Below are 144,179 nucleotides of genomic sequence, written 5' to 3' on the forward strand. Positions count from 1 at the left end.
CCTGTCCGCGCCAGGCAGAACGTGCACGGAACTGGAAAACGGCTAGATCCCAGCCGGAACCAGAATCTGACTCTCAGGAGTCTGAGGAGGAGGTTAATTTGCATTCCCCAGTGAACTCTGAGGGGGAAGAGTTTGATTTGGACGAGGGGCAACCTGGACCGGTTTCCCGCCCGACTGCGGCTAAGCGACGACCGAGGCGCAGGCATCCCTTACGGATCTATCCGGTTCCCCTTTATTTGACCTGGACTCTCTCCATCACCCCAGGTCATCTGAGTGGCTGCCGGCCCCCCATGTCGCTAGCTACATAGAATCCATGACCCGCAAGACCCTTAGTAAGGGGGCCAGGAACAAATTACGGGCTGAATGCCCCCGTCCGGCTATACCGAACAAGGTGTGCGAAACACCTACGGTTGACCCTAAGGTCGTACAGTTCCTGTCCAAATGAGGATTTAGCCCCCATAGAGGCCTGGACTCAGCACTTCGGGCGTGCCAGGACAAATTATTGGACATTATGGGTCCGCTGGCCAAGATCTTCGATTTGGCAGAATCGGCAAAAGCAGAAGGCCGTCTGGTGGACCCAGATGAGCTTAGAGGTTGGGTCCAGAGAGCCATATGCTTGGCAGGCAATGCCAATACCTCTATTGCTATTGAACGCAGGAAGGCCATCCTGATAAAGATGGAACCTAAATTGGCCAACATGGCCCTTACTGAGTCGGGCAGAGATGCCCAGGGGCTCCTATTCGGTGACCCCTTTATTAAGGAGCTGGGGAAATTTGTAGGGACATTTACTGCCCTTGATAAGGTACAAACCTCTATGCGCAAGGTTTTCAATAGCCGGGTTTCCTCCAGGGCCGGCAGTACTAGGGGCCATCTGGCCGGCCTTTCATCCTTCCAGTCCCGAGGTTCGGGACGAGGCCCCTCATCATCATCCTTCCGGTCCTCCGGTCAGGACCCGAGGCAACCTCCATCCTTCTTCCCGTCGCGAGGCTCCTTTGGACGGGGTAGATCCTATCGAGGACAGCCGAACCTTCGACGTCCCTTTGGTAAGTCAACCATTTCTCCCTTTTTCGGATCAGGGGGTAGGGGGCAGACTTCGGTTCTTTTCGCATGTGTGGGCCTCAATCACCTCGGATCCGTGGATTTTGTCCACGATCCGGGGTTTTCAGAACTGGTGTCGACCCCGTATTCCATGGTGACTCTGCCGCTCACTTGTATGGCACGGACTGCCCAATCCCTCATAGACGAGGAATTAAACGAACTGCTCCTAAAAGGGGCCATAGAGCCAGCTTCTCAGGTCCCGCTGGGGTGATCAGCAACATTTTCCTCGTGGAGAAAAAAGGGGATCAATTCAGGCCAGTAATAAATCTAAAGGCCTTAAATTCCTTCGTAAGATACCGTCACTTCAAGATGGAGGGCATCCACCTCCTCCGGGATATGCTCCTCCCACACGACTGGCTAGTGAAACTAGACCTGAAGGATGCATACCTCACAGTACCGATTGCCCCAGCCTCAAGGGACCTATTACAGTTTCGTTGGCGGGACGCCCTATGGCGCTTCACGTGTCTTCCCTTTGGCCTGTCGTCCGCTCCGTGGTGCTTCACCAAGCTACTACGCCCTGTCATGGCCTGGCTCCGCAGCTGGGGGGTGAGGCTCATAGTCTATCTGGACGACATTTTGATCATGGCCAGGGATTACTCCACCATTCAGGATCACCTACGCCTGACGATGTCCCTCGTGACCAACTTGGGTTTCATTATCAACCGGGAGAAATCCTGCCTGGTCCCGTCCAGGACCATGGAGTTCCTGGGTTTCCTGGTGGACTCAGAGTCCTTGACCCTCAGCCTTCCCCCAGTGAAGGTGCGTGCGATTCGCAAGGAGCTAGTCGCACGTTGTCTTTGCCTCAGGTGTCTCTTCGCTAGCTGGCCAGGTCTTTTATCATCCTCCATTCAGGCGTTTTTTCCCGCCTCGCTGCATTATTGGGCCTTACAGCGCCTGAAGATTGCCCACCTGCAGGCGGGGGCAACTTATGCGGACCTGATTCTTTTGGACTCGGACACTCGAGACGAGTTGGTTTAGTGGATTGCCAACCTCTCGGCTTGAAATGGCAGGGCCATTTTCGTCCCTCGTCCGGATCTGGTCGTGGAGTCCGACGCCAGCCTCTTGGGATGGGGTGCCCATTGCGAGGGGGTATCCACCGGAGGGCCTTGGGCGGCATCCGAATCGAGTCTGCACATAAATGCACTGGAGCTCCTGGCGGGATCTTTTGCGATCCGCAGTTTCGCCAGGGGGAGGGCCCGGGCGTGTGTTCGTTTTCGGATGGACAACGTTTCAGCCGTGCGGTATATCAACTCCATGGGAGGTACCCGATCCAGGATGTTAACGCATCTGGCCAAGGAGTTTTGGGATTTCTGCCTTTCCAACTATGTGTCGGTGGTGGCGGAATATCTGCCGGGTCTACAAAATACTCATGCCGATTGGAGTTCTCGCCTCATGTCAGATTCCAGCGACTGGAAATTGGACGAGGGAACCTTCGCCTCTGTGTTATCCCTTTGGGGTCCGTTCTCCATCGACCTCTTTGCGTCTCGATGGAATGCCCAGCTGCCCAGATACTTCAGTTGGAGGCTAGACCCATCCGCGGAAGCGGTGGATGCGTTCCTTCAACAGTGGTCGGAGGACCTGACGTACGCTTTTCCACCTTTCTCCCTGATACCACGGGTTCTTGCCATGGTGCGTCACCAGTCAGCGGACATGGTCTTAGTGATCCCATTTTGGAGGACACAATCTTGGTTCCCACAACTCCTGGAGTTGTTGGTGGACAGCCCCCTGTTATTGCCTCAGTCGGAGACCCTGTTACAGATTCCTTCTGGAGAGCGCATGGGCCCCTGGGACCAGAAGAGCTTACAAGTCTGCATGGCAGTCATGGTCTGATTGGTGCCTGCTTAGGAACCTGGATCCCGTTACGGCTTCAGTAAATAACATTATCCTTTTTCTTTCTTCCTTGTACAAGGACGGTAAGGCCTATCGTACTATTAACGTTTTTAGGTCTGCCATCTCGTCCGGCCATAGGGGGTTCGAGGGCTGCCCGGCTGGGCGCCATCCCCTCGTGTGTTGCCTGCTTAGGGGATCGCGCCTCACCCGTCCTCCCCGTCCTCGTTTCTCGAGTTCTTGGGATGTTTCTACAGTTTTATCTTTTCTGTCGGCCTGTCAGGAGCTGTCTTTACGCCAGCTGTCAGCCAAGTTAGTTACCCTATTTTGTCTCGTCTCCTGTAAGAGGGTGTCGGACGTGCGGGCGTTGGACTATGACGCTCGCTCGTTCACCCCGGAAGGCGTGACCTTTAATATCTCACATCGCACAAAAAACAATATTAGGTCAGTGGATTATCCGGCTTTTCCGGAATCTTTGATCCTTTGTCCGGTGGCATGCCTCAAAGAATACGAGGCTCGGACTTCGCCTCTGCGTCCTGCGTCTCATTCGCAATTGTTAATTTCGTTTCGCCGTCCTCACCTTCCGGTCACCAGTGTCACCTTGTCGCGTTGGGTGAAATGGATCCTATCCTTGTCTGGCATTGACACCTCCATTTTCACGGCTCATTCGGTTCGAGGAGCTTCGGCCACATCCCTGACCTTGTCGGGGGCTAAATTGGAGGACGTCATGAGACTGGCAGACTGGTCTCGAGCGTCTACTTTCAGGGAGTTCTATTTCAGACCGGGTCCGCATGTGTTTTAGTCTACTGTGAATCGGCTTTGAACTAGCAATATGAGCCTCCGTGTCCTGATATAAAATTTTGGGATTTTACTAGTTTATGACGTAAAGTCATGATTTTATGAAGGACACGGAGGCGAGTATTGTCCCACCCTTTTTGTACCCTCCCCGTGGCTTATTTTGAGTTTTTTCTTAATGCTATATATATTGTTGACTTTTTCGTTAACCCTTACATTTTAGTGTATCAGTACTACTGTTTGGAGTTTCTTCCTCGGCTCCTTGCTATTTTTATTTATTTTCTTTCCAGGTTGATTCCAATTCCCAGCAATCTGTGGATGATCGTTCCCCAGTGTTGTCGCATCCTACCAGGATTTCGGTTGGGGATCGTTCCGTGTTCCGGCATCGGTTAAAGTCACGCCGGTGTTCGTCTTCTTGAATCTTGGCGTTCCAGTTTCGGTTTGCAGTTCCGTTACCAAAGAAAGAGGAAGTTGAGATATGGAGGAGGTCCCTATATGTGGGGACTGAGGGGAGGGACTACTATCCTCATTGGACAAATGTTTTCTGATTGTCTTCTTTGCTGCTGTTGATTCAGTAAAGAAAGAGTTAAGCAATATGAGCCTCCGTGTCCTTCATAAAATCATGACTTTACGTCATAAACTAGTAAAATCCCCAAATTTTCTGCCTTGTTTGAACAGAGCTGAGCACACTTGAGAGAATGCTTTGCGGCGTTTGGTCACCTCTGCTGAAAAATCGCTGAATAATAAAACTTTATGTCCCTTGATCTCAAGGTTTCCGTTTTTTCTCTTGTACATCCACAGTATTTCTGTTTTTTCTGAATAGTCCAGATATTTGACAATGACATGTTACGTGTATCTCCCGCCATGGAAGCCATTTCTGCGGGTTGCCTCTGGGGACCCACCCTGTGTGCTCGTTCGACTTTGCACAATGACATCAGGTCCAGAGCTTTTGGTATATCATGTTCGCATATTTTATATAGTTCTTTTGTGGTTATGCTTTCTGGAAGCCCCACTATCTGTAGATCATCTATTTTGTCCTAAAGTCTCTTGTTCTCTGTTTGTATCGCTCGGAGTTGTGCCTGCGTTGTGTTAAGATCAATTACGGTCGACTGTATTTTATTATCCATGTCGTCTATGCGCTCTGTGTTGCGCGTTACTTCACTTTGCAGTGATGTGATGTAGGATGTCACCGTATCGGTAAGATAATCCTGCAGGTCAGGAAGTATTCGATTGGCCACTTCCAGAGCCAACCTTTTATAATCCACATATGTGCAGTCATCACCTTCATTCAGTGGTGCTCGATCTTGGCTGTTAGAGATTAAGGGCTGAGTACCCGTCTGATCTGATTCCTGGTCTGCCATCTTGCAGTCTAATTTCCCTCCTCGTGTCTGCGGCTTGGCTTTTGATTTGCTCCCCATGTTGTGGAGGTAACGCTCCATATGAATATAAGTCCTTTTCTAGGTAAAATTATCCGGTTTTGACTCCAGTACAATGGGGGATTAACTCGGTTAAGGGCGGTGGGTGCCGGAACCGGAAGTCCTCAATCAGTATTTTGTGGAAAAAGGTATATCACACCCCTCAATCAGTTCTTTTTGGGGCAACAGGTATATCACACCCGTTGCAAATAGTTGTTCCAATAGCACTTGTCCCTCTATATAGCTGCGGTATCGCAGCAGAACCACACACAACTGCTGAACAATACAAATGCACTATATACTTTCTATGTTAGAAAGTATATTATAGGTATATCACACCCCTCAATCATTTTTTTTTTTGGGCAACAGGTATATCACACCCGTTGCAATTAGTTGTTCCAATAGCATTTGTCCCTCTATATAGCTGCGGTATCGCAGCAGAACCGCACACGACTGCTGCACAATACAAATACACTATAATATACAGATGTAGTAGAGTTAACACTCATGCTTTATGAGATGTGTTATCTAAACGAAATGCATTAAGCAAACACCTTCAATTGCTTTTCAATGGCTTTTGTTTCAAGATAACACAATGAGTTAAGAAATTTGAGTTAAGAGTTTGAGTGTTAACCCTGCTACATCTGTACTTTCTATGTTAGAAAGTATATTATAAGTATATCACACCCCTCAGTATATCACACCTATCGAAAGCACACCTATACCAGTCCTTAAAAGGACTTTTATGGCCCAATTAGCTAGCATTTGGTGTCCCTAAGAGCCTGTCCTTGCTCCACAAAGCAACCTCCCCCTACACTGGCAAAACACCGAATGTAAAATGGCTGCCAGATCGGGTACTGTGATAGGGTGGGGGTGTGTCCATGTGCTGAAACATCTCAATTGGCTGTCCTGTCCCACCTGATGGATTTGTCATGGGTCAAAGTTCGGCGCAATGCAAAAGAATATGGTGCCGGCAGACATCGCCATATGTTTGCATGTTCGTCGGATCGCGAACGCGCAAAGTTCGCCGCGAAACGACCACCGGGCGGTTCGCAAGGCCATCTCTAGTGACTACAACTCTCATTGTGCTCTGAAGGCTGCAGGCTGTTGGGGTATGATGGATGTTTTTGTTTTGAACCACAGGTTGGTAAAAATAGGTCTACAGTATTGTAAGAAGTGCTGTAGCAAAATGAAAGCTTTGTCGTGACTGTGTCAGTTCTGTCTTGTGTGAAAAACGCACCATGTTCTATATTCAGCGTTTTTCACGCAGCCCTGGCCCCATAGAAATGAATGGGGCTTCAGTGAAAAATGCATTGCATCCGCAAGCAAGTGCGGATGAAATGCGTTTTTCACTGATAGTTGCTAAGAGATGTTGTTTGTAAACCTTCGGTTTTATATCACGTGCGTGAAAAACGCATCATAACGCATTGCACCTGCGTAGATTAAACTAACTAACTGAACGCAATCGCAGACAAAACTGACTGAACTTGCTTGCAAAATGGCACCAGTTTCACTGAACGCACCCTGAACGCATCCGGAGCCAATCCGCCACGCTCGTGTGAAAGAGGCCTAATTGGTGGAGAGGTGAAAACTACTACCAGAGTGAACAAATGGAGTAGGGTAAAATATTAATTTTACACCATCCTTTTCCCCAATGATGTTGGGAGAGAATTGGAAGCTCCCTATGCACATAAAATTGTTGGCTGAATGATGTAAAAAATTGGTGCATGTTTTCTTTGACTCTCTAATTGCACCAAAGACAACAATGAGTATTTCTAAGTAAGGCCTCTCTCACACGAGCGAGTTTTCTGCGCGGGTACAATGCGTGACGTGAACGCATTGCACCCGCACTGAATCCTGACCCATTCATTTCAATGGGTCTGTGTACATGAGCGTTGGTTTTGACGCATCACTTCTGCGTTGCGTGAAAATCGCAGCATGTTCTATATTCTGCGTTTTCCACGCAGCCCTGGCCCCATATAGGTGAATGGGGCTTCAGTGAAAAATGCATTGCATTCGGAAGCAAGTGCGGATGCAATACGTTTTTCACGGATGGTTGCTAAGAGATTTTGTTTGTAAACCTTCAGTTTTTTTATCACTCGAGTAAAAAACACATCAAAACGCATTGCACCCTCGAGGAAAAAACTAAAACAACTGAACACAATCGCAGACAAAACTGACTGAACTTCGTGTGAAAGGGGCTTAAGGCTACTTTCACACGTGCGCTTTTGCTGTCTGGTTTTGGTCCAGTTGTATTATATCGAAAATGGAGAAACCGGATCTGGCACTAAAACCATTAGAAGTCAATGGGCGCTGGATCACTTTTTTCCCATCCGACTTCCATTATTATTGGTGCTTGATCTGGCTTATTTAGTTTCTCATGCCGCAAAGAAAAACAAAGGTTTTGTGTCCGACATGGGAACGCAACAAACCGTAACGGAATGCATTTTGGTGCACTCCATTTCAGTTTGTTCAGTTTTTTCCCCATGACAATGAATGGGGACAAAACTGAAGCGTTGTGCTGTGGTTTTGAGAGCCTGTGCCGGATCTCAAAACCAGACGAAGGTTTTCCGAAATGCATGTCGGGGTTGGCGCCATCCGGGAGGATGCACACTATGGGTAATCTATAGCACTGTCGTTAATTGCACTTGCGCTTTATATTTCAAATTCATGTTTTAGTGTCTCCGTATTCTGAGAGCCATAGGTTTTTTTTTTCCCCGATTGTTTTATGTAGGGGCTCATTTTTTGCGGGATGAGGTGACGGTTGGATTGGTACTATTTTGGAGAGCATAGGCCTTTTTGATCGCTTGGTGTTGCATGTTTTGTGGTTGTATTAGCACAGTTTTTATTTTTTCTACGGCGTTTAGGTGAGGGGGTGGATCATGTGATATTTTTATAGAGCCAGTCGTTATGTACGCGTCAATACCCAATATGTTTGTTTTTCTTTTTTTTCTATTTTTTTTACTATTTTATGTGTTTAATTTTGGGAAAGGGGCTTTTTTTACTTGAAACTTAATTTTTTATTATGAAAAACATTTTTTTTTACTTTTTATTTTTGTCCCACTATGGGACTTCAACTTCTGTGGTCTGATCCCCTCTGCAATGCATTACAATACAACCTGTATTGTAATGCATTGGCTGTCAGCTTTTGTGCTGACAGCCTGTCTGTGATACCCAGCCTAAGGTCTGGATATCACAGGCTTCCGTAGAAGGCAAGCCCCAATGCCTATGACAGGCATCGGGCTTGCCTTCTCTGCCATTGGGTCCCTGCCACTGCAGCGCGAGGACCTGATGGAGATCATGTACGGCGGAAGTCCTTAAGGGGGTAAACAAATTTTTCAGGTTATTATGGTTGTATGGATACCTAATACATACACTGCCTGTGCAAAAAAAAAAGTCGCCACCTGGATTTAACTAAGCAAATAGTTATGAGCCTCCTATTGGATAATTACTGCATGGGCGATTATCTTTCAGCTGGTAACAAGTTATTTAACCCCAACTGGTGCAATGAGTTGCTTCTCATTTCTTAAACAACCATGTCGAAAGACACATCTCATGGTTGTGGAAAAGATGTTAGTCTGTTTCAGAAGGGTCAAATCATTAGCAGAGAAAACATCTAAGGAGATTGCAGAAACTACTAAAATTGGGTTAAGAACTGCCCAATGCATTATTAAAAACTGGAAGGATAGTGGGGACCCATCGTATTCGAGGAAGAAATGTGGCGGGAAAAAAATCCTGAATGATCGTGATCGGCGATCACTTAAACGTTTGGTGAAATCAAATCGAAGACAAAAAACTGTAGAATTCAGGGCTATGTTTAATAGTGAAAGTATGAGCATTTCCACACGCACGATGCAAAGGGAACTCAGGGGATTGGGACTGAACAGCTGTGTAGCCGTAAGAAAACCACTAATCAGTGAGGCAAACCAGAAAAAAAGGCTTCAATTTGCTAGGGAGCATAAAGATTGGACTCTGGAGCAATGGAAGGTCATGTGGTCTGATGAGTCCAGATTTACCCTGTTCCAGAGTGATGGGCGCATCAGGGTAAGAAGAGAGGCAGATGAAGTGATGCACCCATCATGCCTAGTGTCTACTGTACAAGCCTGTGGGGGCAGTGCTATAATCTGGGGTTGCTGCAGTTGGTCAAGTCTAGGTTCAGCAACAGTATGTGCTCCAAGAATGAGGTCAGCTAACTACCTGAACGTACTGAATGACCAGGTTATTCCATCAATGGATTTTTTCTTCCCTGATGGCACGGGCATATTCCAAGATGACAATGCCAGGATTCATCGGGCTCAAAGTGTGAAAGAGTGGTTCAGGGAGCATAAGACATCATTTTCACACATGGATTGGCCACCACAGTGTCCAGACCTTAATCCTATTGAGAATCTTTGGGATGGGCTGGAGAAGGCTTTGCGCAGCAGTCAGACTCTACCATCATCAATGCAAGATCTTAGTGAAAAATTAATGCAACACTGGATGGAAATAAATCTTGTGACATTGCAGAAGCTTATCGAAACAATGCCACAGCAAATGCGTGCCGTATTTAAAGCTAAAGGCGGTCCAACAAAATATTTTTGGTGGCGACTTTTTTTTTGGACGATGTGTTTTGTTTTTATTCAATGTATGTGTGTAATGGGAACACTTGTTCTACAGAGCTGTGAAAACATGCTATAGAGTAAAGTTCCTTTATGACTACTTTAAAAAGTCATATTGTTGGTCATTAAGGGGTAAAACATAAACTGCACAAAAGAAAATTTTATTTAATAAAATCAGCTAAGTTACATTTGTGTATTAGAGAAAGGCAAATTTGTTTTTGCTATTACTAAACTTATAGTTAAATATTTTATTATTTAGCTTGTTAACATTATCTGCTAACCATATCTCTATATACTTACAACTATAAAAGAACAAAGACTATATAGATGAATACAAAAGTAATGGGTCTCATGTTATAATAACATACATTTCAGCTTCTGTCCAGATGGAAACGCAGTGATAATTTCTGAAATTTTGCATGATTAAACACAGTGGAATAGTACAAATTTATTATTTTACATTCCTCCTGCAGAAATCTCCTTCAGAAGTCAGTGATGCGGCAGAATATGAACATTTGGCTGAGCGGTCGGAAAACAATGAACACAGGGTGGAGCAGCCTTACAAATGTCTTACAGTGAAACATATCTGTTGTTCAGCAACCTACCCTAAACATGAGTATTTGTTTGCAAAGTCATTGCAGTAGTTGGAAAATGCTGGACCAAATTTACTAATTTGCTTCATTTTTGTGGTAGTATGTCTGAAAATGAAGCTCCAGTCCTTTATGTCTGCAATATATTTGGCACAGTAATCTTAAATATGTATATATTTATCCTTTATATTTGCTGAAAATAAATAATTTATAATTTATAAAATATGGTTCTTATATAATTTGGAATACATTGTGTGTTTATGTATGAACAGCCATATGCAATGGTAGACTTATGGGAGGCAGTACAAATTCTCTTGGTGCACAAAGATGGAATTTCGGAATTTGCCTATAAGGAAATACTATGGTCACTGTCTAGAACCACAGCCAGCAAACTGTCGTACATAATAGGAGTCTAAGACGCATCCAGCTATTCTCTTAATGCTGTTTCCAAACCATTTTGATGGGGTTTCCTTCAATTTCTAACCTTTTTTATGAACCAGACACTCTCTTCTCTTCTGAGCAGGGGGTGCCTGGAGTACTCCCATTGATTTCCATACCGATGTGTTCGGCCAGAGCATCCGAGCACTTTGGTGCTCGCTCAACACTAGCTGTACATTAGTATGTTTGATTACCTACCAATGAGTCTTGAATTTCTAGAGACACGATATATCTGTATTATTGCAGACCTTTTATTAATAGATATTGTGTAGCATCAAACACCTTGAATATCAAGATTATACTACACTTGGGACACTCCATTCCAGCAATGTTGAATGTACATGTGCATCTGAATAAATTTGAATATCAAGTTAATTTATTTCAGTATTTAAGTTCAAAAAGTGAAACTCATATATTATATAGATTCATTACATAGAGAGTGATCTATTTCAAGTGTTTATTTCTTTTAATGTTGATTATGGCTTATAGCTAATAAAATCTAAAAGTTAGTATCTCCAAAAATTAGAATATAAGACCAATTAAAAATGATTTTTAATACAGAAATGTTTGCATGCTGAAAAGTATGTACAGTATATGCACTCAATACTTGGTCGGACTTCTTTTGGATGAATTATTGCATCAATGTGGCGTGGCATGGAGATGTTCAGCCTGTGGCACTGCTGAGGTGTTATGGAAGCCCAGGTTGCTTTGATAGCAACTTTCAGCTCATCTGCATTGTTGGGTCTGGTGCCTCTCATCTTCCTTAGAATCTTTATGTACTTTCATCTAAAAACAGGACTTTGGCCCACTAAGAAACAGTCCAGTCCTTTTTCTCCTTATCCCAGGTAAGACGCTTCTGACATTGTCTCTTGGTCCTGAGTGGCTTGAAACAAGGAATGCGACAGTTGTCACCCATGTCCTGGATATGTCTGTGTGTGGTGGGTCTTGAAGCATTGACTCCAGCTGCTGTCCACTCCTTGTGAATCTCCCTCAAATTATTTTCTTGACAATCCTACCAAGACTGTCGTTATTCCTGCTGCTTTTGCACCTTTTTCTACAACAATTTTTCCTTCCACTTAACTTTCCATTGATATACTTGGACACAGCACTCTGTGAACAGCCATCTTCTTTAGCAATGTCCTTTTTGTGGCTTACCCTTGTTGTGCAGGGTGTCAGTGACTGTCTTCTGGACAACTGTCAAGTGAGCAGTTTTTCCCATGATTGTGTAGCCTACTGAACCAGACCATTTAAAGCAGGCATCCTCAAACTGCAGCCCTCCAGCTGTTGCAAAACTACAACTCCCAGCATGCCTGAACAGCCTATAGGTATCAGCCTACAGCAGGGCATTGTGGGAGTTGTAGTTTTACAACAGCTGGAGGGCTGCAGTTTGAGGATGCCTGATTTAAAGGGTTAGGATACCTTTGCAGGTGTTTTGGGTTGATTAGCTGATTAGAGTGTGGCACCATGAGTCTACAATATTGCACGTTTTCACAATATTCAAATTTTTTTTTTTTTTTAACAAATCTCTTTTTATTTAAGAAGACATGAAAGTTAGACAAGACATTGAAGATATAATAATAATAGCATTTTAAAGTCTAGCAAATATCGTGTGATACTGATGAGACCCAAAAAAGAGATGAAGATGAGAGGGGGAGGGGTGGAGAAAAAGAAGGGTGAAAGAAAATAAAGAGAGGGGGAGGGTAAAGAAGATGTGGGGAAAAAGGATTAGTGGGAACATAGCATAAACTGTATTATAACTTCATGACAAATGTTATTAAAGATTACAAATAAGGATAAGGATAAGCAGCTCAGCTTATAAAGTTATATGGAGCAGTATACAGGTTATGAAAAAATTATGTCTCATTCAAAGTTGGTAGCATCTTAATAATACCGGAAAACTACTCACGCATAGGTACCATGAATCAGTAATGAATGACAAGCTAAATGACAAGCTACACACTCATTGCATGTTCTATATATTGGGCAGTATAAACTCTCATGTATATTAGCCATAAGTTCAAAATTAGAGTTCAAGTTGGCGCGGAATGTTAGGTGCAATTATGGGAAGCTTCTACAAGATCCTTGAGTCGCGGAACACTTTCCATGGATTCCACAGGCTCTGAAACCTTGAGTGAGATCTGGTTGCCCAGCTAGCAAGTTCCTCCATCAGGAAAACTTGGTCAATCTTTTCGAACCAATTTTTTAGTGAAGGAGGGTAAGTACTAAGCCAATTAATTGGTATTAATAACCTTGCTGATTGAACAAGCAGAGTGGGTAAGTCAAACTTTGAGGGTTTCCATTTCTTGGAGGGAAGCCATAGAAGAACTGAATGAGGTGTCAATTCTATTGTAGTGCCACAGATTTCATTGATTTTTTGTTCGACCTGATCCCAAAACGGACGAATTAGAGGGCACCTCCACATGATATGACCTAGTGTACCTGTCTGGGACCCACATCTCCAACATGTATCATTTTCTGCACAACCCATTCTAAAGAGCTTGTGGGGGTCATTATACCACCTAGTAAGGGTTTTAAAAGAGTGTTCCTGCACCTTTATACACCTGGAGAATCCATGAGATCTCAGGTATATAAGATCAATCTCCTGAGGGGAAAAAGAACAATCTAAATCATTTTCCCAAGCTCTTATAAAAGCTGGAGTACAATCACCTTTTTTGGGGATCAACCAGTTATACAGTAGCGACATACTATGTCTTGGAAGGATGTCGTGAGAGGATAACTGCTCAAACCAAGTTGGGGTAGGTATGGTAGCAAATTTGGTGCTAAGAGTTTGACATATATTCTTAAACTCATACTTTGCCAGGAAATCTCCTTCTTTGATATAGTTGTAGTCTATAATAGAGACGTTCTCTTTCTGTTTCAGGTCTGATAACAAGTCAGTTAAAGCCACTTTTCCTAGAGTATTCCAGAATTGTGGAATGTCAGGTAATTCTGGTTTGATAAGATACGGTATAAGATTCGCTGGCAAGCTGACAGGGGGATCTGAGAGTAAATGAACTTCAGATTGAAGACAACGCATAGTTAGATATATACCCCTAGACAAGCCCATTGGAGTGTTAATGGGGGTAGTGATTCCCCAAAGCCCTGCCTGTTGTTTACTAGACATAAGGTCTAGTTCTATGTCTGTACCAATCGTTCGGTATTTGGGTATACACACTTGTAACCAGCGTCTCAGTTGGATCGCTTTATAATAGTAATGTATGTCCGGCAAACCCATTCCTCCATTTATACGAGTTTTGATTAGTTTATCATGTGCTATCCTGGGCCTTTTGTCCCTCCAAAGAAATGAGGTAAATATTTGTCTGACCTTTTTAAAATACGAGTTAGGGACATGGATGGGAATCATTTGTAGAAGGTAAGTTATTTTTGGAACAATATAAGTCTGCAATAGATTCTTTCGTCCGATCCAAGAAACCCAAGGTAATGTTAATGATTGGAGATGAGTTTGTATCTTTTTCAGTAGAGGCAGATAATTCAGTCTGAATAGGTTAGAGGGGTCTTTTGTTAGTTCAATTCCTAAGTAGGTGAGGGAGTTTTCGTTCCAATTGAAGGGAAAGGCATTTTTTAGAGAATGAACCAATTGGGAAGGTATAGCTACACCCATTGCTACCGATTTCGAGTAATTTATTTTGAAATTAGAGACAGTGCCAAAAGTGGAGAAGAGATCTAATATATGGGGAAATGCTTGTTTAGGATTCGAGATTAGCAACGTTAAATCATCCGCGAAGGCTGCGCATTTATGCTCAGTTTTATTTAGTAACAGACCACGGATGTTTGGGTTGTCCCTAAATGCCTGAAGTAGCGTTTCCATCACCATTATAAACAGGGAGGGTGATAAGGGGCAGCCCTGTCTGGTGCCGTTGGTAATGGGAAAAGACTTGGATAGCATACCATTAACTCTAACTTTGGCACTAGGGTTATGATAAAGTGACATTACAGCTCTTATAAACGGGTCTGGAATCCCAAATCTTTGTAAAGTTTTTTGAGTATATAACCAGCTTACCCGGTCAAACGCTTTTTCCGCGTCTGTGCTTAGTAATACCAGGGGCTTAGAGTTTTTCTTGGCCCAGTAAATAGCATTGATAAGTCGACAGGACTGAGAGTTTCCCTCTCTCCCTTTCACGAAACCCGCTTGCTCTTTATTAATAATTCGAGGGATTATGGAGCTAAGTCTAGAAGCTAGGATTTTAGCCCAAATTTTTACATCTATGTTGAGCAGGGATATGGGCCTATAATTGCCGCAGTCACGGGTATCCTTTCCTTCCTTCGGGATTATGGCAATTATAGCTTCTAATGATTGTTTCGGGAGAGTCTCACCTGCAGATAATGCATGACACCATTTAACTAGTTGTGGGGAAAGTATATTTAAGAGTTTTTATAATAACCTATCGGTAGACCGTCTGGTCCTGGGGCTTTACCCAAAGGCATACTCTTGATAATTTTCTGAACTTCAGTTTCTGTTATCGGGTGTAACAATGAGGAGCAGTCCTCTTGGCTAATTCTAGGAAGATTTAAGGTCTTCAAAAAGTTATCAATCTGTTTTTCTCTCATTGAATCAGATAACATAGTTTGAGTTTTGTCTTTTCCATTATCTAAATTATATAAGGCACCATAGAAGGAACAAAATTCCTGTGCTATAGCTTCAGTAGACGAGACTGTCCCTCCCACCTTGGTTTTGATTGAAGTGATAAATTGAGCATCTTTCCTCTGTTTAATCAGATGCGACATATACTTATTCCCCTTATCACCATGAATGTATTGTTTAAACTTTGTATATTGATAGGCCTTTGCACATTTAATATTGAGTAGTTCTTTCAGTTGTCTCCTCAGTGAAGCAAGTTCCTCAGATGCAGCGGACCTCCTAGACCGCTTCTGAATAGATTCAATCGCAGAGATCCGGTGGATAAGAGAATCAAGCTTTTTCTGCCTCTCCTTTTTAATTTTGGAGCCTAGTGCAATGAATTCTCCCCGGATGAAAGCTTTGTGGGCCTCCCAAATAATGGGTTGAGGCGTGTCTTGTATTTTATTTTCTTGGAAGTAGTATGATAGTTTAAGGGCAATATCTTCAATGTGTTTATTAGAATCCAATAACGTTTCATTTAATCTCCAGACCCATTCCCTTGCTGGGAGATTAGAGAAATTTATGGAGGAAGTGACTGGGGCATGGTCGGATATTGTAATAGGACCTATAGATGATTTTTTCAACATAGCCAAGTGTGGGTTAGAAAGGAAAATATAGTCCAGCCTCTGATAAGACTGGTGAACAGCTGAATAAAAGGAATAATCTTTTGTCGTGGTATTTAGCGCCCTCCAAGTATCCGTTAGGTGCAAATCTTGTAACAGCTTATGTATACCACCCAATGTTTTCTGGGATTTAGTAGAGCTACCTAGTGACGAATCTAGTCGGGGATTTAAAGAGACATTCAGGTCGCCTCCAATTATTTTAACCCCTTCTGCAAAGTCACTGAATCTGGAAAGGGTTTTCTTAAGCCAGCTATGCTGTCTGATATTAGGTGCATATAAACAAGCAAGGGTTATTACCAAGTGCCCAATTTTTCCCTTCACAAATAAAAATCTGCCTTCAGGGTCTTGCTGGGTAGCTGTCCATGTAAACGGCACATTTTTACTAATTGCTATGCTAGTGCCCCTTGAGGCAGATCCATATGTGCTATGGAACCATTGCGAGTATCTCATCTTAGGTATATGTGGGATTTTATTTGTTTTAAAATGAGTCTCCTGTAAAAAGCATATGTCACTCCCATTTTTCTTCAGAAGTGTAAGAACTTGAGATCTTTTCTGGGGTGTATTGCAGCCTCTTACGTTAAAAGTGGTTATGTGTAGATCTGTCATGAGAAGATTGGTGAGAGATGCTGTTTAATAATCAGGGTAGACATGTATAGGGGTGTAACCCATGGTGAGGACAGCAGACTGAGTCTATACTGGTTAGAGTAGTTGAGAGTATGGCTACTGAGTGAAGTGAGCACATAACCTGGTAACAAGCTGAGCGCAAATAAAAGGGGGTTTAAGAAATCGAAAACAAATAGGGTAAATAAACTAGGTATATGAAACAGTAGGCGTAGTGGGTGGTTACAATTGAAAAGGTGCCACCATTGTGAGCCGTGGCTAACCATGTAGGGACCGAGAAGTGTCCTAACCCGGATCATCATAACCCACATTACCATTAACTAAAAAATCAATCACCTTATGCAGGCAAATTCAAACTTGAATTAGTGAAGTAAACAATTTAGGTGGCTAAAGGAATGCACATCCAAAGCATATTGAACATGTCCTATTGCATAAGACTCCATATGGGTGGATCCATACAGTTATAAAGCATAAAACAATATATAGTAAAGGCTAATAATATGACAGAAATGACCTGTGGCGCTGTTGGCAGAAAAATCGCCTTTGCTGCAGGCGACACTGTATTAGATTTCCCAAAAGTCCCAGCTATAGAGACTCTGAAAAGAGCACGTCCCAAGTTCAGATGACATGAGGTAAGGTCTCTTCTCCCCTGTATCTTCCTGTTGTTGTGCATTTTATGATTGGAACGCGTGGACCAAGCTTCTTGAGTGAGAAGTTGTGGAAGTCTAGGAACCGAAATATCCACTGCCAGCCAGCTATCCATCTTGATGGGAGGAATGTCCAAGGTCTTCCAGGCTTGGGGTAGGTCCTGTGGAGAACGAATAGTGCAGCGTTGACCATTCCTGGCAAAGGTAACCCCGAACGGATACAGCCACTTATACAATATGTTGTGATTTCTTAAGTGGTCGGTTAGGGGTTTTAAGATTCTGCGCTTCGCTAAGGTGGATGAAGCAATATCTTGATATAGCAATACTGAAGAGTCCTCGATTCTTAGGTCTGTGCTCTTGCGGGCAGCTTGTAAAATGCCTGTTGTATCCCTGAAACTTAGCAGACCACAGATCACATCCCTGGGGGCTTCACCCTCTTTAGGTATAGGGCGCAGTGAGCGATGAATTCTTTCAATAGTTATCTCTGCAGCTCTGTTTTCTCCTAGCAATTTAGTGAATAAAGACTTGGCAACTGCTTCTAGTTCAGCTGGGATAATTGATTCATCTAACCCCTTCAGTCTTATATTCTTACGTCTACTCCTATTCTCCTGGTCCTCAATCAGGAAAGCGTTATTGAGAGAGGAGACTTGCGCTTCCATAGCCGTTATTACATCAGCACTGTGTGACGCAGAATGTTCCTGACGGGTCTCTAATTGTTCAACCCGATTCCCCAGAGCGCGCATATCATGACTAAGGTCACGTACCTCCTGAAGCAGAGGAGCTAAGGCTTGGGACAGTGTTTCTTTGAAGAAGGCTTTGGTGAGTGTGTCGCTGTCTTTCTGTGCAGATTCCTCTTCAGGGGTATCCATATAATCAGCCTCACCTTCCTCCTGTTCAGATTCCCGCTCTGCTTCTTTCTCAATGCGGCGGGCCGCCATCTTAGCTGCACGGGCAGGGGACAGTGCCGTCTTTTTGCTGAAGAACTTGTCCATGTCTCCCTGATTTTTCTTAGATCTTGGAGTGTCAGGGGCTTCTCTGGATCTATCTTTACCGATTTTGACCATTTCGGAATCGAATGGGGTGTGCAAAAGCTATGTAATGTGGGTTTGATGGGAGAGAGCTCCTGCTCAAACCTCCGTCTTGTTCAGCGGTTAGGCTCCGCCCCCCCAATATTCAAATTTTTTAAGATACTGACTTTTGGATTTCATTAGCTATAGGCCGCCCATAATCATCAACATTAAAATAAATAATTGCTTGAAATAGATCACTTTGTGTGTACATAAACTATATGAGTTTCACTTTTTGAATTGAATTACTAAAATAAAGTTTTCAATGTTATTCAAATTTATTGGGATGCACCTGTATACTCGTGATACCATTTGTGTATTAGGCTACTTTTACACTCGCGTTTGGTGCGGATCCGTCATGGATCTGCACAGACGGATCCGTTCAGATAATACAAACGTCTGCATCCCTTCAGAACGGATCCGTTTGTATTATCTGTAACGTAGCCAAGACGGATCCGTCTTGAACAACATTGAAAGTCAATGGAGGATGGATCTGTTTTCTGTTGTGTCAGATTGTGTCATAGAAAACAGAACCGTCCCCATTGACATACATTGTGTGTCAGAACGGATACGTTTGGCTCCGCCTCCAAAGCGGAATGGAGACGGAACGGAGGCAAACTGATGCATTCTGAGTGGATCCATTTCCATTCAGAATGCATTAGGGCAAAACTGATCCGTTTTGGACCGCTTGTGAGAGCCCTGAACGGATCTTACAAACGGAAAGCCAAAACGCCAGTGTGAAAGTAGCCTAAAAGGGGATATCCAGAAATTTTATATTGATGACCAATCCTCAGGACCCTCACCGATCAGCAGTTGGAAGAGGCCGCAGTGCTCCGTGAGCGTTTAGGCTTCTTCCTAGGCCAGTCACATCACCATACATCGATCATGTAGTCTAGTTGCAGGTCAGTCCCTTTCAAGTAAATGAGGCTGAACTGCAATATGAAGCACAGTTGCTATACAGTGTACAGTGCTGTGCTTGGTAAGCTATGAAGAGACCGCAGCAATTACTGGAGCTCCGGTGAGCACAGCGCTCTCTTCAGATAGCTGATTGGCAGGGGTCTTGGGAGTTGGACCCCTGCCGATCTGATATTGATAACCTATCCTGAGGTTAGGCTGTTAACATCAAATTCTTTGATGACCCCCTTAAAAGGCTTATCCTTAGAGAAGTAGTTTCATCATATACAGTGGGGGAAATAATTATTTGACCCCTCACTGATTTTGTAAGTTTGTCCAATGACAAAGAAATGAAAAGTCTCAGAACAGTATCATTTCAATGGTAGGTTTATTGTAACAGTGGCAGATAGCACATCAAAAGGAAAATCGAAAAAATAACTTTAAATAAAAGATAGCAACTGATTTGCATTTCATTGAGTGAAATAAGTATTTGAACCCCTACCAACCATTAAGAGTTCTGGCTCCCACAGAGTGGTTAGACACTTCTACTTAATTAGTCACCCTCATTAAGGACACCTGTCTTAACTAGTCACCTGTATAAAAGACACCTGTCCACAGAATCAATCAATCAAGCAGACTCCAAACTCTCCAACATGGGAAAGACCAAAGAGCTGTCCAAGGATGTCAGAGACAAAATTGTAGACCTGCACAAGGCTGGAATGGGCTACAAAACCATTAGCAAGAAGCTGGGAGAGAAGGTGACAACTGTTGGTGCGATTGTTCGAAAATGGAAGGAGCACAAAATGACCATCAATCGACCTCGCTCTGGGGCTCCACGCAAGATCTCACCTCGTGGGGTGTCAATGGTTCTGAGAAAGGTGAAAAAGCATCCTAGAACTACACGGGAGGAGTTAGTTAATGACCTCAAATTAGCAGGGACCACAGTCACCAAGAAAACCATTGGAAACACATTACACCGCAATGGATTAAAATCCTGCAGGGCTCGCAAGGTCCCCCTGCTCAGGAAGGCACATGTGCAGGCCCGTCTGAAGTTTGCCAATGAACACCTGAATGATTCAGAGAGTGACTGGGAGAAGGTGCTGTGGTCTGATGAGACCAAAATAGAGCTCTTTGGCATTAACTCAACTCGCTGTGTTTGGAGGAAGAAAAATGCTGCCTATGACCCCCAAAACACCGTCCCCACCGTCAAGCATGGGGGTGGAAACATTTTGCTTTGGGGGTGTTTTTCTGCTAAGGGCACAGAACAACTTATTCGCATAAACGGGAAAATGGACGGAGCCATGTATCGTGAAATCCTGAGCGACAACCTCCTTCCCTCTGCCAGGAAACTGAAAATGGGTCGTGGATGGGTGTTCCAGCACGACAATGACCCAAAACATACAGCAAAGGCAACAAAGGAGTGGCTCAAGAAGAAGCACATTAAGGTCATGGAGTGGCCTAGTCAGTCTCCGGACCTTAATCCAATCGAAAACCTATGGAGGGAGCTCAAGCTCAGAGTTGCACAGAGACAGCCTCGAAACCTTAGGGATTTAGAGATGATCTGCAAAGAGGAGTGGACCAACATTCCTCCTAAAATGTGCGCAAACTTGGTCATCAATTACAAGAAACGTTTGACCTCTGTGCTTGCAAACAAGGGTTTTTCCACCAAGTATTAAGTCTTTTTTTGTTAGAGGGTTCAAATACTTATTTCACTCAATGAAATGCAAATCAGTTGCTATCTTTTATTTAAAGTTATTTTTTCGATTTTCCTTTTGATGTGCTATCTGCCACTGTTACAATAAACCTACCATTGAAATGATACTGTTCTGAGACTTTTCATTTCTTTGTCATTGGACAAACTTACAAAATCAGTGAGGGGTCAAATAATTATTTCCCCCACTGTATGGTTGCCTGTGAATGGGACTTGGGAAGATTCTTTGAAGGTTTTGGGTAAACAGCTAAAATCTATATTAATAGTTCTATAGTTGAAGCTAATCATAAAAGTATGTTAAAATTAGGTTCATGTGAAGCTCCACAAGATGTTCCCCCAGTAATCCCTTAAATGTTATAGGGATTATGATGGTACAGTAGCATATCTGGTGGGAGTGAATAACGGTGAGGAGGTTCTCGATTAGTGCGTACAATTTTATATATTCATTAACATCTGTGAACCTTAGGAAATCTCCAGAGCAGGCTTAATGGCAAGTTTTTGAATTTTAGCCATCAAAAAACAATAATTTACAGATATCCTTTATATTCCTGGTGGCAAAAATGTGAGAACCGTGGATCCAGTTTTCATGTAGGCAGTATTCCTTGAATCCAGGTTATTTTCTGCAGTAGGCCATGCCATCCATAACCCTTAGCTTTTTTTCTAATTTTTCATTTCTTGCATTTTTGTTTGAGTATGTTAATACAATGTTCCTTGTAGTACGTTAGATAATGGGCTGGGTTGTTGGCAAATTATCACACTGGACAGTGTTGCATATGAGATACAATAGTCTACATCAGTAACACTGGCTATTCATGTAGGCGAGTACCTTTACATTATTCTTCTTTATTTGGTTTGCGATATTATGTTATCTCACTGTTCTTTTTCTTCTGAAGTTCTTTGATACAGCTATATTAAAACATAAAAGTCTTGTCCTGAGTGGATCATTCTTTTCATTCTAAAGTGTACTTTATGTTTCTATTTCTCCTGCAGTGAATCCCATTGAAATGAATGGGCTGGCCCTGTAGTGCACAATGATGCTGATCTGCGGTGAAAAAGAAAACACGGCGGCACCCCTGCTACAGTACATTAGGAGAGCAGGGTGCCAATTAGACAACTACCGGTAAGTGCTCATCTGAGGTGGTTGTGCAGATAGGCACAACTCTATGGGTGGGCATCTAGTGATGAAATGGCTGCTGCATATCCCTGGGTCCTTAGATCAGAAGAGACTGCTAAGTGCAGGGGAGTAGCTAAAGGGGAAGCGGCTGCTTTTGGGCCCGAACTAAGAAGGGGCCCACCCAGGAGGAGGACTAAAATATTTTATTGTTGGGGCCCCCTTAAGAGTATTATAAAATTACATTACACTGTACAGAGAGAGACACTGTAGAAAAAGGACGGAGCAGCTGCTGAGTTTTGTCTGAGAGAGCGATTTTGACTAGCCACAAGAGTGGGCACAGGAGAAAGGAGTTATGAAGAAGTTGCTTGGGGGGCCCATTACAAAATTTGCTGTGGGGCCCAGTCCTAGTTCCGCCACTGGCTAAGTGTGTGATGAACAAAAGTGGAAGCAAAGTGAGCCGTTGCCGTTGGATTGCGCTGCCAATGTATTCACACTGTAGGAAGTGGAACGCTTCCTTCATCTGGTCCAATACACCAACCTGAAGGAATTGGACCTAAAGAAGGGAGCGTTCCGCTCCATAAACGTGTCTTCCCAATAAACAGGTTTGTGAGAATTTATCTACAGTGAGAATTTATTGGCAGCGAGATCCAATTGCACTGGCTCACTTTTATTCCCCTTTTGTTCACAATGATACTGAGTCTGGGTCTTGCAGAGTGAAAGTTGCACCTTGTTGCAACTTTTTACGTCCGTAGATTGAGGAAATTGGGGAACTGTATGACATGTGAATTAATTATTACCGGCGTCAAATTAGTTTACAGTTTTCTAGTCCTCGAAGTGCCATCTAAGAGAAAAAGTGAAATTATACATATATATATACAGTATATACACTTTAGAAACATGCTAATATACAATATATTATATATGCCAGATATTCGTTTATTAAATGCATATAACATTTTAGTAGTCCTATCTAATTGTTACAATATTTGAACAGTTGCTGAAGAATGTGTTGCTTCACGTTGCATGTTGATGAATGCAAAGTGTAGATGGTGTGACTGTTCCCTCTGGTGGAAATGAATATAATTGTGTCAAATATGCAACATGCACACATTTGTTAGATGAGCTTGGGGATACTATGTGGTTTTATTTTTATTTTCTTCTCAACTACCTAAATCAGTGGGGAATCTGGATGGTTGTTCAGAAGTAGGACTATAAGGAGGTTCACATACTTGCTATGCAATTAATATGATTATAGCAAAAACTGTTGTTGAAGGAATAAGCTTGTTATGAATATATTTATAAAATGTGTCACAAAAATCTAATGTGACAAATGATATATAAGGTAGGATAATATAATCATTATGGACATGTACATATTTGTTCTTTTTTTTTTTTTACTCGTTTTATTGAAGCATAACAAGTAAGGCATGGTACAGGTACATACTGATCAACTTCGTATCAAATAATGTAACATGTACGTAAAATAAAATCCAGTGTACACTCCTTGTATAAGACGTTATGCATAAATGTGAGCTCGGCTTTATCCTATAACCTCTATTCAACAAAGGTAACATTTTTATTCATTGAAGTATTCTCCTTTCCATATTGTGCCAGATATCATGTGGGTTAGATAACGTCAATGGCGATGAGCACCAACCTCCCCATACTTTCCGGAATTTTTCAGGGCATTTCCTATTTTGGAATATTATATTCTCTAAAGGGATGTCCTGGTTTACCAAAGATTTCCACTGACTCACCGTAGGTGGTCTATCTGCCATCCATCTGAGCACTATTGCTTTCCTAGCAAGGAATAAGGCTTCCCTCAGAAAAATACTAGTGTGGTGCGTCCATATCTCATCCTCCAATATCTCTAGTAAACATATTTTGGGGCATACCGACAATAGATTTGGGACCATGGTGGGTAAGACATTTATAATTTCCTAACAATAGTATTTAATGTAGCTGCAGTCCCATATCATGTGCCAAAAATCTGCGTTTGCTCGTGCACATCTATGACATCTGTTATGAGGCAGTCTGCCCATTTTGTATAGTCTGGTAGGGGTCAGATAACTCCTATGTAGCATAAATAGTTGTGTTAATCTATTGTTAAGCGATGGTGAGACTCCTATGGGTGCTTCCAATGCTTCCCCCCACTCTTCTGAGGTAAGTTGGGGAATGCACGCTCTCCATTTAGCTTCCACAGACAGTGGGTTCAAAGCCATTCGGTTGCCCAGGGGATATGTGTACAGGGCAGATATGATGCCTTTTGGACCTTGTGTATTGAGTATACCTATTAATGGATATGTGGAAATAGCTCGCTTGGTGCTCTGAAATTGTACTTGAAGAGCATGTTGTACCTGCAAATATCTAAATATATTGTCAAATATGTCCTTTAAGTTAAGTGTCCCATATTCTTTCCATATTGATACCCCCTCCAGTGTTTGTAGGTGCGGAAACAGCGGGTTGTCCCGGTATGACATACGCCCAATCCCTATATTGTTGGAATTTCGTAGCATTCCATACCTGGTGTGCAAGTCTATGTATTTGTAGAGCCTGTTTGGGGAACAGTTTTATATCTTCCAATATCGGCCACATAGTGGTAAAAAGCAAGTAATATTGTAGGTAATATTCAGCGTTTGGTAACATAGTGTGTGTCACCCATCTCCTTTCCCATACAAAGGCCGTCATCAGAGCATGTAATCGGTCAAAGAAACTGCGAGGGATAGGTGTACATGCGTGCTCTAAGAGATATAGACCCATAGGTAGCAACATCATTTTGATTAGGTTTAGTCTCCCCATGATCGATAGAGGGAGAGTTTTCCAGGCCTTAAATTTGGGGATCCCTGGTGAAGACTATACCCAGATACTTAAATGTTGTTGTATATTGAAGGCCATCCAGGTGACCAAAGCGGCATAAGGGCAGATTTTGTCCAATTTATTCGAAGGCCGGAAAAGTGGCCATAATCCTCAATGAGTTCTATTGCTCTTGGCAGGGATTTCTCTACATCATCCATATACAATATTAGGTCGTCCGCATATAATCCTATCCTGTCTTCTCTTCCTCCCATAGCTATTCCTTTGAATATAGAATCTTGACGTATTCTAATAGCTAGATCTTCTATTGCTACCGCGAACAGGAGGGGTGACAAGGGACAACCCTGCCTTGTTCCCCTATTCAGTTGAAACATACACTCACCTAAAGAATTATTAGGAACACCTCATTAATGCAATTATCTAGTCAACCAATCACATGGCAGTTGCTTCAAGACAATCTCCTGAACTCCAAACTGAATGTCAGAATGGGAAAGAAAGGTGATTTAAGCAATTTTGAGCGTGGCTTGGTTGTTGGTGCCAGACGGGCCGGTCTGAGTATTTCACAATCTGCTCAGTTACTGGGATTTTCACGCACAACCATTTCTAGGGTTTACAAAGAATGGTGTGAAAAGGGAAAAACATCTAGTATGCAGCAGTCCTGTGGGCAAAAATGCCTTGTGGATGCTAGAGGTCAGAGGAGAATGGGCCGACTGATTCAAGCTGATAGAAGAGCTACGTTGACTGAAATAACCACTCGTTACAACCAAGGTATGCAGCAAAGCATTTGTGAAATGCTTGCCTGGTCTGATGAGTCTCGATTTCTGTTGAGACATTCAAATGGTAGAGTCCGAATTTGGCGTAAACAGAATGAGAACATGTATCCATCCTCTGATGGCTACTTCCAGCAGGATAATGCACCATGTCACAAAGCTCGAATCATTTCAAATTGGTTTCTTGAACATGACAATGAGTTCACTGTACTAAAATGGCCCCCACAGTCACCAGATCTCAACCCAATAGAGCATCTTTGGGATGTGGTGGAACGGGAGGTTCGTGCCCTGGATGTGCATCCCTCTAATCTCCATCAACTGCAAGATGCTATCCTATCAATATGGGCCAACATTTCTAAAGAATGCTATCAGCACCTTGTTGAATCAATGCCACGTAGAATTAAGGCAGTTCTGAAGGCAAAAGGGGGTCCAACACCGTATTAGTATGGTGTTCCTAATAATTCTTTAGGTGAGTGTAGGTGACAAAGATCCATTGACCAATATATTAGCTTTAGGTTTTTGATAAAGTATATGAATCCAATTAATGAATACATGGCCAAATCCAAAGCTTTTTAGTGTTTCTATTAGAAAAGGCCATTCCACGGAAACAAAAGCCTTAGCTGTACCTAGGGAGGCTAGAGCCCAATATTTATTTTCTTCCCGTCCTATTTGTGCTATGACTTGTACTCATTCAGCCGGCATCCTGTCACAACGCCAGGAGGGGTCATGTGACCCCCCCGTATCGGCGATCGCCGCAAACCGCAGGTCAATTCAGACCTGCGGTTTGCTGCGCTTTCTGCAGTTTCTGCAGTTTCAGGGACCGTGGGGATCAGAAACTTTAAAATGCCCAAAATGTCGATTTTGCACCCCACCCTGCACCCCTGCATGATTTTATGCCGGCGGGTGGTGTAGGGGGGGGGGCTGCGGGCGGTGTGAGCGGTGCGGGAGGCGAGCGGTGCGGCAGGCGGGATCGCGATCCCCCGCCTCCTCTTGAAAATTTGTTGGTGGCCAGTGGTTATACTAGAGTGTCAGCACATTGCTGACACTCTGGTATAAACGGCTGACATCTGTGCAGATGTCAGCCGTTTAACCCTTTCCATACCGCGGTCCGTACGGACCCCTGTATGGAAAAGGTTAACTGTCAGGGAGCTCCCTCTCTCTCCCATCGGGAGCCCCCCTCCTTACCCTTCCCCGTCTGCGAAGTTGTGGCCACAACTGAGCAGACGGGGAAGGTTCCCATGGCAACAAGAACGCCTTCTCAGGCATCCTGCTGTCCATGGTGCTGAACAGATCTGTGCTAAAGGCATAGATCTGTTCAGACAAAGTGTAAGTAAAATACAGTACAATACACTATATAGTGTACTGTACTGTATTATACAGACATCAGACCCACTGGATCTTCAAGAACCAAGTGGGTCTGGGTCAAAAAAATGTAAAAAAATAGTGAAAAAAGTAAAGATAAAAAAACACATTTATCACTGAATAAAAAAAAAATAAAAAAAATACACTACACATATTAGGTATCGCCACGTCCGTAACGACCTGATCTATAAAACGGTCATGTTACTTTCCCCGCACGGTAAACGCCATAAAAATAAAAAAATAAAAACTATGAGAAAATTGAAATTTTGCCCACCTTACTTCCCAAAAAAGGTAATAAAAGTCAATAAAAAAGTTGCATGTACGCCAAAATAGTACCAATCAAACCGTCATCTCATCCCGCAAAAATCATACCCTACCCAAGATATTCGCCCAAAAACTGAAAAAACTATGGCTCTTAGACTATGGAAACACTAAAACATGATTTTTTTGTTTCAAAAATGAAATCATTGTGTAAAACTTACATAAATAAAAATAAAGTATACATATTGGGTATTTCCGCGTCCGTATCGACCGGCTCTATAAAAATATCACATGACCTAACCCCTCAGGTGACCACCGTAAAAAAAAAAAAAAAAAAGCAATTTTTTGTCATCTTACGTCACAAAAAGTGTAATAGCAAGCAATCAAAAAGTCATATGCACCCCAAAATAGTGCCAATCAAACTGTCATCTCATCCCACAAAAAATGAGACCCTACCTAAGATAATCGCCCAAAAACTGAAAAAACTATGGCTCTCAGACTATGGAGATACTAAAACATGATTTTTTTTTTTTTCAAAAATGAAATCATTGTGTAAAACTTACATAAATAAAAAAATTGTATACATATTAGGTATCGCCGCGTCCGTGACAACCTGCTATATAAAAATACCACATGATCTAACCTGTCAGATGAATGCTACTGACTAAACAGGGGAGTCATACATGCAGGTATTAAAAGCTGAGACTTCCGCCAATATGTTCCAGTAAGGAAGATATCAGAGCCCATCACTGCACCACGTCACGGTCACTCAGCATGGCAGAGGGTCCTAGCCGCTGCTCTAACTATGGTGTGAACACAGTCTGGGGGTGTTGTAATTCAGCACACAGCCAAGCCTCCACACAAAGGCCCAGCATGAATACTGTGGCAGTGCAATGTGAATGAGGCCAGGCCGTGAGCCACACCTATACCAGACCATGTGATGGAGGTTACCAGGTGCAACAGAGTGTCCAAACACACCCAAATCTAACAAGACAAAAACACAGAAATGAAGTGGCAATTCTGGAGGAGCTGCTCAGCCCCTGACACTGTGGCGTGTCTATTTAATGGAGGAGCAGCCCCACCGCATGTGGACCGCAATAATCGACTAACCCCAGCAAAATATGCATACAATGGAGGACGTCGACGCGGTCCACATGCACCACAAGAGCAAACTACACAGAATGTAGTAAATAAACATAGGAAACAAAGAGAGGATTTGCACCAACAAGAAATGCTACTGACTAAACAGGGGAGTCATACATGCAGGTATTAAAAGCTGAGACTTCCGCCAATATGTTCCAGTAAGGAAGATATCAGAGCCCATCACTGCACCACGTCACGGTCACTCAGCATGGCAGAGGGTCCTAGCCGCTGCTCTAACTATGGTGTGAACACAGTCTGGGGGTGTTGTAATTCAGCACACAGCCAAGCCTCCACACAAAGGCCCAGCATGAATACTGTGGCAGTGCAATGTGAATGAGGCCAGGCCGTGAGCCACACCTATACCAGACCATGTGATGGAGGTTACCAGGTGCAACAGAGTGTCCAAACACACCCAAATCTAACAAGCCAAAAACACAGAAATGAAGTGGCAATTCTGGAGGAGCTGCTCAGCCCCTGACACTGTGGCGTGTCTATTTAATGGAGGAGCAGCCCCACCGCATGTGGACCGCAATAATCGACTAACCCCAGCAAAATATGCATACAATGGAGGACGTCGACGCGGTCCACATGCACCACAAGAGCAAACTACACAGAATGTAGTAAATAAACATAGGAAACAAAGAGAGGATTTGCACCAACAAGAAATGCTACTGACTAAACAGGGGAGTCATACATGCAGGTATTAAAAGCTGAGACTTCCGCCAATATGTTCCAGTAAGGAAGATATCAGAGCCCATCACTGCACCACGTCACGGTCACTCAGCATGGCAGAGGGTCCTAGCCGCTGCTCTAACTATGGTGTGAACACAGTCTGGGGGTGTTGTAATTCAGCACACAGCCAAGCCTCCACACAAAGGCCCAGCATGAATACTGTGGCAGTGCAATGTGAATGAGGCCAGGCCGTGAGCCACACCTATACCAGACCATGTGATGGAGGTTACCAGGTGCAACAGAGTGTCCAAACACACCCAAATCTAACAAGACAAAAACACAGAAATGAAGTGGCAATTCTGGAGGAGCTGCTCAGCCCCTGACACTGTGGCGTGTCTATTTAATGGAGGAGCAGCCCCACCGCATGTGGACCGCAATAATCGACTAACCCCAGCAAAATATGCATACAATGGAGGACGTCGACGCGGTCCACATGCACCACAAGAGCAAACTACACAGAATGTAGTAAATAAACATAGGAAACAAAGAGAGGATTTGCACCAACAAGAAATGCTACTGACTAAACAGGGGAGTCATACATGCAGGTATTAAAAGCTGAGACTTCCGCCAATATGTTCCAGTAAGGAAGATATCAGAGCCCATCACTGCACCACGTCACGGTCACTCAGCATGGCAGAGGGTCCTAGCCGCTGCTCCATTAAATAGACACGCCACAGTGTCAGGGGCTGAGCAGCTCCTCCAGAATTGCCACTTCATTTCTGTGTTTTTGTCTTGTTAGATTTGGGTGTGTTTGGACACTCTGTTGCACCTGGTAACCTCCATCACATGGTCTGGTATAGGTGTGGCTCACGGCCTGGCCTCATTCACATTGCACTGCCACAGTATTCATGCTGGGCCTTTGTGTGGAGGCTTGGCTGTGTGCTGAATTACAACACCCCCAGACTGTGTTCACACCATAGTTAGAGCAGCGGCTAGGACCCTCTGCCATGCTGAGTGACCGTGACGTGGTGCAGTGATGGGCTCTGATATCTTCCTTACTGGAACATATTGGCGGAAGTCTCAGCTTTTAATACCTGCATGTATGACTCCCCTGTTTAGTCAGTAGCATTTCTTGTTGGTGCAAATCCTCTCTTTGTTTCCTATGTTTATTTACTACATTCTGTGTAGTTTGCTCTTGTGGTGCATGTGGACCGCGTCGACGTCCTCCATTGTATGCATATTTTGCTGGGGTTAGTCGATTATTGCGGTCCACATGCGGTGGGGCTGCTCCTCCATTAAATAGACACGCCACAGTGTCAGGGGCTGAGCAGCTCCTCCAGAATTGCCACTTCATTTCTGTGTTTTTGTCTTGTTAGATTTGGGTGTGTTTGGACACTCTGTTGCACCTGGTAACCTCCATCACATGGTCTGGTATAGGTGTGGCTCACGGCCTGGCCTCATTCACATTGCACTGCCACAGTATTCATGCTGGGCCTTTGTGTGGAGGCTTGGCTGTGTGCTGAATTACAACACCCCCAGACTGTGTTCACACCATAGTTAGAGCAGCGGCTAGGACCCTCTGCCATGCTGAGTGACCGTGACGTGGTGCAGTGATGGGCTCTGATATCTTCCTTACTGGAACATATTGGCGGAAGTCTCAGCTTTTAATACCTGCATGTATGACTCCCCTGTTTAGTCAGTAGCATTTCTTGTTGGTGCAAATCCTCTCTTTGTTTCCTATGTTTATTTACTACATTCTGTGTAGTTTGCTCTTGTGGTGCATGTGGACCGCGTCGACGTCCTCCATTGTATGCATATTTTGCTGGGGTTAGTCGATTATTGCGGTCCACATGCGGTGGGGCTGCTCCTCCATTAAATAGACACGCCACAGTGTCAGGGGCTGAGCAGCTCCTCCAGAATTGCCACTTCATTTCTGTGTTTTTGTCTTGTTAGATTTGGGTGTGTTTGGACACTCTGTTGCACCTGGTAACCTCCATCACATGGTCTGGTATAGGTGTGGCTCACGGCCTGGCCTCATTCACATTGCACTGCCACAGTATTCATGCTGGGCCTTTGTGTGGAGGCTTGGCTGTGTGCTGAATTACAACACCCCCAGACTGTGTTCACACCATAGTTAGAGCAGCGGCTAGGACCCTCTGCCATGCTGAGTGACCGTGACGTGGTGCAGTGATGGGCTCTGATATCTTCCTTACTGGAACATATTGGCGGAAGTCTCAGCTTTTAATACCTGCATGTATGACTCCCCTGTTTAGTCAGTAGCATTTCTTGTTGGTGCAAATCCTCTCTTTGTTTCCTATGTTTATTTACTACATTCTGTGTAGTTTGCTCTTGTGGTGCATGTGGACCGCGTCGACGTCCTCCATTGTATGCATATTTTGCTGGGGTTAGTCGATTATTGCGGTCCACATGCGGTGGGGCTGCTCCTCCATTAAATAGACACGCCACAGTGTCAGGGGCTGAGCAGCTCCTCCAGAATTGCCACTTCATTTCTGTGTTTTTGTCTTGTTAGATTTGGGTGTGTTTGGACACTCTGTTGCACCTGGTAACCTCCATCACATGGTCTGGTATAGGTGTGGCTCACGGCCTGGCCTCATTCACATTGCACTGCCACAGTATTCATGCTGGGCCTTTGTGTGGAGGCTTGGCTGTGTGCTGAATTACAACACCCCCAGACTGTGTTCACACCATAGTTAGAGCAGCGGCTAGGACCCTCTGCCATGCTGAGTGACCGTGACGTGGTGCAGTGATGGGCTCTGATATCTTCCTTACTGGAACATATTGGCGGAAGTCTCAGCTTTTAATACCTGCATGTATGACTCCCCTGTTTAGTCAGTAGCATTTCTTGTTGGTGCAAATCCTCTCTTTGTTTCCTATGTTTATTTACTACATTCTGTGTAGTTTGCTCTTGTGGTGCATGTGGACCGCGTCGACGTCCTCCATTGTATGCATATTTTGCTGGGGTTAGTCGATTATTGCGGTCCACATGCGGTGGGGCTGCTCCTCCATTAAATAGACACGCCACAGTGTCAGGGGCTGAGCAGCTCCTCCAGAATTGCCACTTCATTTCTGTGTTTTTGTCTTGTTAGATTTGGGTGTGTTTGGACACTCTGTTGCACCTGGTAACCTCCATCACATGGTCTGGTATAGGTGTGGCTCACGGCCTGGCCTCATTCACATTGCACTGCCACAGTATTCATGCTGGGCCTTTGTGTGGAGGCTTGGCTGTGTGCTGAATTACAACACCCCCAGACTGTGTTCACACCATAGTTAGAGCAGCGGCTAGGACCCTCTGCCATGCTGAGTGACCGTGACGTGGTGCAGTGATGGGCTCTGATATCTTCCTTACTGGAACATATTGGCGGAAGTCTCAGCTTTTAATACCTGCATGTATGACTCCCCTGTTTAGTCAGTAGCATTTCTTGTTGGTGCAAATCCTCTCTTTGTTTCCTATGTTTATTTACTACATTCTGTGTAGTTTGCTCTTGTGGTGCATGTGGACCGCGTCGACATCCTCCATTGTATGCATATTTTGCTGGGGTTAGTCGATTATTGCGGTCCACATGCGGTGGGGCTGCTCCTCCATTAAATAGACACGCCACAGTGTCAGGGGCTGAGCAGCTCCTCCAGAATTGCCACTTCATTTCTGTGTTTTTGTCTTGTTAGATTTGGGTGTGTTTGGACACTCTGTTGCACCTGGTAACCTCCATCACATGGTCTGGTATAGGTGTGGCTCACGGCCTGGCCTCATTCACATTGCACTGCCACAGTATTCATGCTGGGCCTTTGTGTGGAGGCTTGGCTGTGTGCTGAATTACAACACCCCCAGACTGTGTTCACACCATAGTTAGAGCAGCGGCTAGGACCCTCTGCCATGCTGAGTGACCGTGACGTGGTGCAGTGATGGGCTCTGATATCTTCCTTACTGGAACATATTGGCGGAAGTCTCAGCTTTTAATACCTGCATGTATGACTCCCCTGTTTAGTCAGTAGCATTTCTTGTTGGTGCAAATCCTCTCTTTGTTTCCTATGTTTATTTACTACATTCTGTGTAGTTTGCTCTTGTGGTGCATGTGGACCGCGTCGACGTCCTCCATTGTATGCATATTTTGCTGGGGTTAGTCGATTATTGCGGTCCACATGCGGTGGGGCTGCTCCTCCATTAAATAGACACGCCACAGTGTCAGGGGCTGAGCAGCTCCTCCAGAATTGCCACTTCATTTCTGTGTTTTTGTCTTGTTAGATTTGGGTGTGTTTGGACACTCTGTTGCACCTGGTAACCTCCATCACATGGTCTGGTATAGGTGTGGCTCACGGCCTGGCCTCATTCACATTGCACTGCCACAGTATTCATGCTGGGCCTTTGTGTGGAGGCTTGGCTGTGTGCTGAATTACAACACCCCCAGACTGTGTTCACACCATAGTTAGAGCAGCGGCTAGGACCCTCTGCCATGCTGAGTGACCGTGACGTGGTGCAGTGATGGGCTCTGATATCTTCCTTACTGGAACATATTGGCGGAAGTCTCAGCTTTTAATACCTGCATGTATGACTCCCCTGTTTAGTCAGTAGCATTTCTTGTTGGTGCAAATCCTCTCTTTGTTTCCTATGTTTATTTACTACATTCTGTGTAGTTTGCTCTTGTGGTGCATGTGGACCGCGTCGACGTCCTCCATTGTATGCATATTTTGCTGGGGTTAGTCGATTATTGCGGTCCACATGCGGTGGGGCTGCTCCTCCATTAAATAGACACGCCACAGTGTCAGGGGCTGAGCAGCTCCTCCAGAATTGCCACTTCATTTCTGTGTTTTTGTCCTGTCAGATGAATGTTGTAAATAGCAAAAAAAAAAAACGGTGCCAAAAAAGCTATTTCTTGTTATCTTGCCTCACAAAAAGTGTAATATAGAGGAACCAAAAATCATATGTACCCTAAACTAGTACCAACAAAACTGCCACCCTATCCCGTAGTTTCTAAAATGGGGTCACTTTTTTGGAGTTTCTACTCTAGGGGTGCATCAGGGGGGCTTCAAATGGGATCAAATGGGACATGGTGTCAAAAAAACCAGTCCAGCAAAATCTGCCTTCCAAAAACCGTATGGCATTCCTTTCCTTCTGCGCCCTGCCGTGTGCCAGTACAGCAGTTTATGACCTCATATGGGGTGTTTTTGTAAACTACAGAATCAGGGCCATAAATAATGAGTTTTGTTTGGCTGTTAACCCTTGCTTTGTAACTGGAAAAAAAATATTAAAATGGAAAAAAAATGTGAAATTTTTAAATTGTATCTCTATTTTCCATTAAATCTTGTGCAACACCTAAAGGGTTAACAAAGTTTGTAAAATCAGTTTTGAATACCTTGAGGTGTGTAGCTTCTTAGATGGGGTCACTTTTATGAAGTTTTTACTCTAGGGGTGCATCAGTGGGGCTTCAAATGGGACATGGTGTCAAAAAAAACAGTCCAGCAAAATCTGCCTTCTAAAAACCATACGGCTCACCTTTCCCTCTACGCCCTACTGTGTGCCCGTATAGTAGTTTACGGCCACATATGGGGTGTTTCTGCAAACTACAGAATCGGGGCAATAAATGTAGCATTTTGTTTGGCTGTTAACCCTTGCTTTGTTACTGGAAAAAATGGATTAAAATGGAAAATTTGCCCAAAAATCTAAATTCTGAAATTTTAACACCATTTGCCATTAACTCTTGTGGAACACCTAAAGGGTTTAAAAAGTTTGTAAAATCAGTTTTGAATACCTTGAGGGGTGTAGTTTATAGAATGTGGTCATTTTTGGGTGGTTTCTATTATGTAAGCCTCGCAAAGTGACTTCCGACCTGAACTGGTCCCTAAAAATTTGGTTTTTGAAAATTTCTGAAAAATTTCAGGATTTGCTTCTAAACTTCTATACCTTGTAACATCCCCAAAAAATAAAATATCATTCCCAAAATGATCCAAACATGAAGTAGACATATGGGGAATGTAAAGTAATAACTATTTTTGGAGGTATTACTATGTATTATAGAAGTAGAGAAATTAAAACTTGGAAATTTGCAATTCTTTACAAATTTTGGGTGAATTTGGTATTTTTTTATAAATAAAAATGATTTTTTTTACTTCATTTTACCAGTGTCATGAAGTACAATATGTGATGAAAAAACAATCTCAGAACGGCCTGGATAAGTCAAAGCGTTTTAAAGTTATCAGCACTTAAAGTGACACTGGTCAGATTTGCAAAAAATGGCCAAGTCCTTAAGGTGAAATAGGGCTGAGTCCTTAAAGGTAACCTGTCATGTGGATATTTGATTATAATCTAACTAATTATATACAATCATTAACTACTAAAAAGTACCTTAGATGTATTCACTTACTGGTGTGACAGATGGTTATCTCATAATATACACACAAAGATGCTGCATGCCGCATGCTAATGAGCTGATTTGAGTCCAGCGTGATGTCATTGAGTCCAGCGTATATTTAATTCAGAGCTATAGCCACTCCCCTGCCCACCTGCTGCTGGTTCATATGGAAACAAACTGTCATTCAGCAGCAGGTGGGCGGGGAGAGTCAGGAGCTCATGAATATTCATGACTCATCATTATCAGCTGGAGCTTTTCAATACAAGATGTTGGCAGATTGACTGGGTCAATTAAAGAAAGTGACCCAGCATTGTGCTAAGAGAATCAATCACTTATTTATGTTGCCCTTAGTTAGGAAACCATAAAACTGGTGACAGGTTCCCTTTAAGGGGCTAACAAGTGGGAGGCACATATGCAAACTGTTGTAATTCCTACACCGTTCACCTGATTTGGATGTAAATACCCTCAAAATAAAGCTGACAGTCTGCAGTTAAAGCACATCTTGTTTGTTTTATATCAAATCCATTGTGGTGGTGTATAGAGCCAAAAAAGTTAGAATTGTGTCAATGTCCCAATATTTATGGACCTGACTGTAGCTGTGTTCAGAATTAAGCAATTGCATTCAAAATCATGTTAAATAGGAGTCAGCTTACACCTGCATCATTTAAAGTGCCTCTGAGTAACCCCAAATAAAGTTCAGCTGCTTTAGTTGGTCTTTCCTGGAATTGTCTTAGTCGCGTCCCACAGTAAAAGCCATGGTCCACAGAGAGCTTGCAAAGCATCAGAGGGATCTCATTGTTAAAAGGTATCAGTCAGGAGAAGGGTACAAAAGAATTTCCAAGGCATTAGATATACCATGGAACACAGTGAAGACAGCCATCATCAAGTGGAGAAAATATGGCACAACAGTGACATTACCAAGAACTGGACGTCCCTCCAAAATTGATGAAAAGACGAGAAGAAAACTGGTCTGGGAGGCTACCAAGAGGCCTACAGCAACATTAAAGGAGCTGCGGGAATATCTGGCAAAACTGGCTGTGTGTGGTACATGTGACAACAATCTCCCGTATTCTTCATATGTCTGGGCTATGGGGTAGAGTGGCAAGATGAAAGCCTTTTCTTACAAAGAAAAACATCCACGCCAGGCTACATTTTGCAAAAACACATCTGAAGTCTCCCAAAAGCATGTGGGAAAAGGTGTTATGGTCTGATGAAACTAAAGTTGAACTTTTGGCCATAATTCCAAAAGATATGTTTGCCCCAAAAACAACACTGCACATCACCAAAAGAACACCATACCCACAGTGAAGCATGGTGGTGGCAGCATCATGCCAAGGGGCTGTTTTTCTTCAGTTGGAACTGGGGCCTTAGTTAAGCTAGAGGGAATTATGAACAGTTCCAAATACCAGTCAATATTGGCACAAAACCTTCAGGCTTCTGCTAGAAAGCTGAACATAAAGAGGAACGACCCAAAGCATACATCCAAATCAACAAAGTAATGGCTTCACCAGAAGAAGATTAAAGTTTTTGAATGGCCCAGCATGAGCCCAGACCTGAATCCGATTGAAAATCTGTGGAGTGATCTGAAGAGGGCTGTGCACAGGAGATCAGGAGATGCCCTCACAATCTGACAGATTTGGAGTGTTTTTGCAAAGAAGAGTGGGCAAATCTTGCCAAGTCAAAATGTGCCATGCTGATAGACTCATACCTAAAAAGACTGAGTGCTGTAATAAAATAAAAAGGTGCTTCACACTTATGCAACCATATTATTTTATTTTTATATTTTTTCTTCCCTCTACCTAAAAGATTTCAGTTTGTTTTTCAATTGAGTTGTACAGTTTATAGGTCACATTAAGGGTCCATTCACACGTCCGTTTTTTCTTTCCTGATCTGTTCCGTTTTTTGCTGAACAGATCTGGACCAGATCTGGACTTATTAATTTTCAATGGGTCCTGGAAAAAAACGGACAGCTCAATGTCTGATTTTTTTCAGGACCCATTGAAAATGAATGGGTCCAGATCTGGTCCAGATCTGTTCAGCAAAAAACGGAACAGATCAGGAAAGAAACAACGGACGTGTGAATGGACCCTTAAGGTGGAAAAAGTTCTGAAATGATTTATCTTTGTCTCATCACAGAAACCTGACATTTTAACAGGGGTGTGTAGACTTTTTATGTCCACTGTAGTTAGGGCTGACATGATCGCTGCTTTATATCAATTACAGGAGAAATGCCACTTAGGATGCTCATATGATTCAATACAATATCCCACATCAATTGTAGGTGTGTTATGTGTCTTCTTTGCATATTATAGTAGTACCATGCCTTACAAAACAGAGAAGTAAACAGATAACATAACAAAGATAACCAATACCATGAGTGCTGTGTCTGCAGCTTAAAAACTTTTTCAGTAGCCATGTGTTCGGGACCTGTATAGTGCAGTATGATGTTATACCTATGCAGGTGTCTGATCAGACTCCCGTATTTAATGCTAGTGCTTAGTAACTGAAATATGAACTAATGCTGTGAGCAGTGTCAGTTAGCTTCGTACTATGTAAGGTTGCAAGCATATTACTATACCAGAAGTCCCTTGTTCATAGTGTGAGGGTCAGCATATTTGTTGCTCTGTAAGTCCTTTGCTGAGGAAAGGCAATATAAAACCCCTCTGAGGTCCTGGTATCTCTCAATTAGGAAGTGATCTTCTTGGCCGCAGAAAATCCATTCCTCAGCTTCACGAGGGTTAGTAAAGAACAGTGATTTCCCACCATCTACCACTCGCAGGCGTGCCGGGTACGCCATGGGATATTGCAGATTAAGTTCCCTCAACCAGTGCTTGACAGCTATAAAGGTAGCGCATTTCTTCTGTAATTCTGCTGAAAAATTTGGGAACAGCGATATGTTCGCGTTTCCTACTGTGATGGTTGGCTTGTTGTCACGACCATGGTATGGCCGTGACTCCTGAACCACATGCAGTTGCCTGTGGTCTGGGGTTGTTGTCAATCACAGGTGAGGGCTGAAGTATGTTGCCTCACCTGTGGTTACCGCTGGCAACATTAGGTATGTGCTAGGCTGCTCGCTGTCATTGCATGCGGTTGCACCTGGCAACCTGTCTATTAGATGTGCCTTGTGTTTATTTGTTGTGCACAAGGTTTTTGTATGGGTGCACGTCCCCTTTAAGTGGCTGTCTTCCCTTCCCTGGTGTGGGAAGGGTTAATTCCCTTCCTAGTGTGTGTGCACTGGGTGTGTCTGTGTGGGTGTGGCTACATGGACTATTTAGCCTCAGTTGAGAGCAGAAGTCTGAGGGGTACTTCAGCCATGATTAGCTGGAGTCTTCCTCCTGGTTTTTATCCCATCTGCCAGTGAGGGCCACCCTTGTGGTCATAAGTTATGTTACATGGTGTTATGAAGGTGTGTGTTTGGTCTCTTTGTTATTGCAGCTTATGGTCCTGAGTTCCTGTGTGAGGTGTGGTGTGTGCTGTGTCCGTTTGAGTTCTTGTGGACAGCAGCACTTACACATAGGTTCCAGGGTGTCTGTGGCAGGTAGGTGTTGTGTTGTTGCATTTACCTGCCATTGCCATAAGCTGTTCATGTTCCCCTTTCTTTGTAGCTTGACCAGTGAGACTCCTGTTCCTCCGTATCTAGGAGGAACAGGTCGTCTTACCCTTCTCCTAGTCCAGGGCCACCCTGAGGGCGAGTAGGAATATTAGGTTCCGGAGTATGAGCCCTCCCACCATCAGGGTCGGCTCATACGGCTAGGAGACAGGGTTAGAATTAGGGATTGATAGGATGTGACCTGATTCCTGTCCTGGCCTTGCATCGACCATCCATCTTCGGGCATCGCACGGCTGAGGGTTTCCCCCATCCTCAGCCGTGACACTTGTTTCCCGCTTGGCTTAAGATAAGGTCTCTGTCTTTCCAGTTAAGCATACAGGCCAAGAGGGGTCTAGGGGGTGCCCCTAGTGGTGGTGGCCGCGCTGGGACACGGTAGGCTCTCTCCACTGCATAAGCCATTGAGAAGCTTGCATCTGGGAATGTGGATTTGTACCACTGTTCAAGGAATGTGGCTGGGTCTGATCCCTCTGCTCTTTCCGGCATACCTAGGATCCAGACATTATTTCTTCTGGCTCTGTTCTCACATTTCTGCCTCCATAGATCCTCTATGGCCTGTACTCTGGCTGTAAGGGGTCTTGTGAGATCTTCCAGGGCTGAGAGCCGCTCTTCATTATGGCGAACCCTTTCTTTCAGTTGCTGGACATCATGGTGCAGAAGTCCCAGGTCGACTCTGACCTCTTCTATTTTGCCAGTCAGCGATGACTGGCATGCTAAAATAGCTGCCATCAGTTGTTCATTAGAGATGTCGCGAACATAAAATTTTCCGTTCGCGAACGGCGAACGCGAATTTCCGCAAATGTTCGCGAACGGGAGAACCGCCATAGACTTTAATAGGCAGGCGAATTTTACAGGGACTCTTTCTGGCCACAATAGTGATGGAAAAGTTGTTTCAAGGGGACTAACACCTGGACTGTGGCATGCCGGAGGGGGATCCATGGCAAAACTCCCATGGAAAATTACGTAGTTGACGCAGAGTCAGGTTTTAATCCATAAAGGGTATAAATCACCTAACATTCCTAAATTGTTCGGAATAACGTGCTTTAAAACATTAGGTATGATGTTGTATCGATCAGGTAGTGTAAGGGTTATGCCCGCTTCACAGTGACAGACCAAACTATGACAGACCAAACTCCCCGTTTAACGCACCGCAAACAACCGCAAACAGTCCATTTGCACAACCGCAAACTCCCCATTTGCACAAGGTTGGATACCAAGCTAGCCATGTCCCGTTCCTTGTCCTCACTGACGTCATTGAAGGTCTCTTCCTCCACCCAGCCACGTACAACACCAAGGGTCCCCGAAAGGTGACAACAAGCCCCCTGGGACGCCTGCTGTGGTTAGTCTTCCACCTCCTCAAAGCCACCTTCCTCCCCTGACTCCTCTTCTTCAGACTCCTCTCTCTGCGTTGCCGCAGGTCCAGCAATCGACGACGACAAGGCTGCTTCTGGTGGTGATGGTGACCACAACTCTTCCTCTTCATGCTCATCTATGGCCTGATCCAGCACTCTTCGCAGGGCACGCTCCAGAAAAAACGCATACAGGGAGTGCAGAATTATTAGGCAAGTTGTATTTTTGAGGATTAATTTTATTATTGAACAACAACCATGTTCTCAATGAACCCAAAAAACTCATTAATATCAAAGCTGAATATTTTTGGAAGTAGTTTTTAGTTTGTTTTTAGTTTTAGCTATTTTAGGGGGATATCTGTGTGTGCAGGTGACTAATACGGTGCATAATTATTAGGCAACTTAACAAAAAACAAATATATACCCATTTCAATTATTTATTTTTACCAGTGAAACCAATATAACATCTCAACATTCACAAATATCCATTTCTGACATTCAAAAACAAAACAAAAACAAATCAGTGACCAATATAGCCACCTTTCTTTGCAAGGACACTCAAAAGCCTGCCATCCATGGATTCTGTCAGTGTTTTGATCTGTTCACCATCAACATTGCGTGCAGCAGCAACCACAGCCTCCCAGACACTGTTCAGAGAGGTGTACTGTTTTCCCTCCTTGTAAATCTCACATTTGATGATGGACCACAGGTTCTCAATGGGGTTAAGATCAGGTGAACAAGGAGGCCATGTCATTAGATTTTCTTCTTTTATACCCTTTCTTGCCAGCCACGCTGTGGAGTACTTGGACGCGTGTGATGGAGCATTGTCCTGCATGAAAATCATGTTTTTCTTGAAGGATGCAGACTTCTTCCTGTACCACTGCTTGAAGAAGGTGTCTTCCAGAAACTGGCAGTAGGACTGGGAGTTGAGCTTGACTCCATCCTCAACCCGAAAAGGCCCCACAAGCTCATCTTTGATGATACCAGCCCAAACCAGTACTCCACCTCCACCTTGCTGGCATCTGAGTCGGACTGGAGCTCTCTGCCCTTTACCAATCCAGCCACGGGCCCATCCATCTGGCCCATCAAGACTCACTCTCATTTCATCAGTCCATAAAACCTTAGAAAAATCAGTCTTGAGATATTTCTTGGCCCAGTCTTGACGTTTCAGCTTGTGTGTCTTGTTCAGTGGTGGTCGTCTTTCAGCCTTTCTTACCTTGGCCATGTCTCTGAGTATTGCACACCTTGTGCTTTTGGGCACTCCAGTGATGTTGCAGCTCTGAAATATGGCCAAACTGGTGGCAAGTGGCATCTTGGCAGCTGCACGCTTGACTTTTCTCAGTTCATGGGCAGTTATTTTGCGCCTTGGTTTTTCCACACGCTTCTTGCGACCCTGTTGACTATTTTGAATGAAACGCTTGATTGTTCGATGATCACGCTTCAGAAGCTTTGCAATTTTAAGAGTGCTGCATCCCTCTGCAAGATATCTCACTATTTTTGACTTTTCTGAGACTGTCAAGTCCTTCTTTTGACCCATTTTGCCAAAGGAAAGGAAGTTGCCTAATAATTATGCACACCTGATATAGGGTGTTGATGTCATTAGACCACACCCCTTCTCATTACAGAGATGCACATCACCTAATATGCTTAATTGGTAGTAGGCTTTCGAGCCTATACAGCTTGGAGTAAGACAACATGCATAAAGAGGATGATGTGGTCAAAATACTAATTTGCCTAATAATTCTGCACGCAGTGTATGGGATGAGGTCGATGATGTTGCCTTGGGTTTGACTGTACAGGTTTGACTGTACAGGTTTGGTCACCTCCTAGCCAATCCCTAACAGCTCTCCCTATTCTGCTAAGCCCACATTCAGACCCTGAAGGTGGGAATAATGTGTCCTCGTGCCTGGGCTGAAAATACCCTAGAATCCCTGAGATGGTGAAAGGAGAAAAGGGGCAGCCTGCTCCCTCAGAACCAGGAGGGGACAGACGTCAGTCAAACAGCCTAGACAGCAAACCAAAGAAATCAGAAACCAACTTATCTTATCTGAGCAGGAACAGACACCTTCCTTCCTTGCTTCCACAGCCTGACAGAATCTATAACCCGCACGGCACACTGGGAGTGAGAGTAATTTAAACCAACGACCCCACCCAGTGCACCTGAAGGAAGGCGGATCTAGCACGACTCCAAAACAAAACAAATGACTAAACACGTGCTGCCAATCTGGCAGATCTCTGCACAGAGTCTGAGCAGGGCATGACACACGCATTCCATGCTTGGCAGGCGTCAGCAGGTTTACCCAATGCGCAGTGTACGTGATATACCTGCCCTGACCGTGCTTTGCAGACCAGGTATCAGTGGTCAGATGGACCCTTACCCCAACACCGTGTGCCAGACATGCCATGACTTCCTTTTCCATAATAGAGTACAGGTTGGGGATTGCCTTTTGTAAAAAGACATTTCGGCCGGGTACCTTCCACTGCGGTGTCCCAATAGCTACAAATTTTTTGAAGGCCTCAGACTCCACCAGCTTGTATGGTAAAAGCTGGCGGGCTAAGAGTTCCGACAAGCCAGCTGTCAGACGCCGGGCAAGGGGGTGACTCTGTGACATTGGCTTCTTACGCTCAAACATTTCCTTGACAGACACCTGACTGTGGGCAGATGAGCAGGAACTGCTGAAGGTGAGAGGCAGAGTAGCGGATGGTTGAGAGGGGGCAAGGAGGACAGCAGTGGTTGACGTGGCTGAAGATGCTGGGCCAGGAGGAGGATGGTGGCTTTGAGTTTGTGTGCTGCTTGTACTCATCATGTGTTGATCCCATAGGCGTTTGTGATGTGAGATCATGTGCCTTCGCAAAGCAGTTGTACCTAGGTGGGTGTTGGACTTCCCACGACTCAGTTTCTTTTGGCACAGGTTGCAAATGGCATCGCTGTTATCAGAGGCAGACACACAAAAAAAATGCCACACTGCTGAGCTTTGCAATGACGGTGCTGCCTGGCTGACCCCGGGTGCCGATACATGCTGGCTGACTGTGCCACTAGCTCCTTGCGACGACCTCCCCCTGCTTCCAACTCGTCTTCTCCTCCTCTCTGTCTCCCCATCTGAACTTTCCCCCTGTTCTTCTTCTCACCCACGTGACATCCACGGACACATCGTCATCATCAACCGCTTCACTTGTATCTGACAACTCAGCAAAGGAAGCAGCAGCGGGTACAACATCATCATCATCATCACACCGTACGTCCATGTGTGTAATGCTGCCTGACTGAGACATATCCCTGTTATCTACATCCTCTGGCAATAATGGTTGCGCATCGCTCATTTCTTCCAACTGATGTGTAAATAACTCCTCTGACAGATCAAGTGAAGCAGCTGTGGTGATAGTGTTGGTGGTGGCGGCAGGCGGGCGAGTGGTAACTTGAGAGGTGCCTGAAGCTGAGCTGGAGGAGGATGGTGCTTCAAGGTTCCGAGCGGAAGCTGTAGAAGATTGGGTGTCCTGTGTTAGCCAGTCAACTATGTCCTCAGAACTTTTAGAGTTCAGGGTACGTGGCCTCTGAACACTGGGCATTATTCTAGGGCCAAAGGAAATCACAGCACCACGACGGCCTCTGCGGGGTGGCCTGCCTCTGCCTGTCATTTTTTTTCCGATTAGTTGTACTATGCGTGCAAGCTACTGTGACACCAGATATGAGTGGTGCAACTGGGCACTGGCAGTAGTGGGCACAGTACACGCTGTGGGCCTGACACACACGCTGGCAGGCAACTGCAATTAGATTACAGTGAAAAAATTGTTTTGTTTTTTTAAATGCAAGCTACTGTGACACCTGATATGAGTGGTGGCACTAGGCACCGGCAGTAGTGGGCACAGTACACGCTGTAGGCCTGACACACACGCTTGCAGGCAACTGCAATTAGATTACAGTGAAAAAAAAAAAATATTTTTTTTTAAATGCAAGCTACTGTGACACCAGATATGAGTGGTGGCACTGGGCACTGGCAGTAGTGGGCACAGTACACGCTGTAGGCCTGACACACATGCTTGCAGGCAACTGCAATTATATTACAGTGAAAAAATCGTTGTTTTTTTTTTAAATGCAAGCTACTGTGACACCAGATATGAGTGGTGGCACTGGGCACTGGCAGTAGTGGGCACAGTACACTCTGTGGGCCTGACACACATGCTGGCAGGCAACTGCAATTAGATTACAGTGAAAAAATGGTTTTGTTTTTTTTAAATGCAAGCTACTGTGACACCAGATATCAGTGGTGGCACTGGGCACTGGCAGTAGTGGGCACAGTACATGCTGTAGGCCTGACACACACGCTTGCAGGCAACTGCAATTAGATTACAGTGAAAAAATTGTTTTGTTTTTTTTAAATGCAAGCTACTGTGACACCAGATATGAGTGGTGGCACTGGGCACTGGCAGTAGTGGGCACAGTACATGCTGTGGGCCTGACACAAAAAAAAGCAGACTGATGTACTAGCCCTAAAAAGTTTTGGGGAGCTGTCAGGACGCTGTCCTTACAGTAGATCAGATGAGTCTTTGAGGACTGGAGTGGACACTGAATACACTAGCCTAACTATCGATTTCCCTATTAAATCAGCAGCAGCTGCACTGTCCCTCCTCTCACTAACACTGCAGCTTCCGAATGAATCTAAGATGGATGCTGTCCTTGCTTTTTGATAGGAGGTGGGAGGGTCTGGGAGGGAGGGTATGCTGCTGATTGGCTGGAATGTGTCTGCTGACTGTGAGGTACAGGGTCAAAGTTTGCTCAATAATGACGTATAGGGGGCGGACCGAACATCGCATATGTTCGCCCGCCGTGGTGAACGCGAACAAGCTATGTTCGCCGGGAACTGTTTGCCGGCGAATAGTTTGGGACATCTCTATTGTTCATGGGCTGTTTTCAAGGTGAACTCCGGTTCTGTGGCATTCTCCATCAGAGTTTGCTGTGCTGATTGACCTCTAGTGTGAGGACCACGAGGTGAGGTGGCCGCAGCGGCGCCATGTTGGACCTCTTGCCTGGCATATTCTTTCAGGCACTCCGCTGCTGCCTGTGCTTTACCCGGGCTCATGTCTTGCCTCCTTGATTTCCTCCTTCTGTGGTACACTGACCAAGCTATGGTGGTAGGTTAATATGTACCAGGATGGCGCAGGATCATAATCGGGAGCTGGAGCAGACCTTAGATGCGTCCGGTCATGTCGGCAGTTGGCCACGTCCCCATTTTTGTTGTTCTTTCTCTTGTTAGACCTGTGAGGGCCTCTGTCAGACCTTTGAGGAACCACATGCTTGTATTCTAATTCCATACCTCTTCTACAGTATCTTGCATTGATAATGTCTAATAGGCAACAAATACCTGATTAGCTGGTGCATAATCAGACAGTTTTAAGTTTCTAGGGTGTGTTTGATTAAGGCTTCTTTCACACTCGTGTTTTGGCTTTCCGTTTGTGAGATCAGTCATGGGCTCTCACAAGCGGTCCAAAACGGATCAGTTTTGACCTAATGCATTCTGAATGGAAAAGGATCTGGTCAGAATGCATCAGTATGCCTCCGATTAGTCTCCATTCCGCTCTGGAGGCGGACACCAAAACGCTGCCTGCAGCAATTTGCTATCCACTTGACGAAACTGAGCCACACGATGTAAGTCAATGGGGATGGATCCATTTTCTCTGGCACAATAGAAAACGAATTTGTCTCCCATTGACTTTCAGAGGAGTTCATGACTGATCCGTCTTGGCTATGTTACAGATAATACAAACGGATCTGTTCATGATGGATGCATGCGGTTATATTATTGTAATGGATCTGTTTTTGCAGATCCATGACGGATCTGCCCAAAACGCGAGTGTGAAAGTAGCCTAAGTTATTATTAAGTTATAATTTTTTTTTAATGTGCTACCATGCCCAGACGGAGAACTGATGATATTTAGCAACTGGGTGTGCCACCAACGCTGCGGTAGTAATGTTGCTGAAGGATGGAGCATTCTCAGTTCTGCTTGACTTGTTATTGCTCAAAAGAGAGCAGGGTCATCATCTCCCTCCTATAAACAAAGACATCACTGTGAGTGTTCATAGGGACAACTTGCTGGTGTCTGAAGTTTGGGCACTGAATAAATTTTTGGAGTCTGAATTGACTTTTCAGATCTAAAGTCTGGGATCTTAACTGTTTTCCGGTCCAAAGTCTGGGGTCTGAATTCATTTTTGGTGTAAGAAACTTACCTGTCTGGGCTCCAGCGGTGCGATCCTCAGTCTTGACGCGACAGGATGCAATGCTTTGTTTCTCACCACAGTGGGCGTGGAGGAGATTAGCAGTGGGCTGATTGTTTAGCTCCTCTATTCCTATGTGCTGGTGTTTCTGACTAATGGAGCGCCGAGTCATAGACCTATAAGGTTCTGATCCAGGGACTCGACGCTCTATTGAAACCCCTTACTGGCCAGACACCAGTTCCAGCAATAGTCTCTGCCTCACTAGTGTGGCAGTGTATTCCTTGTTCACATAGTTATTGGATTGCTAGTTCCTCTGACCCTGGTTTGTCTTCTGACCACCCTCTGTCTCTCGTTTGGTACTACATAGTTTGTCTGGTTCTGATCTCGGCTTGTCTTCTGACCACTCTCTGTCTCTCATTTGGTACTGCATAGCTTGTCTGATTCTGACCCATTTACGTATGACTCTTATTGTGTTTGTCTGTCTTTGTGGTTTGTCCGTCTTGTGGGGGGTTAGCTCTTCTCCGGGGGTCATTGGCACCTCAGCAAACCAAACATAAATGATACAAAATAAACACCTGCCCGGCAGGGCTCTAACTAAACATATAATAACCTGACTCACCTAAAGGACTGTTCACACACAGTCATAACATGCGGCTTTCACAGCCCAATAGTCAAGCAGCCTCTGGGCTGTAGCAAATGCAAGTCTCTTTGGGGGATTGTGGTCCAGCAGTCCTCCCGACTCTGACCTTGTGGCCCTTGTGCCGCAGGCGTCACTGCATCCCCCAAATTCCAGGCTGTCACTTAGCCTCGTGGTCCCTCAGACTAGCCCGGCTGAGACCACACACACAGAGCCTCAACAGGCCTCTGTTTCTGGAAAACACACTCTCCTTCCCCAAACTGGGAGCCACACCCAAGTCCAGCAACAGGATTAAATACCATCCCTGGACATGGGCATATTCCAAAATCCCGGACTGGAGCATGGGGAACAGGCACCCACCCAACACATTGCCTGTTCCCAGTAAAAGCCCACCCCGGACTAGCTGGAGCCAGCTAAGCTAAGTAGCTTGGTGTCCACCAGCTAGCTTAGTGGCCACCTATATCTAGGGCCTTTACTCCACCAAGGCCGGGCCCCTTGGTGACACGCTCCTGGTGCAAACACCCCTTTTTCATGCTTCCCCGGGACTTTACTGCACCCATCACTATTCACATTGCCACATATCCCCCCCCTGTGTTCAACCCTGTGGGGGTGAACACATGTACCAAACGTATGCTTGTGATAGGGCATCCGGATTAAAGGGTTTCTACCACCAGAAATACTGTTATGTAGCTGACTGACATTAGCGATGCGCTAATGTCAGCACTACATAACAATATGTTTCTAACGTTAGTCCCTGCAGCCGTTTATGTTAAAAAAGCACTTTTATAGATATGCTAATGAGCCTCTAGGTGCTATGTGGGCGTCATTAGCACCTAGAGGGCTCCGTCCACTAACCATTTCAGCCGCCTATCGCGTCCCTCCAGCCCGCCCCGCTCCTGTTGATTGACGTGAAACTTCTCAGTATCCTGTACCAATTCCCGCGCCTGCGCCGTGCGCTTCTGTATTCTCCCGGCGCCGGCTTCCTCACTGCGCCTGCGCCACAATGAGGAAGCCGGCACCAAGAGCGCGGCATTCACTCACTGTGCCTGCGCCAAATACAGAAGCGCACGGCGCAGGCGCGGGAATTGGTACGAGATACTGAGAAGTTTCACGTCAATCAACAGGAGCGGGGCGGGCTGGAGGGAAGCGATGGGCGGCTGAAATGGTTTGTGGACGGAGCCCTCTAGGTGCTAATGACGCCCACATAGCACCTAGAGGCTCATTAGCATATCTATAAAAGTGCTTTTTTTAAACAAAAACGGCTGCAGGGACTAATGTTAGAAACATACTGTTATGTAGTGCTGACATTAGCGCATCGCTAATGTCAGTCAGCTACATAACAGTATTTCTGGTCGTAGAAACCCTTTAAACTGCCATCTTCCAGCTGAACATTCCCCCTGGAAGATGTGGCCAGCATCACAGGCTTCCCTTTATTCTGCCAGACCCACGCCAGCAGAGCTTGGTTTATCACCAAAACTGACATCTTGCCCAATAGAAACTGCCTAAAGGCCTCATGTGCCCATCTCATGGCCAGATACTCTTTTTCTACTCTTTTCCGGTGATGATGATGCGCTCTCGCACTCTTTGATCTCTCTCTCTTTTTAGATCCTCTGGCTCCCGCACATGCGCCTCATGTCCTTTCTTGGACTGCTGCAGCTCTTGACTGAACTGTTCCCAGTCATGGTCATGTCCAGACATATTCTCCTTTGCTTTGCGGGGCTCCTTCAGCAGAGCATGCTTGCCCCTGCTCACTTCTTTTACGTGTATCTGGTTCACTTCTTCCTTCTTTCAAGCAGTAGTTTCCCCAGCTACGGTGGCAGTTTTAGAGACTTCTGCTTCTTTAGTGGCTTTTTCCACTTCGGCTGCCGCTCCCTTTGTCTTAACTTTGGTCTCTGCAGCACCTGGGGACTTCACGTCCACCAACACATCGGCCTTAACTTCTTCAGCCTTTGTCTTCTTGGAGTCTCCAGTCTCTTTGACAGCCTTCTCATCCTTCTTGGACGTGGCACCATACACTTGCCCTCTTAACTCCTCCCCCTCTTTCTCATTGAGGCAGGAGGCACCAGGGACACCGGGGTCCTCAGCAGACTCCTCGTCTTCTGGCATTTTCTCCAGAGGCTCACCCAGGACACTGTTCTCCTTTTGGGGAGGAGTCAGGAGAGACAGCCCATCGTAATAGCCAGGATCCAAAAACTGATCGTTCACCTCCTCGTACTTCTTCCCCAGCAGGCTGCTGGCTATTTGGAAGGACTTGTAGGCAGAGGGGATGTCTTCCAGGCCCGGGCTACACTCTACCACAGGTCTGTGGTCTTCGGCATCCACATCAGCCCCATCAACTGGTTCAGCAGAAGCATCTTCCATCTTCTCTGCCTCAGCCAGCACCGAAGTGCCACCATCTCCAGACCCATTCTTAATAGGCTCTAACTTAGACTTCTCCAACTCATAGACGTTCTTCCCGACATCATCCTTTGAGCTCACGAGATCATCTATCTCTGCTCTGAGTTGCTTGTTCAGCCTCTCAAAATCAGCATGCTCCTCAAGCGCTTCTTCAAGGGCTCTATCCAAGGAGAGGGCCTTGGTCTCCTTCTCCCAAGCATCAGTCTCCGCTCGGTCACGTTTTTCGTCATATCGAGCCGAGATGCATTTCTCTTCAGCCAGGAGCCGATCAAATTTCTTCTGTTTCTTCTCTAGGTTAGACATAATTTGCTTCTGGTGGTCCAGGTGCACCATCAGATCATCCAATTCTCGCTGAAGTTTGTTCTTGGTTTTCTCCAACTTTTCGTATGTCAGACCCTTTATCTCCAGGCGCTGAACCATCAACTACATGTTTTTCAACAGTTTCTTTTCAGCTTTTCGCATAAGCTTGTGGGAAGTGCCCCGCTTTTGGGCCTCAGGTTCCAGCTGCTCCTCGCTCGGCTCTGCTGCAGCAGATGTAGGAGTATCGCCATTCTCTTTCTGGCTCTCCTCCTTTGCGCTTTCTGAAGCCTTCTTCAGTTGCTCTGTGAAGACAGCTAGTCCCGTCTCTAACGTTTCTAGGGAGCTTGTGGTGAGAGAGAGATCATCCTCCTGTTTGCAGCTGTTCTGTCCTGTCAGGTCATCTACAACTGTCTGGATATGGGCTTCACACACTACGCTGACGTCACCCGACTTAATTCTCATCTCGTCAGATATAACTGTCTGGTCGCTACTAGTAACCACCTTAGTTTCGCAGGATATTGACATGGTAGCTTCACTCTCTGAGTTGCTATGGGTCACAGCACATACATCACATATACTGCTCGTGTCATTATCAATTCTGACCTCTAGGGGCACCGATGAGCTAATCCCCACCTGGGACACTTCTTTAGTAACCAAAAAACACTGTGGAGACTGCATATCCACCTCTGGTATGTGACAGGAGGCACCCTCTAGCCCTATCATATTTTCATGAACATTCAAAAACTGAGTTGGAGCTGTGCTTTGCTCCACACTACTTATATGCATTTCTTCAAAACTTTTGATCAAGTCATATAGATCTTCATGAAAAATAGCAGATGAAGAAAATAAAGCTTCATCGACATTTACATTTTTACCACCAGGGGGCGCTTCTCCCCTGACCACAATCTGCAACGGAAAAGGCATGTTATCAACATCAGATATTTCACATGGCATCCCCCTTTCATTATGCATTTCCGCCAACTTGGCACAATCACCTTGCACCTTATCTGCACCATTGTTTTTAATGGTCACTTCACTTAACGGATTAGGTACCAGTTCTGCAGGAGTTTCGTCACTGACTGCAGAAGTGTTTCCACTTTCCCACAAGTCACGGAACAACGAGAAATCACGGCCCAACATTCCCTCATGTATGAGCATATGTATCACATCAGGTTCACAAATCCCAGTTCTCACTAGAGTCTCACACTGAATGAGAACCACCAGATAGTCCTTATTATCCGCATGACTGTCCAGCACAACTATCATTTGCTGCTCAGTCTCCAGTTCTGGTGTCTCAACACCTCCCGCTCGGCAGATAGCAACTGACGCTGGTTCACACCAGCGTTCACGGCTTCTGAAGCCCCAGGACACTGGTCAGCAACCTGCCCAGTCTCCAGAACCGTGCTCACTGTCACTTTGTCTTTTACACCAGAAAAACACGGAACAGTCTTACCCACAGACGTTACTGGTTCGGCAGTCTCAGGCGATGAGGGAGGGCCAGGAACATCTTTCCCGAGGTCACCGTCCTTCTCCTAGACATTAGGAACCTCCTGCCTTTGATTCCTGGTTACCTGACTTCTGACCATAAGGACAATTAGGTTCACACTTTGTGACTTGACGGCATCTCCAACAGCGCTCTCTTTGTTGCAGGACAGCTGCCTGCCGTCGTGGTTGGTTGCACCTAGCACCCGCATAACGGCTCTCCGGACATCCTTTTCTTCCCGATGGTTGCCCTTGGGGACAGCACACATCACCTTTTCGACTGGTTTTTCAGCCGCATCACCGACACTTTGGACTTTTAGAAATTGTCCACTCAGCTTTGCAGGTTTTTTCTCCAGGGCCCACTGCAATGGCGCCCTCAAAGCATCAGCACAGCTGTTACCCTGGGAAACACTTTGGGTTAGGAGTTCTCTTTGTCTTTCATAATCCTCTATGAGTTTTTCATGCTCCTGCTACCACTTCAGGTGCCTTTGGTTAGCCTCCAGATTGGCCTGCCTCAGCTGCTTGGTGAGATCCTCCATCCACCCCACAGCAAAAGACAGCCTAGGCACCAGAAAAATTTTCAGCAACAAGTCCACTAACAGAGACCTGGCCTCCAGGTGTCTCACTCTCAAGAGACAATTTCAGCATTCACAGTCTCTTTTGCATCGCAAACATGACAGTTTCTTTCCCTGGGCTGCTGGCTCTTTAAATACACACAGCAATTTCCTTTGCAACACGGCAGAATTCAGCAGCACCTGCTCTTGCCGTTGCCCCTAGCAACCATTTGTCTCTTTTCAGCAGGGACGCTTGCCCGCATCCGACACCAATTGTGGGGGGTTAGCTCGTCTCCGGGGGTCATTTACACAAGTATTATCGCCAGACACCAAGTTTCAGGTCCAAACATCACTTTATTTGGCACCTCAGCAAACCAAACATAAATTATACAAAATAAACACCTGCCCGGCTGGGCTCTAACTAAACATATAATATAACCTGACTCACCTAAAGGACCGTTCACACACGGTCATAACATGCGACTTTCTCAGCCCAATAGTCAAGCAGCCTCCAGGCTGTAGCAAATGCAAGTCTCTTTGGGGGATTGTGGTCCAGCAGTCCTCCCGACTCTGACCTTGTGGCCCTTGTGCCGCAGGCGTCACTGCGTCCCCCAAATTCCAGGCTGTAACTTAGCCTCATGGTCCCTCAGCCTAGCCCGGCTGAGACCACACACACAGAGCCTCAACAGGCCTCTGTTTCTGGAAAACACACTCTCCTTCCCCAGACGGGGAGCCACCTCTGAGTCCAGCAACAGAATTAAATATCATCCCTGGACATGGGCATATTCCAAAATCCCAGACTGGAGCATGGGGAACAGGCACCTACCCAACACATTGCCTGTTCTCAGTAAAAGCCCACCCCGGACTAGCTGGAGCCAGCTAAGCTAAGGCTACTTTCACACTTGCGGCAGTGAGATCCGGCGGGCAGTTCCGTCGTCGGAACTGCCCGCCGGATCCGCCGATCTGCCACTGACTGAAAGCATTTGTGAGACGGATCCGGATGCGGATCCGTCTCACAAATGCATTGCAAGGACGGATCCGTCTCTCCGCTTGTCATGCGGACAGACGGATCCGTCTTGTACATTTTTTCACATTTTTATCGGTCTGCACATGAGCAGGCTGGAAGGACGGATCCGGCATTCCAGTATTCTGAATGCCGGATCCGGCGCTAATACATTCCTATGGGAAAAAATTCCGGATCCGGCATTCAGTCAAGTCTTCCGTTTTTTTCGCCGGAGAGAAAACCGTAGCATGCTGCGGTTTTCTCTTTTGCCTGATCAGTCAAAACGACTGAACTGAAGACATCCTGATGCAAACTGAACGGATTACTCTCCATTCAGAATGCATGGGGATAAAACGGATCAGTTCTTTTCCGGTATAGAGCCCCTGTGACGGAACTCTATGTCGGAAAAGAAAAACGCAAGTGTGAAAGTAGCCTAAGTAGCTTGGTGTCCACCAACTAGCTTAGTGGCCACCTATATCTAGGGCCTTTACTCCACTAAGGCTGGGCCCCTTGGTGACACGCTCCTGGTGCAAACACCCCTTTTTCATGCTTCCCTGGGACTTTACTGCACCCATCACTATTCACATTGCCACAGTCTCTACACTTAAATAGCATAGGGACCATCGACTAGTTGCGGTCTAGCCATCTAGGACTTGCACTGCAAGTAGGTAGAGAAAGTGGGCTGGGTTCTAGCCTTAGGGCTCACTGTCCTAGTCTGTCCCTACCTACAGTCATAACATTTGGGGTCTAAATTCTGGTTTCTGTCATATCCTCTAATAAATACATAAGTAATTGCGGAAGTATGACAATTTTGTGACTCCAAGTCTTGACGTTTTGGTCACTTCGGACCTTGGTCACATAAGTCACAAGAGTAGAGTACAGGATTTCAGGAGGACCCCCGTGGTACAACGTGAACGCGCTGCGGGCCTACTCTTGTGACTTATGTGACCAAGGTCCGAAGTGACTGAAACGTCAAGACTCGGAGTCACAAAATTGGCATTCTTCCGCAATTACTTATGTATTTATTGGAGGATATGTCACAATAAAATAATTTTATTTGCATGATAATCCTGAGTGTGCGGTGGTATCTCTCTTACTATTATTTATCTGGATTACATTCACTCCACTGAAGCACCTCTTAGATTGGATGAGTGCAACCCAATCAATTTACCTTTGAATTCTGGTTTCGACATTTTTTTTACTTTTCTGAGCCTGCTTGTGATTCTACAGATTATTAATGCAGGATAATCCTCGCCTGCACACTGTAAACTTGAAAGGCTTGCTGAAGTGTTAAGCTGTCAGTGCACTGTGAGATTATGCAGGCATATGTGTGGGGCAGTGATACTTTTATCCCCAGTATGAAGTTTAATGTGGCAATCCTTAATCCTTCATTCTTTTGTGCTTAATTAAATGTCTGCGGTACTTGTATATACTGTATCATACCTCCTAACTTTTTGAAAAGCTTAAGAGGGGACAAAAGTAGTAGTGCATAGGGCAAATTGTTTTCACATGAAACCACAGTTTTAACTCCCCCCCAATGTCTACCTTTACCCTATTCTGCCCTGTCCCCTTAGTGCCCCCACACAGTAAATACTGCCACTTACTGCCCGTTCACAGTAGTTATGCCCCATTAGTTTCCCACACAGTAGTTATGTCCCCTAAGTGCCTCCACACAATATTTATACCCCATTAGGGTCCCCAGACAGTAGTTATTCCCCATTAGGGCCCTCAGACAGTAGTTATGCCTCATCACAGCCCTCACACAGTAGTTATGTCCCATTAGTGCCCCTCACAGTAATTATTTCTCCTGACTGCTCCCATATAGCAGTTATGTCAACATAGTGCTCCCATAAAGTAGTTATTGGCCCTTGGTGCCCCCACACAGTAGTTATGCCTCTATAGAGCCCCTGCAAAGTAGTCATGCCTCCATAGTGCCCCAACATGGTAGTTAAGCCCCCATAGTGCCCTTCACAGTAGTTATATCCTGTTAGTTCACCTCACACAGTAGTTATGCCCCCATACAGTAGTTATGCTCCTTATTGGCCCCACACAGCAGTTATACCCCCATAGTGACCCCATACTGTAGTTATGCCCCTAGTGTGCCCCACACAGAAGTTAAGGCCCATTTACAGTAATGTTAACAAAATAAAAAAAACTTCTGGGGAGAGTGCTGATGGCTCCCTTCTTCATCTTTGCAGTCAACTGTATCTATGTCCTTAGGGACATAATAACTCAGGCATCCCGGCACTGCGAGAAAGCCGCTGGAATCCAAGATTGTCCCACCGGATCTGGGATGGTTAGAAGTTATGATATATACCGTATTTTTCGCCGTATAAGACGCACTCCCCCCCCCCCCAAAAGTGGGGGGAAAATAGCAGTGCGTCTTATACGGCGAATGCTGCTGATTTTGCTGAGTTTTCAATGATACACCCGCCGCGATGCCGTGCGGCGGGTGTATCAGCTGTGAGGGAGGCGGGACTGGGGGCCCGCATCTGCTTTTATAATGACAGCGGGGCCCATGCAGTGACTGTATTCTACTACACGGGCCCCGCTCACTGTATAATCCTATGTCTAATAGTTAATTGTAATTGTATGTAATCACATAAGGAGCGCTGTGTATTACCGGTACTTACAACTACAAGCGCTCGCCGCTAGGTAGGTAGCAGGGAGGAGGGAGGAGGCAGGCCGGGAGGACGGACGCTGGCAGTGTGAGTCATACGTCATGCGCCGCCCACTTTATGAATGAAGCAGGCGGCGTGGGCGCATGACGTAGTGACTCACACTGCCAGCGTCCGTCCTCCCGGCCTGCCTCCTCCCTCCTCTCTGCTACCTACCGAGCAGGCGAGCGCTTGTAGTTGTAAGTACCGGTAATACACAGCGCTCCTTATGTGATTACATACAATTACAATTAACTATTAGACATAGGATTATACAGTGAGCGGGGCCGTGTAGTAGAATACAGTCACTGCACGGGCCCCGCTGTCATTATAAAAGCAGATGCCGGCCCCCAGCGTGTATTGAGGGTCATTCACTACAGGGACAGTTATGGAGGGGATCTGTGGATGACACATAGCATAAGATGCTATATAAGTGTCATCCACAGATCCCCCCCATAACTGTCATACACAGATCCTCATAACAGTGCCATCCAGAGACCCCAACAAGAGCCACCCACAGATCTCCCATAAGTGTCACCCACAGATCCCCCATAAGTGTCACCCACAGATCCCCCATAAGTGTCACCCACAGATCCCCCATAAGTGTCACCCACAGATCCCCCATAAGTGTCACCCACAGATCCCCCATATGTGTCACCCACAGATCCCCCATATGTGTCACCCACAGATCCCCCATAAGTGTCACCCACAGATCCCCCATAAGTGTCACCCACAGATCCCCCATAACAGTGCGCCATCCACAGATCCCCCATAACAGTGCCATCCACAGACCACAATTAGTTCAAAACCCACCAAAAGCACACCTTTTGGTTAAAAATATTTTTTTTCTTATTTTCCTCCTCAAAAACCTAGGTGCGTCTTATGGGCCGGTGCGTCTTATAGGGCGAAAAATACGGTAATAATAATAATAATAATAATAATAATAATAATAAAAAACTTTATCTAGCACCAACATATTCTGCAGCACTTTACATTTCAGTAAATGTACAAACCAAATTAGACATGATACAATTATACACTAATACACAATTCAATTGCTAGGAGTGAAAGCCCTGCTCACAGGAGCCTACAATCTAGTTGGAAATAGAAGTGGCACAAAAGGTAAAAACTTTTAGGGTCATTTACCATCAGAAATACGCCTATATTAAGCGTATTTCTGGCGCACATTGCAGCGCAAAGACAGTATGCGCCGCAATTTGCTACTTTTCCCCACTCACGCCAGGTCTAAAAGAGTGGATGTGGTGTGGGTTGAGAAAGGGGGTGGGCCGGCAGGCCCGTCTAATTCATCATTTTCTATGCCTGTTTTAGGTGTAGAAAATTGTTTAAATGTAAGCCAGAAAGGAAGCTATCTTACATTTAGGCCTCATGCACACAACCGTTTTTTTTTGCGGTCCGCAAAAACGGGGTCCGTAGGTCCGTGATCCGTGTCCGTTCTTTCTTCCGTGGGTCTTCCTTGATTTTTGGAGGATCCACGGACATGAAGGAAAAAGTCGTGCGGAGCCAAACGGATCCGTCCTGATTTACAATGCAAGTCAATGGGGACGGATCCGTTTGACGTTTACACAATATGGTGCAATTGCAATCGGATCCGTCCCCCATTGACTTTTAATGTAAAGTCAGGAGTCCCTATTATACCATCGGATCGGAGTTTTCTCCAATCCGATGGTATATTTTAACTTGAAGCGTCCCCATCACCATGGGAACGCCTCTATGTTAGAATATACCATCGGATTTGAGTTAGATCATGAAAGCTCATATCCGACAGTATATTCTAACACATAGGCGTTCCCATAGTGATGGGGACGCTTCAAGCTAGAATATACTGAGAACTGTGTACATGACTGCCCCCTGCTGCCTGGCAGCACCCGATCTCTTACAGGGGGCTGTGATCCGCACAATTAACCCCTCAGGTGCCGCACCTGAGGGGTTAATTGTGCGTATCATAGCCCCCTGTAAGAGATCAGGTGCTGCCAGGCAGGAGGGGGCACACCCTCCTCCCTCCCCAGTTTTAAATTCATTGGTGGCCAGTGTGGCCCCCCTCCCTCCCCTGTATTACTGTACATTCATTGGTGGCCAGTGCGGCCCCCCTCCCTCCCCTGTATTACTGTACATTCATTGGTGGTCAGTGAGACCCCCTCCCTCCCCTGTATTACTGTACATTTATTGGTGGCCAGTGGGCCCCCCTCCCTCCCCTGTATTACTGTACATTCATTGGTGGCCAGTGCGGCCCCCCTCCCTCCCCCTCCTAATTAAACCCCCCCCATCATTGGTGGCAGCGGAGAGTTCCGATCGGAGTCCCAGTTTAATCGCTGGGACTCCGATTGGTAACCATAGCAACCAGGACGCTACTACAGTCCCGGTTGCCATGGTTACTTAGCAATTTTAGAAGCATTATACTTACCTTCGTTGTCTGTGACCGGCCGGGCGCTCCTCCTACTGGTAAGTGAAAGGTCTGTGCGGCGCATTGCTTATAGAACAGACCTGTCACTTACCAGTAGGAGGAGCGCCCTGCCGGTCACAGACATCGCAGGTAAGTATAATGCTTCTAAAAATTGCTAAGTAACCATGGCAACCAGGACTGCAGTAGCGTCCTGGTTGCCATGGTTACCGATTGGAGCCCCAGCGATTAAACTGGGACTCCGATCGGAACTCTCCGCTGCCACCAATGATAGGGGGGGGATTTTAAATAGGAGGGGGAGGGAGGGGGGGCCGCACTGGCCACCAATGAATGTACAGTAATACAGGGGAGGGAGGGGGGGCCCACTGGCCACCAATAAATGTACAGTAATACAGGGGAGAGAGGGGGGGCCACACTGGCCACCAATGAATGTACAGTAATACAGGGGAGGGAGGGGGGGCCGCACTGGCCACCAATGAATGTAATACAGGGGAGGGAGGGAGGGGGGGCACACTGGCCACCAATGAATTTAAAACTGGGGAGGGAGGGGGGGTGCCCCCTCCTGCCTGGCAGCACCTGATCTCTTACAGGGGGCTATGATACGCACAATTAACCCCTCAGGTGCGGCACCTGAGGGGTTAATTGTGCGGATCACAGCCCCCTGTAAGAGATCGGGTGCTGCCAGGCAGCAGGGGGCAGTCATGTACACAGTTCTTAGTATATTCTAACTTGAAGCGTCCCCATCACTATGGGAACGCCTCTGTGTTAGAATATACTGTCGGATCTGAGTTTTCACTAAGTGAAAACTCAGCTCTGAAAAAGCTTTTATGCAGACGGATCTGCGATCCATCTGTGTGAAAGTAGCCTACGGCCACGGATGCGGATACCAATCTTGCGTGCATCCGTGTTTTTTCACGGACCCATTGACTTGAATAGGTCCGTGAACCGTTGTCCGTCCAAAAAATAGGACAGGTCATATTTTTTTGACGGACAGGAAACACGGATTACGGCCGCGGATGAACAACGGTGCATTTTCCGAGTTTTCAACGGACCCATTGAAAGTCAATGGGTCCGCAGAAATTCACGGAAAACGGAACAATGGCCACGGATGCACACAACGGTCGTGTGCATGAGGCCTTAGACTGGTGCTGGATCCGTCAAAGTTATGTAGATGCCTGCGCCTCTACATAACTTCGGCGGATCCACTGCCAGCGCAAGGACTTATTAAGACCAGCGTCTAAAACGTTGGTCTTAATAAATGACCCCCTTTGTCTTCTAAAGTGGTTTAGCAACCTCTATACTAAATAGAGTAGTGCAGATAAAGCTGCATGAGCCAGTGCAATGAACGTGTGGATTACTGTTGGATGACGGCATCTGGTTCTGAGAATGAAGGGCAGGTAATGGGGAAGAGTCAGATTAAGGAGTATGATATGCCTGCCTAAAAAGATGCGTCTTTAAGGCACTTTTAAAACTGAGGAAGTTGGGAATCAACCTGATTGTCCAGGTTGATGCATTTCAAAGAGCTGGAGCAGCACGTCAATGGGGACGAATCCGTTTTCTCTGACACAATCTGACACAATAGAAAACGGATCCGTCCCCTATTGACTTTCAATAGAGTTCATGACGGATCCGTCTTGGCTATGTTAAAGATAATACAACCGGATCAGTTCATAACGTAGGCTGTAGTAGACTCCCTTCGGAAGGCGGGACTAACCGCTAACCCAAAAAAATGTGCGATAGGGTTAGAGGAGGCTAAATACCTGGGGTATGTCATTGGGCGCGGAGTGATCAAACCCCAAGTAAAAAAAATAGAGGCGATAAGAAATTGGCCCCGACCTGTCACCACTAAAGTCATTCCTAGGAATGATAGGCTATTACATGAGATTTATTCCCCATTTTGCTACTGGAGCCACGCCATTGACAGAGTTATTGAAGGGACGCAAGTCAGTGATGGTTCACTGGAATGACCAGGCGGAAGATGCTTTCTCCACTTCGAAGTCGGCCTTGTGTGGGTCCCTGGTTTTGGTGACGCCCGACTTCAAGCGGGAAATCATAGTGCAGACAGACGCTTCCGAAGTAGGCCTCAGTGCTGTACTGTCTCAGGAAGTCAACGAGGAAGAGCATCACCACAGCCAAGACCAGGTACAGTATAGTGGAGAGAGCGTGCCTGGCTATCAATTGGGCACTCAAGTTTCTCCGCTTTTATTTGTTGGGGCCTGGTGAATGATCACTCCCCTCTCAAGTGGATGAGCCAGGCCAAAGAGAGAAATGCCCGAGTCACCAGGTGGTTCCTGTCCTTACAAAACTTTAAGTTCTCTGTAAAACACAGGGCAGGCTGGTCACAGGGAAACGCGGATGCTCTGTCCCGAGTATACTGTATGGCATGTGTTTACCCCCTCAGGGTTGAACAAAGGGGGGAGGTATGTAGGAAGGTACAAGATATCATTATGGTGGATAGGTACGTGTCACCGAGGTTCCTGGCCTCGGTGGAGTAAGAGCCGGTTTTTATGTGTCAGCAGCAGTTGCTGTTTGACACCTTAATACTTGGCTGTATAGCTGATCCTGGACGGCTCTTACTGGGAGTAGTCAAAGTGCTGGGTGGGTGACTACTCCCCATGTTCCAGACCGGGTTTTGCCAGTCTGACAGTGGAGCTCAGGAGGTGTGTGTGCTGGGATCTGAGGCTTGTGCCGTGCTGGAGGGCTGAGACCCGTCTGTAAGGAAAATGGCCCCCCTAAAAGCCTGCTATGGACTGCTGGAGGCAGAATTGCCAACAAGGTTATTTTTGTTACCGTATGTGGATTTTCCATTGTGTGTGACACGAAGACTGCAAAGTGTCACTTTATGTGGTAATAACTTTGGAACGCTTTTACTTATCCAAGCCATTCAGAGATTGTTTTCTCGTGACACATTGTACTTTATGATAGAAATGGCTGCAGCTAAGATATGTTCATTATGTGTATGTATGCACCACCTGTGATACTGGATCTCCTCCCCTGGACCGCTGAATGGTTCCCATTCCAGGCTCCAGGTGCGGACACTTTGCTGATCAGAGGGGGCTGGTTCTTGTGCTACATAAAAAGGAATGGTTTTAATATGTGTGTTATGTCTTGATGAAGGGCTGGATTCTGTAGCCCGAAACATGTTACTACACCTTTTTCCTGTGATTTTGGTGGATTTTATATGATGAGCCAATAAAGAACTATTTTATACTCCACAAGTAGCTGGATTCTCTCTTTCTATTGGACATTGTACTTCATGTACTTAACTTTGAGTCAATATATTTCACCTTTATTTATGAAAAAATCCCCAAATTACCAAATGGTTTGAAAAATTCACAATTTTCAAAATTTCTATTTCACTGCTTTTAAAACAGAAAGTGATACCTCAAAATATTTATTACTTAAAATTCCCCATATGTCTACTGTATGTTGGCATGATTTTGTAAATGTCATTTTACTTTTTTTAGGGCGTTACAAGGCTTAGAATTTTAGAAGCAATTCTTAATTTTTTTAAGAGAATTTCTAAAACCCACTTTTTAAGGACCAGTTCAGGTCTGAAGTAACTTTGTGGGGCTTACATAGTGGAAACCCCCCATAAATGACCCCATTGTAGAAACTACACCCCTCAAATTACTCAAAACTGATTTTACAAACTTTGTTAACCCTTTAGGTGTTCCACAAGAATTAAAGGAAAATGGAGATTACATTTCTAAATTTCACTTTTTGGGCAGATTTTCCATTTTAATCCATTTTTTTCTTTACCACATCAAGGGTTCACAGCCAAACAAAACTTAATATTTATTACCTTGGTTCTGAGGTTTACATAAACACCCCACATGTGGTTGTAAACTGATGTAAGGGCATGCGGCAGGGCACAGAAGAAAAGGAGCACCATATGGTTTTTGGAAGGCAGATTTTGCTGAACTGGTTTTTAGATGCTGTGAAGATATGTGTATTAGGTTGCCTGTGAAATGTACAATGTTATTCGTTGATTTGACTGTGTATTGGCGTTTTCCCTTTGTCCTGAGAGATAATTGACTTACTTCTCAACTGTCTCCAGGATAGAAGGCTCTGTAAAACCGGTCTGGGCCGGATAGCATGCTTACAGCCAGGCCCCCAAAATACTTTTACTAACTTCGGAAACCCCTGGTCTGATTCGTGCCATTTTTTAATATGCTGTTCCCCTGAATGGATTGATTGTGAATATGTGATTTTTATGTGAATGTGATGTATAGTTTTAAAGTTATAGTATATGTGTAAAAACTGTATTTCTCTGCCTGTGATAATTACATTTCCCATTGTGTAAGGTAATTGTATCACAGGCAGAGGGGAGGATTTTGTGTGGGCTGTAATCATTGTTTTATTGGCTACTGTAAGATAATGTGTGTGCCGCTCCCCTGCATGGGAGCACGTTATAAAAAGAGCTGCATCTGGCAGCTCAGGCAGTCTTCTTCTACCCTTCATCATTTGGCTGGTTTTTGGGTATCTGTGATCGTTGTGGGATTTATACTGTTCCTGTGGATGCTGTATGTTACCCTGAGGGATTTTACCGAATTTCATCCGAACGGACTAGGGAATTACTGCAACCAAGGTCTGTTCGGCGAAAAGCAAACGAACTACATGCTACCCCTAATAGAGTTCGTTACAGATGCCATGTCCCATTTGAAGCCCCCCTGATGCATGCTTACAGTAGAAACTCCCCCAGAAATTAACCCCATTTTGGAAACTAGGGGATAAGGTGCAAGTTATATTGGTACTATTTTGGGGTACATATAATTTTTAATTGCTCTATATTAAGTTTTTTGAGATCAAGTGCTATTTTTATGGAGCAGGTTGTTGCGGACGCAATGATATCAAATATGTCTACTTTCTTTGTTTCCGTTTTACATAATAAAGCATTTAAAAAAAAAAATAATGTTTTTGTGTCTCCATTTTCTGAACGCCATATTTTTTTATTTTTATGCCGCTCGTCTTTTGCAGATGCTTGTTTTATGCAGGAAGAGTTGACGTTTTAATTGGTACCATTTTTGAGTACATATGATTTTTTGATCATTCTTTATAACACTTTATGGGGGGTTGTTTCAGCACAGTTTTTATTTATTTATTTTTACAGTGTTCACCTGAGCGGTTAGGTCATGTGACATTTTTATAGAGCAGATCGTTACGAACGTGGCAATACCTAATATGTATACTTTTACTCATTTATGTAAGTTTTACACAATAATAGCATTTTTGAAACCAAAAAAAGAGCCATAGCTTTTTTTTTTTTTTACCGATTGTCTTAGGGTCTCATTTTTTGCAGAATGAGTTGACATTTTGATTGGTACTATTTTGGGTGGCATACGCCTTTTTGATCACTTGGTGTTGCACTTTTTCTGATGTAAGGTGACAAAAATTGCTTTTTTTGACACAGTTTTTATTTTATTTTTATTATGGTGTTTATTGGACAGGGTGGATCATGTGATATATTTATAGAGCCGGCCGTCACGGACGCGGCAATACAAAATGTTTCTATTTTATTTATTTTTTTCTATTTTTAATTACTTAATTGGGGAAAAACATTTTTTTACATGTGAAACCTTTTTTTTATAAAACACTTAATTTTTTCTATTTTTTATTTTTTTTTATTTTACACTTTGTGCCCCCCATAAGGTCATATAAGACCTCTGGGGGACATTTAACGTAATTTTTTTCCCCCACTATTGATTTCTCCTGTAACTGGGGCTGACATAGTAGCCCCAGTTACAGGGGAAATACAGCCCCTAGAGAGGCTGTACAGCAGAATACTGATCCGACATGACCCACAATGCAAGTCAATGGGGACGGATCAGTTTTCTCTAACACAATCGGACACAATAGAAAACTGATCTGTCGTCCATTGACTTTCAATGGAGTTCATGATGGATCTGTCTTGGCAATGTTAAAAATAATACAACTGGATCCGTTCATAACGGATGCAGGCGGTTGTATTATCAGTAATGGAAGCATTTTTGCTGAACCCTGCCGGATTCAACAAAAACGCTAGTGTGAAAGTAGCCTTAGCAGCTCATGACAAGATCATCATGCCCAGTAGACCCACTATAAGTCAAGTATAGTTTTATAATGATTGTCTGCTCTTATAAAATAACACCCTTTGCAGCCTTCACCATGTCCCTTCCTGGATGTCTTGCTCTCACACATGTTCATGTGTACAAAAAATGTCTTCTTTGCCGAATACATAATATATTGGAGAAGATTTATTAATTCTGTCTAAAATGTAGACAGTGTAAACTAAAGGTGCCCACATGCCATCAATACCTGTAAGGCCTTGTTCACATCAGCGTTCAGCCTTTCCGTTCTCCTGCTTTGTTATAGGAGCAGGAGAATGGAAAGGACGGATTCGGCACATAACTGAGCCTAGCCGAGCCTACGGACCTCATAGACCCCCATAGACTATAATGGGGTCCGTTAGGTTTCCGCTCAGAAGATGATTTTGGAGCGGAGACAAAAGTCCTGCATGCAGGACGGAGCAGGAGAACGGAAAGGCTGAACGCTGACGTGAACATAGCCTTAGATGAATGCTGTTTCGGCCAACAGCTATCTCCTCCGCCATCCCCTTACACATACATACTGGGTTTGGCCAAATGTGTATGTATTTTCAATATAAAGAGAGAAGAGAAAGTCACCGACAGGCACATGAAAAAGGACCAGGTGAAAAAAAATCATTTTACACTTCTCCCCCTGTCATCATCTCTCTGGGACAGAAGGATGCTCCCCATACACATTAGACAGCCTGCCAAACCCGCCTGTATCGGCAGGTCTGGCCAGCAATACAATCATTTGGATATGGGCCTTCAAAAAGACAGTCTAAAAATCTGCCAGTTTTTTTTTACAGTGGCTCAGAATGGATATATAGTAAATGGCTATGTCTAACTTTCTACTACCTTTCCATTGGCTTACTGTGCCACAGAATTTTGTGCCAAAATTTTGGCGTAAAGTGTTGCATCTTGAGCCACACATAGCAGACATCGCAGAGCTGGAGAGGGTTCAAAGGAGGGTAACTAAAGTAATAACTGGAATGAGTGGACTACAGTACCCAGAAAGATTGTAAAAATTAAGGTTATTCAGTTTAGAAGAAAGACGACTCAGGAGAGATCTAATAACTATGTATAAATATATCAGGGGGCAGTACAGAGATAACAAGGACAGGTGCACTCTGCGATCTTACTAAGCCCTCAAACTGGTGTTAAAATTGAGAGATTAACCAACATGTCCTACATGAGGACATGTCTGAGCCTGAGCACCTCGCCAAGGTTTCTCAAGTAGCTTGGGTCCTAACATTCACCTACCTGAGCCGTATGGGCAATACCAGAGGCCAGTGGGCGAATTACAGGAGTGTGAGGACCGACTCACAGGCCACTCACCAGTTAACTCCAGCATCTACCATGCTTGCAATGGGAGGAGGGAGGAGTCTGCGAGTCCCACTTAAGACTTTTGACACCAGTTTGAGGGCTTAGTAAGATCGCAGAGTGCACCTGTCCTTGTTATTAGATTGTTATATTGGTTATCACATCCACATAATTGCTATCTTGTGGAGGATGTCTATTGTGGTACTTGTGGTTCGCTGCGGGCATCCTCCACTGTATGCATTTTTGCTGGGGATCGCCATTAGCAACGGGCCACGAGTGCAGGATTTGCTCCCCTGTATATATGTGCATAACTGCATATGGGTTTGAGAATTTCCTGCCTGTTGAACACCATGCTATTTCTGTTAGTTTGCTTGTATATGGAGGTGTATAAACTCCAATTTAAATGTGCCTGTTTTCCATCTACAGGCTACATTTAGGTGCACCTGCGAGGCCTGGGACATATCAGCCAGTTTTGAGTGGGACTCGCAGACTCCTCCCTCCTCCCATTGCAAGCATGGTTACATGCTGGAGGTAACTGGTGAGTGCCCTGTGAGTCGGTCCTCACACTCCTGTAATTCGCCCACTGGCCCGTGGTATTGCCCATACGGCTTAGGTAGGTGAGTGTTAGGACCCGAGCTACTTGAGAAACCTTGGCGTGGTGTTTGGGCTCAGACATGTCCTCATGTAGGACATGCTGGCTAATCTCTCAATTTTAACACAAGTTTGAGGGCTTAGTAAGACCGCAGAGTGCACCTGTCCTTGTTGTTGTTAGATTGTTATATTGGTTATCACATCCACATAATTGCTATCTTGTGTAGGATGTTTCTTGTGGTACTTGTGGTTCGCTGCATGCATCCTCCACTGTATGCATTTTTGCTGGGGATCGCCATTAGCAACGGGCCACAAGTGCAAGATTTGCTCCCCTGTATATATGTGCACAACTGCATGTGGGTTTGAGCATCTCCTGCCTGTTGAACACCACGCTATTTCTGTTAGTTTGTCAGTACAGAGATCTCTCCCATCATCTATTTATCCCCAGGACTGTGACTGTGACGAGGGGACATCCTCTGTGTCTGGAGGAAAGAAGGTTTGTACACAAACATAGAAGAGGATTCTTTACTGTAAGAGCAGTGAGGCTATGGAACTCTGTGCCTGAGGAGGTGGTGATGGTGAGTACAATAAAGGAATTCAAGAGGGGCCTGGATGTATTTCTGGAGTGTAATAATATTACAGGCTATGGCTACTAGAGAGGGGTCGTTAATCCAGGGAGTTATTCTGATTGCCTGATTGGAGTCAGGAAAGAATTTTTTTCCCCTAAAGTGGGGAAAATTGGCTTCTACCTTGAAGTTTTTTTTTTTCCTTCCTCTGGATCAACCTGCAGGATAACAGGCCGAACTGGACGGACAAATGTCTTTTTTCAGCCTTACAAACTATGCTACTATGTTACCCCTTTTTATACTACGTCATAACCCTTTCATGCTGATCCAAGCCCCCTCAGTAGGAGAGACACAGTAGATTATTCTTTTTGGATTACTTGCTTTATAAATATATTTAAAATTGCCACATAGCACCAAAAGTGAGCTATATCTGGCAAAATTATGCCAGAATTCAAGCATCTATATTAATGATTGCATTTTCCAGATGAATTCTAAATGTTAAAATAATTGGAGTAGTATCTGCTTTCTATTCAGTATAATGGACAAGTGACATTGGGATTATCCCATTATTCACATAAGTAGAAACTTTCTCTTTGATACCTTTTTTTTTTATTTCTTTGATACCAAGAAGAAACATGTAGAAAAATTCTAATTTCTATTTTCTTTGTATATAAAAATATCCCAAACAAAAAAAGTGTATTTCTGGAAGTATGAGAGAACATTGCTTCATCTGAATATTTACAGAATGTTAATAGGCACCAAAATAACACCAGCATCCATCACTGGAATGAAAGTTTCATCAGAAGCTGTTGTGAACCAAATCCTTTTGTGATGTCTTAAGTATCTTCCATTATGGTGTAATTGCTGCTCTAATTATCTGTGCATGGAATTAGATTGTTCTGGGTTCTCTTACCTCTACAGTAATACAGCCAAGGTTTCATTGCTCAGAACAGCAAAGCTTTCAGTGCTTGTAACAAATGTAGTCCAGTCAACTATATGCACACAATTAACCCCTAAATGTTGAAATGAACATATGTTGGTCTTAAAGGGGTGTTCCAGGATTTTACTACTGATGGCTAATCCTCAATATCTGATCTGCAGAAACTCAACACACCCCTGCCGATCAGCTGTACTGGACAGAGCTGGGTACTTCCCCCACTGAAGTGAAAAGGAGCAGAACTGCGTAACCAGCTTCATCCACTACACAATGGATGAAGTTGTGTAGTTCCAGTGCTGTATTATGGCACGACGGCTGCAAGGAAACAGCTGATTGACGAGGGTCTGGAAGTAGCGCCCTCCATCTTCATGGATGACCTGCCTTGTCTATACTACATTGTGGTGAGCTTCTTGTTTGCAACATAGGGGCAGATTAATCATAGACTGGCGGCATACGTCGACCTATGATAACTAGATGTGCTGTCGGGGTATGCCTCTTCATAAATTAGGAGCAGCATATTGCAGTTTGTGCGCTTATACTGATATCAATGCCAGCCCCTGGCTGGAGTAGGTTTCAATGTTCTTTTACATCAGAAAAATGGAGTAAAAGATGATAAAGCCCCCTCCCCACCCTTATCACACCTCCTATTCAGGAAAATGGCTAAGGCAGCAGAGACACACCTCTTATGTAAACATTTTTGCACAAGTGGTGTTGAAAAAGTTGCAAACACGCAGTTGGCAATTGTTTCACTCCAGAAAACTGGCGTATATTTATGATAAATTAGAACCATAGTGTTTTTCTTCTTCCACTAGGACTCTCTGACACATCATCTTATGTGTTGACAGAATTCATTTTTTTTGTTCATTTCTATGAGAATGACATTGAGACTCTCATAGGGATGAATAGAGAAAATGACTTCCTGTTGACACATAAAATGCCTTGTCAGTTGGAGAGTCACATGACACAGCTGAGGATCAGAAGGAAGTGGATAACTCACAAAATCCAGTCACTGGTAAAATGATTTTCTTTGCTACAGTTTACATCATGTGCCTTTCTAATGGGCCAGAGAATAAATATTTCTTGGGATTGCTACTTTGAGGTTGTACTGGGAGGCTTTTCTGGAGTTGTCTCATGATCTAGTCTTTGTTTAGAATCCTTTTTACAAGCGGACTGTGCATAAGCTGTTCCGAATTTCTCACCTGAAAACCCAAGTAATGATAAATTCCGCCATCAACCTTGTGATGTCTGCCTCACATTCTTTTCAATGGAAGGCGGTGCTGCAGGTCATAGGTCCATGGTTTAAAGCCACGGCCATGCCAAGGAGGGATATATCCAGATGGCATTCATTAGTGAACAACTGCGGTGGTTTCTGCCACTGAGTATACAGCAGATTTTAACAGCATCAAAATCTGCCACGGGAAGATAGTTATGGCTGCAAGTGTTGGCACCCCTGAAATTTTTCCAGAAAATTAAGGATTTCTCCCAGAAAATTATTGCAATTACACATGTTTTGTTATACACGTGTTTATTTTCTGTGTGTATTGGAACAACATAAAAAAAATGAGAAAAAAAGGCAAATTGGACATAATTTCACACAAAACTCCAGAAATGGGCAGAACAAAATTGTTGGGACCTTTTCAAAACTGTGGGCAAACAACTTTATTTCAAGCATGTGATGCTTGTTTAAACTCCCATGTGGCATGTAATAGGTGTGGGCAATATAAATATCACATCGGAAACGGGATAAAAAGGGGAGAAGTTGACTAAATCTTTGCATTGTGTGTCTGTGTGTGCCACACTGAGTATGGAGAACAGAAAGAGGAGAAGAGAACTGTCTGAGGACTTCAGAACCAAAATTGTGGAAAAATATCAACAATCTCAAGATTACAAGTCCACCTCCAGAGATCTTGATGTTCCTTTGTCCACTGTAGCTAATCTTCCTGGACATGGACGGAAGAGAAAAATTGATGAAAGGTTGCAACACATGATAGTCCAGATGGTGGATAAGCAGCCCCAATCAAGTTTCAAAGTAATTCAAGCTGTCCTGCAGGTCAGGGTGCATCAGTGTCAGCGCAAACTATCTGTTGACATTTGAATGAAATTAAATGCTATTGCAGGAGACCCCACTGCTGACACAGAGACATGAAAAAGCTAGACCTACATAGAAAAGAAAAAAGTACCTACAGTCAAATATGGTGGAGGTTCAAAAATATTTTGGGGTTGTTTTGCTGCCTCTGACACTGGGTGCCTTGACTGTGTGCAAGGTATCATGAAATCTGAAGATTACCAAAGGATATTGTGTTGTAATGTAGGGCCCAGTGTCAGAAAGCTGGGTTTTCATCCTAGGTCATGGGTCTTCCTCTTCCAGCAGGACAATGACCCTAAATATACTTCAAGAAGCACCTAGAAATGTATGGGAACAAAGCACTGGAGAGTTCTGAAGTGGCTAGCAATGAGTCCGGATCTAAATCCCATTGAACACCTGAGGAGAGATCTTAAAATTGCTGTTGGAAGAAGGCACCCTTCAAATATGAGAGACCTGGAACAGTTTGCAAAAGAAGAGGGGTCCAAAATCGAGAGGTGTAAGAAGCTTGTTGATGGTTATAGGAAGTGATTGATTTCATCTATTTCTTCAAAAGGTTGGGCAACCAAATATTAAGTTGAGGGTGCCTGTAAATTTGTTTGGCCTATTTTTGGAGTTTTGCATGAAATTATATCTTTTTGGATTTTTTTTCTCAGTTTTTTTTTGTGTTATTCTAATACAAACAAAGGATATAAACATGTAGAGTATATAACAAAATTGCAATAATTTTCTGGGAGAAATACTTAATTTTCTGGAAAAATTTCATGGGTGTTAACACTTGCGGCCATGACTGTATAGGGAAAAACACAAATAATTGATCCCACATTTATTCACAGTAAAAAGACCGCGCTGCTCTAATTGTCCAGTAGGTATCCTGATTATAATCGAGTCAGGTATAGATTTCCGATATAGACGAACATTGGATAAACCAGCAGAAATCCCTTCTACTTCCGATTTGGTCCATCTGTAGGGGCCAAAAGGTAGCGCAAAAAGGTAGCGCAGATAGTGAAGAACCACCAATAAAGGTAAGATAAATAATTTACTGTACTCACAAAGGTTAAAAGGTAATAGGCATATCAAAAACCATCGGCCCTCGTGTCCTTGCCCGACCTAGGTTTTCACTTTCGCTTCGTCAGGGGCTCATACTCCACCCTCATCTGGGAGTCTACTTTATACAAGTCTAGGGCGGAGGAAGACCTCATCCAAATTGGATTACGTTATAATCAATATATACAATATTATTCCAATACCTAAAATTAACAAAACCAACTAAAATAAAGCGTTCTACCTTTCAACATTCTTACTTGATTTCTGGTAATTAAACCCAACAGTTTTCATCCACTTGTCTCATATAACATTCTACAATTCCATTCATAGTTTCATCTACCAGGTCAATTCCTAGAGGCTGTAATGTACATAATTCCCAATTACATGGTTGAATTTGGCCAATAAAAAGGTACAACACTCCTTCCATAGTTGGATCCCCTTTCATTCATACTTCAAGTTCACATTATTAAAATTGCCAATAAACAATTACTATTACTTCCTATCTTGCGAACAAGAGTTCATAAGGACAGATCAAATTACTAACTAACTCCAATCTCACCTAAATTTATTTCAAAGCTAAATTCCACAACCAATGTTTATTCTAACTACATAGGATCATAGTATTTATGCCAGACAGGGCTTCAGATCAAACTCAATATTTAATCCCTGCGGTTGCAGGTTTCCCAATCTGTAGATCCACTCCACTTTGCATCGGTTTATCCTAGCTAACGGGTCTCCTCCTCGCCATTTCTGATTAACCTGTTACACTCCTGTAAATATTAACGTGGGTTTCTAAACCTTTATTAATATTCCGGATATGTTCCTGGACCCTAGTTTTAAGCTTCCTCATAGTCCGTCCAACATAGTCCGTCCACAAGGGCGCTCCAGTAGGTAGATGACTTCTGAATGATCACATGTAATTTCCCCTTTGATCTTAAAACCACCATGTAAACTTGCTCCTAATATTGTATTTAACCTTCATAGGGATATAGCTATGGACTAGATGATCTCGTAAATTAGGTGCTTTTTTTATATATATTATCTGGTTTATATATATTATCTGGATTTTTAAGTATGACCCAATTTTTCTTGATGGCATTTTTAATAGGTCCTGCCTTAGCATTGAACTGGGTGAGGAATGCAAATCTAAAATCTTTTCCTCCTTTCACTTCTCTGTGGATCTCTTTATCTTGTATTTTTGCACTTTCTTCTATATTTTTACTACAAATAACTAATTCTTCTTTTGATTAGCCCTTTTCTATAAAACGCTCTTGGATTATCTGACTTTGTCTTCTGGACAATTCGAGCAGCGCTGCCTTTTACTGTGAATTGTTGACTTATGGTGTGAATTGAACCCACTTCACCTTGAGACCTGCAGCTCTACGAACTTATCAACGTAATGGGGAATTTTATTTTGATTTGTTTGATCCCACATTTATGACTGTTATTTTCTCTGCATAGCTAATTTGAATCCCTTTTCACTGTACAATTTTGGATTATCTCCTAAGATTTGTTACAAAAATGTTATACATTCAAGTGTAAGATTAGCTGTGCTATAAAGTGTCTTCTTGAATAATTCCCTTGAGTATGTATCATTAAAGGGCCATATTTCAATGCCCGAGAGGAATGTTAGTCATTGAATCATAACAGGTTGCAACAGATTTGATTTTAAGCATGCCTTGAAGAATGAAGAGAAAGCTACACTTTTCTTTCTAATATCACTTGGTTTATGTAGTAAGACCAGAATTAAGGGCTCTTATTCTTTTAGATGTCCTTTCATGAGTAATCAAGCAGAGGAGCCATGTAGAGGGGAAATTAAACTGATGCCTACTTACTGTAGAAGAGGGCCTAGAGCAGAAGGATGCACAGATGACATGACTATAATGCAATGGTTTTCCTGTGGGGGTTTCACACGTTCCTCTGCATCAGTTCTCAACTTTTCCACAAGGTATATTTTGTCTGTTCTGTGTCATTTTTAAAGTCACTTTGTTCTGAAAAACAACCTAGGCAAATTGAAGCATTGTTGAGCCAAAGCTCATAGGAAGGAAGTAGAACTAGGGCAGCCTAAAATAGTTTCAATAACTTTATCTTTGAAGGGATTTTAAACTATAAAAATAATTAAAACTTCAGACCCATGAAAAATTGCAGTTTTCTTTAAAATATCAAGTCCCACAGAATTGGGTCAGATTGTAAGCCCAGGTCTGCCACATTGTATGATTTTGTGACAGAACTGACTGTATGCAGGTAACCTGTCCAGTATAAGACACAAAAAATACAAACAGGATAAATGACCAATAATCACATCCACCATTAGATAATGACATGGGGTACGGGAATAGTTATCCCTATGTCTACCCCTATCCTACAACCTCAGCCCAGGGAAGGCTCCTAATGGTGGAGGCCCCCTGTCCGCGTACCTATACTACTAACCCTCAAAAGTCTCTAAAGGAGTACTGCAGGGATTGTTCTAGAGTGCCCCAGGTATGAGGTGGGGATAATGAAGTAGCGTTAGTACACCAATAAGCTGGATGGAAAAAACAGAAAACAAAACATATAGTACAGACATATACAAAACATATAGATGGTCAGGGTTGGCTTTATAGTCATACACCTGGATTACCTCGACGCGTTTCCCCCTAGACAGTGCTATGGGATCATCAGGAGGTTCAATAAAACACTGTTAGTCTATACAATGTGAATGCAACAGGATAAGTACTGGCATAGAGCCAGGTCACATGGAAAAGTGCAACAAAATAAATACCGGCGTAAAGCCAGGTCGCACAGACAAAATCAGATAGTCGCTCTACATATAGTTGATACAGGGGGCTGTATTCGGGCCAATAAACATGCTTTACAGCACCATTCCAGGCCACTCATAGGCAAACATTGCTTATGGTGCCTGGATCAGAGTCCCTTGAGAACAGATGGTGTGTTCCACATCCTGTAGGGCAAAAGATAGTCATATACCCAAATCAGTATGATGTCCACCACTAATATAAGCAAGATTACTGTTCAGTGTAAACTCACAGTTCAGATGATATGATACATCCCAGCAGGATATCGTTCCTGTTGTCTCAATCAGACCCACACTGAAATCAAAAGATACAGTCACCAGTGGTGCTTGCACCAAATACACACTACAGAGTCAAGGACCTGTAATTATATTGACCAAGATGTGTTAAAGAGCTACTTGTCGCATAAAATAGTTCCCAAGGGCCTTCGCCACCAGGTTAAACCGGCCGACCGTATTATATCAGTGGATCTGACTGTCAAATGGGAGGAGGAATTGACCCGGAGCTCGCTTAATTTAATGAACATCCTCTTGGAGGAAGAGAAATTGCTATTTGAACGTACCTCCATTGAGTTGCAGGAGCAAATTGACTTAGCCCTCAAACTGAGGGAGGATCCTGACTTCGGTAGACGCTAGTCTTCTCTACAAAGTTTAGTGGAGAGATTTCAAAATCTACTGAAGGAGAGGAAAGGCATTTTGTCCGTGACCTCCCTGAGTTTAGGGAAAATAGGGCGTACAAACAACCCATTACTAATAACCCTCCTGTAGTCTCTGAAATCTCCTCCTCTGACATTGAGTCATCAGATACAGAGCCCCAATATCGTACCTACGGTAGAGGAAAATCCTTTGGTACAAGGAGACGTGGCAAAAGATGGCCACGTGGAGGGGGCAGGGGACGCGGGGCACCGTGAGGGTCTCAATACTCTGCCGTGCCCCCGTCTCCATCCCAAATTCCTTCCTCCATTTTGCCATCTTTCTCTCAGTCTGTACCCTCTTTTTTAGAGAAGGCCCAGGCTCCTTATCAGTTACGGGAGCAGGGACGAACAGACAAAATGTAGGGGACGGTCTCCAGATAATTAATCTTACCTCCCGTGAATTGAGTATGGTCGAAACTGAGGTTTTGAGAAAGGGCTTGTCATTCGTACCAACTACGAACTTCTGCCTTTTCAGTTGGACCAAGGACCTACAACTATTCAATAGGCGCCTGAAATGGCAGAAGTTCTTTAAACAGTCCAATAAACAAATCTGTGACAGTTTGGAACTTGATGTATCAGATTATGCTGACTTTCAGACACTGATGGATCTTGAAGAAGAGGGCAGACGAAACCCAGGTCAGGGCCCATATACGGATCTCAAACAAAAGAGCAAAAGGACGCCGCCCCCTTTTAACTATGAATGCATAGATATTTTCCTTCAGATGGTAATATCGGATCTGGAGAAGTTTGAGCACATGCGGCCTGAAAAATATAACCTATCACGGGTAGAAATGTCGGCACTACAGTCACTGGAATGGGACAAATCAATAATCATAAAGCCCTCCGATAAGGGAGGAAACTTGGTGATCCTGGACCAGTCACTGTATATACAGATGTGCAGGGACCTACTCGAAGATAGGGGGGGGGGGGGGGGGTACGGTGTCCTACCCACTAACCCTACCATTCAGTTTAAAGCAGAATTGAAGAATATACTAGATGAGGGCATCCGTAATAAGGTCATATCCCCTGCGGAATATGATTTTCTTCTGCCGAATTTTCCTTGTACTGCTACTTTTTACGGACTTCCTAAAGGGGACCAGCCCATTGAAGGGTAGACCAATTATCTCAGGGGTGGATTCCCTTATTCAAAACAGTGGCATCTATATTGATCGTGTCTTGAGTAAGTTGTGTCCCTACCTGCATATACAAGGGACACGATGGACTTTCTCAATAAGATCGATACTATCAATTTGGACCCTGGTTGTCTCCTTGCGAGCATTCACATGGAGTCCCTTTATAGTTCCATACTTCATGATAAAGGGCTCCATGCAGTGGAATATTTCTTAAAGACTAGGGGGATACACTGCAGGGCACACAGTGGCTTTGTTCTGAGGCTTCTTGAGTTCGTACTGACCCACAATTTTTTCCTATTTAATGTGCGTTTCTTCCACCAGCTCAGGGGGACGGCAATGGGGAGTCCCTGTGCCCCCTCTTATGCCAACCTCTTCCTGGGCTGGTGGGAGGACACCCTTATCTTTCCAGACCAGAACATGTGGTGGACAGATAAAATCATAGTCTGGACCCGTTATATTGACGACGTGTTTCTGGTCTGGAAAGGTGGGTCAGATGAATTCAATAGGTTTATTACCGAGCTTAACGTAAATAAAATTGGTCTTCGTTTTACATCTGAGATTGACCCGAAGACAATCGCTTTCCTGGATGTCCGTGTCACGATGATCGGTGACAGATTGATAGCTGACATGTATAGAAAGACGACTGCCACCAACTCCCTCTTGCACTGGGATAGCCACCACCCGTTCCCCTCAAACGAGGGATACCGAAGGTGCAGTATCTCCGTGCGCGTAGGAATTGCTTGGATAATCAAGCCTTCTTTAAGGAAGCAAAGAAATTACAAACAAGATTTAAAGAGAGGGGTTACCCTCAGACACATCTTAATCAAGCCTTCAAACATGCAGCAATCCAGGACCGTATCAATCTGTTGGTCCCGAAATCGAGAGACCTAGATAAGATACAACCACCCCGCATCATTTCAACTTATGAGTCAGCTAATCAGGATATAATGAAGGTGCTTAATAGATACTGGCCCATATTACTAATGGACCAGGATCTATCCGGCATCCTGCCGGAGAAACCATGCGTCAGCTATAGGCGGGGCAAAAGCCTCAAGGATCGTCTCGTCCATAGCCACTACACTCCCTCCATTAGGGAGGGTACCTGGCTGGACCGCAAGCCGCTAGGCATGTTCAAGTGCGGGGCATGCAAAGCATGCAAATATATATCTACCGCCAAAACTATAACATGCACGGTCACTGGACAGGTTTTTGACATCAGGGACTTTTGTAGCTGTCGCAGCAAAGGGGCCATATATATCTGCCAATGTCCCTGTCCTAAGGACTACATAGGGAAAACGATAAGGGAGCTACGTAGGAGAGTGTGTGAGCATGTTAATGATGTCATCAACAAGAAGGCCACTCCAGTAGCCTCACACATTAATGAAGTGCATGGAGGGGACCCTCTATGCCTTAAATTCTCTGTGTTGGAATTTATACCACCGTCACCTAGAGGTGGGGACTGGGACAAGAAAATACTGCAGAAGGAGTGTGTATGGATCCATAGATTTAGATCCCAGGCGCCTTTAGGCATAAATGAAAGGCTGACGTTTACCTGTTTCCTATGAGTGTAGCTATGTCTAGGATGTCCCTATTCCCTTATAAGCCAAGCTTTACGTGATTTTTTACAGTGTACTGAAAATTAGACCACATGCGTAAAGCATGAAATATTATGTAATATCATTATGGACATTAGCGACATCAGGTCACTGTCTTGAGATAATCACGGACTGTGGATATTCTCTTTGAAACTATATACACCGGGATAATTGTGACTCTTGCTGCTATGTATCTAAGGTATTTTATGACCGTGTACTGTACATTTATCCATATAACCGCCACTATAGTAGATGAATAGCGCCTCATAATGACTGTGTCCCCTCTCCCCAATAACATGTCCTTCACCCTCCCCCCCTTCATTGCCCCCCAATTAACCCTTTGTTATGATATGCGTGGTAATAATATACCTGAATATGGCAGGTGTATATAGTTGGGGACATATCACAATGTAGTATAGACCTAAATAAAATCTGGATTGCTCCATTAGTTGGATCGACATACATGTTGAATCGAGTAACTGGGGACGGAAGTATACTGTGGAACGTATTTGCGTCTTCAAGATCTGAAGCTGCTTCTTGGAACGCATATGCGTTCCAAAGTTCGAAATGGTGGCGCTACACTGACCGGACTATTTGATGCCCCTAAGTAAACGTAGCATCCGTCGGTTGGAACGCATGTGCGTTCCAACAACAGGAAGTGGGGCCAGTCCGGAAGTAGGGTAAACCACCTATGAGGCGTCTGGCGCTAATTGGCAGCACTTTAAATACAGCTGCAGCACTGAGTAGTAGATGGCCTACCAGGGGGAACGGTGACTGAGGGGAGGCCTTCACCATGTAAGTTTAACACATCTTGGTCAATATAATTACAGGTCCTTGACTCTGTGGTATGTATTTGGTGCAAGCACCACTGGTGACTGTATCTTTTGATTTCAGTGTGGGTCTGATTGAGACAGTCAGTTGTCACAGTGAGACAACAGGAACGATATCCTGCTGGGATGTATCATATCATCTGAACTGTGAGTTTACACTGAACAGTAATCTTGCTTATATTAGTGGTGGACATCATACTGATTTGGGTATATGACTATCTTTTGCCCTACAGGATGTGGAACACACCATCTGTTCTCAAGGGACTCTGATCCAGGCACCATAAGCAATGTTTGCCTATGAGTGGCCTGGAATGGTGCTGTAAAGCATGTTTATTGGCCCGAATACAGCCCCCTGTATCAACTATATGTAGAGCGACTATCTGATTTTGTCTGTGCGACCTGGCTTTACGCCGGTATTTATTTTGTTGCACTTTTCCATGTGACCTGGCTCTATGCCAGTACTTATCCTGTTGCATTCACATTGTATAGACTAACAGTGTTTTATTGAACCTCCTGATGATCCCATAGCACTGTCTAGGGGGAAACGCGTCGAGGTAATCCAGGTGTATGACTATAAAGCCAACCCTGACCATCTATATGTTTTGTATATGTCTGTACTATATGTTTTGTTTTCTGTTTTTTCCATCCAGCTTATTGGTGTACTAACGCTACTTCATTATCCCCACCTCATACCTGGGGCACTCTAGAACAATCCCTGCAGTACTCCTTTAGAGACTTTTGAGGGTTAGTAGTATAGGTACGCGGACAGGGGGCCTCCACCATTAGGAGCTTTCCCTGGGCTGAGGTTGTAGGATAGGGGTAGACATAGGGATAACTATTCCCGTAACCCATGTCATTATCTAATGGTGGATGTGATTATTGGTTATTTATCTTGTTTGTATTTTTTGTGTCTTATATAGCGGATCCAACTGGGATCCTTTTAAGGTATATCATTAAAATTGTGATTTTAGTTTTTTTTTCTATGCTGGAACTGTGATATATACCTTATATACCCCATGATATTTATGTTTATTGACTTTGCTGGAACGTAACCTGTCCAGTAGACTGCACAACCACTGCCAGACTTGGCTCAGCAAGAGTCGGTGATCTTGCCCTGCAACACCTCTATCCCTACAGGGGCCCTGTCTACTGCTGATTTTACTGATTGGCATTCGAGCCAATACCCCTCCTGACTTTTTGCTCCATGTCGGGAACTAGAAAAGTGAACTTGTCACAACTCCCAGGGTACGCCTTCTACCTTTTTGCCTGGTTTCTGGAGCAGAGAATATTACAGATCTCTACATGAGCTATGTTAACACCAACCAGTTTCTCAGTCAAACAGATCTCTCTTTCTCCCTTTCGCTGTAGGAAGTCCCAGCACAATCTCAAACACCCTAATGCAAGGGTACTCAATGTTTCCTGGATGGAGGCCACATTTTCAGACTGAACCAATGACAAGGGCTGAAAATAAAATTTTAAGGGGTATCAACAACTGAAATACTGTATTTACGCCATATTGAAAACACAGTATATACCATTAATGTCTAGTTACAGTTCCAGGACTCCCATATAATAGGGGAAATACATGAAAAATACATGTGAGCAACCACAAGGCATAAACATACATGTCTATTATCAGATGGTTGGGGGTCACACAGAATGGTATCAAGGGCCGCATGTGGCCCCCAGGCCGCAGGTTGTGCACCCCTGCCCTAGTGAGCAAACTGAATTACATCCAATCAGATGATTGCAATAAAAATCCTTGCTTCTCTATGGCTTTGAATTTAGGAACTCCCATTAAGATTTTCTTGAAATTGGTTTACTATTTAAACTCTCAAAGATCCATATTTTTTTTCTTTGCGTACAGTTGTATTGAAAAGTGCAGTTGACTATGTATTAAAGTCTATAGTTACATTGGCTTAGGCTACTTTCATATATGCGGCAGGGTGATGGAGCCTCCAGGTCCGGAAGAGAATGACGGGAATTGTCCTGACACAAACCACAGTGTGCAGCGGTTTCTGTCCAGCCAATCCTTGGCATTTTTGCGAGATTGCATCTGGATCTCTGCCAGACCCCACTATTCTGGATGCACCCGGCAGTGCTGGATCCTGAGAACTTGTTGCTGCAGATGTCAAATTAGCCTTATAAGCCAGAATATTTTGCTAGTGTGTACACTGGGAGTACACCAGTGTGTGATTTCAGCGTAAGATATTAGGGCATGGGAAGAAACCAAATCATGACATCACTGATAAAAATTACAAATGTCCGTTAAAGGGTTTGTCTCACTTGAACAAATGGCATTTATTATTATTAAGCTCAACCACAAATTTTTTATTCTACTTCATATGTTTACTGACTTATGGTTTTATACAAGGTTTATTTAACCGTTACGTTACAATATAGTTATATAGTACATTTTATGCTGTGCGTATGAAGTATTTTTCCCAGTAAATATGCTGTTGGGACTTATTAGCTTCCATATGAAAATGCAAAGAACCAGTCTTTTCTAATGATAGTAAGTGATAATTCTTCTCTTCATATAACTATATTGCACTTAAACATCAACATAAAAAAAAATCTCACAACAATATTCAAGTTTAAGAAATATTAACAAACAATGCAAAAATGGTGTCCATTAAAAGTCCATACCAAGAAGCTAGAACTCCATATAGGTCTTTCAAATGACCACAGAGGTAGTCAGACTTTCCTGTACCCAAGTATTATTGAAAAAGTGGCATGTCCTCAAAACCTTTCCAGGAGTGAATACATGGAAGTCTGACTATCTTGGTGATATTCCTTGAACTTGGATATTTTTGTAAGTTGTTTTTATGTTGATGTTGAAGTGCAGTATAGTTATATAAAGAGAAGAATTATCACGTATAAAATATTGGCTCTGTGAATTTTGTATGGAAGTTTATTGGAGACTGGGAGAGTCTCTATGCACACACAAAAATTGAAGCGGTGCCATTGCTTCTTGGATTTAATTAACTCCATAGCGACCAAGTGACCTACATTTATGGCACATAGTACTGGGTTTTCATCCAGAGCACCATATATGTACAGCGTGGGATTGAAGCTCCTGCTCCTGCAATCAAGCATGAGCTTGTTTGGGTCACCAGAGTTCAGTGGCAGCCAGGGACCTAAGGAGAAGACAGAAATGGTTCATTACCGCTTATGTCTTCTCCTGTGTTCGATGCTTAGCGCTCTGCTATGCAGTGAAAAGAGAAGGTGGCTATGCTGCTTCCTCTATTGCACCCAGCAATCACATGATTGCTGGGTGTCTCGGGTATAGCAGAGCTGCAGAGTCTTTGCTGACCCTGATCAGCTCTGTCTGTGTGAAATGGCCCCCCACCCCACCAAAAAAAGTGTCTGTGTCTTTTAATGAACTCTTATGTGCCAAAAATATATTTAAAAACAAGTTAACAAAAATTATAACATACAAATAAAAGAAATGCCCACACCAACCAAAACCGTCAGCAGAATCACCCCTTTCAGGCAAAATTATACATATTATATATATCAAAATGACTGACACAAAATAATGAAAATCTATAGTGTGAAAACATACAACAAACCGGAGACAACAACAGGAGTGAACCGGAGATCCGACAGCCCCAGTTCCAACAGCTCCATAGCAACTCCAACTCCACCAGAGATCAGAGTAGAAGATCTGGAAAGAAGGTCTATATCTGGCAACAAGGGAAGCAGAAGGGAAGAATACATAATAGCTGGGAGTGGCTGTCAGAGACCAGCTGAAAGGAAAAGCTACAGATTCTTAAATGGGACAAAAAGTATTGTAAACCTAAGCAGGAAAACCTGGATCGGAATCCATTCCCACCACTAGGTCATGTAGCGATCTCTTGAAACCGAGCGAGTAGCCACCCGCTGCAACCTTTTGACCCCAGGCACAACAGTGTCAGTAATAGGTCGTGACACCCTCGTGACAGTAGCTCTATACAAAAAATCAGGACTTAAAGGGGTTGTGTGAGAAATGTAAAATTTTGGACAACCTCTATAATTGCTAAAAATAAAAAAGTGTCAGTGATGTGCACAGTGATCTATCTTCATCCGGCACGTGACTGCTGCAACCAATCATTGTCCTCAATTATGGACCACTGAGTCTTTCATGTTTTTTTAAAGCAGTTGTAGAATTGTAAGGTTTGTCTAAGATTTTTCATTTTCTTGGACAACCCTTTTAATCAAGACATTTTGCAAAGTCACGCCATTTTTCATTTTAGTCTCAAAAGAGCATAAATTAAAAGGCTGTAAAGAACCACATAGCCTTTAGGATGTTCAGTAAATTAGACTAATGTACCAAAATAATATTACAATATGTGTTTTAAAGGCTATGGGCACATTTGAATGAATGGACGCATTTTAACTATGATATTGTACTTATTTTGGGCCAAAATAGTCTTTATTAAAGGAGTTATCCAATAGTAGAAATACCCCCCACAATGCCCGGGCCCCTCCTATAGATGATACTTACCTGGTCTCCACCACCCATGTCCCTCCAGATAACTGCATAGTTGCCGCTGCATCTCCCCACTGCGCAGATCAAAACATCCAGCGACGGGGAGAGCAGCCAATAGTGGGCCGCAATGGTGACCTAGCATTGCGGGGAAAAGGTGCAGACTGCAAAAAAATATATATTTTAAAATTTTTGTGTCCAAAATAAGTACAATTTAGTAATAAAAAATAATTCAACGCTGCCCATACTCTTTAACCCCTTCCCGACCAGAGCCGTAATAGTATGGTGTGCTAATCGAGCGGGGCAGGAGATACGACCGCCCGATCAGCAGCAGGGGCCCGGCAGTCACTGACAGCTGATCCCCTGCTATATGCTCCAGCATCGGTGAAAACACTGATGCCGGCGCATTAAACCCTTGCTATGCCGTGGTCAGCTCCCTCCCCACCCTCATCGGGTCCCCGCGCACGGTGACAGGGAGGCGATGGTTGGGAAGGCAGCCCGATGCCTTCCAGGCTGTTAGTGTATTACACTATGTAATACACTTACAGCCAATGTATTACAATACAGATGTATCATAATGCATTGTAGAGGGGATCAGACACCCAAAAGTTGAAGTACCAAAGTGGGAGTTAAAAAAGTGTTTACATGATACAAAAATAAAAGTTCCAAGTAAAAAAAAATTATTAAGTTATATAAAATTTTTAAAAATAGGAAAAAAAAAAGAAAATGAGACATGTTAGGTATTGCTGCGTCCATATCGACTGGCTCTATAAAAATATGACATGATCCACCCCGTCAGGTGAACGCCGTGAAAAAAAGTGTGCCAAAACAGCCATTTTTGGTCTCTTTCACTTTCCCTCATAAAATGTGTAATACCAAGAGTTCAAAAAGTCATATGTAGCCCAAAATGGTACCAATCACACCATCATCTCATCCCGCAAAAAATGAGACCCTACATAATACAATCATTCAAAAAATAAAAAAAATATGGCTCTCAGAAAATGACAACAAAAAAACTGTGTAAAACTTAACCAAAATAAAAAAATAGACACATTAGGTATTGGCGTGTCCGGTGAATGCTGTACAAAAATAAAAACTGTGCCAAAACAGAATTTTTTTGTCACCTAGCCTCACAAATAGTATAATACCAAGTGATCAAAAAGTCATATGTCTCCCAAAATGGTACCAACCAAACCATCATCATATCCAGCAAAAAAATAAGACCCTACATAAGACAATCACAAAAAAAATATTTATGTCTCTCAGACAACGGCAACCCAAAAACAAGATATTTTTCTTGTCAAAAATGGCTTTACTATGTAAAACGTAACGAATAGACATATTAGGTATCGTCAAGTCCATAACAAACTGCTCTATAAAAATATCACATGATATACCCTGTCAGGTGAACGCTGTAAAAATAAATTATTATGAATGCTGCCATGAGCCCCCACAGCAGTTTACCACCACATATGGGGTGCTGCCGTATTCAGGAGAAAATGGTTAACATATTATGGGGTGCTTTTTCTCCTGTTACCCTTGTGAAAATGAAAAATTTGGGGCTAAAGCAACATTTTATTAGAAGAAATTAAACTTTTCATTTTGTCAGCCAAGTGTTTCTAAATTCTATAAAATGCTTATGGTGTCAAAGTGCTCAGTACACCCCTTAATAAATTCTTTGAGGGGTGTAGTTTCCAAAATTGAGTCACTTTTTGAGGGTTTCCACTGTAGGGGTATATCAGGGTCTCTTCAAATACAAAATGGTGCCCAAAAACCATTCTAGAAAAATCTGCCTCCAAAATCTATATGGCGCTCCTTTCCTTCTGACCACTGCCATGTGCCCCTACAGCAGTTTACTACCACATATGGAGTATTTCTGTAAACTGCAGAATCAGAGTAATGCATTTGAGGTTTCTGTTAACCCTTGATGTGTTTCAAGAAAAAATTGATTACCATGAAAAATCTGCCAAAAAAATGAAATTTTGAAATTTCACCTCCCATTTTCCATTAATTCTTGTGGTACACCTAGAGCAGGCATGTCCAAAGTCCGGCCCGCGGGCCAATTGCGGCCCGCAGTCCGGATTAAAACGGCCCCCTAGAGGTTTGATTAAATCGTTGGTATTCCGGCCCCCGGCCCCTCTCACCATTCACCGCCAGCTACTCAACGGGAGCCCACAGATTCACAGGAAGAGGCTGCATCAGCAAAGGCCAAATCTCGCAGCGACGTCCGAGATCACGCGACATTTGGTCTTTGCCTTCACAGAGAAGGAAAGACGAGATCTCACAACGTCCGAGATCTCGCGGGATTTGGGCTCAGGGAGAAGGAAAGCCCAAATCTCAGATGTCACGAGATCTCTGACGTCACGAGATCTCGGACATCGTGAGATCTCGGCTTTTCTTCTCTTGTAAGGCCAGAATATCGGTCATACTGCACCTAACATATAATTGTGATCGATTAAGTTGCAGTTTGTTGAGGTCTCCTACCTCCACGGTCACATTACCCCCAGAGGACATTCATACAGTGTGAAGGTCCCAAATGTAGAAGAAAAAATGTATTAAAATATTTCTGGCTGCGTTCTAGCGCTGAGTTCCAGGTCCAAACATAATAATCAAAGTCATCACCAATTAACATCGCCTTTCCTTCTCCCTGCGCCTGCACACTTCCAGCCACAAGGCCAGAGCGACCATAAGGGCTATTGAGCCTATTGAGGAAAAAAAACACACACTTGCAGGCTGGGCTGTGAACTAAAGCAGAAAAGGGGGCATAATCCGAATCAGTGGTAGCAAGCTGTCATACCCTTCATTAACCCTTCACTGTACGTCACTGGGCTAGAATCTGATTATCTGATTGTGCTCCTAGTACTCTCTACAAATAACTTCTCCCCATCTGGCCAATTTTTATAATGGCAACTACAAATAAAAAACGAAAAGTTGACAGTGAGGGACGCCGCTTCCAGGACAGGTGGAAAGTGGAATATTTTTTCACTGAAATACGGAATCACTGTGTCTAATATGCCAAGAGACTGTGGCTGTTAATAAGGACTTTAATGTGAAGAGACACTACCAGTCGAGACACAGCACATACGTCAAGCTAACAGGGCGCGACCACAGTGACAAGGTGAAGCAACTTGAAGCTGTTTTAATGTCACAACAGCGATCTTTTACAAGAGCCCGTGAGTCAAATGAAAATGCCACATGGGCTAGCTATGAGGTAGCAACGTTAATTGCTAAAAATTGCAAATCTTTTGCTGAGGGTGACTTTATTAAAGAATGCGTTATGAAAATGGTGCAGAATATCTGTCCCGAGAAGAAGTCTGAGTTTTCCAAATTCTTGGAAACAAAGGGACAACCGATACGAGAACTATCTGATCCTATTTGGCTGGCTGATTTAGGGTTTCTAGTCGACATAACAAAGCATCTGAATGTACTGAACACGAGTCTTCAGGGCAAAGATGCAGCGGTGAACCAGCTTTATTCACACCTCAAAGCCTTTGGAACAAAGCTGCAACTTTTCCAAAAGCATTTGTCACAAACACCGCCCAATACCATTCATTTTTTAGCGTTGCAGGAAATAATGAACAGTTTTCCACAGGATGATATCAGTGCGCAAGCGAGCAGGTATGCAGCAGACATCGCATCTCTTGCTGGGGAGTTTAGACGGCGCTTTCAAGATTTTGCAGCTATTGAAATGGAGATCAGCCTTTTCTCCTCTCCATTCTCTGTTGACCCCGACAATGCTCCAGATCAGCTGCAGCTCGACCTCATTGACCTGCATTGTGACAGTGAGTTACGCAGTCGGCACCAACAGCTCTCTCTTGTGAAATTTTACAGCCAACTGGATAAGAGCCGTTTTAAAGAGATTCAAACATTGGCAAAGAAAATGCTGAGCTTGTTTGGCTCAACATATTTATATTTGTGTGAGAAGACATTCTCTGTTATGAACCTTAACAAGAATCGCATGCGGACAAGACTAAGTGACTCTCACTTGCGTGATATTTTGCGCATCAAAACCACAGCCTTTGAACCAGATCTAGCCTATCTGCTGCAGTCCAGATCTCAGTTTCACCCTTCACATTAGTGCAGGCAAGATTTTTTTCAGTTGAGATGAATACATTGTAAATTCTCAGTTAAAGGGAACCTGTCATCAACTTTCTGCTAATCTCACTGAGGGCAGCATAAAATAGTGACAGAAATGCTGATGTCAGCGGTGTGTCACTCATGAGCTAAAAGTAAGTGGTTGCTGAGAACCAGCATCATAATCATTGCAGCCCAGGCCTTGAAAAGAGTCAAATCTACCTGAGAAGAGTCATGGTTATTATAATCTCCTGCTCTCTCGCCCATCTGCTGATGACTGGCTGGCAGTTCTCTCCTAGAGAGAAAGGGAGAAAACTAGGTAGAAGCCTGTCAGTCATCAGCAGGTGGGCAGGAAGAGCAGGAATTTATGAATAACCAGGACTCTTCTCAGGTGGCCGGGACTCTTTTCCATCCCCAGTCTGCAATGATTGTGATGTTGGTTCTCGGCAACCACTTACTTTTAACTTATAAATGACCGACCGCTGAAATCAACTCACCTGTCTCTACTTTATTCTGCCTTTAGTATAGTATGGGCGGAATAAAGTTGATAACAGGTTCCCTTCAATGTCAGTTGGTTAATCAGTTATAAATATATTTGAACATATGAGTATACTTGGTGTTATGTTCCTGTTCACATTTTTGGAATTTAAAAGTTAACAGACAACCTTGTAATGTACTGTTTCCAACATATTTCTGCCTCCTGTTTTTTTATATTGAAGGCAGAGTGATTTAACACCTGTTTAGATTTGTCATCCAAGTCACAAAATGAAAGGTATGCCGTTTGCAATAAAATTTGCATAAAATAGTTAATTTGCAAGTAATTTTAATGGTTCAAAGAATGTTGAGCAAAATGGTCGGCCCTCGCACATGTTCACTTTATCAAATCTGGCCCTCCTCGAAAAAAGTTTGGACACCCCTGACCTAGAGGGTTAACAAAGTTTGTAACATCAGTTTTGAATAATTTGAGGGGTTTGGTTTCTAAAATGGGGTCATTTATGAGTGGTTTCCATTACGTAAGCCCCTGAAAATCACTGAACTGAATTTGTGCTTAAAAAATGGTTTGGGCAATTTTCTTGAAAATTTAAAAAATTGTTTCTAAAATTCTAAGCCTTCTAACGTCCTAAAAAAAACTATTACTATCTGTCTTAAAAGTAGAGAAATTAAAATGTACAAAATTGTGAATTTTTGGTAAATTTTGGATTTTTTTAATAAATAAAGGTGAAATATATCAACTAAAAGCGTTCCAAAGTTTTGCAAAAATGCCCTGGGCAGGAAGGTGAAAACTGTCCCGGGGTAGAAGGGTTAAAGGAGTTGTGCAGTGGGTAAATATTGATGACCTATCTTAGTACCCTTAGCAGATCTTTTCATTTACATGTATGTAAGGTAAAAGGTGCCAGAATGATTACTTGATTGGCTTCTGTGTCATTGCAAATAAAAACTGAAGACATTCACAAAGCAAGTATTTTTTTGCATTTAGTAAATGTGACATATGGTATTTATTAACGCAATTTTTGAATTTCAAAGACAGAAGCCAAATGGAATAATGGAAACTATTTCAGCAAAGTTGTAAATATTCTACATGCTAAACCAGGAGATTTTTCCCAATTGTTTAATACCAAGATCGTCTTAAATTAAACTGAGGTCAGCAAATAAAGGGAATCTGTCACCTCCATAGACACTTTGTAACTGTTTGCATAGCCCTATAGCTCTGCTATAGCCATGTGTACATATAACTTTATGTCCAAATCCATGTTCTCTAACCCCCCAAAAAAACATGTTTTAATCGATATGCTAACACCCATCAGCAGTGGACCTACTCCTTCCCTCTTTTTCTCTCCAAGAGTGGTGACAGATTCCCTTTAATACAGAAGGATATAATACCTTTTTTTTCCCAGACAGGGACCTTGCAGCATTAGCCCATACCAGACAACAAGGGCAAAGATATAAATAATTTATAAGGTAAAAAATAGCTTCCACTGACCATAAGGCAAAGACTGCAGAAATATTAAATTTATGTTCTGAAATAATTTCATTAACTAACCGTGTACAGCAATAATTTGAAATATGATTTTAATGCATACTTGTTTTACGTGAAGTCGTCATTTGGAGCCACTGAAAAGATTATATCAGGGAGATGCAGAAAGAGGAACTTTCTCATGTACACTGCTCAAAAAAATAAAGGGAACACTTAAACAACACAATGTAACTCCAAGTCAATCACAATTCTGTGAAATCAAACTGTCCACTTAGGAAGCAACACCGAGTGACAATCAATTTCACATGCTGTTGTGCAAATGGGATAGACAACAGGTGGAAATTATAGGCAATTAGCAAGACACCCCCAATAAAAGAGTGGTTCTGCAGGTGGTGATCACAGAACACTTCTCAGTTCCTATGCTTCCTGGCTGATGTTTTGGTCACTTTTGAATGCTGGCGGTGCTTTCACTCTAGTGGTAGCATGAGACAGAGTCTACAACCCACACAAGTGGCTCAGGTAGTGCAGCTTATCCAGGATGGCACATCAAGGCGAGCTGTGGCAAGAAGGTTTGCTGTGTCTGTCAGCGTAGTGTCCAGAGCATGGAGGCGCTACCAGGAGACAGGCCAGTAAATCGGGAGACGTGGAGGAGGCCGTAGAAGGGCAACAACCCAGCAGCAGGACCGCTACATCCGCCTTTGTGCAAGGAGGAACAGGAGGAGCACTGCCAGAGCCCTGCAAAATGACCTCCAGCAGGCCACAAATGTGCATGTGTCTGCTCAAACGGTCAGAAACGGACTCCAGGAGGGTGATATGAGGGCCCGACGTCCACAGGTGGGGGTTGTGCTTACAGCCCAACACCGTGCAGGACGTTTGGCATTTGCCAGAGAACACCAAGATTGGCAAATTTCGCCACTGGCGCCCTGTGCTCTTCACAGATGAAAGCAGGTTCACACTGAGCACATGTGACAGACGTGACAGAGTCTGGAGACGCTGTGGAGAACGTTCTGCTGCCTGCAACATCCTCCAGCATGACCGGTTTGGCATTAGGTCAGTAGTGGTGTGGGGTGGCATTTCTTTGGAGGGCCGCACAGCCCTCCATGTGCTCGCCAGAGGTAGCCTGACTGCCATTAGGTACCGAGATGAGATCCTCAGACCCCTTGTGAGACCATATGCTGGTGCGGTTGGCCCTGGGTTCCTCCTAATGCAAGACAATGCTAGACCTCATGTGGCTGGAGTGTGTCAGCAGTTCCTGCAAGACGAAGGCATTGATGCTATGGACTGGCCCGCCCGTTCCCCAGACCTGAATCCAATTGAGCACATCTGGGACATCATGTCTCGCTCTATCCACCAACGTCACGTTGCACCACAGACTGTCCAGGAGTTGGCAGATGCTTTAGTCCAGGTCTGGGAGGAGATCCCTCAGGAGACCGTCCACCACCTCATCAGGAGCATGCACAGGCGTTGTAGGGAGGTCATACAGGCACGTGGAGGCCACACACACTACTGAGCCTCATTTTGACTTGTTTTAAGGACATTACATCAAAGTTGGATCAGCCTGTAGTGTGTTTTTCCACTTTAATTTTGAGTGTGACTCCAAATCCAGACCTCCATGGGTTGAAAATTTGATTTCCAATTTTTTATTTTTGTGTGATTTTGTTGTCAGCACATTCAACTATGTAAAGAACAAAGTATTTCAGAAGAATATTTAATTAATTCAGATCTAGGATGTGTTATTTTTGTGTTCCCTTTATTTTTTTGAGCAGTGTATTTTATAAGAAGTGCTCACAAGTGGGAATAATCCAATAACAAAATCTAAAAAAACAACAACAACAAGTAGGGCTATTTACTGGTAAAGGACCACAATAGCTGGTTAATTCTCGTACCCTGAGAAAATACAAAAATAATAATTGGCTATGAAATATACAAAATAAATACCAGTGTTATATGCAGTGTTATAGATATTGAATTCTATACACTGAATTACATCTTTGCGTGAATCAATATTCCTAGCAATCTACATGAAAATTCACAAACGAACTTGAAAATGTTGTAAAAGACTTTGGCCCAGATTTACTAACCCTATAGATCAGGGATGGCCAACCTGAGGCTCTCCAGCTGTTGCAAAACTACAACTCCCAGCGTGCCCAGACTGCCTACAGTTATCAGCCTACAGCAAAGCATGGTGGGAGTTGTAGTTTTACAACAGCTGGAGAGCCACAGGTTGGCCAGCCCTGCTATAGATGGTGTAATCTTAGCCAGGATGTCTAGACCTTCACCAAATTTATCACCAGGGCTCAGGCTGAAGGATAAATCTGGTGAGGAATAAACACTTTTGTCTAGCTTTATACCAGGTATTGGTTGGGTTAGTTTGAGAAAGAAATTTGTGCCAGAATTGTGGTGTATCTTAGACCAGGCCCCCTTTCTTGCTAAGCCCCACCCCATTGTCAAGCAAGCAAAGTGTAGAAATCCTAGTTGCACCAATTAGCACCACTTTTGAGACTTTTGCCAACCGAGGATGATGTACACTTTTGGGCTCTATCCAATTTTTTTTAATTATTGCATTGTACTTATTTTGATCTAAAATCATTTTTTCAGTTGGTCTTTATTAACAATATGGGATCCTTTTCTGTGTACAGAGCTGACATGCTCTCCGAGCTGCCTGTGGACTTTCTGTTGTTTCTGTCATCTGGGGAGCAGACAGACTCCTTATCTCTGCTCTCTGACATTATAAACACTCATTAAAGCTCAATCCTTATCTTACTGATAAGAATGCCGCTTAAATAAGTATTTATGACCTCTTAGGCCCCTTGCAGACGAGCGTGTCCAGATTAGGTTCGGATGCGTTGCGTCTGCGATCAGTGAAAATCGTGCGAGTAGGTACGCAATTGCAGTCAGTTTTTACTGCGATTGCGATCCGATGTTCAGTTTTTATCGCGCTGGTGCAATGCGTTTTACACGCGCATGATAAAAAACCGACTGTGTGGTACCCAGACCCGAACCCGGACTTCTTCACTGAATATTTCATTATTTTCCATTATAACATGGTTATAATGGAAAATAATAGCCTTCTTTAATTCAGAATGCTAAGTAAAAGGTCCATTGTGGGGTTAAAAATATATATTTTTTAACTCACCTCATCCACTTGAATGCGCAGCAAGGCTCGTCTTCTTTCTTCTTCTTCTTGCAGGACCTGGCTGGAAAAGGTCCTTCGGTGATGTCATCACACTCACCATGTGGTGAGCGCGGTGACGTCAGCGCGGGTCCTGCTGAATGAAGATAGAAGGTTCTTCTATCTTCATTCTACAGGACCTGTGCTGACGTCACCGCGCTCAACACGTGGTTAGCGCGATGATATCACTGAAGGTCCTTTTCCAGCCAGGACCTTCAAGAAGAAGAAGAAAGAAGACGAGCCCGACTGTGCGATCAAGTGGATGAGGTGAGTTACATTTTTTTTTTATTTTAACCCCACAATGGACGTTTTACTTAGCATTCTGAATTAAAGAATGCTATTATTTCCCATTATAACCATGTTATGTAAAGTAAATGGGGTCCCAGGTAACTCATCCCTCGTCTCCTTAGCAACCGTGCGTGCAAATTGCATTGCATCCGCACTTGCTTGCGGATGCTTGCGATTTCCACGCATCCCCATTCATTTTTATGGGACCTGCGTTGCGTGAAAAACGCAGAATATAGAATATGCTGCGATTTTCACGCAACGCACAAGCGATGTGTGAAAATCACCGCTCATCTGAACAGCAACATTGAAGTGAATGGGTCCGGATTCAGTGCGGGTGCAATGCGTAAAGTGAACGCATAGCACCCGCACTGAATCCTGACCCATTCATTTTAATGGGTCTGTGTACATGAGTGTTTTTTTCACGCATCAGTTCTGCATTGCGTGAGAATCACAGCATGTTTTATATTCTGTGTTTTTCACGCAGCCCTGGTCCCTTACAGGGGACCAGTGAATACATGGACAAACACAGAATAGAGCTGTTGTGGACCAGGCAGACGGCTAATGCTGGTAGATAGAGGTTCGGGGCAACACGTGTAGATTCCTAATGTCTGTCCCTAGGTACCCCTCAATATATCCTCAGCCCAGAGATGCACCTGAGTGGTAGGAGCACTCTGTCCCCGTGCCTAGACTACCTGCCACATCTTTTTTGCCCCCTGGAGCCCCTCAAGCCATGCACCACTGGTCTGTGAGTGGAAACTGAGGTTCATCACCAGATAAGTATCACACTGGTATTCAGTACGGTTTATCTAAATTTAGTAGCTACACGTATATTGTGTTTACTCTCATAGACTAGTGCTGGTTTGGGGGTGCTCCAGTTTTGATTTTGTTTGGTCTTTGTTTTTGCATTTGCTGTGTATCTGTGACACACATGTTATGACATCTGATTGGCATTTTTTGATACTTGTGTCCCCTGACGAACCTTTAGGAATACAAGGGGAAATGCGTCGGGACGAGTAATGTAATATCATGTTTTGATCGGGACTGTAAATTTATACTGTTCTCGATATCTATACAGTGTGTATCATATTTAGTGTATACTAAGACCCATGTAAATTTTCTTTGGTAGATTATGTATTGGGTACTTCACCTTTAGCAAGGGCGTTATAAGGACAGATAGTCTAGGCACGGGGACAGAGTGCTCCTACCACTCAGGTGCATCTCTGGGCTGAGGATATATTGAGGGGTACCTAGGGACAGACATTAGGAATCTACACGTGTTGCCCCGAACCTCTATCTACCAGCATTAGCCGTCTGCCTGGTCCACAACAGCTCTATTCTGTGTTTGTCCATGTATTCACTGGTCCCCTGTAAGGGATCTGTATTTAATGATCTTTAATAAAAAAGTTACGTTTTAGGTGTGATATATAGACCACCTAGCCAAGTCAAAGAATTAGATGATCTACTAGTTGAGGAAATAGCTAAAATGACATTGAAGGGGGAAGTTATCATTATGGGAGACTTTAATCTTTCTGATGTAAACTGGAAAACCAAAATATCTAGTTCTGCCAGGAGTACAGATATTCTAAATTCCCTACTGGGATTATCTCTACAGCAAGTAGTTGAGGAGCCAACCCGGAAGGAGGCCATTTTAGATTTAGTAGTCACAAATGGGAATTTGGTATCTGATATTACTGTAGGGGAAAGCTTGGGATCTAGTGATCACCAGTCAGTGTGGTTTACTATAAGTACAGTGACTGATTCACACCACACAAAAACAAAAGTTTTAGATTTTAGAAAAACTGACTTTTCTAAAATTAGATTAGTGGTATACGAGTTCCTATCAGATTGGAACAGTTTCAATGGAGTCCAGTAGAAATGGGACTACTTAAAAGTGGCACTATTGAAGGCAACAGAAAATTGCATTAGGCTTGTCAGTAAAAGTGAAAAAAGGAAGAGACCACTGTGGTACTCAGCAGAAGTGGCCAAAATCATTAAAAACAAAAAGATAGCATTTAGTAATTATACAAAAAAAAAAACGAGGATGACAGGCGGCAAATTTATAAGATTAGGCAGAGAGAGGCCAAACAAGTTATAAGAGCTCCTAAAGTGCAGGCAGAAGAGAAGTTAGCTCAGTCAGTGAAAAAAGGCAATAAGACATTCTTCAGATACATAAATGAAAAAAGGTAATTAAAACAAGGAATTACCAAATTAAAAACAAAAGAAGGAAGGTATATGGAAGAAGATAAAGAACTAGCTGACTGACTCAATGAATACTTCTGTTCAGTTTTTACAAAGGAAAATGAAGGAAAAGGACCTCAGTTAGGAAGGAAGACTAATGAATCTTTTGATGCATGAGTCAGCTGTCTAAAATTAATGCAAATAAATCACAGGGGCCTGATGGGATACACCCAAAGCTATTAAAAGAGCTCAGCGGTGAACTAGCAAAACCATTAACATATTTTTTTACCAATCACTGGTAACAGGAGTCGTTCCAGAAGATTGGAAATTAGCAAATGTTGTGCCCATTCACAAGAAAGGTAGTAGGGAGGAATCAGGCAACTATAGGCCAGTAAGCCTGACATCAATAGTGGGGAAATTAATGGAAACCATACTCAAGGAGAGGATTGTGGAACATCTAAAATCCCATGGATTGAAAGATGAAAAACAGCATGGGTTTACTTCAGGGAGATCATGTCAAACTAATCTTATAGATTTTTTTTATTGGGTGACTAAAATAATATATGTCGGAGGTGCAGTAGACATCGCTTATCTAGACTTTAGTAAGGCTTTTGATACTGTCCCACATAGAAGGCGTATCAATAAATTGCAGTCTTTGGGCTTGGACTCCTATATTATTGAATGGATTAGGCAGTGGCTGAGGGACAGACAACAGAGGGTTGTAGTCAATGGAGTATATTCAGCAGGGGTCAAGTCCTGGGAAAAAAAGTGTGGGAACTCACCCAAGATCCACTGCAACCCCCCCCCCCCAAAAAAATAAAAATAAATTATAATAATATTTCGCTGAAAATTCAGTGCAACATTTATTGTAAAGTGCCAGTTTACACAAGCAACTGCAAAATTAACATGAAATAAACATGGAGATCCCAGTGCCAGCTGCCTTGCTGGTGGACGATTGGCATATACTTCTGCTGTGGCCCACAGCAGAAGTATATGCCAATCGTCCACCAGCAAGGCAGCTGGCACTGGGATCTCCATGTTATTGGTCAGTTAATACATCAGGGACCCACTGGCATGGGGCCTGGGCATAGCTAAGTGCAAACTGGGTGATCCATAGGCAGGACCGGGTGGCTGCCCTCATCCACCAGCCCGTCCCTAATGCCAGTCAATACCCCCTTAGGAAATCTCTCATCAGATGTGAGAGCAGCAGCGATCGATCAGCCAGCATTAATGTGCACAGTGGGAGGACTCCCTTAGGCAAGTGACAAACTGCCCCCCTCATTCTTAGGCAAGTGACAAACTCAGCTCTGCTACATCTACAATGAGCAACTACAACAAATGTAATGCCAAACTGCAGTTCCTCTATGTGGGTCCAGTGGAAGCTATCCAAGGCATCACAATCACATAGAGGAACTGCAGTTTGGCGTTACATTTGTTGTAGTTGCTCATTGTAGATGTAGCAGAGCTGGGTTTGTCACTTGCCTAAGATTGAGGAGTGGGGGGGCAGTTTGTCACTTGCCTAAGGCGAGGGTAAGGGGGGCCTCCCACCCAGGCTGTGCACATTAATCCTGGCTGATCGATCGCTTCTGGCCTGCTGCTGTGCTGCCTGCAGTCACATCTGATGAGAGTACTGACTGAGGTTTGTTTCCTAAAGGAGGGGGTATTGACTGGTCTGGTCTGGGGCTGCTGGGCTTAAGTTATCACTATGTCACCGCCACCGGCGCTCCCACCAGGCGGGCCCCCGGACTCACTCAGGGACAGTCACAGACACTTAGACTGGTCTGGACCGGACCACCAGGACCCCGGTCCGGTCAGATGGTCCAGCCACGCTCACCTCAGCAGACAGTCAGGCAGTCGCACTCGTCGCAGGCTCAGGATAGGAGGAGGGGAGCTCTCAGCCAGGAGGGGGGGGGGAGTCAGTCAGTGAGTCACTCGCAGCCAGCACCGCTGCACACAGCTTCCTCTTCCGTCCTCAACTGAAGCCGCTCCCCCTCCCTCCTCTCTTAGCCTGCCCTGCACAGTGCGAGTCACGCAGGGCCTCGCCTCCGCTCCGCCCCCTGTGAATCTGATTTCACCACTTCCCCTCCTGGTCCTTTTTACCCTGAAAGGGAACGGCGTTCCTGCCATGAAAAAAGTGCAGGAACGCCGTTCCCACGCGTTCCCCCTCGACTCGACCCCTGATATTCAGACCATGGTCTTGTTACCAGTGGGGTACCTCAGGGATCTGTTCTGGGACCCATATTGTTTAATATCTTTATCAGCGAAATTGCAGAAGGCCTCGATGGTACGGTGTGTCTTTTTGCTGATGACACACAGATTTGTAACAGGGTTGATGTTCCTGGAGGGATACACCAAATGGAAAAGGATTTAGGAAAACTAGAGGAATGGTCAAAAATCTGGCAACTAAAATGTAATGTTGATAAGTGAAAGATAATGCACCTGGGGCGTAAAAACCCAAGAGCAGAATATAAAATCAGTGATACAGTCCTAACCTCAGTATCTGAGGAAAGGGATTTAGGGGTCATTATTTCAGAAGACTTAAAGGTAGGCAGACAATGTAATAGAGCAGCAGGAAATGCTAGCAGAATGCTTGGGTGTATAGGGAGAGGCATTACTAGTAGAAAGAGGGAGGTGTTCATGCCGCTCTACAGAGCACTAGTGAGACCTCATTTGGAGTATTGTGCTCAGTACTGGAGACCATATCTCCAGAAGGATATTGATACTTTGGAGAGAGTTCAGAGAAGAGCTACTAAACTGGTACATGGATTGCAGGATAAAACTTACCAGGAAAGATTAAAGGACTTTAACATGTATAGCTTGGAAGAAAGACGAGACAGAGGGGATATGATAGAAACTTTTAAATACATAAAGGGAATCAACAAGGTAAAAGAGGAGAGAATATTTAAAAGAAGAACATCTGATACAAGAGGACAGTTTTAAATTAGAGGGGCAAAGGTTTAAAAGTAATATCAGGAAGTATTACTTTACTGAGAGAGTAGTGGATGCATGGAATAGCCTTCCTGCGGAAGTGGTAGCTGCAAATACAGTGAAGGAGTTTAAGCATGCATGGGATAGGCATAAGGCCATCCTTCATATAAGATAGGGCCACAGTATTCAGTATATTGGGCAGACTAGATGGGCCGAATGGTTCTTATCTGCCGACACATTCTATGTTTCTATGTCATCACCTCTTCCATGTCCTTCGGGGCCCGGAGATTGTAGCAATAAAAACCAGTAAGATGGAACAACTTCATAGAAACGAAAGTCCCATCATAAAGTGTGAAGATCTTCGATACCAGCGTTAAACAGACCAGAACCGTTAGAGGGGTCAGGAAAAGGCTGGTGTCCTTTCCAGCCGAGGTCACACTTGAAACCCCTATCTTGCAATATGCATCAAAGAAAAAAGTGGACAAATCCATATTTGAGCCACGTGCTTCCTCCTGAGAACTCAGGCCATGGATATGCTTCTACGGTATCAAAGCCAAATAGATCCCAGCTCAGTAACAGGGAGCAATTAGATAACTTTATCTATCCTGCCATTACCTCCGCCATGTTTGGTACGCATGTGTGCGGGACATTCGGAAGGAGTGGATGGAAGCAATGGCGTACCTACCATATAGGCAGACCATGCAGCTGCTATGGGGCCCGTGAGGAAGGGAGGCCAGCAGTGAAGGAGAGTCCCCGCCCCTGTCTATCTTCCTAACTGTCTCCCGTCTGCTAGCCCCACCTCCTAGCCCCACCTCCCGCCTTCTAGCTCCGCCTCCCGCCTGTTAGCTCCATCACGCCTGATTCCTCTGGATTAGCACGACCCCACCAGTAATGAAGTAAGTGACCACTTGTAGGTGAGAACAGTGCAGAGGTGTATGTGTAGAGTGGGTGTGGGGGGGGGGGGGTCACTCAGCTTTCCTAGGCTATTCCTCTGCACATATGCCATTCAGAACAGGAGGAAAACTGGGTGCTATTATGTAATGTGACTCAGCTTTCCTGATGTTCTGCATGGCACAAGTGCAGAGGCATGAGAAGATATGAGGGGAGGTGGGAGTTGTGTTACTCAGCTTTCTCAGACTATTCTCATGTCTCTCCACATGTGCCATGCAGGACAGCAGAAAAGCTGGGTGCTATTACATTATGTAATGTCACTCAGATTTCCTGCTATCCTGCAAGGCATAAATGCAGATAATAAGAACATGGAAAGGCAGGGGGAGGGGTTCACTCAGCTTTCCCAGAGACTCCTGTCTCTGCACATGTGTCTTTCAGGATAGCAAGTAATGTCAGTGTCTCCCAGCTGTCCAGCATGACACAGAGGATGGGGGAAGGGGGGCACTCAGTTCATCAAACTTTTCTCATGTCTCTGCGCATGTGCCATGCTGGACAGCAGGAAAGTTGGGTGGTATTACATCATGAAATGCCCCAGATTCTTGTCAATATATGCTGAACACTGCCAGAACCTACCAGATCCCATTCACTATAATGGGTCTGTTGGGTTCCGGCATGAGTACTGCCATTTTGTAGAACAAAATACTGCTGCACGAGGTGGGGCAGGGGAGAAGTTAGGGAGGGTAGAGATGAGGAGCCAGGGCGCATAGTGGGAGGGGCTAGGAATTGGCATGGGGGCCCAATTAAATTATTGCTATGGGGCCCAATGATTTCTGTGTACGCCCCTGGATGGAAGTAATATGAGTAATATGACTAATATGAAAATGCTAAGGTGAATACCCGAAAAGATATTCCATTACAAAGATTTTGAGGAAGACTTGGTTTCCAGCAAGTGGTGGTAAAAACTGTCATAAAAGGTCATTACCATACTCCCTGGCATCCTCTGACATCACAGGTGTGTGTGTGTGTGGGGGGGGGGGTGATGGGGGGAAGATACTGACCCTTTTTAACACATGCAGGGAGAAAATTAAACTGTCATTTCTTTGGGGATCCCTAGTTTGATGGACTGACCAATATTTCTGCTTCCCCGGGCAACCGGACTTAACCGTCACGTAACGTATTAAGTTTATTAAGTTCTGTTTTTATCCCTTTTGTTTTACAAACTGTTATCTTGCACTGTATGCATATGTCTGTATATTTTATGTTATATTTTCTACGATAACCCCATTGTCTGTACGGACTGTCCTTTTATGATATTAAAACTTCACTTTAATAAGAGCTTTCTTGTGTTCTAACAATTCCATGACCTTAGAAGAAGCGCTACCTAGATTGATTTATTAACCCTGTGAATGCAAAGGTGTCTCATCAGCCTGATATGACGAGTGGTGGCAGCTAAGACTGATTAGATTCAGATGACGGAGTGCCGACAGAGTGAGGTCCAGTGTGACCCTTCAGGCTCCCATTCTGAATCTAAAGCCGCGGATCCTGACATTGACCATATAGTGTTTACAGAGGGCACTTTTCCTCTTCAGTGTTCTCACCAAAAAAGATTTGTAATGTGGCCAGATAAAACAATTCTGTAGATATTCGTAGTTTGTAGATCATCAAATTAGGCGTATATGTGATCAGGACAAAGCAAAGGGAATGCAAAGGCAATGTACTGTTGGAATATAAGTGAGTTTGGGAAGATGGGAACAACAATACATAACTCTCACATCATAGATCATTATATTTATATTTTGATAAATCAGACAATTGATTTCCCTATTTATCATAGTTTGGCGGTGTATGCCTCATCATAAATTAGGCGCAGCATCTGGCAGTCCATGTATTTGAACTAAAAGTCCCTGGTTGGCGTAGATTTCAGTGGTCTTCTACACCAGAAAACTGGCGTAGAAGATGATAAATGTGGCGCCCCCACCACGCCCCCTTTTCGGGGAAGTGGCAAGGCCGACGGAGAAACTGCAGTCTGCAACTTTTTTATGCCACAGTAGTTTAATGATAAATGTGGGCCATTGACTCTACAAACTGTCTTAGTGCATACCTCCCAACGCTCGTAGAAATTAAACAAGGATGAAACGTGATGCGTGCTGCAGAATATTTTTCCACTGTGCCACACCTCTAACTACGCCCCAGGCACCCCTAACCACCTCAGCCCCCAGTGCTTAAACACCCTGAAAGACCAGGCCACTTTTTACACTTCTGACCTACACTACTTTCACCATTTATTGCTCGGTCATGCAACTTACCACCCAAATGAATTTTACCTCCTTTTCTTCTCACTAATAGAGCTTTCATTTGGTGGTATTTCATTGCTGCTGACATTTTTACTTTTTTTGTTATTAATCGAAATTTAACGATTTTTTTGCAAAAAAATGACATTTTTCACTTTCAGTTGTAAAATTTTGCAAAAAAAACGACATCCATATATAAATTTTGCTCTAAATTTATTGTTCTACATGTCTTCGATAAAAAAAAAATGTTTGGGTAAAAAAAAAATGGTTTGGGTAAAAGTTATAGCGTTTACAAACTATGGTACAAAAATGTGAATTTCCGCTTTTTGAAGCAGCTCTGACTTTCTGAGCACCTGTCATGTTTCCTGAGGTTCTACAATGCCCAGACAGTACAAACACCCCACAAATGACCCCATTTCGGAAAGTACACACCCTAAGGTATTCGCTGATGGGCATAGTGAGTTCATAGAACTTTTTATTTTTTGTCACAAGTTAGCGGAAAATGATGATTTTTTTTTTTTTTTTTCTTACAAAGTCTCATATTCCACTAACTTGTGACAAAAAATAAAAACTTCTATGAACTCACTATGCCCATCACGAAATACCTTGGGGTCTCTTCTTTCCAAAATGGGGTCACTTGTGGGGTGGTTATACTGCCCTGGCATTCTAGGGGCCCAAATGTGTGGTAAGGAGTTTGAAATCAAATTCTGTAAAAAATGACCTGTGAAATCCGAAAGGTGCTCTTTGGAATATGGGCCCCTTTGCCCACCTAGGCTGCAAAAAAGTGTCACACATCTGGTATCTCCGTACTCAGAAGAAGGTGGGGAATGTGTTTTGGGGCGTCATTTTATATATACCCATGCTGGGTGAGAGAAATATCTTGGTCAAATGCCAACTTTGTATAAAAAAATGGGAAAAGTTGTCTTTTGCCAAGATATTTCTCTCACCCAGCATGGGTATATGTAAAATGACACCCCAAAACACATTCCCCAACTTCTCCTGAGTACGGAGATACCAGATGTGTGACACTTTTTTGCAGCCTAGGTGGGCAAAGGGGCCCATATTCCAAAGAGCACCTTTCGGATTTCACAGGTCATTTTTTACAGAATTTGATTTCAAACTCCTTACCACACATTTGGGCCCCTAGAATGCCAGGGCAGTATAACTACCCCACAAGTGACCCCATTTTGGAAAGAAGACACCCCAAGGTATTCCGTGAGGGGCATGGCAAGTTCCTAGAATTTTTTATTTTTTGTCACAAGTTAGTGGAAAATGATGATTTTTTTTATTTTATTTTTTTTCATACAAAGTCTCATATTCCACTAACTTGTGACAAAAAATAAAAACTTCCATGAACTCACTATGCCCATCAGCGAATACCTTGGGGTCTCTTCTTTCCAAAATGGGGTCACTTGTGGGGTAGTTATACTGCTCTGGCATTCTAGGGGCCCAAATGTGTGGTAAGGAGTTTGAAATCAAATTCTGTAAAAAATGACCAGTGAAATCCAAAAGGTGCTCTTTGGAATATGGGCCCCTTTGCCCACCTAGGCTGCAAAAAAGTGTCACACATCTGGTATCTCTGTATTCAGATGAAGTTGAGGAATGTGTTTTGGGGTGTCTTTTTACATATACCCATGCTAGGTAAGATAAATATCTTGGTCAAATGCCAACTTTGTATAAAAAAATGGGAAAAGTTGTCTTTTGCCAAGATATTTCTCTCACCCAGCATGGGTATATGTAAAATGACACCCCAAAACACATTCCCCAACTTCTCCTGAGTACGGAGATACCAGATGTGTGACACTTTTTTGCAGCCTAGGTGGGCAAAGGGGCCCATATTCCAAAGAGCACCTTTTGGATTTCACAGGTCATTTTTTACAGAATTTGATTTCAAACTCCTTACCACACATTTGGGCCCCTAGAATGCCAGGGCAGTATAACTACCCCACAAGTGACCCCATTTTGGAAAGAAGAGACCCCAAGGTATTCGCTGATGGGCATAGTGAGTTCATGGAAGTTTTTATTTTTTGTCACAAGTTAGTGGAATATGAGACTTTGTATGAAAAAAAATAAAATAAAAAATCAGCATTTTCAACTAACTTGTGACAAAAAATAAAAAATTCTAGGAACTCGCCATGCCCCTCACGGAATACCTTGGGGTGTCTTATTTCCAAAATGGGGTCACTTGTGGGGTAGTTATACTGCCCTGGCATTTTCCAGGGGCCCTAATGTGTGGTAAGTAGGTAAATGACCTGTGAAATCCTAAAGGTGCTCTTTGGAATATGGGCCCCTTTGCCCACCTAGGCTGCAAAAAAGTGTCACACATGTGGTATCGCCGTATTCAGGAGAAGTTGGGGAATGTGTTTTGGGGTGTCATTTTACATATACCCTTGCTGGGTGAGAGAAATATCTTGACAAAAGACAACTTTTCCAATTTTTTTTATACAAAGTTGGCATTTGACCAAGATATTTCTCTCACCCAGCATGGGTATATGTAAAATGACACCCCAAAACACATTCCCCAACTTCTCCTGAGTACGGTGATACCAGATGTGTGACACTTTTTTGCAGCCTAGATGCGCAAAGGTGCCCAAATTCCTTTTAGGAGGGCATTTTTGGACATTTGGATACCAGACTTCTTCTCACGCTTTGGGGCCCCTAGAATGCCAGGGCAGTATAAATACCCCACATGTGACCCCATTTTGGAAAGAAGACACCCCAAGGTATTCAATGAGGGGCATGGCGAGTTCATAGAAATTTTTTTTTTTTGGCACAAGTTAGCGGAAATTGATATTTTTAATTTTTTTTCTCACAAAGTCTCCCGTTCCGCTAACTTGGGACAAAAATTTCAATCTTTCATGGACTCAATATGCCCCTCACGGAATACCTGGGGGTGTCTTCTTTCCGAAATGGGGTCACATGTGGAGTATTTATACTGCCCTGGCATTCTAGGGGCCCTAAAGCGTGAGAAGAAGTCTGGAATATAAATGTCTAAAAATTTTTACGCATTTGAATTCCGTGAGGGGTATGGTGAGTTCATGTGAGATTTTATTTTTTGACACAAGTTAGTGGAATATGAGACTTTGTAAGAAAAAAAAAAATATAATTCCGCTAACTTGGGCCAAAAAAATGTCTGGAGCCTTACAGAGGGGTGATCAATGACAGGGGGGGTGATCAATGACAGGGGGGGTGATCAATGACAGGGGGGTGATCAGAGAGTCTATATGGGGTGATCACCACAGTCATTGATCACGCCCGTGTAAGGCTTCATTCAGACGTCCGGATGCGTTTTGCGGATCCGATCCATCTATCAGTGCATCCGTAAAAATCATGCAGACATCTGAATGGAGCTTTACAGGGGGGTGATCAATGACAGGGGTGTAATCAATGACAGGGGGGTGATCAGGGAGTCTATATGGGGTGATAACCACAGTCATTGATCACGCCCCTGTAAGGCTTCATTCAGACGTCCGTATGCGTTTTGCGGATCCGATCCATCTATCAGTGGATCCGTAAAAATCATGCGGACGTCTGAATGGAGCTTTACAGGGGGGTAATCAATGACAGGGGGGGTAATCAATGACAGGGGGGTGATCAGGGAGTCTATATGGGGTGATCACCACAGTCATTGATCACGCCCCTGTAAGGCTTCATTCAGACGTCCGGATGCGTTTTGCGGATCCGATCCATCTATCAGTGCATCCGTAAAAATCATGCAGACATCTGAATGGAGCTTTACAGGGGGGTGATCAATGACAGGGGTGTAATCAATGACAGGGGGGTGATCAGGGAGTCTATATGGGGTGATAACCACAGTCATTGATCACGCCCCTGTAAGGCTTCATTCAGACGTCCGTATGCGTTTTGCGGATCCGATCCATCTATCAGTGGATCCGTAAAAATCATGCGGACGTCCGAATGGAGCTTTACAGGGGGGTAATCAATGACAGGGGGGGTAATCAATGACAGGGGGGTGATCAGGGAGTCTATATGGGGTGATCACCACAGTCATTGATCATGCCCCTGTAAGGCTTCATTCAGACGTCCGGATGCGTTTTGCGGATCCGATCCATCTATCAGTGCATCCGTAAAAATCATGCAGACATCTGAATGGAGCTTTACAGGGGGGTAATCAATGACAGGGGTGTAATCAATGACAGGGGGGTGATCAGGGAGTCTATATGGGGTGATAACCACAGTCATTGATCATGCCCCTGTAAGGCTTCATTCAGACGTCCGGATGCGTTTTGCGGATCCGATCCATCTATCAGTGCATCCGTAAAAATCATGCGGACATCTGAATGGAGCTTTACAGGGGGGTGATCAGGGAGTCTATATGGGGTGATCACCACAGTCATTGATCATGCCATGGTAAGGCTTCATTCAGACGTCCGTATGCGTTTTGCGGATCCGATCCATCTATCAGTGGATCCGTAAAAATCATGCGGACGTCTGAATGGAGCTTTACAGGGGGGTAATCAATGACAGTGGGGGTAATCAATGACAGGGGGGTGATCAGGGAGTCTATTTGGGGTGATCACCACAGTCATTGATCACGCCCCTGTAAGGCTTCATTCAGACGTCCGGATGCGTTTTGCGGATCCGATCCATCTATCAGTGCATCCGTAAAAATCATGCAGACATCTGAATGGAGCTTTACAGGGGGTTGATCAATGACAGGGGTGTAATCAATGACAGGGGGGTGATCAGGGAGTCTATATGGGGTGATAACCACAGTCATTGATCATGCCCCTGTAAGGCTTCATTCAGACGTCCGGATGCGTTTTGCGGATCCGATCCATCTATCAGTGCATCCGTAAAAATCATGCGGACATCTGAATGGAGCTTTACAGGGGGGTGATCAGGGAGTCTATATGGGGTGATCACCACAGTCATTGATCACGCCCCTGTAAGACTTCATTCAGACGTCCGGATGCGTTTTGCGGATCCGATCCATCTATCAGTGGATCCGTAAAAATCATGCGGACGTCTGAATGGAGCTTTACAGGGGGTTGATCAATGACAGGGGGGTAATCAATGACAGGGGGGTGATCAGGGAGTCTATATGGGGTGATCACCACAGTCATTGATCACGCCCCTGTAAGGCTTCATTCAGACGTCCGGATGCGTTTTGCGGATCCGATCCATCTATCAGTGGATCCGTAAAAATCATGCGGACATCTGAATGGAGCTTTACAGGGGGGTGATCAATGACAGGGGGGTAATCAATGACAGGGGGGTGATCAGGGAGTCTATATGGGGTGATCAGGGGTGATCAGGGGCTAATAAGGGGTTAATAAGTGACGGGGGGGGGGGGGGGGTGTAGTGTAGTGTAGTGGTGCTTGGTGCTACTTTACTGAGCTACCTGTGTCCTCTGGTGGTCGATCCAAACAAAGGGGACCACCAGAGGACCAGGTAGCAGGTATATTAGACGCTGTTATCAAAACAGCGTCTAATATACCTGTTAGGGGTTAAAAAAAACACATCTCCAGCCTGCCAGCGAACGATCGCCGCTGGCAGGCTGGAGATCAACTCTCTTACCTTCCGTTCCTGTGAGCGCGCGCGCCTGTGTGCGCGCGTTCACAGGAAATCTCGCGTCTCGCGAGAGGACGCGCCGGCGCGTCCAGGAGGAATGAATCAACCACCTCCAGGACGCGTCTGTGCGTACAGCGGTCCGGAAGGCTGTACAAGTTCAGTAAATCAGGAAATGAGTCAAATTGTTGAATCAGGTGAAAGAAGGAGGTCACTTTTAGTCACAATGATTGCATAATGGGGGTTTCCAGGAGTAGAATATTCCTCAGGATTGATTATCAATAAGTGATTGGTGGATAGCATATTGATGACCGCTTCTCTGGATAGGTTATCAGTATGTAGTCTAATATCCAGCATCACCACCGACTGTGTGCGTACGATTTTATGAGGTTATCTCAAAACACAAATGTATAGCATATTAATGCAGGGGCCACTTCACCAGACATTCTTGGCCTGATGAGGATCCCACTGGTCCGAACCTCATCAATCAGAATATTATACCTTAGCCAACCTTATAAAAACAGTTTAATTGCGAACTTGAACACTGCGTGAATCTTCAAGCAATAGGAATGTTCAAACTGCCTACCCTCTGATTGTGCGGCTGCTTAGGCGATACTATGCCTGGCACATTATCGCCCTCACATAATGCAACTTTCACCCAACTGAAATTGTCCAGATTTATTAACCCCTCCATCAACAACACAAATCAGGGAAAATGGAAACATAATAGGGGGGATATACTGTATAGGGGGAATTTATCAATCTCTGTGCTCCAGTAAAATAGTGTCAACATTTTTTGGGAGTTCCAGAGATCCATTTCGAGTACAGAGCCAAGTACAGCGCTCAGCTATCTCCGGAACTCCCATAGAAATTAATGGAGCGGTCGCGCACATGTGCGACCGTCCGCTTCGATCATTTTAGGGGAGCAGCAACAGGATAGGGGATTACTTAGCCCAAAACATTCCAGAATGATAATTTCAACAAAATGTAAAAGGAAAAGAAAAAACTGATTACCAGACAGATTGTTTACCTGGGTGTAACACCATTCCCTGCTCCCGGTCCACTTGACACCTCTACAGGAGGGTAGAGGGCCCTCCTAACATACTGCCTCCCCTGTAAAAACCTCCCACAGTTTATCTCTTATCAACACCTCCTCTCCCCACCAAGGAGGCACATGGCAATAGCGGAAAGATGAGGGACCAAACACCACCACTCCAACTGGACCTACAAGATACCACATACCACGGGACATGCACAGACCTTCCCGGGACAGTGGGACAGCACAGCACCTGAAAAATGGTAGCTACTTTAATGGTGAAAAGAAATGTATCCTACAATATTGGTTACAACCATGTTCTAAAATTTACAGAGATTATAAGTGCACAAAAGCATCTCTGGACAAATTATATACAGAATAGCATAAAGGACAAGGTAAAGAAAGTTATTTTGTAAAATGGAAGGTTTTTAAGAAACACAGTAAATTCTAAAAGTTTTCCAATATACCTCCTGGTATAATGTAGAAAAAACACTTTAGACTAAAGGTGAGTTTAGATGTCCCAATGTAACAGCCGATTGGCAGGAAGCGTTCCTTCCCAACAGTTGGTTGCTCGTTCAGTGAAGGAGACGGCGTATTTACATGCAGTGATCTCCTTCACAGTATGTGAATGAGGAACCGCTATTGTGATCGCTCGTCCCCCATACAGCTGCATTGTTTCTGGGCAGCAGATCGCTCTTTAGACCGCAAAGTCTTCTGCACAGAAACGATAACTGACGTGCCTGCATGAACGTCAGGAGCCCCCTATGAACGAGCGTTTCGCCAGCGAAATCCACAGCACATTCAGACTAACGGATTGTCGGGAACTTGCGTTCGCAGGAACATTAATTCCCAATATCGGGCAGTGTAAATCCCCCTTAACTTACAGGGGTATTCCCATCTCTGACACTGATAGCATGTCACTAGGATATGCCATCAATGTGAGAAAGGTGTAGGTCTCACCTCTAGGACCCACTCCTATCCCCCGAAGTGAAGGAGAGCGCACTGTGCTATTTTCAGCAGTTCCATAGTGGTGAATGAAGAGGTGGCCATGCATGCATGGTGCGCTCTACATTCACCTTTAAAGGAAGTCTATCAGCAGTTTTCACCCTGCAATACTGTTGACAGTGCTAGGTATGGGTCATGGACAGGTAGGTAAACATATCCTTATCAGATTTTTTAGAAGCTACATCAGTGTGAATAGGAACTTTTCACGGGCTGCAGTGCTCCCTGCAGTGAATAACGGCTGTAGAGGTTTTCTGGTTGGACGATACAGTTGTCAATCAGAGGAAAGGGGAGGGAGAAAGGAGGGGGGGGGTTGGTTTTGATTGGTGAAGAAAGTTTAGATGTGTTTGTAACAGACTATATTAGACATATTTATCAGGCAAGCTTCTGAGTCACACGCAGAATGTATTCATAGGGCACCATGTTTTTTTTTACTATGCTAATATGACACAGTATGGCTATACAATGGCAGGCATTGCAGCTTTCTGAATTTCAAGACATATAGCTCAGACAGAGGGCTCAAACATAATAGGAGCCTTAATTGAGTGGATATTGTTCTTTCCTATGACACTGGTACATCTGATGATTTTTACGTCAAGATACTAGCATGCCTAACGGGCGTAATAGATCCATCAACACGGACAAAATAGAGCATGCATTTCAAATTGTAAATAAACAAGCACTCACCATCCACATCACATATCTGAACCAAATAGATAAAAATACTATTTATTTAACACGTATAAAAATAAATAAAAAATTATATTGAGTATAACTGCAAAGATCTCTCTTGTGGAGTACTTCAATGTAAAATACTGATATTAAAGGGCTTCTACCAACAGAAATACTGTTATGTAGCTGACTGATATAGCGATGCGCTAATGTCAGCACTACATAACAGTATGTTTCTGACATTTGTCCCTGCAGCCGTTTTTGTAAAAAATGCACTTTTATTATATGCTAATGAGCCTCTAGGTGCTATGTGGGCGTAAAATCAGCACCTAGAGGCTCCGTCCACTCACCCTTTATCCTGCCCAGGTCCTCTGTTCTGCCCGCCCCGCTCCTCTTGATTGATGCCACGGTCTACCGCATCTTGACAAAATCCCGCGCCTGCGCCGTTCACTTCTATCTTCGGCGCAGTGAGTAAAGGCCGCTCTCCTGATGCCGGCTTCCTCACTGTTACGTAGTCGGCGCAGGCGCAGTGAGGAATCCGGCACCAGGAGCGCATCATTCACTCACTGCGCCTGTGCCGAAGACAGAAGTGAACGGCGCAGGCGCGGGATTTCGTCAACGATGCGCTGGACTGTGCCATCAATCAAGAGGAGCTGGACGGGCAGAACAGGGGACCTGGGCGGGATAATGGGTGAGTGGACGGAGCCTCTAGGTGCTGATTTTACGCCCACATAGCACCTAGAGGCTCATTAGCATATAATAAAAGTGCATTTTTTACAAAAACGGCTGCAGGGACTAACGTTAGAAACATACTGTTATGTAGTGCTGACATTGGCACATCGCTAATGTCAGTCAGCTACATAACAGTATTTCTGGTGGTAAAAAACCCTTTAAAGGACCTGTCACTCCTTCACTCCTTGTTCACTGAAAATGTGGCCGCTGGAGTCATCAGCTGATGTTCTCTCAAAATCTCCAGAAAACAGCAGATTTTGCTGGGGGACGCCTCGACCATCCACATCCAGCCAGGTATTTCATTTCAGATGAATGGCTGTCCCTGTAATAGAAGGGTGACCTTCAGGGATGCTCATACAAAGCAGCTCTCAGTTTTAGCTCTTAGAGGGGAGTCCCAAGCCCTAATACAATGTCCTGATGCCACGTTTCCTTGCTACTCCAGAAGAACGGTAATTCCAGGCCCAAATACAACGTTCTGATGCCAAAGTTTTTTGCTAGTCAGGAAGAACGAACTGCAGCGTGTAACACCTATCAGTTGTGAGACACTGAGTAAGAGGATGGAATGCTGGCAGGGAGTGGGCCCCTGTGTTAGGTGCCAAGGTTGGGCCCCATCAAGCCTGGGAATTTAGGTACGGGGCTATGCAGTGAACTGAATCTTTGTGAAGGAAAGCCTAATTATGATTCTGGAGTCTTGGATGAGGGCGACAGGGCAGACACGCATCTCTAGGCATGTTACTACACAAATCAGCATTGAAAACTATTGGTAGAACGATGGTTTTGCTGTCCTGTGGCCAAATGTGCTTGAAGTTTATAGTCAGGGAACAGCTCCTTCTGCTTACAGAGAAATGCCATTTTCTTTAGTTTTTAATCTTCTCTAAGTAAATGACAATAATTATTGACTAATTCAAGACCATTCTCCCCCCCCCCCTTTCCCTAACAGACACATCTTCCAATTATTTAGTAAATGTGTCTTTAAATGCCATAACTTTTCTTTTCCTATTTGGTCATTTAGATAATGTCTGCGTTTTTTTTATGTTTCTTCTGATAAGTGAGACATTTTATGTCATTTTTATAATTTTTTGTTTTTGGGAAAATGAAGAAAGAAAAAAATAGTCTGTTTTCATATTTTCTTAAGTGTTTCTGTAAGTATTCCCACTGTCCCAACCACCAGAGAGGCTGACACATTTCTTTGTTTGACTCCTGGGTCCCGCCGCCTACGAGGGAAGTGCCACTTTGTCACGCATTGTGCTGCACCTTTTTGTCAGAGTAGTTCCCACTCAAAGAGGCGACCTTGGTGTGGTGAGTGGGCTTATGCTTTTTGATCAAAATGTACACTAATGCCTCTTGTACAGCATGTAGTATGGGTATGGGGGCTGTACACTTCAATATGGTGCTGAGTAGCGAGTTTATTTAGATCAAAGCATAGCATTGTGGATGTGCGATCCAGTTCTGTTTTCTCCCCCTGATATATTTATTATTTTTGTTTTTGGGAAAATGAAAAAGGCTGACACTTTTTCTTATGGTGTGCAAGCACGACCACCGCTGATGAATTGCAGGGTGGTCATGACGCCTGGATATGAACAGTGTATAATGTGATTGAAAATTGAATCAAGCCAGCAAAGGAAGCAATATAGACAATCATAATACATTAGTAAGTGCCTTTCATTAAATTTGTTTACGTGATATATGACATATGTCATATTGAATAAAAAAAATGTAAAAACAGACTATTTTTTCTTTTTCCCCCCTTTAACCCCTTATGAACTGGGCTCATTTTCACCTTAAGGACCAGGCCATTTTTTGCAAATCTGACCAGTGTCACTTTATGTGTGAATAACTTTAAAACGCTTTTACTTATCCAGGCCATTCTGAGATAGTTTTTTCATCACATATTGTAATTCATGACATTTTGGGAATGCCATTTTATTTTTTGGGGACGTTACAAGGCTTAGAAGTTTAGAAGCAAATCTTAAAATTTTTCAGAAAATTTCTAAAACCACTTTGTGAGGCTTACATAATAAAAACCACCCAAATATTACACCATTTTACAAACTACACCTCTCAAGGTATTCAAAACTGATTTTACAAACTTTGTTAACCCTTTAGGTGTTAAACAATAATAAATGGAAAACAGAGATAAAATTTAATAATTTCACTTTTTTGGCAGATTTTCCAATTGAATCTATTTTTTCCAGTTACAACGCAAGGGTTAACAACCAAATAAAACTCTATATTTATGGCCCTTATTCTGTAGTTTACAGAAACACCCCATATGTGGTCATAAACTGTTGTACCGGCACACGCAAGGGCGCAGAAGGAAAGGAATGACATATGGTTTTTGGAAGGCAGATTTTGCTGGACTGGTTTTTTGACACCATGTCCCATTTGAAGCCCCCCTGATGCACCCCTAGAGTAGAAACTCCAAAAAGTGACCCCATTTTGGAAACTACGGAATAGGGTGGCAGTTATGTTGGTACGATTTTAGGGTAACTATGATTTTTGGTTGCTCTATATTACACTTTTTGTGAGGCAAGGTAACAAGAAATAGCTGTTTTGGCACGGTTTTTATTTTTTGTTATTTACAAACAGTTTAGATCATGTGGTATTTTTATAGAGCAGGTTATTCCGGATGTGGCAATACCTAATATGTCTACTTTTTTTTATTTATGTACGTCTTACACAATTATTTCATTTTTGAAACAAAAAAAATCATGTTTTAGTGTCTCCGTAGTCTGAGAGCCATATATTTTTCAGTTTTTGGGCGATAATCTTGAGTAGGGTATGATTTTTGCGGGATGACATGATGGTTTTATTGGCACTATTTTGGGGTGTGTATGACTTTTTGATCGCTTGCTATTACACTTCTTGTGATGTAAGGTGACAAAAAAAAACTTTTTTAATTTTTTTTTTTTTTTTACGGAATTAAACTGAGGGGTTAGGTCATTACGGACGTGGCGATACCTAATATGTGTAGTGCATTTATTTTTATTTTTTTTAATCAGTGATAAAAGTGTTTTTTTATTTTTACATTTTTTCACTTTTTTTTAAACATTTAATTGACCCAGACCCACTTGGTTCTTGAAGATCCAGTGGGTCTGATGTCTGTATAATACAATACAGTACTCTATATAGTGTACTGTACTGTATTTTAACTTTACACTTAATCTGATCAGACTTCTGCCTTTAGCGGTGGGTCTCACGGGATCACGCGCCGCAGGACGGGATTGCGCACCGAAGACACTGAACGTAACTGAACTCATGCTCGCACAGCCGGCAAGTACAGACTGTACAGGATCAGCGACAGAAGTACAGGGGGGGAACTACATAATGGAGGGCAAATTTACTTAGTGTGGGGGGCAAATTACTTAGTGGGGGGCAGTGTGGCGGGCAAACTACATAATGGAGGACAGTGTGAGGGCAAAATTATTTAGTGTGGGGGCAAATTACTTAGTGAGGGGCATATTACATAATGGAGGGCAGTGTGGGGGAAAATAACATAATGTGGGGGGCAAATTACTTAATGTGAGGCAGTGTGGGGGCAAATTACTGAATGTGGGGCAGTGAAGGGGCAAATTACATAATTTGAATCAGTGTGGAGGGCAAATTACTTAATGTGGGGCAGGGTGGGGGGGATTACATAATGTGGGGTAGGGTGGGGGGGGGCAAATTACATAATGTGAGGCAGTGTGGGGGGCAAATTGCTTAATGTGGGGCACTGTGGAGGGCAAATTACTTGATGTGGGGCAGTGTGGGGGGGCAAATCATATAATGTGGGGCAGTGTAGGGGCAAATTACATAATGTGAGGCAGTGTGGGGGGGGAAATTACATGATGTGGGGCAGTGTGGGGGGCAAAGTAAATAATGTGAGGCAGTGTGGGGGCAAATTACATAATGTGGGGCAGTGTGGGGGGCATATTACTTAATGTGGGGCAGTGTAGCGGGCAGTATTACTAATGAGGGCATTCTAGAAGGGAATTACTATTGGTGGGACAAGGAGGAGCACTATTACTATGGGGCACTATTATATCTTCAGGATAGTATTTGTGGTATTGGGGCCGAGGCACAGTGAGCAGCAGGATAACTGTGGGGACTCCAGGTTGGGGGATGATGATAGAAAAGTGAGGACACTAAGATGTCTGTGTGTCACACTCTGCAGAGACGAGGAGCGGCTGAAAGAAGTGTCTGGACCAAATGGAGAAGATAATGATCTTCAGAGAAGATCTACATTGGATCTACATTGGAGGAGATGTCACCTGGGAGGCCCTAGATGTGAGAGGTACGTGCTGCTGTATATCAAGTACAGCAAAATGCGGGGGGGAGGGGGGACTTAGAGAATTGGGCCATATTCATTGAGGCTGTATATACTGTATAGTGTATTTATGTATGTGTACCATGTACATGGTGTATTTATGTGTATGTGTGTTGGATATATATGGTGTCTGAGTCATGACGCTGGGCATCTGCCGTTGAGTAGGGAACCTGTTCTTAAAATTTGTAATCCCACCCCTGACCTCCCCCGTCGGCGATCTGTCTGCTTAGCCCCCCCCTCCACGTCAGTGGTCTGTTTACTATCCAAACCCTCCCGTTACCTGTTGGGTCAGTCGCCAGGCTCAGTGAAGGAAGTAAAGGGACGTCAGCGCCGCCGCAGCGGCAGGGCGGAGCTTGATGGACGTCCCCTACGTGACTCATCCCGAGGGGGGTGACACCATTTTCTACCGCATTGGATGATATCAGCCGTAGCAACGCCACTAAGGATACATAGGCGTCAGTAAGTAAAAACATTCAGGGCTTCGGCCCTGGATGTTTTGTCCTAGGCCAAAGCCTAGCATCCTTCGGAGCCAAAGCCTGGCATCCAGTCGTATCCAGGTAGGAGCACAGTGACACACAAAGAAACATTTTAGGCCGCAACATACCACTCTTGGAATTTCCTACATCTGGGACGCATGTTATAGAGAGGACCCCGAAGGGAGGCCACCCGTTGCAATTTTTGGCGTCACGGAACAGGATCTACACTCACCTAAAGAATTTTTAGGAACACCTGTTCTATTTCTCATTAATTTAATTATCTAGTCAACCAATCACATGGCAGTTGCTTCAATGCATTTAGGGGTGTGGTCCTGGTCAAGACAATCTCCTGAACTCCAAACTGAATGTCAGAATGGGAAAGAAAGGTGATTTAAGCAATTTTGAGCGTGGCATGGTTGTTGGTGCCAGACGGGCCGGTCTGAGTATTTCACAATTTGCTCAGTTACTGGAATTTTCACGCACAACCATTTCTAGGGTTTATAAAGAATGGTGTGAAAAGGGAAAAACATCCAGTATGCGGCAGTCCTGTGGGCAAAAATGCCTTGTGGATGCTAGAGGTCAGAGGAGAATGGGCCGACTGATTCAAGCTGATAGAAGAGCAACGTTGACTGAAATAACTACTCGTTACAACCGAGGTATGCAGCAAAGCATTTGTGAAGCCACAACACGCACAACCTTGAGGCGGATGGGCTACAACAGCAGAAGACCCCACCGGGTACCACTCATCTCTACTACAAATAGGAAAAAGAGGCTACAATTTGCACGAGCTCACCAAAATTGGACTGTTGAAGACTGGAAAAATGTTGCCTGGTCTGATGAGTCTCGATTTCTGTTGAGACATTCAAATGGTAGAGTCCGAATTTGGCGTATACAGAATGAGAACATGTATCCATCCTCTGATGGCTACTTCCAGCAGGATAATGCACCATGTCACAAAGCTTGAATCATTTCAAATTGAACATGACAATGAGTTCACTGTACTAAAATGGCCCCCACAGTCACCAGATCTCAACCCAATAGAGCATCTTTGGGATGTGGTGGAACGGGAGCTTCGTGCCCTGAATGTGCATACCTCAAATCTCCATCAACCTCAAGATGCTATCCTATCAATATGGGCCAACATTTCTAAAGAATGCTATCAGCACCTTGTTGAATCAATGTCACATAGAATTAAGGCAGTTCTGAAGGCAAAAGGGGGTCTAACACCGTATTAGTATGGTGTTCCTATTAATTCTTTAGGTGAGTGTACTTTTGACACTGAGGAAGAAGCACTGTGCTTCGAAACGCGTCTGAAACCTGCAGCATCGCCACCCTTCAGATCGCAAACACATCACTTGGAAATAGGATTAGGCTACTTTCACACCTGCGTTTAGGTCGGATCCGTCTGGTATGTGCCCAGACGGATCCGCACCTATAATGCAAACGTTTAGATCCGTTCAGAACGGATCCGTTTGCATTACCATGAACAAAAAAAAAAAAAAGTTTTTTTTTTTTTTTTTTGTTCATGATAATGCAAACGGATCCGTTTTGACTTTACATTGAAAGTCAATGGGAGACGGATCCGTTTGAAAATTGAGCCATACTGTGTCAACTTCAAACGGATCCGTCCCCATTGACTTACATTGTAAGTCTGGACGGATCCGTTTGCCTCCGCACGGCCAGGCGGACACCTGAACGCTGCAAGCTGCGTTCAGGTGTCCGCCTGCTGAGCGGAGCGGAGAACAAACGGAGCCAGACTGATGCATTCTGAGCGGATCCGCATCCATTCAGAATGCATTAGGGCTGGACGGATCCGTTCGGGGCCGCTTGTGAGCCCCTTCAAACGGAACTCACAAGCGGAGCCCCGAACGCTAGTGTGAAAGTAGCCTTAAAAAGACACTCATCGATCTTTTCAAAGAACGCATCATTTCGAAGATTTGCATCAATTGGAAGACTTGCATCGATACCCGCTCTTTTTTTCAAACTCCAAGCCGCCGTTCCTGCCCACGTGGGACGCCACGTCATGGGCAGGTAGAGCAAGGCCGGCGAATAACACAGCAGCAGAACAGGTAACGTAACACCAATAGGGTGCCTCTACATTGAGCACCTGTCTATGTTCCCCCCCCTTTTTTTAGTTTGCAACTTATTTATTATATCGACATACCTAACCCGTATCGACACAAAGCTACGAATTTAGAGGGTATTCATATGTCGATCCTGCTACATACGCACTTACATTTTTCTATCAGCGAACCAGGCACTTGCATCGTTCCCGGCTGCAATCACCCTCAGCTGTAACCATCTTTAGCTCCCCCTACAGGACACAAATGACATATCAAGGACTTTAACCCCTTAAGGACGCAGGGCGTACCGGTACGCCCTATTTCCCGAGTCCTTAAGGACTCAGGGCGTACCGGTACGTCCTAACTTTAAATCGTTGTGCCGGCGCCGCAGGGGTTAATCGGAACAGGATGCCGGCTGAAATCATTTAGCTGGCATCCTGTCACAACGCCAGGGGGGGGTCATGTGACCCCCCCGTATGGGCGATCGCCGCAAACCGCAGGTCAATTCAGACCTGCGGTTTGCTGCGCTTTCTGCAGTTCTGATCCCCACGGTCGATCAGAAACTTTAGTGTCCCTAAAATAAAGATTTTCCTGCACCCCTGCATGATTTTTTGCCGACGGGTGGTGCAGGGGGGGGAGTTGTGGGCGGTGGGGGCGGTGCGGGAGGCGGGCAGTGCGGCAGGCGGGATCGCGATCCCCCGCCCGCCTCCCCTTGAATAATCGTTGGTGGTTAGTGGGTATACCAGGGTGCCAGCACATTGCTGACACCCTGGTATAAACGGCTGACATCGGTGATGCGATGTCAGCCGTTTAACCCTAGATATAGAAAAAGTTAACAGTAAGAGGGAGCTCCCTCCCTCTCCCATCGGGTGGCTGCTGTGCCTTTGCAGCCCCCCAATGGAGAGGGAGAGAGCCCCCAGAGAGCCCCCCGACAGCCCCGTCCTTACCCTTCCCCGTCTGCGAAGTTCTGACCAGTACTGAGCAGACGGGGAAGGTTCCCATGGCAACAGGACGCTGTCTCAGGCATCCTGCTGTCCATGGTGCTGAACAGATCTGTGCTAAAGGCAGAGATCTGTTCAGACAAAGTGTAAGTAAAATACAGTACAAAACACTATATGGTGTACTGTACTGTATTATACAGACATCAGACCCATTGGATCTTCAAGAACCAAGTGGGTCTGGGTAAAAAAAAAAGTGAAAAAAAGTGAAAAAAAAGTAAAAGTCAAAAAAACACATTTATCACTGATTAAAAATGAAAAAAATAAAATTCCCTACACATGTTTGGTATCGCCGCGTCCGTAACGACCTGATCTATAAAACGGTCATGTTACTTTCCCGGTGAACGCCAAAAAAATAAAAAATAAAAACTATTAGGAAATTGAAATTTCTCATCTCATCCTGCAAAAATCATACCCTACCCAAGTTAATCGCCCAAAAACTGAAAAAACTATGGCTCTTAGACTATGGAAACACTAAAACATGATTTTTTTTGTTTCAAAAATGAAATCATTGTGTAAAACATAAATAAAAAAAGGATACATATTACGTATCGCCGCGTCCGTATCGACTGGCTCTATAAAAATATCACATGACCTAACCCCTAGGGTGACCACCGTAAAAAAATTAAATTAAAAACGGTGTAAAAAAAGCAATTTTTTCATCTTACGTCACAAAAAGTGTAATAGCAAGCGATCAAAAAGTCATATGTACCCTAAAATAGTGCCAATTAAACCGTCATCTCATCCCGCAAAAAATGAGACCTTGTTTAAGATAATCGCCCAAAAACTGAAAAAACTATGGCTCTTAGACTATGGAGACACTAAAACATTTTTTTAGTTTTAAAAATGAAATCATTGTGTAAAACTTACATAAATAAAAAAAATTGTATACATATTAGGTATCGCCGCGTCCGTGACAACCTGCTCTATAAAATGACCACATGATCTAACCTGTCAGATAAATGTTGTAAATAACAAAAAAAAAAAGTACCAAAAAATCTATTTCTTGTTACCTTGCCGCACAAAAAAGTGTAATATAGAGCAACCAAAAATCATATGTACCCTAAACTAGTACCAACAAAACTGCCACCCTATCCCATAGTTTCTAAAATTGGGTCACTTTTTTGGAGTTTCTACTCTAGGGGTGCATCAGGGGGGCTTCAAATGGGACATGGTGTCAAAAAAAACAGTCCAGCAAAATCTGCCTTCCAAAAACCGTATGTCATTCCTTTCCTTCTGCGCCCTGCCGTGTGCCCGTACAGCGGTTTACGACCACATATGGGGTGTTTCTGTAAACTACAGAATCAGGGCCATAAATAATGAGTTTTGTTTGGCTGTTAACCCTTGCTTTGTAACTGGAAAAAAAATATTAAAATGGAAAATCTGCCAAAAAAGTGAAATTTTGAAATTGTATCTCTATTTTCCATTAAATCTTGTGCAACACCTAAAGGGTTAACAAAGTTTGTAAAATCAGTTTTGAATACCTTGAGAGGTGTAGTTTATAGAATGGGGTCATTTTTTGGCGGTTTCTATTATGTAAGCCTCAAGATTTGCTTCTAAACTTCTAAGCCTTGTAACATCCCCAAAAAATAAAATATCATTCCCAATATGCTACAAACATGAAGTAGACATATGGGGAATGTAAAGTCATCACAATTTTTGGGGGTATTACTATGTATTACAGAAGTAGAGAAACTGAAACTTTGAAATTTGCAAATTTTTCGAAATTTTTGGTAAATATGGTATTTTTTTATGCAAAAAAATTAACTTTTTTGACCCAATTTTAGCAGTGTCATGAAGTACAATATGCGACGAAAAAACAATCTCAGAACGGCCTGGATAAGTTAAAGCGTTTTAAAGTTATCAGCACTTAAAGTGACACTGGAGTCCTTAAGGGGTTAAGGAACATTATATGCGAACTCTGTCCTAACACATTAAGTGGACCAAAGATATTGTTCTCCTTGAATTTATATTTCATATTTTTTCTATATTCTTCGATTTTTATATATTCTCTGAATTTCTATATTGTTCGAAATTTTTATTTCTTCTTTTTTAATTTTTTTCATTTTTTAGCATATATCTTTATAATTTTAATAATAATTTAAAAAAAATTTAATAGCTACAATTATGGTGTGATCATTATATACCGTTATATACCACTGCGAGAACACAACCAACACCTATACCACCAACCCCTCAATATTTCCACAAACCACACATATACAACCCAGATACCGAGTGCCTCCCACATCTATATCTTGCAGGATCTACTTTTGAGCCTTGAAGGCCTCCTCTATATGTAACACCAACTACAAGAAACTTTATAGCATCTACTTACTGCTGGAGAGTGTGAATCTGCATTAGTTGCAGCCCTGTGGCAAAACAGGGGTTAATCGGCCATCTTGGATTTGGGCATTGTGTGTTGAGAGGAAGACATCCATCCAGCAGAGGGGAGGGAACCAAACAGCCCGCCTCCACATAAGAACCATTCTTGCATCAGAAGGAACTAAAGTGTTCAGTATAAGTTCCCAGTAAGACAAAGAAATTGACTGCACCTCTACAGGAAGTAGAAGTGGCGGCCATCTTGGAAAAGAGAAAAAAAAGTTCCTTCTTCCCTGGATCCTGAGAAGCAATATCCAGAGGTCTGAGTGAGTACTGCTGGCAAAAATAACCTTGCTAGAGACTGTTAGGTGCCATAATATGCCTGCCGGAGCATCATATTCCCCCAAATTGAGCAGTCGCAGTGACTCTTAAAGGAGCCATGCACCAATTCTGCTGCCTTTGCCCATAGCAACATGTACTTAAATTGCATTTTAGCTTACGCTGACCCCTCTAGTCTGGTACAGGGTTTAAAAGCCATGTCTGACAGCAAAGATAGCACCCACTTAGACCGCAGCCACCTGCATCATGCCTCTTACTATGCCATACTATTTTGGGGCACATTGGCTCCCACGTTATTCAGGAGAACCTCATTCACTCAGGGAATTCTGTGATAAAATGTTGGCCACCTTTAAGCTATATCCAGTATCGCAGGACCAGAAAGTGGAATTCCTGATTGGCCAGTTACAGGGAGAAATATAGGGGGTGGTCCCTCAGGGGAAAGTGGTGCAATGGCACCTAACCCCGATACTGCTCGGCAGTTAAGACTATGTGAAAACAAAGGGGGCAGTAATGTGTTAAAACCTAACTTTAAATTTTACAATTAAGATCCCTGTGATGGGAATATGAACCCCTTACAGACGTACAATACAGACAACAAAAGGGAACCAGGTGTATCAGGTCGCCTCCGGTCCACAGTGCCACCCCTAGGTAGAATGGGAGTGGGACTGATAGACCAATAAAAAGTAATGAAATAAGACCACGGCGGTGTGCCAAATGTCTATAGACATGCCATTAAGCAACAAAAAGGGTCGGTCTTACCGGTGGTTGATGGTCTGGACCCGCACCCAAGGTGTGCAACCGAGGAAGTTCTTAGACTTGAAAGAGTCCTCTGGTGGCCGGTCACTGGGTGATGAAGGGCCTCAGGGAAAGGATCTGTCCCTTTTTAGGCCCTACTTGGCCTGTTACACCCTAAAAAAAGCCTCCTAACACGGGGTCCTATCCCCGCAAGGGGTGGCCCCGTCCGGAACCTGACCCTAAAATGGTAACCCTATTTAGCCCTGCCAGGGGCAAAGAAAAAAGGCCAGGGGTGTATCCTAGAAATGATAATAGAAAATAAATGTGGCGATATATTCATTTTTCCCTACGCATTTCATATAAGAATATATCTGCATCTACAGCAGAATTATTTCAAGTAGGTTACACAAAACATAGACATACACATAAACGGTAATTAGATGTACTATGTTAAATAGACCCGGAAAAATTAAGTAAAAACCCACTCAGTGTACATAGATACACCAAACATTGAGAATAAACTGAGATTAAACGGGTATATCATCAAAAATAAATCCTTTATTGAATAAATAACATATATAGATGAGAATGTGAGGGGATGTGTTTACTGGCTCTGGTACTTAGTTATACCCACTTGGGTTATCCATAGGTGGATGTTGCCGTGTACCTGAGCCATATCTTTATGTATATGGAGTTCTAAGTTGTCACCACATTTTAATTTTCTATTGTGATATTTGACCATTGATGTGGTGACTCTTTATGCATTTGCACTTTAACTTCTTTTTGGCTGTTGTATGTTCCCATATATTAATTGGAACTATTACACATCCATATGTTGCGGTGTAGTCTGTAACCATTTATTGATGTGGTGTTTTATCATTTGCACTTGCACCTTAGTATTTTTCGTTTTTTTTTTTTGCCCCCATACACTAAGTAATCGTGGTTACAGAAGTACACGCAGAATTTAGGGAGGTATTGTACTCTCTTTTTCTGCCTCCGTTCTTGTACTCCATTCCTCCCCTTCATGTTTCACCTGTGCTGATATGCCTCCTCAGATGTAGCCATTTTTTATCTGTTGTTTCGTGTTCTCGTCTATATATGTTATTTATTCAATAAAGGATTTATTTTTGATGATATACCCGTTTAATCTCAGTTTATTCTCGATGTTTGGTGTATCTGCAGGAGAATACCTGTGGCTCTATAAGACCCCATAACTCATCGGGGGACAAGGGTCTTAAATAAAGCACCCCCACTCCCACAGAAGCTATATGGTTAAGCAAAACGGAGAAGCGAGAAGGGTTATGGTGACGCAGAGTATGAAGAGCATGTAGCCCTATTAAACATAAGCACAATTTCCTTCGAGTGCGTATGGCCTTTGCCAGGGAATACGGCAAGATGTGGTGATATACTACCGGTCTGCCGGCAGTGACCAGCCACCAGAGGACTCTTTCAAGTCTAAGAACTTCCTCCATTGCGCACCTTGGGTGCGAGTCCAGACCATACACCACCGGTAAGACTGACACTTTTTGTTGCTTAATGGCATGTCTATAGACCTTTGACACACCGCCGTGGTCTTATTTCATTACTTTTTATTGGTCTATCAGTCCCACTCCCATTCTACCTAGGGGTGGCACTGTGGACCAGAGGCGACCTGATACACCAGGTTCCCTTTTGTTGTCTGTATTGTACGTCTGTAAGGGGTTCATATTCCCATCACAGGGATCTTAATAGTAAAATTAAAAGTTAGGTTTTAACACGTTACTGGCACTCTGTATGTGTGGTAATATGGAAAAAAGGCTAAAATGCAATATAAAGTGATCACAATTTAATTCAAAAACTCAAAATACAATAAAATACACACAATTGGATAAAATATATAAAAAACACAAAAAATTAGTAGCAGCACTAGCATATATTAATTCATTTAATATTTCATAATATAAAGTTCATTCCATATAAGGAACCAGAAATAAATAAATAAGGTATTGTCCTTTTTCTCACAAAGCTGTATGGAGGGTGCAAAAAACGCAAAGTTTTATAATTGTGCGTCCTGTGCACAATTTGAACACAGATGTTATGTCTCTTAAATAACAGTTTCTTCGATCAAAGCAGTACTGTGTGCTCCGAGGTAAGAAATATTGGGTCTTACCTTAACCCAGCTAATAGTTGAAAGTCAAAGTAACTCACGCTTACTTGGCTTCTATGGTGCGCGTGGTCCCGCGTTTGGTGAGGATAGACGCCGGAATGGTGCGTTCTATGGCGTACTGCTGACTTAGTTGTCTGTATCACAGGGTACGCTGCGTCTCACGTGATCTATGACGTACCTCCGGTCCGAGACTGTAACAAGGTATCGTGAGACCTGGCGTTGATCTGTAATTAGTGACGAAAGACTCGAGAGCTGTACTCGGCAGATCTTAAATGAAGAAAGTTTTCACTGGAGCGCTCCAGATTTTAGGACAGATTATTCACAGACTTTTATGTCATCCGTATCATCTGAAAAGGCCTTGGTCACAATGGGAGTATGTCAGCTGGTTACGCCAAACGCGTTTCGGGGACCTCTTCCCCCTTCCTCAGTGGCAATAATTTTTAGTGTTTTTTATATATTTTATCCAATTGTGTGTATTTTATTGTATTTTGAGTTTTTGAATTAAATTGTGATCACTTTATATTGCATTTTAGCCTTTTTTCCATATTACCACACATACAGAGTGCCAGTCCAATTTATTTATCTATTTTCAATACTTGTCTGTATGGGTGATACAGCTTTTCTGGCCTAGAGCACCTGGTCCCTATTTTGCATAGGAGTGAGCTATTCCTATTATACTTTTTTTTAACATGTTACTGCCCAGTTACAGGGAGCTGCGCTCCGGGATGTCAAGTACTGGCCTCAGCCAGAGCAAAAAACAGCTGAGCAGATCCTAGACTGGCTCAGTACCACCTTTGAAACTAGGACCGCCTCCGGGCTTAAGATGCGCTTCTTTGGGAAGCGACAGCAGTGAAAGGAGACTTTGAGAGACTTTTACCTGTCCCTGCAGGAAGCTCTGAGGGCTGTTATCCACATAGATCCCCGTGAAGCTGAGGGACATGATCAGACCCTCAGAGAGCAGTTTATTAAAGGTGTCCTCAACGAATCCCTCAAACGTCAGCTGAAGATGCTGTCAGCTCAGCACCCAGATACCCCTTTCTTGGAATTTAAGGAACTTGGTATTGGCATCCTAGGAGAAGGGCACCAGTCTGAACCTCCTGAAGACAAGAAGGCATGGCCCATCCTACGACCTGCTGCCCATGGCCAGATAGCTGAGCATGGGCTCAGGCACCCGTCCCACATGCTGTCGCAGCCCTGACTGCTCAAGTCTCCCTCCTAGCTGAGAATATGGAGAGGATAAGGAAGCAGCTGGAGTGACTGGAACAACAGCCCAAGGAGGAGAAAGAGACTTCTTCACCAAGAGACCGTCCTACACCCGGTCCATGAGAAGATTAGCGCCGGCCGACCGGTAGGTTGTCAGATCCTGGGTATCAAAACACCAGAAAGCTCAAATGCCGGCATTATCAGAGGCCTGGACACACCGAAAGGGACTGCTGGCATTTAAATGGGTATCCCCTGAGGCCAAAGACCGCCCCACGGGAGGAAGAATACTAGGTCCCAAAGATCCAGCCTTTATGCCTAGATATGTGGGCACCCGCCCCGTGGTTGAAGTTAGCATCAATGGAGTAATGTTTTTGTAGTATCCCACTACGTAAATGTGGGCACTACTCAAGGGTCAATTGGGTTACGTTGTTCTCCACCTCCTGTGGAACATGGTCATGGTATTTTATACTGCATTGTAATGTGTATTTCCATGCTAATTCCTGTATACCAGGCCTGCTAGGGGTGTAGTTTCTCCTCCCAAGCTGTAGAGGGAGCTAGGGAACCCCCTAGTATATATAGTCAGGTCCAGTCCAGAAGAGAAGTGTGTGGTCAGAAGCCAGTGTGCACTTTAACCAGAGGATAGCTGGGGAGCAGCTTCTGACATGCAGCTAGATAGCCCAGGCTCCTAGCTTGCTTCCAGGAGAAGTTCCCTCCTGAAGATATCTAGCACCTTGAAAAGTATAGAGCAGAGACACTTTAATCCAGCCAAGTAGAAAGCTGAAGGGCAGAAGGATATTTACAGCAAGAGGATTTATACGAAGGTTTCCCTACCCAAGGATAAAGCCAGCTATAGGGCATATGGGCCTTGGAGAAAGCCAGACAGGATTCTGCAGAAAGGACAGCCTGATCTGTGAGTGTTATTCCATCTGAGTATCTTGCAAGAACTTTGCCTGACATTTATGTGAAGCCTGCCTGTTACCAAATCCCTGCATGTGGAACTAACTGAAACCTGTATATAGTTGAACTGTTCAGTAAAATGAAGTTCTGGTTCACTGCAACTGTGTGTACCTCAATTATTCCTACAATAAATTGGTGTGCCACCGTTACCGGCACTGGCATCACGGGATCTTGCCACAGGCACGCTAAGCCTGCAACACCCAGGGCACCTCACCTACCACCCGGCCTGGTCTCTATACACAGAGAGTGCCCCAGAGGATCCATGTGCCAGCCTCTCCATCACTGCTATACTCCTGCCCAGGGTATATAAAAACTGTGAGTACCATGAGCAACCCTCAGTCTGTTAACTACCCATGTGACCTCACATTCGCTCACCCTGCAGGACTGGCGTACTGCATTTTATGCTTTGATTAATACTGTATCTCAAGTGACTACCATCCGTCAATTTGCATTTGAAAGATTCTGGAACGGAGCCCCACAGATTAAATATACCAAACTTCCACACCAAGGAGTAGTCGTGATCCAGCTCCCGGAAGATGACAATTGCCCTGTGGTCCTGGGGATGTATCTACTCGGCAACTGTTATACTGAAGTGTTGGAAACCTTGCAGAAAACCCTATTGACCGCACCCCGTGTAACTCAAAGTGTCATAAACCAGACCATCCAGGTGCTAGCTTCCCAACAAAAATTCAGCAACTAACAGGGTGAAATCTGCCGTGTTCGCATCAAGGATGCTCAGCCTATTTGACTCCAGCCTGGAGCAGAGACCCTGATATGGTGCAAGGCTTGCATCGGTGTCCGAGGTCAGGCTTACCCGGCCCTCGTGGAACCCCTGCATCTACAAGATCATCCCCTTGTCCTAGCAGCTAGGAGCTTGGTCACTGTGTCGCACGGAAATTTACCCATACGCTTGGTCAATCTAAGTGATGAAGCTGTAGAATTAAAAAAGTACTATGCAGTGGCGAGCATAGGCGTGTGCACGGGCTGGGGCCTGGGCACACCCTATACAAGCCTGCTGGCTGGCAAATACTAATGAGCGCATCCATTTTGGAAGTGCTCATTAGTACCGGAGGACCAGGAAGCGGTGAACGCTCTGTACTTACCGATTACTGGTCCTCGGCTGTCGGCTGTGCAGGGCTGCGCACAGCATGAGGCACTTTCAGAGCACAGCCAGTCCAGAAGCAGAGAGGTAAGTGGTTTTTTAGTTTATAAAAATGAGACTGCTGTGGGCATAATGGAGGCTAATGAGAGGCATAATAGGGGATAATAAGGCATATGGGGGCTAATGAGGCATATGGCGGCTAATGAGGCATATGGGGCTAATGAGAGGTGTAATGGGGACTAATGAGGCATAATTGGGGTTAATGAGGCATAATTGGGGTTAATGAGGCATAATTGGGGCTAATGAGGCATAATGGGGCTAATGAGGCATAATGGGGCTAACGAGAGGCATAATGGGGACTAATAAGGCATAAGGGCTGATGATGGGGGCTAATGAGGCATAATGGGGGCTAATGAGAGGCTCAATGGGAGCTAATGAGAGGCATAATGGGGCTAATGAGGCATAAGGGCTAATAATGAGGGCTAATGGCATAAAGGATATATATGTGTTAAGGCTGGCCGCAGGCTAGCCTGGATTTGTGGGAGGGGCCGGTACCTGTCTTAAGCAGTCTGGCTCTCCCAGGCAGCACGTCGGCATTCGGACGTCTGCTACTTCCGGGTGTGACGTCATCAGCAAGCGTCCTGCACGAGTCGGATCTCAGAGAAGCCGGGTGTACCTTTCACTTCAGTCTGCAAGCTGTTCAGGTCGTTTTCCAAGATAACTGGTTTGTTTGGGGAGCGTGGCAACGTGGAGGAGGGTAGGAGGCTGTGTAGAGAGGGGGAAGTGTGCCGGAGGATCGCTTCTCCTCACTGCGTTCAGGCACATGCAATTCAAGTTTTGGCACCAATGGGCAGCATTATCACATAGTTGGAGCTCATTGCCTGTCTCAGCATAACCTGTATCTAAGTTCATACAGGGGCTGCGAGTCATCTGGGCTCAGCAGGTTAAACTCTGGCAGCTGGGTCCTGGTGCCATTACTGAGTTGATTACTTACAAGGTTGCTGCTTGTGCACATGTTTGACACTCATCACATACACTACATACATACCTTAGACACATAGTTCGCACATCAGGCAGTTTGACGAAAAAAAAAAAAAAAAAAGGGTACAAGTGGATTGTTAAATAAAGTAAAAAAAATAAATAAAAAAAAAGTGGGTTGTTCAAATAAAGAAAAAAAAAAAAAAGGGTACAAGGGGATTGTTAAATAAAGTAAAAAAAAAAAAAAGAGTGGGTTGTTCATATAAAGAAAAAATTTTTGGGGATTAAAAAAAAAAAAAAAAAAAACCTTTATCCACCAAGCTTCATCCATACACCTCTAGCATAGGTACATCCGCCAATACAGCTACACGCTCGCACGACATACACACCCCGTGTCATCTCGTAGACTAGTGTCATACGTCATACGGTCTGTTTTCCACGAATCCTATACTTACATACATCACCCACCACGTCTGTAGGTTCTTTAGCCCTCAGTATTCGTTTTTAATTAATCTGCCACGTCACAGATTCACACAAACTCGGGCTCGCTTCATACGTCAGTGGAAACGACTATCATACTCCCTGTCAGCCTCGAAGGCTTTTCGTTCAATCGTTTCACGCTGCTGGGGGGGGAAGGGGAGGGGCTTACATTCCGTCATCTTGTTTGTCAGCTTACGGGCAGCAGGTCGTAGGGTTAACAGGTTGTTTTATTTTTTTTCTCTTCTCTTTTTCTTTCTTCGTTTTTTTTTTTTTTTGTTGTTGTTGTTTTGTGGTGTTTGTTGTGTTGTTTGCAGTGGTCTACGCCATCTGCAACTTCAGCCAGTGCAGGCTCCGGCATGTCTGTGCCACATGTTTTAGGGCACATCCGGTCACGGTCTGCACATTGAAGCCGGCGTGACTGAGCCGGGTGAATGTGGAGGCACTAGACCAGCTGCTGCGGCTTCATCCGGTTCAGCCGTTCCGCACATTCCTGGTGGAAGGGTTTTCACGGGGGTTTCACACTGGGCTCATCACCTTGCCCCAGCAGACTCATGAATGCCCCAACTTGCAGTCGGCTTCTAAACATGCTGGTCTGGTGGATTCACTCTTGGCAGTTGAGCTGGACAAGGGTTTCATCATTGGTCCTTTCCAGTCCCCTCCTTTCTGCACTTGGAGGGTGAGCCCGGTGGGGGTGGTGCAGGGAAAATATTCCAATAAATTTCGTTGATTTATGATTTGTCTGCTCCACATTCTTCCCACGTTCCTAGTCTCAACTCGTTGATTCCGTCCGAGGAATTTTCCTTGAAGTATACTTCCGTAGACCAGGCTATCCAGGTCATTCTTCAGACAGGCATGGGGGCTTGGCTGTCCAAAGCAGATGTCTCTGATGCGTTCAAACTGCTGCCCATTAGCCCATCTCTCTGGCAGTGGCATGGCATCAAATGGAGAGATGCGTACTATTTCGCCACTAAGTTGACGTTTGGTTCCTAGAGCAGCCCCAGTCTGTTTGACAGGTTAGCGCAGGCACTGGAATGGATTTTGTTGGAACAGGGTTGCCAGAATGTCATTCACTACCTGGATGATTTTCTGTTGATCGAAGAACCCTCACAGGCACCTGTTGACTTGCAGGTTCTCTTGCAGGTCTTCAAGGAGTTAAACATTCCAGTGGCCGAACACAAAACAGAAGGGCCTGCGCAGGTTGTCACGTTCTTGGGGATCTCTCTGGATTCACGTGCCATGTCAGCCAGTCTGCCACAAGACAAACTCGACAGAATCAAATCAGGTGTCCGTTCCTTGCTCATGTCTCAGGTTTGCACCAAGAGAGAATTGCAGTCTGTTGGGCATGTTATACTTTGCCATGAGGATCATTCCTCAGGGTAGATCATTCATTTCAAGATTGCTAGTCTTATTACAACAGACCAGTGATTTGGACGCATCAGTGCATCTTAATGCGAACGCCCGAGCAGATCTGTTCATGTGGGACAGATTTCTCAATGGGTGGAACGGCATTTCCATGTTTATTCCGAGGGCCACTTCTGATTCTCCACACGTATTTTCAGACGCGGCTGCCTCGGTAGGTTTCGCGGCCATATTTGGCTCACATTGGTTCGCCGGCTCATGGCCCACACACGTGCTACAGTTGCCGGGGTTTTCTCAGATGTTGGCATTGTTCGAGATCTATCCTATCGTAGCAGCTGCTATAGTCTGGGGGCATAGGTGGTCGGGTCACACGGTGGTTTTCCACACTGACAACATGGCGACCGCAGAGATCATTAACAAGGGCAGATCTAAATCATTACTCATCATGTCTTTCATGCGTAGATTGACCTGGATAGCTCTGGAACAGGGGTTTCATTTTCATGCCCTGTTTTTGGACGGGGTCAGCAACGTTGCAGCTGATGCTTTATCTCGTTTTGATTTTTCTCGCTTTTTCTTACAGAACCCAGAAGCAGACTCAGTGGGCACCCCGGTACCGGACTGGCGGCTGCTGGTCTTGGATTAGACTCTCTGATGGTGGTCGCCAGTTCACTCATTACCAAGTCTTTGTCGGCCAGTACGTTGCGGTCGTACCGCCGAGCGTGGGTGGTTTTTTTGAACTTTAAGTTGGCATATCCTAGAGGTGACACAGGTCAGGTCAAGTATATGGTGGCTTTCGTGTCTTATTGTCATTCGGTATTGGCTTTATCCTACAACACCATTAGGCTATATTTGGCTGGGGTGCAGCATTTTTTGGCACTTCAAGAGCCAGACAGACCCTCTATATTTTCAGCTCACCCGATCAAGGCCATCCTCAGAGGCATTCAAAAAAGCCAGGTCACGGTCAAGTCGGTCCGTCGACCTATTAAGGGGGACACGTTTCGTAGCCTGTCAGAAGTTCTCACATTGTCACCATTCGGAGTCCTTCCCAGCCTGGTGATCAAGGCGGCGATGTACTTGGCGTTTTACGGGTTTTTAAGACCAGGTGAAGTGACACAGACCAGACAAGGGGCAGTGGCTCTCCGCAAGGGAGATTTAGTCAGGATGGGCAGTAACTCATTTGCAGTTGCCTCACAACAAAACAAGGCAGGTAGGTCCCGGCCATGTAGTTAAGTTCTTCCAGACCACAAACGCATGGTGTCCAGTGACAGTCTTGGACAACCTCTTGCTGGCCCTTAGTCTTCACAGCCCCACCGACCCATTACTTCCATTCCCTGTTGGTCCACTGACGTCCAGCCAGTTCATCAAACATATTCGCATCCTGTTGACCAGTGTAGGATTGAATCCGGCTCAATTCTCGGGGCATTCTTTCCGCATCGGTGCGGCATCCGCAGCGTCCAAGCATGGAGTCCCTGCGCATATCATTAAACACTTGGGGCGCTGGCGCTCGGGGTGCTTTGTACGGTATATCCCGGAGCCACAAGCGGAGCTGGTCCAAGCATTCAGTACATTGGCAGAGTAGCACCTCAGGCCAATCCTTCCCTCACTGGTGGGTTTTGCCCCCTTTTTCAGGCATACCGACCTAGTGAGGCCAAGGCACACCTCAGGCCAATTAGGTAGGGGGGTGGTGGTTGGGCATCTTCCACTCGTTTAGGTCCTGACCACAAGTGTTAAGGCTGGCCGCAGGCTAGCCTGGATTTGTGGGAGGGGCCGGTACCTGTCTTAAGCAGTCTGGCTCTCCCAGGCAGCACGTTGGCATTCGGACATCCCCTGCCCACCCATTCCCATTCTTCATTCAGTCATTCAACCATCACATTCAGGGTATGCCCCCTTTTTCAGGCATACCGACCTAGTGAGGCCAAGGCACACCTCAGGCCAATTAGGTAGGGGGGTGGTGGTTGGGCATCTTCCACTCGTTTAGGTCCTGACCACAAATATATATATATATATTGTGAGACAGTGACAGGTCTCACACAGGATAGAGGCAAGGAAGGGGTGGATAGTGCGGTCCACACCCCTATTCCACCACAGGTGAGACCAGCTGGAAGTAATCCGGCTGGCATAAAGCACCTCCCAGGGTGTCAGCAAGGGGGGAGTGTGTTGCCTGTGGACAGAGGCCTGGAGGCTCTGTGTGGTCCAAGCCAGGAGGGCTGAGAGACCACAATTCCCCAAGAGAAACTGGACTGGAGACAGTGGGCGTACTGTGCTCTGTACAGTCAGGAGGCTGTGGGACATTGGCTGAGAAAGCCGCAGGGTGTGAACAGGGACTTAGGTGAGTCAGGAAAATTATGTTTAGTTAGAGCCTGGACGGGCGAGTGTTTATTATTTTTGTCATTTTGCTTGTGCTGGTGTATCACAATAAATGAACTGTTTGGAATGATGATCCCCTGAAAGAAAGCTACCCCTCACAATATACATACATACACACGCGCACAATGTGTTTTTGTGCTTTAGGGTGCACACCCTAATGCAATAGGCTGCGCACGCCTATGGTGGCGAGTCTATATCACGTCAGTCTGCAAGATGTCCTGCATCTCCCTACTGCTGCTGCACAACAATCGCTTCAAACAGCGGATGCAGCAAAAGACCCGCCTGGTTGGCCGAATTACATATTAGAGATGCCACACCTTCTGCCGAAAAGATCAAAGGTGTGCTGGACTTAGCCAAGGAACACCACCAAGTCTTCAGCAAAAAAAACCTGGACTATGGTCAAACTAGCCTAATACAGCACACTATTCCAACCTGCACTCCTCCTCCAATCAAAGAGAGATATAGGCCAGTGCTTCCCGCCCTGTACCAGCAGGTGAAGAAGACAGTTCAGAATATGAAGACAGCTAACGTCACCCAGGATAGTCACAACCCCTGGCCTGCCCCTCTGGTCCTAGTAAAAAAGAAGGATGGAACCATCCATTTCTGTGTGGATTTCCGCAAGATCAACAATGTTACACACAAGGATGCATACTGTTGAGGAAGGGTTGAGACGTATGCATATATGTACATATATGCATGCAAACACGTGCATGCATGTATGATATATATGCATGCATTGACTGCCACATCATAGGATGATGTGCGCAGATGTGCCCAGCATCTGCGTACATCTGCCCTTGGTGGCCCACAGGGGCTCATTGTGGGAAATATGTGGTCCTTGGTTTATATATATGGTATGTGCCCCCTTGATATATGATATGTGCCCCCCTGATATGCCCCCTCATGTGTCTCCTTATAGTACCCCCCCATACCCATAGGACCTGAAACCAGGTGCATCAGTGTGAATGTGCCCCAAGCATTCACACTGATGCAATCTGGTTGATTGCATCAGAATGACCGGACAAAGGTCCGGTCATCCTGATGACTAGAGATGTCCCGAACTATTCGCCGGCGAATATTTCCCGGCGAACATAGCTTGTTCGCGTTCGCCGCGGCGGGCGAACATATGCGATGTTCGGTCTGCCCCCTATTCGTCATCATTGTGTAAACTTTGACCCTGTACCTCACAGTCAGCAGACACATTCCAGCCAATCAGCAGCAGACCCTCCCTCCCAGACCCTCCTGGACAGCATCCATTTTAGATTCATTCGGAAGCTGCATTCTTAGTGAGAGGAGGGACAGTGTAGCTGCTGCTGATTTAATAGGGAAATCGATAGCTAGGCTAGTGTATTCAGTGTCCACTACAGTCCTGAAAGACTCATCTAATCTCTGCTGTAAGGATAGCACCCCAAAAAGCCCTTTTTAGGGCTAGAACATCAGTCTGCTTTTTTTTTTTTTCCTGTGTAATCTAATTGCAGTTGCCTGCCAGCGTGTGTGTCAGGCTCACAGCGTATACTGTGCCCACTTGCCCAGTGCCACCACTCATATCTGGTGTCACAGTAGCTTGCATTTAAAAAAATTTTTTTGGGGGATTTTAATATAATAGCAGTCATTTGCCGACACGCGCGTGTGTTTCATGCCCTGCAAGTGCATAGTGTCACCAGCGCAACTCATATCTGGTGTCACATTCGATTACATTTAAAGAAAAACAACAATTTTGACTGTGAATAAATAGCAGTCAGTTGCCTGTACATGTTTGTGTGTTTAAGGCCCAGCTGCAAGTCCATAGTGTCACCGCAGCGCAACTCATATCTGGTGTCACATTCGATTCCATCTAAAGAAAAACAACAATTTTGACTGTGAATAAATAGCAGTCAGTTGCCTGCACGTGTTTGTGTGTTTAAGGCCCAGCTGCAAGTCCATAGTGTCACTTCAGCGCAACTCATATCTGGTGTCACATTCGATTACATTTAAAGAAAAACAACAATTTTGACTGTTGAATAAATAGCAGTCAGTTGCCTGCACGTGTTTGTGTGTTTAAGGCCCCAGCTGCAAGTGCATAGTGTCACCAGCATAACTCATATCTGGTGTCACAGTAGCTTGCACGCATAGTACAACTTAACTAATCTAAAAAAAATGACAGGCAGAGGCAGGCCACCTTCCTTTGGCCCTAAAATAATGCCCAGTGTTCAGAGGCCACGTACCCTGAACTCGAAAAGTTCTGAGGACATAGTTGACTGGCTAACACAGGACACCCAATCTTCTACAGCTTCCGCTCAGAACCTTGACGCACCATCCTCCTCCAGCTCAGCTTCGGGCACCTCTCAAGTTACCACTTGCCCGCCTGCAGCCACCACCAACACTAGCACCACAGCCGCTTCACTTGATCTGTCAGAGGAGTTATTTACACATCAGTTGGAAGAAATGAGTGATGCGCAACCATTATTGCCAGAGGATGTAGATAAGTCAGGCAGCATTACACACATGGACGTACGGTGTAATGATGATGATGTTGTACCCGCTGCTGCTTCCTTTGCTGAGTTGTCAGATACAAGTGAAGCGGTTGATGATGACGATGTGTTCGTGGATGTCACGTGGGTGCCCGCTCGAAGAGAAGAAGAACAGGTGGAAAGTTCTGATGGGGAGACAGAGAGGAGGAGGAGGAGACGAGTTGGAAGCAGGGGGAGGTCGTCACAAGGAGCTAGTGGCACAGTCAGACACCATGCATCGGCACCCAGAGTCAGCCAGACAGCACGCCAATCAACGCATGCTGTTGCCACCACCAGAATGGCGTCATTGCAGAGCTCAGCAGTGTGGCATTTTTTTTTGTGTGTCTGCCTCTGAGAACAGCGATGCCATTTGCAACTTGTGCCAAAAGAAACTGAGTCGTAGGAAGTCCAACACCCAACTAGGTACAACTGCTTTGCGAAGGCATATGATCGCACATCACAAACGCCTATGGGATCAACATATGAGTACAAGCAGCACACAAACTCAAAGCCACCATCCTCCTCTTGGTCCAGCATCTTCAGCCATGTCAACCACTTCTGTCCTCCTTGCCCCCTCTCAACCACCCGCCACTCCGTCTCTCGCCTTGAGCAGTTCCTGCTCATCTGTCCACAGTCAGGTGTCTGTCAAGGACATGTTTGAGCGTAAGAAGCCAATGTCACATAGTCACCCCCTTGCCCGGCATCTGACAGCTGGCTTGTCTGAACTCTTAGCCCGCCAGCTTTTACCATACAAGCTGGTGGAGTCTGAGGGCTTCAAAAAATTTGTAGCTATTGGCAGTGGAAGGTACCTGGCCGAAATTTCTTTGCACAAAAGGCAATCCCCAACCTGTACTCGATTGTGCAAAAGGAAGTAATGGCATGTCTGGCACACAGTGTTGGGGCAAGGGTCCATCTGACCACTGATACCTGGTCTGCAAAGCACGGTCAGGCCAGGTATATCACGTACGCTGCGCATTGGGTAAACCTGCTGACGGCTGCCAAGCATGGAATGCGTGGCTCTGCAGAGGAGTTGGTGACACTGCCACGACTTGCAGGCAGGCCTGCTGCCACCTCCTCTACTCCTCCTACTCCATCCTCTTCCATAACCTCCTCGGCTGAGTCCTCTTCTGCTGCTGCGTCTGGCTCCACATCAACGGCACCCCCCCAGCTCCCCAGGGTCTATTCCACATCCCAGATACGACAGTGTCACGCCGTCTTGGGGTTGACTTGCCTGAAAGCAGAGAGTCACACCGGACCAGCACTCCTGTCCGCCCTGAACGCACAGGTGGATCAGTGGCTGACTCCGCACCAACTGGAGATCGACAAAGTGGTGTGTGACAACAGAAGCAATTTGTTGGCTGCATTAAATTTGGGCAAGTTGACACATGTGCCGTGCATGGCACATGTGTGTAATCTGATCGTACAATGCTTTGTGCATAAGTACCCAGGCTCACAGGACGTCCTGAAGCAGGCCAGGAAGGTGTGTGGACAGGGGGCAGGAGGTGGTAATAACTAGTGAACGCTGTCCTTTGCAGTCAAGGAAAACGCAGATTTATGAATAGGAGGCAGGATGGAAGGAAATGTCGCCACTTTTCCGGTAACAATTATTTTTAACCAGTTCCTGCAGCATGGCCCTTGAAACAAAAGGTTCATACTTTCCTGCTCCCCGCTGCTTCGGTCTTCTTCACTGCCTCCATCTTCCGGTCGCCGCAATGTTTACACCTGTCAGAGCATGGCCATGGTCACAGGCACCTTTCCAGCCAATGACTGGCTTCAGTAGTGATATGCTGCTTGTGGCCACATCACCGCTGAAGCCAGTCATTGGCTGGAGAGGTGCATGTGACCATGGCCATGCTCTGATAGGTGTAAACATTGCGGGGACCGGAAGATGGAGGCAGTGCAGAGGACCCCAAAGCACAGGGAGCAGGTAAGTATAACTCTTCAGTTTCAGGGACCATGCTGCAGGATGATATTCAGGACAATTACTGGGAAAAAGTGTTCATAGGAGTGCTCATATCTTATATCTGGCCGCTATAATATCGGTATAATCGTGCCGCTGATGAGTCGATAAACAAGGACTCAAGATTCAGGCATTGGTAAAACCTCAGTTTGGAACCCATATTGTTTCACAATTGTTTCTGTATTTGATAAAGGATGACTTTCGGCTCCGCTGATTCTGGGAGGCTGTGTGGTGGTAGGAACATCTATTTTTTCATCCAATTTAATTATGCTAATACCAGATGTTGGGTCAACTGGGGCCTTGTGGTATTGTTTAATAAGAAAAGCACCAATCTTAACACAAGCAAATCAGTCAATCCCATAGAAATGTATGGAGGTCTAGAGATAAAGTCTCTACTCAAAGCATGAGGTGGACAGGCTGTAGGACTACATAGGAATATGATTAAATATACATATTAGGGCTCATGTACATGGTCGTAAGTGTTTTATTGTCTGTAAATGGTGCATCCGCAAAAGCCGGATCGCAGCCGAGTGCATGCCACCATTTATTTACCATCCGTCTTGCTCTGCATCCCAGGACGCACTCAAAAGCTCTGCTTGCAGTGTTTTTGTGTGAGTCATTGGAACACAATGAAATGGAACAAAATGCATTTTGGTGCACTTTGTTCCCTTCAGTTCAGTTTTGTCCCCATTGACTATGAATGGGGACAAAACTGAAGCGTTTTCCCCACTTTTGAGATCCTATGACGGATCTCAATAGCTGAAAGTGAAAGTGCAGATGTGAAAGTATCCTAACTCTGCAAGGACACTCAGAAATGTCCTTGTGGAGTTAAATGCAACACCCCCCATATGTATATAAATGGGCAGTCAACAACTGGTTAACGTTGCCCACTTTAATGAAGGCATTCTTCATAAAACAATTAACGCGATCATCTAGTTCAAGAAGAATTGCCTCTCCACTCATTTTAAGGGTCCCTGCAGGGGATTACAATAAAGTAATATGACAATATATTGTAATATGACAATATAGTCACATACAGCATGCAAAGAGCATGTAGTATTGAACATGGTAAACAACTAATTATAATGCGAGCAGTCATATTCCAGAGATATGTGTCCTTGTCTTCTGTCTTCTTGGAATGTGGGGATGTTGACGGTAGGCTCGACGGGTCCTCAAGATATGAGGTCTTCTTGTTAAAAAAAGTTTTTATGTGTATATAAGTATAATTTTCTCAAGCAAAACAGAATATATTATTATGAATGAAATTATATTACAGGCAGACAGGGTATCAGAAATAATTTATTTTTTTTAAAGTTTTTCACCATTTTGATCATTACATTATCACACATATGTATTTCTCATTGATTTATTAGCTAACTATCTATCCTACCTGTCTAGAAAAGGCCCCTTAGACTGCCTGTACTGCATGAAGTATACAGATAAGCTGCATAGATCATGGGATGTTAGACATCCATTCCTGGCCGCCTCATAGTAGCCATTTCATCTGAACATTCACACATCTTTATGGAGTTGTTGACAACACACACACACACACACACATAATTATCTAACTAAAAGGATGACAACAGCCAGCCATAGGTGCATCCCAACACAAGGACCACCCCGGAGTAATCCCCGGTGAAATCACGCTTTTAGGGCATTGACTCTTCTTGTAGGAGTGGTGCTCAAACTGCTAGGGTGCATCTGTGGGACCCTCTTTCAGAGATGATGTCCTCCACCCAACTCTCAAAAAGCTGAGGGGTCTTCAGGAGAGGTGGGCAGTCGAGCTGGGCTATCAGACGGTCAACTCTGTAGCTGTGATGTCATCCTTCCTACAAAATGGACATGTCCATGCCCTTAACTAGGATTATAACATAATCATTTTCAGGTAATTATTGAATGTTATATCAATAGAGGAGAAGCAGGAAAGTGGAAAGAAACCAGACATGAGCCAAAACCCTGATAATGATTGATACAAGAAATCAGAGTTACTTCTTTCCTTTCACATTTTCTCCTCTTTTGATCATTACATTATGACTCATATATGCATTTCTCATTGATTTGTTAGCTATCTGTCCTAGCTGTCTAGAAAAGGCCCCTTAAATTGCATGTACTGCATGAAGTATCTAGATAAGTTATATACATCATAGGATGTTAGATATCTCTTCCTGACCACCTCATAGTTGCCATTTCATCTGAACATTCCCGCTTCTTTATGGGGTTATTGACAGCACTCACTTCATTATCTACCTAAAAGGGTGACGACAGCCAGCCAGAGGTGCATCCCAACACAAGGACCACCCCGGAGTAATCCCCGGTGAAATCACGCTTTTAGGGCATTGACTCTTCTTGTAAGAGTGGTGCTCAAACTGCTAGGGTGCATCTGTGGGACCCTCTTTCAGAGATGATGTCCTCCACCCAACTCTCAAAAAGCTGAGGGGTCTTCAGGAGAGGTGGGCAGTCGAGCTGGGCTATCAGACGGTCAACTCTGTAGCTGTGATGTCATCCTTCCTACAAAATGAACATATCTACACCCTCAACTAGGAATATAACATAATCATTTTCAGGTAATTATTGAATGTTATATCAATAGAGGAGAAGCAGGAAAGTGGAAAGAAACCAGACATGAGCCAAAACCCTGATAATGATTGATACAAGAAATCAGAGTTTCTTCTTTCCTTTCACATTTTCTCCTCTTTTGATCATTACATTATGACTCATATATGCATTTCTCATTGATTTGTTAGCTATCTGTTCTAGCTGTTTAGAAAAGGCCCCTTAAATTGCATGTACTGCATGAAGTATCTAAATAAGTTATATACATCATAGGATGTTAGATATCTCTTCCTGACCACCTCATAGTTGCCATTTCATCTGAACATTCCCGCTTCTTTATGGGGTTATTGACAGCACTCACTTCATTATCTATCTAAAAGGATGACGACAGCCAGCCAGAGGTGCATCCCAACACAAGGACCACCCCGGAGTAATCCCCGGTGAAATCACGCTTTTAGGGCATTGACTCTTCTTGTAAGAGTGGTGCTCAAACTGCTAGGGTGCATCTGTGGGACCCTCTTTCAGAGATGATGTCCTCCACCCAACTCTCAAAAAGCTGAGGGGTCTTCAGGAGAGGTGGGCAGTCGAGCTGGGCTATCAGACGGTCAACTCTGTAGCTGTGATGTCATCCTTCCTACAAAATGGACATATCCACACCCTCAACTAGGAATATAACATAATCATTTTCAGGTAATTATTGAATGTTATATCAATAGAGGAGAAGCAGGAAAGTGGAAAGAAACCAGACATGAGCCAAAACCCTGATAATGATTGATACAAGAAATCAGAGTTTCTTCTTTCCTTTCACATTTTCTCCTCTTTTGATCATTACATTATGAATCATATATTCATTTCTCATTGATTTGTTAGCTATCTGTCCTAGCTGTCTAGAAAAGGCCCCTTAAATTGCATGTACTGCATGAAGTATCTAGATAAGTTATATACATCATAGGATGTTAGATATCTCTTCCTGACCACCTCATAGTTGCCATTTCATCTGAACACTCCCGCTTCTTTATGGGGTTATTGACAGCACTCACTTCATTATCTACCTAAAAGGATGACGACAGCCAGCCAGAGGTGCATCCCAACACAAGGACCACCCCGGAGTAATCCCCGGTGAAATCACGCTTTTAGGGCATTGACTCTTCTTGTAAGAGTGGTGCTCAAACTGCTAGGGTGCATCTGTGGGACCCTCTTTCAGAGATGATGTCCTCCACCCAACTCTCAAAAAGCTGAGGGGTCTTCAGGAGAGGTGGGCAGTCGAGCTGGGCTATCAGACGGTCAACTCTGTAGCTGTGATGTCATCCTTCCTACAAAATGAACATATCTACACCCTCAACTAGGAATATAACATAATCATTTTCAGGTAATTATTGAATGTTATATCAATAGAGGAGAAGCAGGAAAGTGGAAAGAAACCAGACATGAGCCAAAACCCTGATAATGATTGATACAAGAAATCAGAGTTTCTTCTTTCCTTTCACATTTTCTCCTCTTTTGATCATTACATTATGACTCATATATGCATTTCTCATTGATTTGTTAGCTATCTGTTCTAGCTGTTTAGAAAAGGCCCCTTAAATTGCATGTACTGCATGAAGTATCTAAATAAGTTATATACATCATAGGATGTTAGATATCTCTTCCTGACCACCTCATAGTTGCCATTTCATCTGAACATTCCCGCTTCTTTATGGGGTTATTGACAGCACTCACTTCATTATCTATCTAAAAGGATGACGACAGCCAGCCAGAGGTGCATCCCAACACAAGGACCACCCCGGAGTAATCCCCGGTGAAATCACGCTTTTAGGGCATTGACTCTTCTTGTAAGAGTGGTGCTCAAACTGCTAGGGTGCATCTGTGGGACCCTCTTTCAGAGATGATGTCCTCCACCCAACTCTCAAAAAGCTGAGGGGTCTTCAGGAGAGGTGGGCAGTCGAGCTGGGCTATCAGACGGTCAACTCTGTAGCTGTGATGTCATCCTTCCTACAAAATGGACATATCCACACCCTCAACTAGGAATATAACATAATCATTTTCAGGTAATTATTGAATGTTTTATCAATAGAGGAGAAGCAGGAAAGTGGAAAGAAACCAGACATGAGCCAAAACCCTGATAATGATTGATACAAGAAATCAGAGTTTCTTCTTTCCTTTCACATTTTCTCCTCTTTTGATCATTACATTATGACTCATATATGCATTTCTCATTGATTTGTTAGCTATCTGTCCTAGCTGTCTAGAAAAGGCCCCTTAAATTGCATGTACTGCATGAAGTATCTAGATAAGTTATATACATCATAGGATGTTAGATATCTCTTCCTGACCACCTCATAGTTGCCATTTCATCTGAACACTCACGCTTCTTTATGGGGTTATTGACAGCACTCACTTCATTATCTACCTAAAAGGATGACGACAGCCAGCCAGAGGTGCATCCCAACACAAGGACCACCCCGGAGTAATCCCCGGTGAAATCACGCTTTTAGGGCATTAACTCTTCTTGTAAGAGTGTGCTCAAACTGCTAGGGTGCATCAGTGGGACCCTCTTTCAGAGATGATGTCCTCCACCCAACTCTCAAAAAGCTGAGGGGTCTTCAGGAGAGGTGGGCAGTCGAGCTGGGCTATCAGACGGTCAACTCTGTAGCTGTGATGTCATCCTTCCTACAAAATGGACATATCCACACCCTCAACTAGGAATATAACATAATCATTTTCAGGTAATTATTGAATGTTATATCAATAGAGGAGAAGCAGGAAAGTGGAAAGAAACCAGACATGAGCCAAAACCCTGATAATGATTGATACAAGAAATCAGAGTTTCTTCTTTCCTTTCACATTTTCTCCTCTTTTGATCATTACATTATGACTCATATATGCATTTCTCATTGATTTGTTAGCTATCTGTCCTAGCTGTCTAGAAAAGGCCCCTTAAATTGCATGTACTGCATGAAGTATCTAGATAAGTTATATACATCATAGGATGTTAGATATCTCTTCCTGACCACCTCATAGTTGCCATTTCATCTGAACATTCCCGCTTCTTTATGGGGTTATTGACAGCACTCACTTCATTATCTACCTAAAAGGATGACGACAGCCAGCCAGAGGTGCATCCCAACACAAGGACCACCCCGGAGTAATCCCCGGTGAAATCACGCTTTTAGGGCATTGACTCTTCTTGTAAGAGTGGTGCTCAAACTGCTAGGGTGCATCTGTGGGACCCTCTTTCAGAGATGATGTCCTCCACCCAACTCTCAAAAAGCTGAGGGGTCTTCAGGAGAGGTGGGCAGTCGAGCTGGGCTATCAGACGGTCAACTCTGTAGCTGTGATGTCATCCTTCCTACAAAATGGACATATCCACACCCTCAACTAGGAATATAACATAATCATTTTCAGGTAATTATTGAATGTTATATCAATAGAGGAGAAGCAGGAAAGTGGAAAGAAACCAGACATGAGCCAAAACCCTGATAATGATTGATACAAGAAATCAGAGTTTCTTCTTTCCTTTCACATTTTCTCCTCTTTTGATCATTACATTATGAATCATATATGCATTTCTCATTGATTTGTTAGCTATCTGTCCTAGCTGTCTAGAAAAGGCCCCTTAAATTGCATGTACTGCATGAAGTATCTAGATAAGTTATATACATCATAGGATGTTAGATATCTCTTCCTGACCACCTCATAGTTGCCATTTCATCTGAACACTCCCGCTTCTTTATGGGGTTATTGACAGCACTCACTTCATTATCTACCTAAAAGGATGACGACAGCCAGCCAGAGGTGCATCCCAACACAAGGACCACCCCAGAGTAATCCCCGGTGAAATCACGCTTTTAGGGCATTGACTCTTCTTGTAAGAGTGGTGCTCAAACTGCTAGGGTGCATCTGTGGGACCCTCTTTCAGAGATGATGTCCTCCACCCAACTCTCAAAAAGCTGAGGGGTCTTCAGGAGAGGTGGGCAGTCGAGCTGGGCTATCAGACGGTCAACTCTGTAGCTGTGATGTCATCCTTCCTACAAAATGGACATATCCACGCCCTCAACTAGGAATATAACATATTAATAATTTCCAGTCAATAATTGAATGTTATATCAATAGAGGAGTAGCAGGAAAGTGGAAAGAAACCAGACATGAACCAAAACCCTGATAATGATTGATACAAGATATCAAGAAATTCTTTCCTTTCACATTTTCTCTTCTTTTGATCATTACATTATCACTCATATATGAATTTCTCATTTGTTACCTAACTATCTTTCCTACCTGTCCATAAATGGCCACTTAGACTCCCCATACTGCATGAAGTATCCAGATAAGCTGCATAGATCATGGGATGTTAGACATCCATTCCTGGTTGTCTGATAGTAGCCATTTTATCTAAACATTCACAATTCTTTATGGGGTTATTGACAGCACACACCTACATCATTATCTTATAGAATGATGATAGTCAGCCAGAGGTGCATCCCAACACAAGTACCACCCTGGAGTAATTCCCCAGTGAAATCACTCAGGGCATTGACTCTTGTAGGAGTGGTGCTCAAACTGCTAGGATGCATCTGTGGGACCCTCTTTTAGAGATGATGTCCTCCACTCGACTGAGGGGTCTTCAGGAGAGGTGGGCAGTCGAGCTAGGCTATCAGACGGTCAACTCTGTCGCTGTGATGTCATCCTTCCTTCAAAATGGACATGTGCACACCTGCAAGGAAGAATACAACATATAAATCATTTCCAGGCAATTATGGAGGCAATAGAGGAGAAATATAAAATTTTATGTAAATTAGAAATAAACCAAAACCCTGATAACGATTGATGCAAGAAATTATTTAAACTTCTAGAACAATGGTCTCTAACCTCTGGCTCAGCAAGTGCTGCTGTACAGGGAGTGCAGAATTATTAGGCAAATTAGTATTTTGACCACATCATCCTCTTTATGCATGTTGTCTTACTCCAAGCTGTATAGGCTCGAAAGCCTACTACCAATTAAGCATATTAGGTGATGTGCATCTCTGTAATGAGAAGGGGTGTGGTCTAATGACATCAACACCCTATATTAGGTGTGCATAATTATTAGGCAACTTCCTTTCCTTTGGCAAAATGGGTCAAAAGAAGGACTTGACAGGCTCAGAAAAGTCAAAAATAGTGAGATATCTTGCAGAGGGATGCAGCACTCTTAAAATTGCAAAGCTTCTGAAGCGTTTCATTCAAAGTAGTCAACAGGGTCGCAAGAAGCGTGTGGAAAAACCAAGGCGCAAAATAACTGCCCATGAACTGAGAAAAGTCAAGCGTGCAGCTGCCAAGATGCCACTTGCCACCAGTTTGGCCATATTTCAGAGCTGCAACATCACTGGAGTGCCCAAAAGCACAAGGTGTGCAATACTCAGTGACATGGCCAAGGTAAGAAAGGCTGAAAGACGACCACCACTGAACAAGACACACAAGCTGAAACGTCAAGACTGGGCCAAGAAATATCTCAAGACTGATTTTTCTAAGGTTTTATGGACTGATGAAATGAGAGTGAGTCTTGATGGGCCAGATGGATGGGCCCGTGGCTGGATTGGTAAAGGGCAGAGAGCTCCAGTCCGACTCAGACGCCAGCAAGGTGGAGGTGGAGTACTGGTTTGGGCTGGTATCATCAAAGATGAGCTTGTGGGGCCTTTTCGGGTTGAGGATGGAGTCTAGCTCAACTCCCAGTCCTACTGCCAGTTTCTGGAAGACACCTTCTTCAAGCAGTGGTACAGGAAGAAGTCTGCATCCTTCAAGAAAAACATGATTTTCATGCAGGACAATGCTCCATCACACGCGTCCAAGTACTCCACAGCGTGGCTGGCAAGAAAGGGTATAAAAGAAGAAAATCTAATGACATGGCCTCCTTGTTCACCTGATCTGAACCCCATTGAGAACCTGTGGTCCATCATCAAATGTGAGATTTACAAGGAGGGAAAACAGTACACCTCTCTGAACAGTGTCTGGGAGGCTGTGGTTGCTGCTGCACGCAATGTTGATGGTGAACAGATCAAAACACTGACAGAATCCATGGATGGCAGGCTTTTGAGTGTCCTTGCAAAGAAAGGTGGCTATATTGGTCACTAATTTGTTTTTGTTTTGTTTTTGAATGTCAGAAATGTATATTTGTGAATGTTGAGATGTTATATTGGTTTCACTGGTAAAAATAAATAATTGAAATGGGTATATATTTGTTTTTTGTTAAGTTGCCTAATAATTATGCACAGTAATAGTCACCTGCACACACAGATATCCCCCTAAAATAGCTAAAACTAAAAACAAACTAAAAACTACTTCCAAAAATATTCAGCTTTGATATTAATGAGTTTTTTGGGTTCATT

The sequence above is a fragment of the Bufo bufo genome, chromosome 4, assembly GCF_905171765.1.
Source record: "Bufo bufo chromosome 4, aBufBuf1.1, whole genome shotgun sequence".
Taxonomy (NCBI): Eukaryota; Metazoa; Chordata; class Amphibia; order Anura; family Bufonidae; genus Bufo; species Bufo bufo.